General features: G+C 44.5%; 4 protein-coding genes across 4 annotated transcripts in view; all 4 read right to left on the minus strand.

Moving 5' to 3' along the window:
• grin3bb (glutamate receptor, ionotropic, N-methyl-D-aspartate 3Bb) overlaps positions 1-3,361 on the minus strand; it is a gene marked incomplete at both ends in the record, with an annotated part of 87,088 nt that extends 83,727 nt beyond the window's left edge. The window contains one exon of the mRNA XM_084435921.1: positions 2,909-3,361. Within this exon, the coding sequence (XP_084292047.1) occupies positions 2,909-3,361 (453 nt within the window). The remainder of the gene's footprint in view (positions 1-2,908) is intronic.
• Positions 3,362-36,089: 32,728 nt separating this feature from the next.
• On the minus strand, positions 36,090-100,281 carry wdr18 (WD repeat domain 18; the record flags this gene model as incomplete). The annotated part of the gene is made up of 10 exons (XM_084435931.1): positions 36,090-36,331; positions 40,750-40,818; positions 52,764-52,930; positions 72,797-72,921; positions 73,885-73,949; positions 84,250-84,393; positions 91,792-91,933; positions 95,092-95,225; positions 95,960-96,070; positions 100,072-100,281. 10 exons carry the CDS (start codon positions 100,279-100,281, stop codon positions 36,203-36,205), a joined length of 1,296 nt encoding a protein of 431 aa, XP_084292057.1. The 3' UTR covers positions 36,090-36,202.
• Positions 100,282-108,236: 7,955 nt separating this feature from the next.
• Positions 108,237-114,552, minus strand: LOC311329760 (uncharacterized protein). Its single transcript, XM_084461670.1, has 5 exons — positions 114,218-114,552; positions 111,776-111,872; positions 109,465-109,618; positions 108,598-108,722; positions 108,237-108,451 (listed from the first exon to the last, which is right to left on the minus strand). Coding segments are annotated over exons 1-5 (699 nt in total). The 5' UTR covers positions 114,539-114,552; the 3' UTR covers positions 108,237-108,449.
• A 16,346-nt stretch (positions 114,553-130,898) lies between these two features.
• LOC311307042 (calcium/calmodulin-dependent protein kinase type IV) overlaps positions 130,899-144,179 on the minus strand; it is a gene marked incomplete at both ends in the record, with an annotated part of 14,194 nt that continues 913 nt past the window's right edge. The window contains 10 exons of the mRNA XM_084435786.1: positions 130,899-131,399; positions 131,659-131,811; positions 133,171-133,297; positions 133,594-133,669; positions 134,199-134,273; positions 134,576-134,666; positions 139,368-139,440; positions 140,555-140,637; positions 140,821-140,883; positions 140,965-141,043. Coding sequence (XP_084291912.1) covers positions 130,899-131,399; positions 131,659-131,811; positions 133,171-133,297; positions 133,594-133,669; positions 134,199-134,273; positions 134,576-134,666; positions 139,368-139,440; positions 140,555-140,637; positions 140,821-140,883; positions 140,965-141,043 — 1,321 coding nt within the window. The remainder of the gene's footprint in view (positions 131,400-131,658; positions 131,812-133,170; positions 133,298-133,593; positions 133,670-134,198; positions 134,274-134,575; positions 134,667-139,367; positions 139,441-140,554; positions 140,638-140,820; positions 140,884-140,964; positions 141,044-144,179) is intronic.

Consider the following 144,179-nt stretch of genomic DNA (forward strand, 5'->3'; position numbering starts at 1 on the left):
CGGGGACGGGGAACGATATGATACGATATGATACGATATGATACGATATGATACGATATGATACGATATTATACGATATGATACAATATGATACGATATGATACGATATGATACAATATGATACGATATGATACGATATGATACGATATGATACAATATGATACGATATGATACGATATGATACAATATGATACGATATGATGTCGGGGACGGGGAACAATACCGAGCATTATCAAGCTTGGATCTGAGGGTGCCTCCTCCCACAGAGGCGTGACCTCCTTCCATAGAGGCGTGGCCTCCTCCCATAGAGGTGTGGCCTCCTCCCACAGAGGCATGGCCTCCTCCATAGAGGTGTGGCCTCCTCCCATAGAGGTGTGGCCCCCTTCCACAGAGGCATGGCCTCCTCCCATAGAGGTGTGGCCTCCTTCAACAGAGGCATGGCCTCCTCCATAGAGGCGTGGCCTCCTTCCACAGAGGTGTGGCCTCCTCCCATAGAGGTGTGGCCTCCTCTCACAGAGGCATGGCCTCCTCCCACAGAAGCGTGGCCTCCTCCCATAGAGGTGTGGCCTCCCATAGAGGCGTGGCCTCCTCCCATAGAGACGTGGCCATTCCTGGTTCAAAGCATGCATATTTAGCAACACAACAGCAGACCTGTAGCGCAAAAGTTATTAATACTGCTAGCTTTAAATAATTAATAACATATTTACTGAGCTTACATGTAGGTTAAAATCATCTTTCATTCTGTGCATCCCAGTTTCAGTGGAAGCAGGCCATTAGCATTTCCTAGGCAGAAAGGAGGCTTGTATTTAGGGGAAATTTATGTACAGTAGGCAAGACTGTTTCACACTCACATCATGGAGGCACTTCATTTTGAGCTGTAATTATCTTAGGTATTGAAAAACAAAACATTTAAAAGCGTGACTTGCCGGTTGGTTCCGCTTGCACACAAACCCACAAAAAAACTGGAACAATGAAGTGACAATGGCCAGTGGTGTGTTTTGGCCTGGTGGGGGCTCATCTGGTACTCCGGAGCTGTCATCATGACTCTTAGCTCTAATGCAGAGGTGCATTAGTGCCCTGCAGCCTGACAGGCTGACAGGTCCCTCGTAATACTTGACCAAGGGGTCAGGTAGGTTGTCAGAAAACCTGGACAAACCACCTGGACAAACCTTGTAATCTGCTGGTGGAAACCTGGGAGCTATGTTAACAGCCATGACAGCGCCTCCAGTGAGTGAGCTCAGTTGTGAGAAATAGTTGTCAGTGAGCTTTCCGTCCTCTGGCTATGCTGGTGATAAGGTGGATGCTATATATTGCGGTGGACATTTTAGCATCGGATAGATGGATTTGATTTAATGCCGAAGTAGAGAGAGGATGTGGACTGCTATGGGGTGCAGTAGCCTATACGTTTTCGAAACATCTGGCAAACAAGCCCTTTTCCCATCCGTTCTCATTCAGCTAAATTCACCTCCCGTACCCCCCCCCCCCCTCTCTCTCTCTCATTTTCTACACTCCCAACCCCACTCTCGTCCATTTCAATTTTTCTACAGATTGGGACCGTTCTGACTGCAGTGCCCAAAAGGACCCTTCTGACTGCTTGTGGGTGATTGTACAGATCGTGCTTGATTCTTTCAGAAAATATCAATTCCAAATCCTCTGGCACTGTGAAATCACACCCCCTGAACCAACATGACAAACAGACAAGGTGAATCACAAACGTCCTTCTCTGATTTACCAATGTGTGTATCAAATGTGGGGCAACGGATAACTCATTGTTGTTGGTCTTTTCACCATTTATGTTGCTATTTGTTGCTTTAAGACTTAAGACGTGTCTATTGTTATGTAAATTATAATCGTTAGGCTTTGGAAAGGGAAGATGAGAGGGGTGGGGATGAGGGGTTAGTGGGAGAAAGACAGAGAGAGAGAGAGAGAGAGAGAGAGAGGGAGAGAGAGAGAGAGAGGGTGGGACAGAGAGAGGGGAGAGACAGAGAGAGAGAGAGAGAGAGAGGGAGAGAGGGGGGGACAGAGAGAGGGCGGAGAGACAGAGAGAGAGAGAGAGAGAGAGGTTTGATGGATGGATGGATGGATGGATGGATGGATGGATGGAAACTCATTTACAGATCAAATGCATACCTACAGGTATGTGTTCAAGGCAAGACCCCCCATAGCATCATAGAAACTGAGCAGCTAGGAAATGTATGTAGAATGAAAATTGCACTGAGTTCAACAAAACCGTCAGGTTAATGCATTGTTCATCGGTAGACCTATAGCCGTAGGCCATTTCATGTTAGAGGTCTCATTTCATACATGAGAGAAAATCAATAACCAGTCGGCGGTGAGCTATAATGACATTCCACATACGTAGCATAGCCTACTGGTGTGTGCAAACATACATTAAGCTTTCTACTAAATGATAAAAGTGACAGTTCAAGGTCACCCGGACAGTTGCTTAAAATCCGAAGACATTTTGGGGGAAAAAACACTAGTGCCTCTCGCGCAGCGCGCGCGCGTCACTGAGACCTATGCGCTCTGGTCAAGCACACGCACACTAATAACGAGGAAAAACACGCACAAATGTATTTTCATAACCTTAGATAGCTTACAGTAGAGACAGACATCTATGAAGCAACAGGAGAGAAAGAGTTATTATCTGAGATTCCATGTGCGCCCCATAATATAATAGATTACTTGAAATAAAAGTAATGTCACCTATTCATGAAATTCAAAAAGTGGACCTAAAAACTGAACATCCTAATCGGCTAAATAAAAAGCTGACGGCATTTTAGCACAATGGCACAGCATAACGCACAGGCATTCGTTGCCAAAGTGTATTGTCGGGGCGCACCATTTAGCGTAAAAGAGCATCTAGACCTTTCAGCCGTTCTGTGATGCATACATGTAAATATGTTACCTGAGTTTTCAGCGGCTCGCCGTGTTCAATGATGCTTATAAAAGGAATTTCCAAAAATGAGGCCATAAATTCCACTTGTAGGATCTCTTCCTGGGTCTGTGGGAAGCTGAGCACAGCCGAGACCCCCTGAACAACGATATCCTGACAAACACACCTGAAAAGAGACTCCGGGTCCCCGTTGACGGGCTCCCGGGGCACCGCTTCCAAACTCAAGTTGTAAGGTAGAAAGTTGTCCCCTGTCCGGGCGATACCGGCGAGGGCGCGGTTCAGGGCAGCCTGCACCCTGGCCGGTTGTCGGGAGGGGAGAAGGACACCGAGGCGCACGGTGTGTCCGATCTGCGCCAGTATATGGCACGGCTGGGGATGGGGGTGACAAGGGCCGGTGAAGAAATGGAGAACGCCTTGCAATCCGAAGTAAAAGTATGCCAATAATCTTGAGGAGATTAAATGCATCCTGCTGCGCTCTCAAACGGAATGAGGTATTGTCAGAAGATAGCATTGCTTGCCTTGTTTCTTTTCTTCCCTGCTTTCGGTAAGGTCCTGTATTGGTTTTTGTTGACGATGATATGACTGGTGATCTACAGATGGAGTTACAGTGCGATTAGGAGGAGGGGAGGAGGGGGTGAACGGTGGAGGCGGAGATGCAGCCGGACTGTCATTCTCGGAGAACACTGTGCAGTCGTGACCGAGACGAGAGGTGGTATTGGACGCGGAACCGACAAGTGAAACACAGGCATGTTGCTAAAATCACAAAAAGACGAACTTGTTGGTTTTTTTCAGATGTGTATTTTGGTTTTGTAAATTTCTTTCTAATGAGTGAAAACACATAATTAAATGGATTGGCTATTAGACTGGGCTACATGGCACAGTCCTGGACTTTATCGTGTATATATCCCTGTAAAAGTGAAATAGGTTGTTTTAACATTAATAGGCTAAATGTATTCTGCACTTTTGACAAATAAATGAAAACAAACAGCCGTGATTGTAAAATATTCTTCATTTCCCTCAATCTAAGATAAAGCATATATGCAGGGCATAAAGTGACCAATTTCTGGCCACTTTCATAGCACCAGCAGGCCTGTGGGTAAAACAAAAGCTCTGGGATGTCCAAAATGAAGTGTGACACTCCTGATTGGACACATGAAGTGGCAGAGCTGCGTCTCCGTCGGGTGAGTATGCCACCGAGAAAACGAGTGGATGAATCTGCTGTCCAAGAGAAAATACAAAATCTAGTCGGACAGAATCCAATCTATGACTTTTGAAAACTGCACGGAGTCAACATGGACAGTTCATCCAGGTTTTGATTCGTCACCCTCCGCTAAACGTGTATTGAGATTTCGGATTGGCTAATTCAAACTTCCCGTAGTGTCAACGTTGTCTATATGCAAATTTGCTTGGTTAATCATTATATAGTTGATATTAATAGGCCTACACAAATAAATCAATTCTGGGTCAGACGTAGAGGGCCTACCCGCCGAGGAGGATAATCATGATGACGATGGAGATGGAGCAGAGAGCAGAGCTCCCGCGTGGAGCCATACAGCCTCCAAGCGCGTCAAGATAATGAGAAACACATTTACCTGTTTCCCTTTACCCCTTATAAATGGATTTAACCTAAAGTGGAATGACACCCAGTGACACCCGAATTACTTTAAGTTCATTTAGGCTTTAATTTCATTATCTTAACAGATTCCTAATGAGCACATCTGTCACGTTGCCCCTATGAAGACACGCTCACTGCATGGTCTCTGATCACGTCAAATGAATAAAATATGAAGAGGCTCATTTCATTTATCTTACAAAATTACAAACTCAACATCTAAAATCGAAAAAATGATTCAGGCTTACTGTAACCTAAACAAGGTGGAATTGCATCATTTCTAAAAGTTCCTTCAGTTTGGTTAATTTATCACACTTGAGAGCCCGTGGGTCCGTTGTGGTATGGTCAGCGAGTATTCTTATCTATCTATCTATCTATCTATCTATCTATCTATCTATCTATCTATCTATCTATCTATCTATCTATCTATCTATCTATCTATCTATCTATCTATCTATCTGTCCGTCCGTCCGTCCGTCCGTCCGTCCGTCCGTCCGTCCGTCTAAATATATCTATCAGTGATTAAATCTGTGACCCGGCCATAGCCCACAGTAAACTCTGCAGGGCTGCATATGTAGGCTATACAAAGCATACAAAGCAGGCGCGCAGTGGTATTGCGATATGCGGAGCTCGCCCACTAAGCGCTGTCCGAGTAGCTCCACTCCTGGGTCCAGTTTGGCTGATCCCTGTGTCCACGTTAGAACACGAGCTATAAAAACAGTAGCTAATGCTTGCTAATAATAATGACAGTAAGAATGTGAGCTAGTTGGCTAGCTAGTAGTGTTGTTTGCTAGTTGCTTGTAAAACGTTGTTGTTGTTTGCTAGTTTCGCCAGCTAGTTTTGCACTCCGTGTTGTCTCACCAAAGTTGTTTGACCCACCCAACCTACCCTCATAAGCGCTCGCAAATGTATACCCCTCTTCCATCACGTCTTCCAATGTGAACAACCAACAACAAAACTCTGAGAACAACCAATCAAAAACTTAGGCCTATCCCACGTCGCCTGCCGACGTTTACTGTATAACTGTATGATGCCGTCTAGAAATGACGTTTGGAGGCGATGCACAAGTCTGCCGGGTGAGACCAGGCTGGTGCATCATGCTTATAGCCACAGTAATGACCTCAGAACTGCTCAAACGCAGTTAGCTAGATTCAAGAGACTGAGAGGAATTCAATGATGTCCATGTCTTGACATTTTGGTTTTATTTTAGGCCATTGACCGATAGATCGATGGGAAGACAACCAATTTCATGCAACAGCGGTAGCCTACGTGATTTTACACGTGCATGTCTTCATCACCTCCACTGCTATCCTAGAGGAAACACTCATATAACTGTCAAACATTAGCCGGCCCTTGGTAACATGGGTTGACTGTAGCACTGGACGGGAGTGTATCCTGCCACGGTAAACTAGAATGCTAATTCAAGATTCAAGATCTGTTTTATTGGCCATGTATATAGTTCACACATAAAAGGAATTTGACTACGGTAATGGCATACACTGTTGCAGAAGACATAGGACAGGGTACAGGACAGGACAGTGCAAGGCTATCTTGGCCGGCATTATATCTGTATAGAAGCTTGTAAAGGTTGGCAAGATGGCGCCTGTGTTGGCAAGCCGTCTGCCTCGTCTGCTCAGCATACTGTTTGCTGTTTCTCTGTTTGTTGCTGTCGGACTGTCTCTGCTCTCCTAGTTTATGATCACCAAGCTCTCCTAAACATCAAAGCACTGTTTGGGTGAAGCTGCAAGTCTCCCTCCTGTGCTTTCAGACATTCCCGCACACCAGCGGCGCGTCCCCTGCGCTTTTTCCCGGAAGAAAACGCTTCAGAAGACGGTACAAGCGGGCTGGCGTGCTTGTGAGACTCAAGGCTTACCTGCTGGCTTCCTCGTGCGTGGCTGATCGTAGTCTCAATCTTGGGGTGACCTTTGACAGTACTTTTAAATTTAACAAACAGGTTAGCTCTGTCATAAGAACCAGCTTCTTCCAACTAAGGCTTCTTGCCGAGGTAAAGGGCTCTCTCTCCCCCCAAAGACTTAGAGAGAGTAATACATGCTTTTATCAACACTCATCTTGATTAACAATTATTATTTTTATTTTATTTAATAACATAAGACAGTACATTAGACAAAAACTACACACACAGATAAGCTCACGCTCGCTTACCTACACCCACCCCGACAGCGAAGGGTCTGGGTTGCTGCGTGTTCAGCTCCCGTACCCAGACCCAACCCTGCGGAGCCGGTTTCGGCAGCCACGCATGAGCAGCTAGACTATGATTGACAAGTCTTTGTATGTCGGCATTGACCAATCACTGACGCGTCGCCTGCAGCTTGTGCAGAATGCAGCGTCTCCTTACTGGCAAGCAAAAGCGCGACCACATCAGTCCCAATCTTGGCCTCGCTCCACTGGGCGTTTTAGAATTGATTTCAAGATTTTGTTGTTTGTTTTTAAAGCTCTAAATGGACTGGCACCTCAGTATCTTGCTGGACTCCTGCACTTTCATGCCCCAGCTAGAGAGCTGAGATCCTCTAATTCACCGCGTGCCAGGCCAGTTGGCGCGCCAGGCCACCGGGAAAACGTCCGGTGCTCCCGATGGCCAGTCCGCCCCTGACGTGGACACAGGGGTGAGGCACATTTAGTAGGGCAAGCTCGCCTGGAGGCTCACGGGCGGGCAGGGTAATTACTCAGTGCTCACTGCCCATGCGCCTCTACACTGGACACAGGCCCCATCCATGAGGACATGGGGGTCAGACGCAGACACAGGAGTCAAATGAATCCCTGACAATATGAAACATTTTGAAAAGTTGACTTAATATTGAACTGGGGAACATATGCCCCTGGAAACATAGAGCTGGGAACATGGTTAGGATTTTCCTTCTATGGAGGATGACATCTTGCATTACTTAGTGCTTTATTTACACAAGTGGCAAATTCTTTATTTCTAAGTAGAAAATAATCAATCAATCAAAGCTTTATTTGTATAGTGCATTTCATACCCAGAGGCAACACAATGCGCTTTACAGAGAACAAGGGAGGTGGGCATACAACCCACCTCTACATATTCCAGAGGGAAGCAAAAAAACAGTAATCACCCGGGGGCCAGATAAGTGAGCTGTAAAAATTCTTCCCTGACCCCTCTCAACAAGGCGATCGAGCAAGCTCCAGGAGTATGTTTGTCTACCGGCTAAGAACATTTATAAAGCAATACATTACATTTAATTACATTTCAGAGTAAGAGAGGCTAAAAAAGCATCATAGGAGAGACATGGCAAATACTGGTGTGTGTTTGCTATGGCCCAGACCTAAAGCCGGAAGTGGGTTGGTGTATGTCTGTGTGTACGTGTGTGTGTGAGTTAACTAAATGCTACGACATCCACAGCAGACACCGGGGTATCTAAGCTGTAATAATGCTGAAAGGCTTGAGATGAATGACTGGTGAGACTTTTCCTGTTGTGTGATATCCTCTCACAGCAGGGGCTCCAAGCCTCCTGGGGAAGTGGATATTGGCAAAGCACAAACAATAGCTTGACGTGTCTCTAGGTACTGTATCTCTCTGTCTGCAACCTGGAACTCCCTGTACCGTGGAAATTAAAAGAGAGCTGGAGTGTGAAATGTTGTTTTTGACAACAAATTAAACACATCCCTGGTTTACACAGGTTCCAGTAATGGGAATGAGGTGACAATATGCTCGAGCTGACAGGGTCATCTCCCAAGCTTGTCTTTTATTTACTTACTGTAGGTCAACCCAGAGGAGTTCTGGAGTCTCTGACCAGATGCTCAGTCTTCACAGGTATGTGACAACTGTGGCTGGTTGATCAGTTTCTCAAAAAAAAAAAAAACATGGCGACTTTCACAGTTGTTTATTTCACTTCATACAGCTTGACATTACATTACAGTCATTTACCAGACGCTTTTATCCAAAACGACTAACTATAATTGCATTTAAAGTAGGAAAAGCCAATGTACTACTATTTGCCAAAACCCAAAAGACCATCTCCCTTCTAAAACAAGTGACTAAAAGCAAAATATAGTGCTGAAGGCAAAGTGCGAGCATAGCAATCTAAAATACAATAGGTGCTTAAGAGGGCTGATCGTTGTACCACCACTGCGGGGCAGCTTGAGACACACAACACGTGCAATGTGTGGCAATGGGCCACGACACATAACTCAAGCGGTTGCCGATTAAATTTGTCCTCTGCCTTTAACCCATTTGTGCTGTCCTCCTCCAGGGGCAGCCAGGGGCGGTGGGTAGTGTTGATAATTATTTTCTTAATATACTTGGATTAAGAATAAGAGCACGCGAGTGGTCGATTCAGTCTGGGTAAAACAAAGACGAGAGCTTTTATTCTTCAATACGTTTGCAAGCGGTCTCTCACAACAGGAAATGGATTCCAGCAGAGAGCCCCGTCCAATAGAGGCGGAGCCCTTTTAAAGGGACAGTGTCGTGACATGATGTTTGACCAGCTGCTCTGGCAGACACATATGGCAATGAGAACTTAGTTAAGGTGTGATTCCCACAAACATTGTAAAATAATTAAACAGAGGAAACAGGAACATCAATAGAATAAGATAAACAGAAACCTATCTTGGCGTGAACACATGGTGATGAGTTGAAATTCTTTAACAATTCCCCAATCTTGTGGGTAAAACATCCACAACAATAATAAATGAAAGAATCAACCATGTGGAATCAAATTATAAAATATCATCATAAGCAAGGTAAAAAGATAACATGATACTAATCTAATACAGATTTCATATATTCATGAGTGGAAAAAAAAACCTCTTTCTTTTGAGAGGAAAAAAAACTTAACTTCAAGTTTCAAAACAATTCAAAATCCTTATTTCCAATGGCACAGACTTGACTAAGTTCTTGAGTTGAATGAAGGTCTAATTCAACTTCTCCTTTGAACATTAATGCAGTAATGGGTATCTCTGTAACAGTATTCAAACACTTTCCAATACACTTAAGAACAATGCCAATAATAATAATAATCAAAATAATAATCATAAAAATGATACCTAGAGATCTGAGAATATTTCCAGAACTTGAAAAAGCATTATCGAAAATTCCCCAAGCATTAAACCCATGGACAGTCTTTAAAGTCTGAATACCTTTCATGTTTGATTCATGGAACTCTGTTAATGTGGCATTTGGATCTGAGATGAATGAACAACATTCTGACCCTACAATCGCGCATGTTCCTCCTTTACTAGCAAGAATTATATCTAAGGCAAACCTATTCTGTAGCACAACTTTCTTCATTTCATTCACCTCCTTAGCTAAGGCTGAAATTACTCTGTCCGATGCATTCAAGTGATCCGCCAAGACAGCGGAGAGAGTCATGAGTTCAGTTTGGGTGTTATACATGCCATAGTTAGGGAAAAATACACCAAAAATAAACTGAAAGGGCGATATAGCACGACGATGTCTATAATTGGATTGATGATGAATTACCTGCATTTCAGCGTGATCCACCTTCCTAATCATGGGGATTAAATGAGCAAGATAGCATCTTCCTACACTGTTGCTATTTAGGTTTGAATAAGCTGTATCGCCACAGACTAGAAATACCCCTTTTTGAAGGCCTATCGCTGAACCTGGATACAAGAATTCGTAGATAGGAGCAACGCAGGAGCTAGTGCCTAGATCATTAATTTGTGTCCTAACTTTTGTGTTGTATCTGAAAAGATCAATACAGGCTGTAACCTGTTGAAGAGGTACTACTTTGAATTGGTCGACTTGATTTTGATGTTCCATTTCTTGAGGATGCAATTTTGTTTGTGCTTTAATGATACAATCGATAATTTGACATTTTAATCCAGAAATGGTAATTGAATTTCGCCAATTAACTGTAGTAGATACAGCTGTGCAAGCTAACCTAGTACTCGGTGCATGATTGTCTATTTGGACTAATATAACTTGAATTTTGTGAACCAATCCCTGTCCAGCTATTTCAGAAAAGTGTGTAACCTTGAACAGAATAAGGCGGGAGAAATTAGAAGGTCTATGATTCTCATTAAGCTCTAGTGTCAATTTGCTTAGAATAACCTCTTCAATCCCTGTATAGGAGTTACCTAGTCTATCTAATCCTACATGAAAATGACAAGCAGAGGATTGTCCAGGAGCAGAGAAAACATGAGTAGCTAAACCCTGCCAGTCATAGTGTGACCATTCTGCTTGGGTTAAAGGAATTGGATAGAATATGGGCGCAGCAGTACTAAGAGGTACATTTTGACAAATCCAACAGTTAGCGTAGTTCATTCTATGTGCAAAGTCTCTGACTACACTAATAGCTTCATTAGGATGCTTCTTTTCCTGTCCAATTGACTTAGCTGATTTGGTTAGGTGCATAGAGCAGTTAAACACAGTACCTCGAGGATAATCTGGAACAGATCTACAAATGTCAACTCCATAATTCTTTGTTCTTGATACTCGCATAACATCTTTAGCTAAAACACACCAATAAGGAGAGTCTTTCTCTACATTAACTTCAGTCACAGTTACAATAGTAGAACCTGGGAATCGTTTGTTACTTTCAAATCTCACATAAGCAGTATGCAGCATCTTCCATCCATCTTCGTCTACCGTATAGACCCAACAGTCAAGTGGAGTGCAACGCTCAACGGGACAAACGAATACTGGAGTGTGTTCTTGTCTTTTCCTTCGTTCAATGGTTTCAGTTTCAGGAGAGAACTGGTCCGAGTTCTCTTTCAAGGGGGGTGCGAGTAGGTGTGTGAGGGGGAGTGTGGTTGGATTATGATTGGGCGTTGCTGGGGCAGGGGTCAAAGTTGTCATCATGACAGCAATGAGGAAAAGATAGGGTGTGTTATCCTTGGTCTGATTCCTCAGATGAGGAGACCAGAGAGTGAGCTTTCGCCCTGGTGGTGACACCGGGTAATGCATCTTGGTTGTTGGAATCTTTTGGCCGGCTGGCCTCCTCTTGGTTTGGAACCAGCCTGCAGTGGGTGGCGTGTACCCAAGACGTCCTCTCAGCTACTTTGATGGCCGTCTGGGTTGTCAGCAAGATCTGGTACGGGCCCAGCCAACGAGCACTATTCCACGCCTTCCGTTTCAGGTCCCGGATCACCACCCATTGGCCTGGCTGGAGGTGATGCAAGAAACCCTCTCTGGCATCCGGGATGGTCGCCTTCACTCTGTTGAAGAGATCTTTTAGTATGTTGTTGAGTGCCAGACAATACTGTACCATGTCCTGTTCACAGGACATCAGAGTCAGCTTGTTCTGGGGAAAAGGTTTGTTAAACATTCTCATAGGTCTACCAGAAATGATTTCATAGGGGGAGAGCCCCGTAGTTTGGTGGGGACGGCCCCTCATGAACATCAAAGCTAAAGGTAAAATTTTCATCCATGACAGATTTGTCTCTGCCATCAGTTTGGTGAGCTTAACCTTCAATGTCTGGTTAGCTCTTTCTACAATCCCGGCTGATGCAGCATGGTAACTGCAGTGCGTTCGGAGGTCAATTTGCAAACTCTTACAAATCTCATTAATCACATTATTCACAAAATGGCTTCCTCTATCAGAGGAAAGTTTCAAAGGCAATCCCCATCTGGGGATTATCTCTCGGAGGAGACTCCTGGCCACAGCGATTGCTGAGGCATGCCTGCAAGGGAAAACTTCAGTCCACTTAGAAAAAACATCAGTTAAGACAAGGCAATATTTATACCCTTCGCATGGTGTAAGTTCAATAAAATCCATCATCACATGTTCCCACGGAGACTCTGGTCTCGGGTGAGCTGACATTTTCATTTTGATACCTTTCCCAATGTTGTTTTGCATACAGATGATGCATTTGGCACAACTCTGCTCTGCAAACACAGTGAACCCTGGCGCATACCAATACCTTTGCACATCATCCACAACTCCTAATTTTGAAATATGATCAGGACCATGCGCTAGTTTGAACGCATACTGGAAACAAGAACGAGGTAAGACTGGTTTGTTATTAGGTCCTAGCCATAACCTGCTTTCATCATTGAATGTGCATTTGGTTTTCCACTTCTTCTTCTCATCAGGAGGAGCATTCCTGTAGGTCGGCAATGTCGTTCAGAGACATGGGAGGAGAGACCTGTGAATCCACAGATGAGAGAGAGAGCATAGACAACACAGGAGCGCAAGAGGAGAGTGCCGCCGCTTTAGCAGCTGAGTCAGCAGCCGTATTACCTATGGACACAGGATCCGAGGTTCTAGCATGAGCTTTACATTTGCATACTGCTAAACTGGATGGCAACAACATTGCTTGCAATAAATGGTTAATCAAAGTATTATGAGCAATGGGTTTACCACTTGAGGTAAGGAACCCACGATTCCTCCATAGCATCGCAAAATCATGGACTGTGCTAAACGCATATGCACTGTCAGTGTGGATAGTAGCAGACTTACCCTTGGCTAAAATACATGCCCTGGTGAGCGCAAATAATTCAGCAGCCTGTGCAGAGAGATGGTTAGGAAGTCTGGCTGATTCCAGCACTGTAACAGCAGTAGTAACCGCATAGGCAACAACAGGCTCACCAGCTTGTGATCGCTGGGCAGAACCATCCACAAAGAGTTCAAAATCAGGGTTAGACAAAGGAACATCAGTGAGGTCAGGGCGTGGCTTACTGACTAAGTCAATAACAGCCACACAATCATGTGGATCTCCGTCATCTGGTGTTGGCAACAGTGTCGCTGGATTCAGGACAGTACATCTCTGGAGAGTAACATTAGACATGGTTAGTAACACATTCTGATAGTGTAACAGTCTCGCTGGATGCAGGTGTGAGGTCTTTGCCTGTAAAAGTAAAGCAGAGACAGCATGTGGAACATTCACGATCAGTGGTCGCATGGCTACCACGTCGACACATCCCAATACTGCTTCAGTGGCCGCCGCCACTGATCTAAGACATGGGATTAACCCTCTAACTACACTATCAAGCCTTTTAGAGTAGTATGCTACCGGTCTGTACCGGTCCCCATGCTTTTGGGTTAAAACGGCGGACATATAACCGTCCTTTTCATTTGTGAAAAGGTGGAAAGGCTTTTCATAGTCAGGGAGACCTAAACAAGGGGCTGTAGACAGCCTCTGTTTAAGGGCCGTTAGAGTCAGTCGTGCTTCGTCAGTCCAGGTGATTTGGTCAGAGGGAGAAAGGTTGCGTCCGTGGGCCAGATCGGACAAGGGTTGTGTGAGCTCAGCGAAATCCGGGACCCAGGCCCGGCAATAGTTTGCAGTTCCTAACAGAGACATCATTTGTTTTTTGGTTGTAGGCATGGGCAGAGCAAGGATAGCCTCCACACGGCTGCTACCTAAAGATTTTCCATTTTTAGAAATAACGTGACCTAGGTATGTAACCTGTTCACGCACCAGCTGGATTTTGTGTTTGGAAACCTTATGGCCATTCTCTGCTAAATAAAACAACAATGCGTTTGTGTCTTTGACACATGACTCCTTGTCTGAGCTAGCAACAAGCAAATCATCCATATACTGGACAATGATGCTATTCTGTGGTGGAATAAATCCTTCTAAGCTGCGCGCGAGCTCTGCATTGTAGATAGAAGGACTATCAACAAATCCTTGAGGCATAACATTCCACACATATGTTTTGTTCTTGAACTGGAAAGCAAACCAATGTCTGCTATCAGGGTGTACAGGTACAGAAAAAAATGCATTACTGAGATCAATAACACTAAAGAAAGTAGCTGATGAAGGAATGGAGGCAAGGAGGGTTACAGGATTAGGACAAAGAGGAGTCCTAGCAATGACAGCTTCATTAACACAACGCAAATCTTGAACAAAACGCCATTCTCCTGAGGCTTTGCGCACAGGGAGGATTGGAGAATTGACAGGAGAGCTGTCAACCTCAGAAATGGCTCCACGCTCTAACAAAGATGCATGTACCTCTGCAATACCTTCTATAGCCTCTAGAGGGAGCGGGTACTGAGCGCGCTTTGGTCGGAATGAACCTTTAGGGGTAACCACAACAGGATTCACGTTTCGAATTTTCCCTATATCAAATTTGTCCTTTGCCCATAATGAATTTGGAAGTCCTTGTAACACAGATAAATCTTCAGATAAGTCATCAGATTGTGTCTGGAAGAAACATGATCCTTGGATTCCCCTAGTGACTGGAATAGCCCAGGTGTAAGGAAATGCTCTTACCCCCGTCTTGGCGGAATACCTCATTTGATGAGGATTTCCGACCCAGTCCGTTATTGTCATTATGTCCATCAGCCACGCATCAGCATCCCTCCTATTAACAAACTCAGAAACAGCAAGAGACACATGAGGCACAGAATGACCATCATACAGCTGTTTCTGTGTACCGTTAAGGTCGACAGAAAGAACTGCATGATCCGGTCCAACATACAACACATTACACATCAATGTCTCATCCACTTGAGGCAACATCCAAGTGTCCTCAAACCCATGGTCTTGGCTTAAAAAAGATGTTGATGCGGTACAGAGCAAGTTATCATGAGGGCTGAGCGGAGCATCGTAGCTATAACATGTCCGTACTTTTGAAAACAACTTTTCCAAATGTTGTGATGTATGAGTGTTACAATCAACATACCAATTATAAGACCAATCGGTAGGCGCGTCGGTGTACATGGTTGTCACCTCCGGAGGTGTCATTGTTGATGATCTGAGTATGGTGACACCTTCTGAGGAGCAGGTCATCTGGAAACCTAGCTTACATAAGAAGTCTCGCCCACAAAGATTCACTGGACAACATTCACTCAAAATGAACTGGTGTGTTAGCTGACAATCATCTACTTCCACTTTCAATGGAACAGTCACTCTTTCATTCTTCACAATGCCTGCAGCACCAACAGTTTTAGCCAGCTCCTCAGTCACTTGAGGACGCTGTGTCATGCTAGCAGTACTAATTACAGAAGAATGAGCACCTGTGTCAGCCAAAAAAAACAAACTTTCCCCATTAACAGTCATAGTTACAGTAGGATTATCAGATGGTTTGGTATGCAGATTAAGGTATTGATGAATATGAATGATTCTCTCCTCATCACGTACACACTCACTTTCCCTAGCTTTCCCTACCTGTCCTACACCTAGTCAGAAACCACTTCCCTGCGGAGAACTGACAGAGACTCCAGGAGGGGGTGCAGATCCCCATTGGTTAGGAGAAGACCTTTGTACCCTAGCGTATTGTCTACATTCCCTCCAGAAATGCCCTTTTCTCCCACAGTGATTACAGCGCTCATTTGATTTGTTAAACCTGCTGGTTGGTTGTGAATTACCCTGATTCCCTCTATTCTCCCTTGATTGTTGACGCTGTCCATCTCTCTGCTGTGGCTCTGTGCGAGCATTGGAGTTGAAGTACCTAACCTGTGCAGCCTGCAGCTTCACGTCAGAGTCCTTCTTTTCAGCAGCCTCCCTTTGCTCCTTTAGCAGAGTGAAACGTTCGGCAAATCTGAACACACCCACGACCTGTACTAGCGGTTGTGTTTCCCAGTTTACACACGAAGTCCTGACTTGGTCACTAAGGGCAGGGAGAACATTGTTCATTAATTGTTGTTTCAAAACAGTATTGTAGTCATTGGCATGCTTATTCATGCCCGAGTGAAGAGAAAAAGTTTTCTCCAGGCGTTCATAAAAATCATCGAAAGATTCATTCAGCTTCTGTTTACAGGAGGAGATCAGGTCCCAGTTAGTTTGTGGAGGGAACCGGAGCCTGATTCTCTGCAGCAGCTGTAACACCTGAGGTGCAAATAAAGGATCATCAAAAGTCAATTTATCATCAAAATTTCCCCTTATATCAGCCCATTTGAGACGTAGCGCAAGCCTCATCACAGCCTCAAGTTCCTCAGAGTGCGGTCTGTACATCTGAACAGCTGCATTCACATCTCTCTCAAAGCTGTCAATGTCCTTAGCAGGATCAGGTAATGAGGAAGCCAGCTCCCGCAGCTCATCACAACGGAAAGGTCTGTAGACATCAGAAAAAGGGCTCCATATGGCGTGACCTGGATGGCCCAGAGGTGGTTGAGGTACAGGATTAATGCATCTAATCATTGGCAATAGCATCTTGCCTAATGCAGAAGAGAGTTGTTGTTCCTGAACCTGACCAGTAGACCTAAGACTATAGTGCTGATGGCCCTCGACTGTTTCAAGAGCAGGGGGAGAAATAGTATCAGGGGGAGTCAATAAAGGAGGTGAGACTTTGGCTGAGGTGTCATCAGGAGTCATAGAGCCAGTCAATGAAGGGGATGAGTCAGTAGAAAGGGAAGTTTCAGGGAAGGAAATAGCCAATTTAGACTGACTGTGAACATCACCAAAAGAAGACCCTGCCGGAGTACTGTTATGGGAATAATAACCTGGAGGGGGTGACATCTGAAGCAACCAAGGAGCTTGAGGGTGGGCTCCAAAAGGAGTTCCAGTAGAGGGAGAGGGGAGATGTGAAACCTGAGAGGGGACAGATGACGGACCAGCAATAGGGGTCGTAAACCGTGACAATGCAGGACCAGGGGGGGGGGGTTGAACCATGGAGGTTGGCGGAAGTGTCGGGACTGGAAGAGGGGGGGGCAGCACAAGAGGGGGGGGCAGCACCTGGGCTAGAGGAGGGATGATGCCCTGCTGAGCCTGAGGGTTTGGAACAGGGATGGCCGCATTTGGATCAGGATATAAACGACACGGTTCTAAAAGGTCGTCGTTGTCTGAAGGAGAAATTAATTTCTTAACATAAACAGCTTTAGCAGTGACAGAGTTCTTCCTAGCCTCCCTTTTGTTGCGGGCAGTTTCAGCTCTATCAATTGAGTCATTTGCAGCTGTTTCCCAAGCAAGAAAGTGAGACCAGTTAATGGCATTCTCTGATTTCCTACCTAGCTTAGTTAATTGAAACTCCTTAAGCTGTCTCTTAACTGTCCCTAGCAATTTAACAGACAGTGTACCAGACACAGGAGGAAAATCACTATTTTTAGCCCATAAAGAAATTTGCTCACACACACTCGGATCATACTTTAATGCCACTATCTTGGCAGCCCCCATTAAAGGTTCCCTTTTTGGTGCACTAGCAGTACTTCCCATTTTACAAATACAAACAAATATCAAAATTACAGTAAAAAAACAAGAACTGCTGTGTTGAGAGGGTTTTTTTTTTTTCTCCTGTTACTTTTTTTTTTTTTTTTCCCAAAATGGCAGACTTCAGAAACCAAAATGGTGGATCCTCAATGTTTGAGGAAAAACAGGACCTCTCTCTTTTTTTTTTTTTTCACAAGCAGCAAAACAGGAAGTCAAACCACGTGCGCACAAAGTTAGCTAAGCACGTGGGCTAACCAACATGTGGAACCAACCACGTGGACGAATCAGCTAGCACAGAGAAGCTAATCAGTGAACCAATAGCACAAAAACCAAAGCTAACAGAAATACAAGATACGTAGCTTGGAGCAGAATTAAAAGAACAAAGGATGAGCACAAGAGTGCCGTAGAAATCCCAAAATAACCCCTAACACTAAACACAAAACAAAGCCAGCAGAACACCAAACACAGAAATGCACCCAAACCGTAGCTAACATGTACAGAAGGACAACACCAAACAAAGACCCAGAAAAACAGGATCAGAAACCCAAGACAAGACAAACACAATGAAACAAAACAAGGCCTACTCGACTCACTTAACAAAAGCAAATCACCCGGGGTTTAAAAGTTCTCGAAGTGTAACAGCCACCTCCGTGTAAGGCTTTTCGAGAGTAATAACGCTGTGTAGTACTCCACTATTCAGTACTGGGAACGCTGTAAAATGCGTCGCAAACAAAAACCTAACCCTGGTTAGATATATAGGGCAGGGAGAACATTAGGTATTTTAAGCGGGCACGCGGTCAACAACCGGCTTCAAGAACAGAAATGCATGTACAGAAATGCATGTACAACAACCGGTGCGAATAAAACTATGGTCAATGTCTCCAGCTGAAAAACACAATCGTACCACTATAATTTAGATTCACAACGTACCAGACCTTTCAGCGAGCTGCAGAGGAGAAGGGCATCGAGAAAACAGCCAGCAAGTTACGCCAGTCGCTCGACGTTTGAGTCCCCAAGTTAAAAACTCGTCGCGGATCCACGCATCGCCTCCGGAGCACGCGAAAAAGACTCGTAGTTGTCCCAGAAACCGCAATTCGGTTTTACAGACCCGTCGCCAGATTGTTGATAATTATTTTCTTAATATACTTGGATTAAGAATAAGAGCACGCGAGTGGTCGATTCAGTCTGGGTAAAACAAAGACGAGAGCTTTTATTCTTCAATACGTTTGCAAGCGGTCTCTCACAACAGGAAATGGATTCCAGCAGAGAGCCCCGTCCAATAGAGGCGGAGCCCTTTTAAAGGGACAGTGTCGTGACATGATGTTTGACCAGCTGCTCTGGCAGACACATATGGCAATGAGAACTTAGTTAAGGTGTGATTCCCACAAACATTGTAAAATAATTAAACAGAGGAAACAGGAACATCAATAGAATAAGATAAACAGAAACCTATCTTGGCGTGAACACATGGTGATGAGTTGAAATTCTTTAACAGTAGCCTCATCAGTGGCGCCCGGGGACCAAGTCCAAGTGCTCAGTCCAGGTGCTGGTCAGAGACAGGACTGAAGAGCATCTGTTTTTCTGCATGCTTTTCATATTGGGGGGAACTCAAGTGAGCATGGGGAGAACATGTAAACTCGGAAAGGCCCAGGAGATAGCCCATGTGGGAAACAAACTCAGGATCTTCTTGTCATGAGGCGATGGTGTAACGCACCCAGCCACCAGTGGCGTTTTTAGCTCAATGCCAACCTGGGCGAACCCCCCCACATGGCGCCCCCCCCATCACCCACCCATCCCCAACGGGCCTTTTGGTATGCCATTTTGACAAACATTTATGATATAGTCATGCCATATAGCATTTTAACAGGAAGAAGTAAGTTGTTCAGTTGTTCTGAAATTTTACATTTTTTTTTCAGGTGAGCCCTGGCCAAAAGAGCAGCACACACAGCTGCATACAGATGAAATAACAATACATTGAAATAGAGCGACAGACATGGGTTAATAGTGCAGAAAATGTGTTTATTAAACAATTGCAAATGTACACATCGTATAAACATATTCACACATGAGTATGCAGTTTAGGTGTTCTTGACTGGTGTCGTGTGAAGTCAGCAAAGCACTTGCATGTTTCCAGTCTGTCAGTCCTGACTTTGTTAAATGGATGTCCTTCTATGAGAAGTCCTTCTATGAGAGTCTTTTTGAAATACTGGTGGTGGCAACTTCTTCCTTTTGCATTTCTCGGGAAAACAAAGTTAGGTGTTAAACAGTACTTATTTCACCGAACATACAACAGCCATCCCTTCACGCTGTAAACCTCAGCGAAATTCGGATTCGGATGAATTTCGCAGAGGTTTACAGCGTGAAGGGATGGCTGTTGTATGTTTATGTGCTCAGATACTTTGATTTGGGTTAGACAGCCATACAGACAGGTCAGCTGGACATTAGACTATGTGCCATCGTCTTTTGTATGCTACAGTATAACCTTCTGTAATAAAACAGCTTTTGATTGTCGCTCAAATCCTGTGTTGGAGAGATTCATTTGGAACACACCTGGAAAAGGGACACTGGACTGTGTGGTATTGTGAGAGATTGGGGGTCAGGGTTATTGGGTTAAAGGGTTCGTCTTTTATTGAAATCAAAACACAACGCAGAGCTGAATAAGGACAATAATAAAAGACAACAAAAGTCAACAATTTGTGCCGTGATAGCCCGGATCGGACATCAAACCCTAACATGTCCAAGACTGGTCGTCAGCCAAAGCAGACAGCTACAGCCACGGGAGACGCCTGGCAGTGCAGCTGTGACCTGAACGACCCCGGACAGACAATCAGACCTAACTGGGTGAGTGGGTTCGATATCCCAATCATAAAAACGAATCAGTAAATCTCAGTATACCACACATAGTCTCTCAACACGTAAAACGAACCAGTGCTGGATGTGAATGTATGTAGCTACATGTCTAATGTTCGTAATGCCAAGGTATCTGCAAAGGTGCTTGCATTGTTTTGTCTTGGGAAGCATTCCCCTATATCCAAGGAGTTGTGCACAATGGTAGCCGTCCACATGAAAGAGGGTGGATGACGTGTTTATCCTTCCTTAAAGAAGATCCACAGGGTTTCCGCCCTGGGGTCCGTCCTCATGAGAGAGTGGATGATGATGTGTAGCCTTTTAGGAACCTTTCCTTAAGGAAGACTCGCCGGGTTCCGTCCACATGAAAGAGGGTGGATGACGTGTTTATCCTTCCTTAAAGAAGACCTGTGGCATTTCCATCCTGGGGTCCGTCCAAGTGAAATAGGGTGGATGATGATGTGTAGCCTTTAACATTTCCTTAAAGAAGACCCGCAGGGGTTCCGTCCACGTCCACACTCCAGACTAAGGGTGCGTTCATTTGTGGTCGGAGGTGGCAAGTCGCAAGTGGCAAAATACCTACCTCCGACCTGTGTGCATTCGAGCTATAGCGAATGATACGATGATGATATGATATGATACTGACGTCAGCCGGCAACTGGGGGCTGAGAAACATATCCGAATTTGCGATGAGGAAGTGCGAGTTCATGCTGCGTTTTATTTAATAATTCTTAGTAGCAAGTCGCAATTTGCCACCTCCCAGTTATAAACGAACGCCCCATAACAACATTGCAGCTTCAGGCCTAGCACCCCAAAATCAGGGACAGTCGTGACAGCTGTTGTTCGAGCAGGGCGATGAGCTAAAGATCCATACGGTTTAGGTGTGAGGGCTTACTCGAGGGTGAAGAAAGCAAACTTGGGGAATTACACGGTAATATTCCAATTTGCTCCCACTGTTTGGATGACTGTCGCGCTGCTAAAGGGCTAGAGAGAATGGGTGCTAGGACCGTAGGCAGTTTAGAACGAACCTTCCCAAAGGTCAAGTCTGGAGTCCACAGTGGTTCTTCTATAAAGAGAATAACCTCTATATATGATCTGAGAGAGAGAGAGAGAGAGAGAGAGAGAAAGAGAAAGAGAAAGAGAAAGAGAGAGAGAGAGAGAGAGAGAGAGAGAGAGAGAGAGAGGAGAGACATGCTCTCACAATCAGAGAGTGGAATGCATAATGCTGTCGCAGTTTTCTTGTGTTTTTCTGTGCTAACAGGTGTAGTTGGAGAGAAGGACTTCCGGGTTGACTTGGGACACGGTGGCCACGTGTGCTGGAGTTCAACAGGGAAGACTAAACTACTCCGGGTGGAGAGGTCGACGACCAAGACGGGACACTTGAACCTTCACCCCACATACACTAACCTTTTCATCCTCCATTCACAGCTTGCTGGTTAGGGAGAGAAGCTGATGTGAAGTGTGTGGGTCATTTGTCAGACTGTGAATAAAACTCCAGGTTGCACTTGAGATATACTCATTAAAACTGAGACAGGGGTATTGTTAATACTCTGGGTCGGGGACCCTTGAATCTGGAGTAATTTTCCCATTCACAGCAGAAATTCACACAGCAATACATGAAGTGATGTGATAAGATAAATATTTTTGCTTTGCTTTAGAATTGTAATCATGCTAGAGGAAGGTATGATTATGTTATGGTTTAGACAGTAACCTGTTTTAGCGTAGGCATGTTTCCATGTTTGTTTCAACATTTCTCTTGATCATTATGATTTTGCGTGTTCAGGTATAATCTAGGGGGAATTGATGAAAATGACAGTTTTTTTTGTTTTTTTGGGGGGAGGGGTAGTTTATTTTTCATGTTATGCTTCTGATCGGCAAAACATCATTCAGTTGCAAGAAACGTGGGTAATTCCAAGTCAAGTTGTGTTGGCCCAGTTCCCCCTAGCCTGTGTGAATTCAGGCATTGGTGTCCCACCTCAGCGGTCTGAGGAAGACACAATGCTCACCAGAGCCAATCAGAGCTTCTGCTGGCGCCCCAGTCCATACAGCAGTCCACAGCACATTCTCCAAAAGGCAATTCAGGTATCGATCGCTTCATCATATCAACTGGCTTGATCTAATCTCTAACCTAAAGTGATTCTTCTAGCCTAGTCATCCACATACTGTAGAATGAACGTGTTTGTTTTGTTCAAACTGTGTGACATGAGGAAGGTATCTGTTCACTGGCTGTTAGATGTCCCTGGGGTCAGGTCAGTGGTTTGTACAGCAGAAACCACATATTACAGTCCATGCTTAAAACTGTACAGGAAAACCTGCTGTACCGTCATCTGTACAAGAGGCGTTCAAGAGGAAGAGGAAGTCATAGCCTGGTATTTCAACAGGGCTCATCTTTGGGGTGACTATAAACAATGTGATGCTTTTAGCCTCCTTTTATACTAGGGTTGAGCTGATAATGCCACTGTTGTCTTATCGCCGTCTGAACTAATAGTCCCAGAGGCATTAGACGATGGGGACAGTCAGTGGGGGGATGTTCAATGGGAATTCAATGAGACACTACATTTACGGAGGTTAGAGGGTAAATGTAGTTTTAACTGGATTTTGGGCTCAATATCATATTTCACCAGAAATCATTCTTTACTTTTTCCCCGGAAAAGCAGGTTGTTATGCTGCTGTGTTCTGTTGGCGTGGTAGCCTGGGGCCAGAGAGACAGGTATACATTCAGGAGAGGAATGCAATCACTCTAAATAAATCAAATTTTTCCTTCTTGCTTGTCAACCTTAAGTTAAGAAAACCCTTATTGTCCATTACATTTATAAACATATAAATATGGCAACACGGTATAAAACCAGACAATGAGAAACAACTAAAATGCATAAAGGACATCATTTGAAGCCCTCATCGCATATCATTTTATATAGAAGTCATTATTAAAGCCATGGTAGCGTTCTTTTTTTCTCTTTACAGCCTTATCATGTTGGAAACCATAGTCACTGACATGGCCAAGGTTGTTGTGTAACTTCTGTCACAAATACTGTAACAGGTATGTGCTTGAGCTGCATGGGTTCATTTCCCAACAAACCAAGCCACACTTGTCTGTCGACCTCTCCGACCTGCATCGGTGAGGATGTCTTGCTTTTTAAATGTCAGATAACTCTGTTAACTCTCTCGCTGTGTTTCGCTGAGCATCTGCAGCTCCTTGTGTGGAATGTAACAGGACGGATGCAGAGGGAGGGAGGGAGGGGGGGGAGGAGCTGCTTGAGATTTCCTCCAGCCAGGCCAGTCAGGTGGTTCATCAGGGGTCTGTAGTCAGACAATTAGACCCCAACACAGTCTCACACACAGTCACACTCACTCACACGCTCGCACACGCACGCACGCACGCACGCACGCACACACACACACACACACACACACACACACCACAGCTATAGCAAACAAACATGGTGGCGATGCTAACTTTTTCAGCCTACACAATAACAACGCTCTATGTCTGTATATAATCTTATTTTCCTTATTTTTCTGAAAGCAAATACATATTTTTGGTAATTCTGTGCATGTGCTGGCAGTTTGGCATTTCTAATACACTGTCTGTCAAATGATAAGACCACCTCAGGTAGCCTATTTAAGAAGTTTGGGAGCGTGGAAAGCAAGCCATAAATATTCCATCATGCACAAGCAGGAGTACAACCTCAGTGTCAAATGAGCTGCAAGCAGTTTACATAATGCAGTTACATCGTAGACAACACTTCCTGGGACAGGAAACGCAGGTAGAAATTCTGTTTGTGTCTCGGTGACTAGCCGGACTGGAGGGCAGTGAAAACCCACATTCACATCTCAGTTAAACAAACACTCATAAACCCTCCTGGGCAGACTTGGGCAGAAAAAACCCACATTCCCATACAATGATTTGCACTAATTCTAAATCAGAAAAAAACATCTCAGTTAAACAAACACTCATAGCCCCTCCAGAGCAGACCTATACATAAGCCTAACAATAACCCCTGGTTAGGATAATTCAGGGCGATGTATGTTTTTCTGCCAAGAATAGGAGCAATTTGAGCGCCTGATCTACACAGTGACGCCAGGGGGAAAATTCCTCCGCGTATCACAAAGAAATTCAAATAAAAAACAGTCAGCTGTGTCTGAACAGTGACCTCGATGCAACTTCCCTACTGACACATAACTGTGTGAGTGACACTTTGGGTTCACCAAGACAGATAGAGTAGGAGTAGGTGTATGATAAACAACTGGAACTGACATTCCAAAAACAAGATGGTGTCAGAATGCAGGAGGCCACCTCCAAAAAGGGAAGGGAGAGAATATTTAAATCCTAATTAAATTCCGACCTCTCTTTTTGGGAAATCTAGAATGACCTACAGATGAATGTTTTCCTTTCAACTGCCACAGAGTGAGCCCTTAGTCACTCACCTGAAGCTCATTCAGTTAGTAGGTTATAAAAGTAATGTTTTGCTGTCTGTGCCAGCAAGCTCAGTGTCTGGTTCCCTCCCCTCCTCCACACGCTGTTTTCAACAGCGTCTACGACAGACAGAGACATGCTGTCAGCCTCGCTCCCCTGCCTCCGCTCTCTACCGTCGCCTCTGTGAAGCGTCAACGCTTGGCTCTCCCATAATGGAGCTGTCAGCGCTATATAAGGTGGAACGTAATCCTCGACGCGGATACTCCACAGACTCCACAACTCCTGCTGTCCTGCTTCAGGCACTTTGCAAGTAGGATTCAGACAAGAAATATGCTACAATAAGAAATTGAAACTGGTACATTTTATGGTTAAAAGTAATTGTTTTTTATTGTTAACAAAAGGTTGTTCTGAAAGTTAAAAGTTCTGATGGGGGGTGGCTGTAGCTCAGTTGGTAGAGTGGGTTGGGTCAGTGTGATCACAGGGTCAGTGGTTCGAATCCCAGCTCCGACTGTCCACATGTCGAAGTGTCCTTGAGCAAGACACCTAACCCCAAAATTGCTCCCAATGAGCAGGTTGGCACCTTACATGGCAGCTACCGCCATTGGTGTGTGAATGTGTGTGTGAATGGGTGAATGAGAGGCCATTGTAAAGTGCTTTGAGTGCCGCTAATGTGGAAAAGCGCTATATAAGTGCACTCCATTTACCAATTTACCATGATATTCTCCTTGAAGCGAGGATGACATTTTACAAAGTATAATTCATATTTTGAGTAGATACCATTCTTCTCAAAAAAGCAGTCACTCAAACTGTCATTGCCAATTGTCATGAAAAATTCATGAGAGCCACTGGAAAGTAGTGTGTAAAAAATATAGTTCAAAGCTCTTACCTATGAGGAGCATGATCACAGACAGTCCGCTCTGAACCTGAACCAAACAACCATTTAACTCTGGGATTTTGCCATATAAAGCAAAAGTGTCTTGTTAACCTTGAATAGAAAACACATTACATGCTAATGGGACAAAATCAAAAATGTCTACAAAAATAATTTATTGTTCAACATTCATGGCATCTTTAAAGATTTACTCTCCTCTCTAATCATCAGCTACAGTATAAACTGCCGTGTTATCTCTGAAATAAAGTCTCCAGGTGCTTCCATCTATCAGGTCTCACGGGCCAATGAGACAGCTTCCATCTACTGTGTAAGGGCTCAGGAGCCAATGAGACAGCAGTTTTACATGTTTTACGAGTTTTACGAGTCAAAAGGGTCAAGTCCATCTCTACGCAGCTGAGCATCTCTGTTAGGTGTTAACAAGGCTTCATGATGGTGGGGGTTTACCACTCAATTAAGTGAAATAGCTTGAGTGCCCTCACTGTAAACTGTTTAACATGGTGAGGGACTGTGGTGGTTTATAGCTCATTTATAGTGTTTGTCTATCGCAGCAAGAATCACAGGACGCCACACTTTGCTTCACTTTTTGCTACAGTAAAGTGGAGGTCAAGTGTTGTAAAAAATAAATAAATCAATAAAATAAAACTAGGTGGCGGGATTACATCTCCTCACTGGCCTGTGAGCGGCTAAAGATTCCCCAGGCAGAGCTGGTTGATGCTGCTAGGGAAAGGGATGTCTGGGGCCCCCTGCTGGAGCTGCTGCCTCCGCGACCCGACCCCGGATAAGCGGATGAAGATGGATGGATGGATAAAATAAAACAGTCATAGTGGACAGACAAAGGAATAATCTTCTATTTTTACTGTACACTACATCTCTGGGTTCTGTCATTCGCTCGCGTAGCTTCTCCCACCATTGTTATGCCGATGACATCCAGCTAGTCATTTCCTCGCTCTGACATGCAAGTGGAGGCATGCATTGCTGTGTGCTTGTCTGGCATCTCAGAGTGGATGGCAACCAACCACATCAAGCTCAACCTGGACAATACTGAGCTGGTTTTCCTCCCGGGGAAGTGCTGCCCGAACCGCAACCATGACCATCAATATGGACGATACCATGGGGACGCCAGCTCGGAATGTGGGTGTGACCCTGGACGACTAACTGTCATTCTCGAACAACATTGCATCGGTTAGAGATTCTTGCTCTACCGCATCAACAGGATTCGTTCTTTCCTCAATGACGAAACGGCACAGGTGCTCATCCAGGCTCTAGTCATCCATCGCCTGGACTACTGCAACTCCCTCCCTGCTGATTCCCCGGCATCGGCCATCAGACCTCTGGAGCTTGTCCAGAAAGCTGCAGCTCGCCTGGTGTTCAACCGCCCCAAGTTCTCCCACAAAACCTCCCTTCTCTGTTCTCCACACTGGCTCCCTGTAGCAGCTCGCATCCAGTTTGTGTAGTTTCTAGACTCACAGTGTGAACAGAGGGATGACAAGCAAAGATACAGTAGCTGGAAGATGTTCAATGACATAAGCCGCTTTAAAACCAGAGAATCGATTACTGTAGGCCTAGGTGATGGCACAAGGGAGTCTGACAAACGTGATGATGGAACCGCGAATCAGGCATGAAGAGCAGAAGAGAAGACAGATGTGAGACTTCTCGTTTTGGTTGTGTTCAATCTTCTGTCTCTATTTTTCCCAACCGCATCCCACTGGGATTCTCTGTAGGCACATATGCTCTTCATCAAGAATTTGGGGGATTAATGAAGGTTAGAGAATAGGCTCTGATCTGTTGGACATTGGGAGAGAGGCCACTTTCTTCGCTTCATTAAGTGCTTACAGTTTATTGACTCTAATTCACTCGTCAGGTACAACGAACAGTAAAATGGTTATTGTCTGTGTTATTTAGGGGAGGTCAATTCAAGGAACTTGTGTTCACTTGTAAGGGGGCCACCACTAAAAAGGCTCATAAATCTCATAGAATGGCTTTCAGGGGCAATTTCTACCACCGTGTCCAGCAGGTCTGTGGATGAGCCCCATAAAGAAGGTTAGGCTTGTTGGTTGTTACAGTAGTTCAGGTTCATGTATTAAAGCCTACGGACATTGACCCACACTGTCTGCCCATCACGCCCTCTCTCTCTCTTATTCTCGCCCTCCTGTCCCCTCCAACAAGGCTTTATAAGAATAATTCCTTAGTGATTTTTCCACAAATGGTCATGTTTTATCCCCATTGTGGGACTTGATGAGAGGAAATTTGCAAATGGGATATTCTATACCACGCTGTTTTTAAGGTGATTATGTGCTAACTGTAGGGCAAATGCACTCTTATTTGAAGGTATTTCCATCCATACTGATAGAAGAGCACTTTTTGAACATCATCAGACACAGTGGTGGTTCTCCTGCAGTTCTGCTTTCTTGTCATCAGTCTTCTGACGGCCATGCATGCTCGAGTCAGGCTGAGATCAGGTAATTGAGTTGGCCAGTCAACATGTTTTTCCCACAATGCAATGTACAAAGGTGCATTAACCTCCTACTTCTACTACTACTACAGTACAATACTATTAATATGTACTACTACTGTACTACTACTACTGCTACAATACTAATATCTACTGTATAGTAGTACTACTACTACTACTACTACTGCTGCTACTACAGTAGCTACTAATATCTACTGTATAGTACTACTACTACTACTACTACTACAGTGCAGTACTACTAAATGATTCAATCCAACATGGATGAAGATTCCCTACTAATAAAAGCTGACAGTGATACTTTTTCCATCTCACGGTCACTTCAATCATCCAAATTGCTGGAGTAGGCTACACTGCCAAAACAATCAAAATGGCTGACTGCCAAGCAACTGCAAATACTTAAGAGTTCACTGTATATTAACAAATCAATGATTCATTTACAGCATTTCTCATAATTTTCAACCTGACTGATGCACACAAAGAGAATGTGAATGAGCTAGTGAGACAGAGTGATGAAGAGATCGGTACAGAACTCTAAACAAAAAACAACACAACAAGTAGACAACATATAATTTTGTTTCCCAGACAAAAATGCTAGATAAACACGTGTACACTCTATGCCAGGGTATCTTGATTATTCTGAAAGAGGAAATAAATCAGTCCTGTAGGGGACATCATCAGTTCTCCTACTACAAAATCAATGAGGAGGCAGCGGAGCAGACAGTGGCAAAGTCTCAGAGAAATTAGATATGAGACACTGGGGATACTCCAGCTCGATGGAAAGTCTAGTCCCTTGTGCGCCCCTGGGTGAGGTTCTGTCTCTGGCTTGGCTGATGTAATGAAACACAGCTACGGAATTTGAATCATTTGGCATAAGTTATAGGGCACGTCACAAAGGGCTACAATTAATGGATTTGGGATGTTTCTGTTGAAGGTTTTAAATCCCAGTGAGTGGACTAATGAAAAGTGTAGGTATAGAGGATATTGGTGTGTTGCACTGTAGACCTCAAATAAGTTCATATTGAGTCTGTTGTTAGGGGATAAGCAAGCAATAGGTTGGAGAATCGTCAACCCAATTACAACAAAGCAGGTATATCTGAGTGTTCAGATTTGAAATTTGAGTCATCAAATTTCAGGGCCATTCAGCGAAGCCATGATTATCGCTGGCGCCCAGCTGGGAGGCCACAGCAATCAGACATTTCACATCCCCACAGCCTCACATTGATTCAGTCGGGAGCGATACAGTACATGTAATCAGGTCGCATTGGCCAACTGCTGATCTCCATACTCAGTCCTGGCATCCCCAACCCCTTCTCCTCTGACTGCTTGGTGCCAGCAGGGAACACAGCAGAAATCGGAGTGAGAGTTTCCCTCCAATTCACATTCTCATGATTTGTCTTGGCTCTGGTCCCTGTCAATCAAATACTGGAAGTCGTGTGTAAGCCAAAGGTTAACTGGCTTCGGCCCTGAAGGGAGCGCAGTAAGAATCTGATAAGAAACTAGGGGTGAATGTAGGAAGTCTCCTCTCTAATATTGAGGTCATACTAGGACTCAAAGTAGCACTTTTATGCACTGCTACCTTTCTTGCTTCACATCTGAAGGTCATCGGCACAACTGCATCATTCTTTTAGTCGAAGAAGGTACTTCCGCTCTCACCAGGCAGGTCTCTCAGAGCCGATACTCATTCCATCCCTTTCTCAACAATGCACATATTCTTCCATTTGGACAACTACAAAAACTCTATTTCAGGCCATGAAGATCTCAACTCAATATCTTCACATTAATGTTTGCTTGTCCAATACTGGATGGATTGTGCATTGCAGAATATGGGCTAAGAAATACACCATACATAATGTTTTTATTATTATTATTTTATTTAAGTTCTTCAAAAGGTACAAGTTTTCTTACAGTCATGATAAAACACACACACACACACACACACACACACACACACACACACACACACACACACACACACACACACACACACACACACACACACACACACAGTCAAGAGATATGAAGGCTTGCCAGGCTTACAGTAACAACTTTCGGCCTTGAGGCTCAGAGGTGGATAGAATGATTAGAATGAAATGTTGCAGAAATGAAATGCTAGCTTATGGGCCCAGTAAATGATATGAGTTAATAGTGTGATTTTAGTACTGACTTGAAATACTACAGAAGCATATGTCTCCAGCTGATGATGTTACATGTGTCTATCCAAAAATTTTTTGTTGTTGAGAAAAACAACCTGTATGAGAAATTTCAGTCTGGTTTTAGACCTCGTCATAGTACTGAAACTGCTCTTTTAAGACAGTTTAATGATCTTGTCTCAACTGTTGACTCACACTCTGGGTGTGTTGCTACTGTATCTTGGTAACATTAGATGTGACTGCTGCCTTTGATACTGTGAATCATAAGACCCTTTTATCCCACCTAGAACAGTGTGTTGGCATCAAAGGTGCCCTCATGTTACTTCAGTCATAATTTAGTTTTTCAGTCAATCTGGGTGAATTCTCCTCAAAAGTGGCCCCTATCACCTGTGGTGTTCCCCAAGGCTAAATTTTAGGCCCTCTATTATTTTCATTATATATATGCTGCCCCTGGGTTCAATTCTACATAAGCATAATGTCTCTTTTCATTGCTATGCTGATGATGTCCAAATCTACCTACCTTTAAAAGTGAAGTGCAAGGATAACCTCGAACCTCTTCTAAGTGGTGTTAGCGACATTAAGATTTGGATGGATCAACATTTTCTCCATCTAAATGATGATAAGACAGAGGTTACAGTGTTTGGGCACTGTCTAAATTACTGTGTTGGTGTTTTAGGACCTTTTGCAGCCAAAAATCACTCTTTTATCAAAAGCCTCACTTTTGATAGTGGTTTTCAATTTGAGAGACAAATTATAGTCAGTAGCCAAAGGTTCCTTTTTCCAGCTGAGGCTCCTGAGCAAAGTAAAGCCCTACCTCTCTCCTCATGACCTGGAGAGGGTAATCCGTACCTTCATTTCATCTAGGCTGGATTACTGCGATGCGTTGTATGTGGGTTTAGACCAGCGCTCCCTGCAATGTTTGCAGCCTCCTGACTGGTACAAAGAAGTGTGACCACATCACACCGGTGCTGGCTTCCCTGCACTGGCTTCCTGTTCGTTTCAAGATTTATTTTAAAATTGTGATGTTTGTGTTCAAGGCTTTGAATGGTTTGGCCCCTCAGTGCCTAGCTGAACCTACATGTTCTCGCACCCCAGCTAGAGCACTGAGGTCATGTAATGAACTACTGTTAGATGTCCCAAGATCTAGGCTACAGACAAAAGGTGACCAAGCTGTTGCGGTGGCGGCCCCCAAGCTGTGGAACAGTCTGCCACTGCAAATTAGGTCTGCCCAGACCCATAGAGGTCTTCAAGTCACAGTTGAAGACCCACTTGTTTTCATTGGCTTTTGAGGCTTGTTAGGCCATACATCCCTAGTCGTGTTGTGTTCGTTGAATGCTGACTTGCACTTTATATTGTATTTTGTCTGTTTTTATATTGTAAAGCACTTTGGTGCAACTTTGGTTGTTAAATGTGCTATATAAATAAAGTTGACCTTGACCTTAACAGTGAGCATAGTACTACAAATCCATAAATGTTTAGAAGTGAGATCTAAACACAATTCATGGTAAACTTTATATTTGTTTGGATTTTACTGCTTCGTAACACTAATTAAAGTACGGACAAGCCTGAACATGCCTGTTCAAGATCAATATGACCCTTAGTCATGATGATTGTTTTTTTTTAATCTATTTTCCTGTACCAGAATGATCTCAAGAGAGGACAGATGCATCACAAGGATTTGGTGAGCATGTGATTAGTTGAAGATTGTCATGATGATATGAAGAATACATGTCAAGATGACTTTGCAACAGTGAAGAATGTGATGACCAAGATCACTCTGTTTGAGGTCATGATGTGTATCTTTGATTGGTTGAAATTGATGTAATGCTTTAAGAGAGGGAGGAGTATTTACTTTGATTGGTTGAAATTGATGTAATGTCTGATGTGATGGGAGTAGAGACAGATGAGAGAAAGAGTATAAAAGAGAGGGATCAACGATGCTCCAGGGTCACTCTCCCGACGGGGGGCTGAAGGAGATTCGGAACCAGAGTTCCTCCAGCCTATTGATCTAAGCTCCTGATTCTATGAAGAAAGAAACTCTCAGATTCGAACTGGAAGAAATTAAGTTTCAGAAAAGGGGAATTCTGATCTGAACTGAGAGGCTGGACTCAGAAAGAAGTCCTCGCTAGAATGGAAGTTGCTGCAAATGTCAATATGACTGATTAAGAACAGGCTGAGCCAAAGGCCTATTGGTGAAAGTCTCTCTCTGAATGAGGTTATGATTCTTACTATTATTTTTAATTTATGATTTTTTGCTTTTGCCATTGCCCAAATCAATGAGTTAATAAAGTAAAGTATCCATTTAAAGTATTAGATCTATTGTCATTCTACTCTTCCTTGAGAGATGTGCCCAGACAGGAGTATATCCTCTCTCTTGTATTTGAAAAAAGTTAATCTATGCATGCCAAGGATCTGACAGGTTACCCTGGACTCTAAAGGAACATCGCCCTGTCAGAAAAGTATACTAATCTCCAAATGATTTTCTAGCAACCACACCAATAGACATCTCACACGAGTAGAGCCACAGTTAACCTGTGTGGTTTCATAATGTGTATCCAATCTATCAGGTGACAGGAGGGGTGCAATCTGGGCGGCAGTGTGTGTGTGTGTGTGTGTGGGGGGGGGGGGGGGGGGGGGGCAGGGACGTATGTGGTTAGAGGTTAAACGAATCTACTCAATCCCATCTTAATAATACTAATTAGAATCTCTGACGAGGTGTAAACCCTGTGAGATGTAGAATAAAAAACTCTTATAGGATTAAGTAGTACTGGGGCATCAACACAGACGCACACACATTGAACTTCACGACAGAAAACAGAAAAATCTCCAAACTCCAAAAAACAAATGTTCTTTCCGTCAACCTCACAACTCCGATTAATCTGTGATTGTGGTCTTCACAAGCTCCATCTCTGTGGCCTGACAGTGAGCTAATTGGGGTCAAGTCCCGGGTGTGTGAAAGTCATCTCTCTCCTCCATGAAAGGGGCAGGAGTCGAGCCTTACTGTAACTCAGACTGTCCCTCTTCACTCTGCTCTCAGATAAGATGGACGAGAAGATAAGATCAACAGCTGTTCCTATGTCTCGGCCGGGAATTAGCGGAGACGAGGGAGAACAATTTCAGAGATAAGAGCGGCTTCTTTCTAGTGGGCATGGAAACAAGCTGTGTGTAAGGCTGCTGAGAATATCCTTGTGAACTAGACTACTCAGGTTAAGTCAAACGGTAATTAAACTTCAGCCGAACTACGTGTGCGCACGTCTGCTGGCCAATCAGAAAAAAGTATTAACCCAGGCCATGGTATAAGTCAAACTATAATACGCAGGTTAAGTCAAACTAGAATACTCAGGGTAAGTCAAACTAGAATACTCAGGGTATAAGTCAAACTAGAATACGCAGGTTAAGTCAAACTAGAATACTCAGGGTAAGTCACACTAGAATACTCAGTGTAAGTCAAATTAGAATACTCAGGGTAAGTCAAACTAGAATACTCAGGGTAAGTCAAACTAGAATACTCAGGTTAACTCAAACTAGAATACTCAGGGTAAGTCAAACTAGAATACTCAGGGTAAGTCAAACTAGAATACTCAGGGTAAGTCAAACTAGAATACTCAGGTTAACTCAAACTAGAATACTCAGGGTAAGTCAAACTAGAATACTCAGGTTAACTCAAACTAGAATACTCAGGGTAAGTCAAACTAGAATACTCAGGGTAAGTCAAACTAGAATACTCAGGGTAAGTCACACTAGAATACTCAGTGTAAGTCAAATTAGAATACTCAGGGTAAGTCAAACTAGAATACTCAGGGTAAGTCAAACTAGAATACTCAGGTTAACTCAAACTAGAATACTCAGGGTAAGTCAAACTAGAATACTCAGGGTATAAGCCAAATTAGAATACTCAGAGTAAGTCAAACTAGAATACTCAGGGTAAGTCAAACTAGAATATGCAGGTTAAGTCAAACTCTTTCCTGCAGGAAGTTAACATGTAACTCCACAACCATGTCCTTACCTCGAGCTATTGTCAAAGGAAGTTCAAGAAAAGAGAAACACAAAATCAAAATGTTAATGGTGGAAAAATGGTTCCCAGCTACAGCTACTCGTGTGTGTCTACCACCCTTGTCGGTTATATCAATGTGGTGATTGAAACGAGCTGCGTCACTAAGCTCAACACACCTGGGGGCACGATGGGTCCTTGCCTCACAAATCCATCTAGTCTGTGAGCTGGTTGGATGCTTAAGCATCAGGGAGCGGGTGACTGCCTAGGTAGGAAACAGAAGGCTGGAAAATGAAGCCTGATTGGGGCCGGGAGGGGGCGGTAGCAGGGGGCCGAGGGAGTCGGTGGGATTAACAAGAGGACAAAACGTCAAAGGGCAATGACCAGATAATCTTTTGACACCCGCTTTTTGGGTGATGGGATTTGGGGCTTATAGACCATGATGAGTGTGGAAACAGGGGACAGAGATTAAAGTATCGGGGGGGGGGGGGCGTCGGGTCAATAGGCTGTAGGACAACACACGTTATGGTCTGACTAGTCATCTACAGTACACTGTTGGTGGTAGAGAGAGACAAGCAAAGCTACAATCCAGCAAGCACGGACGGACCCGGACCGAATCCAGATGAGCCCGATTGGGTCCAACTCAAGTCATATCATGAGTAGTCAGATCTGGCCCAGAATATTATATTTCAACTAACATAAATACCAGAGAAAAATACATTGCCACTGAAATCTCGATGAGGACAACTAAATGAAACGCAGAACGACCCAGACGACCCATCTGGCACCAGCCGCAGCTAGGGGATGTTATTTATTGGGCTAAATCTGGTCTGCCCGTCTTGGCTTTTATTTAGCCCAAAAATAGTCGTTGAAAATTGGTCTGTTTAGTTTGTCTGATTTGGACCCAAATTAAGCCCAATATGGGACATCCGTTTCAGACCCCATATAGCGGGGAAATCCGATGGGCCGATGCTTGCACTAGGCCTACACACAAATTGGTCTTTCTGAACTTTTAATCTGTTCAAAAACACTAATGTTATCTGACCAGCCGGAAACATTTGCGCTGATTTACTGTTTTTGTTTGAAGATGCGATAACGTGTCACAAAACTATTTTTAATTTGTTCAGCTTGCTACGGTATTTCTCCAAAATCATGTTGCACAGGCGAAATGTGGTCCACAAGAATTTCAATTGACAATATGGCAGGACTTCTAGGTTTGACTCCAAGTTTTCTGTTAAATAGCGAAGACAACATGCTTTGTGCCTGGTATTATACTGTATAAGTGCCTGGTGGTCGAGTGGTCTGTTAGAAACAGAAGGACTGCGAGTTTGAGTCCCGGCTACAGAGCGTTTTCACAAAACCCCCAAATAATTCAAATTTCTCTGCATTCTTAATGTGTTCTTAACATGCAATATAATCCAAATTATTCATACATACTGGTGTAGAACCTAGGTCACTAAAATGCCGTTGAGATGACGTCCTGGAAATGACGTCCAAAAAATCCCGATATGGGCTGGGATTTGGCCTAGTCCTGAACATCACTGAAATACATCGTTATATAACGTCATCATAACGTAATTTTGCTTGCTGGGAAGTAGACTGTTGGTGGTAGAGGGAGACTAGCAAAGCTACATGTAGACTGTTGGTGTTGAAGAGAGGTCCATGATGAACACGCACAAGATAAATGATGGATTTATTCAAAAACATATCAAAAACATGATGAACATGAGGCCAATACAGTCCTGGGAACTGACTGACCCAATGCAACATTACAATCCCTCCTTTACAACACAGAAAAATGCAAAAGACACTTCTTCCCTAGCCCTTTGACTAACAGTTGGTGGTGTGTGGGTACGGGCCCTGATCCTGGAAGTGCGGTGAGGAACGGTGTTCATCTAGCTGGGCTTGGTGAGGAACTGTGTGGAGAAGTCGTAGAGGTCCTTGTTGACCTTCTTCAGCGTCCGTACTTCTTCCTCAAGCTCAGATACACGAACCTTGGTGGTCTCTCCATCCCCAAACACACTCTGAGACAGAGAGAGACAGAGAGACAGACAGAGTCAAAGAGACAGAGAGAAACAGACAGAGAAAGACAGCAAGAGAAAGATGGTAGTAGAAAAGAGAGTAGTGAAGAGTGACCGAGAAAGACAGACATTGAAAGGAAAAAGGAGAGAAAGATACATATAGCTGTTGAGTCAAAATGTGCTTCAGCAGGTATCGAATATTTCAGCATTTGTGGACGTAACTGAACAATGTCATTCCATTACCAGGTAGGTCCCTGTAGACACGGACAGGGGAGGCATGGAGTCCTCCTTGTTAATTAAGACCTACTCCTCGTGATTGGAGCAGGGCCAATCAACAATGTTTATGGTATTACGTTTCCAGTCAAAGGCTCAGCGAGCAACAGAAGAACCAGCGGGACCCAGCGGGAGCATTGACTAAAGCCCTCTCCAACGAAAGCATTCAGGTGGAGCAGATGGGGGGTCGGGGGCTTGGTGAGGACCGTCAAATCCCTTTTGCTAATCTTGGCGAGCATATATTGACATTTCCCATTGTGCCTGATTCCGCCACGCATGCAGTCACTGGATGACGGCAGGGCTCATTTCCACCCAGATTAGAGAGAGAGAGAGAGAGAGAGAGAGAGAATGAGGGAGAGAGAGAGGGAGGGAGAGAGAGGGAGGGAAAGAGAGGGAGAGAGAGAGAGAGAGAGAGAGAGAGAGAGAGAGAGATGGAGAGAGAACATGTTGCCACTGTTGGAAGTTTGATTTCCCTTGCTCTCTTATTCAGTGTGGTGGGCTCACTTGGGGGCTTAGGGCTTGTGTGTGTGTGTGTGTGTGTGTTTGTGTGTGTGTGTGTGTGTGTGAGAGACGTGCCAGGGAGCTGGCCTCTTGTTTTAATAAAACTATTTTTATTTTTTATACTAATCCACTTAGGAGGTTAGTGCCTTTGTGCTTCAGAGAGGTGGAGTGGTGGAGGTGCTTCTAGTGACCTTCTTCCCAGCTAGCTGACAAATCCCTCAGTCTTTGCTTCCTGGCACAGAATGCTATGCATGCATGAACACACATGACATTCATGCTCTGGTCAAGACCTTTCACGACACTGGGGTAAAATGTGTCATGCTAATTCAATATAACCTGTACTACTGTAATTGTAATGGATGATGATGGCTGGCATTTTATAGGCCTTAAACTCAAGTGTGTCTGGGGAGTAACTGTAACCTTATTCACCTCTGGGACACCTGGGAAATACTCAGTCAGCACACACCATGTGATGACCGAGGTGAGCGTAGAGTGCTGGTTTGAAAATAGTGACTTTAGAGCAGAGGTGTCAAAGTCATTTTAGTTCAGGGGCCACATACAGCCTAATTAGATGTCAAGTAGGCCGGACCAGTAAAATCATAGCATAATTACCTATAAATAACAATAAGTCTGTTTTTCCCAATATGACGCGAGGGGCCGGAGTCTTGCCACCACGGCACTGTCCACGCCACAGACGCCACAAATCAGCCCCTGAGAGGGCTAGAGAAACATGGTCTTCACCCAATATGACGTGAGGGGGCGGAGTCTCGCCACCACACCACGGACTCCACAACTCAGCCCTTGAGTGGGCTAGAGACACAGGGTCTTCACTGGTGGGGGTGGGGGCAGGTGGGTGGCCCGGAGAGAGGTACACTGTCCACGACCAGCTCTGACCCGAGGGGGCGGAGTCTCGACATCACAAGGTAGGTTGTCCCAAACATGCGCAACATTTTTGCAGCCAGGGCTGTTAATTTGGGGTACTCTGGCAAGACTGATAAAATGTGTCCAAGCCCACTGAGGCAAATATGTCCTTCAAATCTGCATCACAATGCAAATCAATTATTTCTAGTTGGATGTCGACAGGCACATCAGAAGCTTTGACTGTGAAGGGTGAGCGAAAAACTGTGAATTCTGTCTCGAGTTCACCAAAGACCTGAAACCGTTTCTCAAACTCCCACAGCAATCCCGCAATCCTGTCTTTATACTGTTTCATATCAGCATTAATGACTGTCACACGCACCTCTTTTGGACAGGGGGAATGAGCAGGGTCACCAGCTGTGTCTCCCACAAAGTCAGCTTCAACTTCAATGTACGTATGCTGTCATAAAACTGTGTGACAACTTTTTTGCGGCCTTGCAACGTTTTGTTCAATTTATTCAAGTGCTCTGTAATATCCACCAGAAATGCAAGGTCCTGCAGCCATTCCCGAGATTGTAATTCCATCACTGGTTTTCCATTTTTCTCCATGAACTGTCCGATTTCCTCTCGTAGATCAAAGAAATGCCTCAGCAGAGCACCTCGGCTTAACCATCTTACTTCAGTGTGGCAGGTATGGCAGGCTATGGGTCATGTAATTGTCACTGAGAAGGCTGTCAAACTGATGATGATTCAGACCTCTGGCTCGGATGAAATTAATAGTTCAGACAACCACCTCCATGACGTGATCCATTTTTAACGACTTGCTACACAATGGCTCCTGGTGCAAAATACAGTGAAATGTCCAGAAACCATCTCCTCCATTTGTGGCTTGTCCTTTCTCCCTGAATTTTGTCACGACGCCTGCTTTTCTTCCGATCATTGACGGCGCACCATCTGTAGCCAGGCTGACAGCGCGGGACCTGTCCACTCCGTCTCTGTCTAGCGATCCAACCAGAGAGCCGAAAATGTCCTCAGCTGTTCTGGTGTCCATCATAGGCACCAATTCAAGGAACTCCTCAGTGACGGTCAATGTCTCATTAATTCCACAAATAAATATGGCCAGTTGAGCAACGTCTGTAATGTCAGTGCTCTCATCAGTTGCAACAGAAAATGCAAGAAATGACTTGACTTTGGATGTTCAACTGGCTGTCCAAATCCGCCGATAGTCCCGAAATCCTCTCTCCCATAGTATTCCTCGTCAGGCTAATGTTGGCAAAAGCTGGTCGCTTCTCGGGACACACGAGTTTTGCAGCCTTCATCATGCATGTTTTAACGGACTCACCGTTGGAAAACGGCTTTGATGCTAATGCTATTTCATTAGCAATTAGGTAGCTGGCTTTTACTGCCGCTTCGCTGACCTCTCGGCTCCGGGTGAAAATGGACTGTTGTTTCCTCAGACCCACCAGTTATTCATTTACCTTCTCTCTTCTCAGTTGTCCTTGTAAGCTGTCGTATTTTTCACCATGATGAGTCCCATAGTGGCGCCGAATATTATATTCCTTGAGCGCCGAAACATGTTACCAAGCACACAGGTTTCCCATTAATCTCGGTCCACTTTTCTTGGAAAACTCTGTACTCTGTATCCACTTTTCTCCTTTTGGACAAAGACATTTTGGCTAATAAGGGTGTGGCGGCGAGTAGAAAACAGGGTTGACTACACCGTAATAACAAACAGCAGAAGGCGCATTGGTAGCCTACCATCTGCTGCTCGGGACGAGTCCCAGAGTTGTGCCGCGTCTTCCACTCTGACTAAAACAATTACCCTAGCGGATAATTTAGGAAAAGCATTTTATTGCAAATTTCTAGTTTGTGTCTTTTATAAATTTTTTCACTTTCAAAATTCATCCTGCGGGCCGGATTGAACTCCCTAGCGGGCTGGTTTTAGCCTGCAGGCCGTACGTTTTCCACCCCTGCTTTAGAGGCATTAAGGCCGTGATACACGGGCAGCTTCTAGTGCTTACATGGATTCTCAGATCACTTTACACTGTAGAAGAATTTAATTAGACAGGGCTGTGCATTGACAAAGGAATACTGAATGTTAGTTTAGTATAATACTGCTCATTGCTGGCACTGTAATTACCCCTCTGGGATCAATAAAGTACATACCTGCAGTACAAAGCCACCTATCAATAATAGTATCGTAGAACAATGGAGAAACAGTGGAGAAAAATGGAGATTGCGAGCTAGGCCCTCTCGTTCAACATCAGTGTCTGACCTCACAAATGCTCTTCTGGATGAATGGGCGGAAATTCCCACAGACACAAAACCTTGTAGAAAGCCTTCCCAGAAGAGTGTGAGCTGTTATAGCTGCGAAGGAGGGATCAACTTCATATTAATCCCTATGAATTTAGAATGGGACGTCATAAAAGCTCCTGTAGGTGTCATATGCAGGTGTCCCAATACTTTTGTCCATATAGTGTACATACATTACGTATACATCTTGATATTTCTTCCTCATATTTCCTACTATGGCCTTTAGAAGAGGCAGAGAGGAAAGGGCAGGAGCTTCTGTGAGGGTCAGCAGCATGTCTTTGCTAAGCCTCTGGCTGAGGACTAAAACCGCTGACCTGTACATATGGATGACATTTTAAACATGCTTCCCCCAGAGCCTTGTGCTGGTCTACGATCACGCAGTGAGCCGGGACGGTGGCCTGCTCCCAAACATCAACAAAGGGGAGGGTGTTTGAAACGGAACCGCCCACTGATGCCCCGTTGACCCGACCACTCACCTTGTCGGTCACAGCGCTCATGAGAGAGTACAGCTGGTGGGCCTTGTCCAAGTAGGTCTCCTCCTGGGCCTAGCGTGGGAGAAATATACATGTGTATTAATTAAAACGGCAATTTACTCACCAGTCCCTGGAGGTAAAGAATTAGGGTGCCAGTGATTGTATGACAGAGAAGAGAATGTTTGTGTGTGTGTGTGTGTTTGTGAGAGAGAGAGAGAGAAAGGGGAGAAGAAGTGTGTGTGAGAGTGAGTGAGAGAGAAAAAAGAGAGGACAGCATGTGTGTGTGTGTGTGTGTGTGTGGAAAGAGTAAAAGAGAGAGGAGAGAAAGTGTGAGTGTGAGAGAGTGAAAGAGAGAGGAGAGAAAGTGTGAGTGTGAGAGAGTGAAAGAGAGAGAGAGAGGGAGAGAGAGAGAGAGAGAGAGAAGTGTGTGTGAGAGTGAAAGAGAGTCATTCGCACATGGAGGTCAATGTCCATCACGACCTACTCATGTCCCCCCCCTCTCTCCAAACCCCTAGTCTTTCACCGGATACAATCGGGCCTGAAGCACGACAGCCAGAATGTCTTTTTGTTAACGCAAATAAAACACAGCCGGTGACAACATCAGACAATAGCAACAAGGTCGATTTGCAATGAATGGCCCCTGTCCAATAAAGGAGGAGCAGGTGGGAGGGGGGCTGTCAGGATCACACCGGCCTGATTTAGGTGCCGAGCGGCGGAGTGGAGCAGAGCAGATCCGGGGCTATTTTAACGCCCCTTCCGAACCGAATGTACTGAGTGGGCGTTGGGGCTTTATTTTACAGGCTCGGGAGTTGATAAAGCTGTCTGGGGGCGCGAGAGAGTGTCCAGGAATTTACATCCAAACACCTTAGCCTTTGTCTTTGTAATTTATCACCTCCCCCCAAGTCCCTTGCAAACCCCAGTTTCAGTCTAATGTAAAACACCAACTCTTCCCCCCTTTTGTAATTGTAAACACACTCTGCATAGCTCTGCCTCGCTCTTTTGTCCAAGTCAGAAAGGCCACACCTTGTCCTTCCTGCCCTGATTCAGACCTTTTTGTTTTCTTTGTTTTCTCATGTCACATGTCTTTACTCTTGGCCACGCCTGCCATTCATGTACAATGCAGTAGCCAATCACATCCTGGAAACACTGTACCTTTGTTTGGACTGTACATAAGCTTGAGCCAGAAGTGACTGACTTCACTTCTCTGACTGAACCACCTTTGCTGCGTTTGTCAGGAAGTCCTTGCGCAAGTATTTGATTTCATTCAATAAACCAGACTCAACCTTTTGAACGTATCTTGGTAAATCTTTGGACTACACCAGTCTAAAATAACTATCACAGTTTGGCGACGGGGATGGGATCACTGCCTGCGTTTGCTTCGGGATTCCAGTGGAAAGGACTGATCGGCAGACGTGTCGGTCCATAGTGGGCGTTGGAAAATCAATTTTCTCTCTTGCGCCAGAGCGCAAGGTGAGATTATTTCCTCAGTTCTTCCACTGGATTCTTGAAGCGCACAGGTACGTTTAAACGAACCCTCTTGTGGTTCTGAGTTGTATTTGCCTTGATTTGGTTCAGTTGTGTTGGTCTGGATTGGTGAAAACAGGAACCCCAGCGTGGGTATTTAGTCCTACCGAGGGTAGGGCGAGCATGGTTGATGTTTCGTTTCCAGAACGATACCAACTAGCTTAAGCCTCATTGTTGATGTTTCGTTTCAAGAACGATACCAACTAGCTTAAGCCCCGTTGTTGATGTTCGTGTTAGCACGATTGCCGACTAGCTTCGAAGTGATTGTTGATGTTCGTTGAAGAACGATTACCAACGAGATGGTAGCTACGGGAGTGATTGAGCGTTTTTGCAATCCGCGTTTCTTGGAGAAACGTTTTCCCCTTTGTTCCCGGGTGACTTGGTAAACATAACGAGCGTTACCTCTGACCAAGTGGCTGTACAGTAATTTTGGTAGGATCTAGACGTCAGGTTTAGCCTGGACCAAAGTTGCTAGTGTAGCCGAGCATGCTTTGTTTGTAAACGTGGGCCTTTGTTTTCGTCTTGTTCGTCTTATGTGTTCACTGTTTGAGCCTCGGCTCTTGATAATTGTTTGTTATGCGCGCCATGGATCCAGGTAAAGTATTGTTTTGTACCCTTTTTAGACTGTTAAAATTCTGCTAGATTCCCAGTAGGCTAGTTAACTGGTTGCCTAGGAGACGCCGGAAAACAACTCCCGGTGATCCGCCTTGAGCCAGAGGGAGAACAAAGAGATTCCTGACTGAGTGAGTACTAAGCGAATTTAATGTCTTAATGTGTGTTTCTTTCGAAATTGTATTCTTTCCCGCCGTGAGTTAACCACAAGGGTTCCTTTCATTGCTGTTTTGGGGTTTTTTAGGCTGCGTCGTGATTATTTGGGATTTGTTTCTTTAAATTTCCCCGCGCTGCCAAAGACTTAAGCGCATACATGCAACATTTTGGGATCACCACTAGGTGTCAATGTAACCCCGGCTAATAACATAGGGCTAGAGGAGGTCACAGGATTCTACTGCTAGCCTGAGAAGATTGTTGCGCTGAAGCATTATTCTGCGAGCGTTTGTTGGCAGAATTTCGTTATGTGCTAAAGCATTTTCGATTTCTTACATCCACATCTGCATTTTAGTGTTACATTTTTTAGCTAAGATTCGGGCTCAGCTAGAGGTGGTTGAGATGATTAGGTTAAGGGAAAAGCCTGTTAATTCTGTAGACTGGTCTGTTTTTAAGATTTGGGAGAGAGTAGCACGAGAGCGGGTTCTTAGGTCAGGAAGGAAAGATAATGAGGTTCAGCAAACAGTCTCTCCGCCATTTCCCCAGCAGAATAACTCTGATTTAAAATTAGATTTCCCCCCCCCCCTCGACTCGATGCTCCGTGCTCACACCCAACCAGGCTGTTGCTGCTCCCGCATTTAGCCACGCCCCTTCTCTCTCCCCTCTACAATACGAGTTAAGCGCGCCCCTTTCTACGAGGTATTCGGCCGAGAAAAAACAGGACAGGAAGAAAGAATTGGCTGGAGCCATATCTGAGGCTAAGTTAAAGTTGGAACAACTACAAATAGCTAGTAATAGTCTGGAGGAACCGCAACTCCTAGCCCCAATGGTACGATGCCCGAACCCTAATCCCCGACCGTCTCAAACAGATGATGAAGAGGGCCACGCGGCCTGGACCCCTGAAATCAGGGTGTACAGACCGTGGCGTTCAGACGAACTCCGTGATGTTGCTAAAACCTTGCCCGATCCAACCAAAGACATGAACGAGTTCGAGAATCTTTTTAACAGTTTAGTTCGAATGTATGAGCCTCACGCCGAGGAAATCGCCATGATCATGCGACAAGTACTTGGGTTAGGGAGGGGGAGTGGGCACCCCTGGACCTAGCCCAAAACAGACGGGGGCGGGGCCGCAAGGTCCCAAAAGGGCACGTTAAAATTGTCTTATAGTGCTAGGGGAGACGACTGAAGGCCCCCGTGTCTGATGAAGTATGAATTAACATACTGCTCTGGTACCGTCTAGTCAGCACTGTGTCGCCGCTAAGGGGTTGGCACTGTGTGGTACGTGGACGACAGTCCACACCTAAGCAGAGGGGCGTTAGAGACGACCTCTGTGAATAGGCAAGGCTGGTGAAAACGGTCAAAGTTCTAATATTCATAGCACAAGTGGAATTAGGATCAGACCGTCGGTTCTGAGCTGGGTGACTAACAATCACTACGGTGTCCGGGATCGCTATCGACTGGGTCACCGGCCGGTCGGGTCGCATATGGCAGTAAGACCTGAGATGGCCGCCGCGCTCGGCTCAATGTACAGTCAGGCCACTACAAGCCAAAAGCGAATGCGTTAGTAGGCGAGTAGTGCTTCTGTGATCGGTGGGCTTTGAAAAGAAGACACCGGGAAGCAGAAGGCTGAGCTCTCATTCCAGGGGAGCCTGGCTTGAGGCCTCGGACGGAACGGGGTCTAGCCCGGGATTGCGCCCTGAATGGGAGGTCCGAAAGACTTAAGCGTAAAATGGATCGAAGTAAAAGACCCGTTTGATATAACGTTGCCTTTTTCTCATGTCGATTTTACTGCACAAAACACTGCGCTGTTGAACAGAATCAAAACTCGATTCCCTAAAAAGATGGATTGGGACCGTATCACGTATTGTAAACAAAATTCCGATGAGCAGTTCGAGAAATTTTGGGAAAGACTGGAATCAGTCTTCGCGTCACACAGTGGCATGGACAAAGCGAACGCCGATTATAAAAAGATTTTGAAACAACAGTTAATGAATAACTCTCTCTCCTCTTTGTCTGACCAAGTGAGGATGATATGCCACACCTGGGAATCAACTTCTCTCGGGGAAGTTGTTGATCATTTCCGGTATTCCGAACGCCTCCGACATTACATTGAACAACGGAATTTGAAAAAAGTCAAGGATGGTGCCGCTAGACTTCAGGCTGCTCAATTGAGACAATTAGACATTCAAAATAAAGGTGCAGGTCTGAAACAAAAACGGGGACGGCGACAAAGGGAGAATAGGCAACGTAGCAGTAGGTCTAAGCATGTTCACAGGTACAGACAGAGTGGGAAAGATGAGGCATGTTTTCATTGTGGTCAATATGGTCACTGGATTGAACAGTGTCACAGTTACCGCAAGCTAAATGAAAGGGAAGAGCCTCCGATTTTGGGGTCGAGCGCCACCTGCTGGACTTCCCTTGAACAACCCATAAAAGTGATTTTAAACTAGCCAAGATAGAGAGTTTTAAATTTTTAAGGGTAAATAAACAGGATAAAATAGATGTAGAGCGAACTCAAAAGTCTGACAGGGTTTTGAATAGGTGTTTGATTCAGGAGTTTTGTTTCAATAGTCAATAAATGGCCATAAGCTGTTCGTTTTATGCATTTCTACTGTATGAATTTTTCATTCATATAATGATAATGTGTTTTTTGAGGAGCTGGCATTAGGCCTTCTCCTCTGCTATTGAACCCAGTCTGTGTTTTGAGTCTTAATTTTCAGGTGCTATGGACCCTGGGCGGCAGGTCTTTGAGGAGCCTGGATCATGGGATCATGCCTTCCTGGGGACATTGGAACCTGCTGTTGGTCTGTTTTAACTGTTGTTTGTTTTGTCTCTCTTTCTGATATGTAGCTTAAGACATAAGGGTTGTGCATAATAGTGGGGGGAATAGATAAGGGTTGCTAGTGTCTTAATCTGAATGCAGCATCTCATAACCCAATTATATTTTTTAAATGGTTATGTTAAATATCTCATGTTTATAGTTTGAGGCACATTCATCGGGCCTGAGTGTTTTTTCTGAGTGGTTTTTTACAGACAACTGTCGTTCCGGGAGTGATGGGTGAATGCCGAACCAGGAGACGGGCACAGGACACCGGAGGTTACTGGCCTGTTTCCCTACAGATGGGCGATCTGGGGTTCGTGAGATGCAGACCAACGCCATGTCACCTACTCACTGTGAGCGACAGATAAGTATGAAACAGGAGCAGTGCCCAAATACTCTGTCCTCAAATGCAGAAGAGGGAGGTTTTAGATATACAAATTTTAGCTATACAAATGAAGCTTTGATGGAGTATTTTGATTAGTTAATTGTAAATGAAGCCAGTTCATTTTAGTGTCATTTTCTTTGACCCATCTCTATTTTTATCCTGACTTCAGGGAATTTTTGCTTTCACCCTTAGGGGGTGTTGTTTTGTTGAGACGAGAATATAGCGTATTTTATTTTCATAAAATCGCAAGAGAACTGCTAGAGCCAAATCCAATTGCCTTGATCATGACTGGGGACTAAGCGTGTTGAAGTCATTCTAACACTGCCCCTGATGTCACTGTAGGCTACTGCAGACTGGCTCTAAATGACACTTGAACAGTCACCCTGTTTAAGTTTTCCTGACAGAATAACAACATTTTTTCCCCAAAGCAGGAGCTTGCGCTTAACCATGTTTCTGAGTATCTCCTACAGACTGTTGAATAACCGTTCCTGACCAAAGAAGGGAACAGGGAGACCAGACCAGAGGACTCTCTTTTGCTCTGTTTTGTCTCTGTTTGTCTCTCTCATCTGTGGATCCACAGACGGAGCACTTCATCAGCCTGTGCTGGAGGCGGGAGCGCCGAGGTGAGCCCTCCAGCAGCACGACCCGGGCCGGCCCTACGTGGAGCAGTACAGGGATGGACCGGGTTCAGTTCAAGAGCCTACATTTCTGACCTACAAGCATCTGCTCCACCTGCGGAGAAAAAGAAATGAAGGACTAAGTGCACATTTCCACCACCAAACTAACCTGTATCTAGGGCCTAATGACAAACCTGTACTACCTCGTTCATGTTTTCATTATGCTTTCAAACTAGCCCACGGGCCAGATCATGTTTCAAAAACAGGGGTGGCGGAGGATGTTAACAGATGTCTCCAACAGAGTGAGGACCGCCATTTCCTGAGGCTAAGGAGGGGTTCCTGCATCACATCTCTCCTGGGGTTTGGGTCCTGATCCGCGACCTGGGGCCGTCCCCACGCAGACGGCCGCCAGAGTAGCTGAGAGAACTTCGACGCCGTTGCGTCCCAAACCAAGGAGCAGATGAGCAGCCTGAGAACAGGCCAGAAAACATGGAAGAGAAGAGATGTAGCGGGGTGAACCTACCCGTCAAAGAGATGTAGCGGGGTGAACCTACCCGTCAAAGAGATGTAGCGGGGTGAACCTACCCGTCAAAGATGGAACAATCAGGACCATGGCATTCTGGCCTGTGTGGAATAGCTGTCAAAAGTAGCAGAGGACGGTCCACCAGGGGATCGCAAACACCAGGAGATCAGAATGCAGCTGAACCAGAGGGCTCAGAGGCCAAAACCATGGGCCATCACACTGTCCTCTCCTCTGACGAGGAATCGGAGGAAAAATGACCTTGCTGGTCACCTCCTCACAAGATGCACCACACACACCTGCACACACTAACATTGAACATAACTGATTTCAAGCAACGTGACATCGAAGTTGCGATCTAGAAGAGAAGACGCCTTGCATTCCCCAATGACATTCTATTGCCCAAAAGAGAAGTGCCACCTAAATGACTGTTGGGATACACTGTGAACAAGAGTGACCTTGACAGTCACCGCCACACTCTCCTCTCCTCTGATGAGCAATCGGAGACTGACCTTGCCGGTCACCTCCTCACAAGAGTTAATGAACTTTGAAATAATCTGGAAAATATCATATTTGTTTACAAGAGTTGCAATTGTTGAAACATGAGTTGATAAATAAGTTTGGGTTTTTTCCTCTAAATTGACCAAGAGGTTTTTTGCCCCTCTTACACTGGTAACCATTTTATCTTTTTTGCCTTGTAAAATCAAGTTTTTTTTGGTGAATGGTTGTCCACTCTTAGACTATAAATAGTATATAATCATGTCATCTTTTTTATCTTGTTTCCTGTCAAATTTCTGAAGCAAGGGGTTTTGGTGTGTGATTTTGCACGTTGAGAGAAAATAATTAAAAAAAAAAAAAAAAAGAGATTTTTTTTTTTTTCTCCACCTAGTGGAGAGATTATTTCCTTTCCACATGTATAGCATAGCTGACTGTTTACACTGTGTTTGGATTTTATTTTTGTGTGCCTGTTCAGGCACAAATGAGGGATTGTCCAGGAATTTACATCCAAACACCTTAGCCTTTGTCTTTGTAATTTATCACCTCCCCCCAAGTCCCTTGCAAACCCCAGTTTCAGTCTAATGTAAAACACCAACTCTTCCCCCCTTTTGTAATTGTAAACACACTCTGCATAGCTCTGCCTCGCTCTTTTGTCCAAGTCAGAAAGGCCACACCTTGTCCTTCCTGCCCTGATTCAGACCTTTTTGTTTTCTTTGTTTTCTCATGTCACATGTCTTTACTCTTGGCCACGCCTGCCATTCATGTACAATGCAGTAGCCAATCACATCCTGGAAACACTGTACCTTTGTTTGGACTGTACATAAGCTTGAGCCAGAAGTGACTGACTTCACTTCTCTGACTGAACCACCTTTGCTGCGTTTGTCAGGAAGTCCTTGCGCAAGTATTTGATTTCATTCAATAAACCAGACTCAACCTTTTGAACGTATCTTGGTAAATCTTTGGACTACACCAGTCTAAAATAACTATCACAAGAGACGAAAAAGAGATGGTGGGAGGGTTTGGGGGGGGGGGGGGGGGGCAATGCTACATGCCTACAAATGGCGGTCTGCATAATGATGGTGTGTAGCTGGCCTCGTTAATCCCGCCCCCGGGCCCTGACAGTCCGCCTCTGTTAAATGTTATTGATTGGCCAGAGATGGCCATGGGATGTATATCACTGCTAAATCACCAAACCTGACTTAAAATAAACCCCAAACCTGCTTACCGTTTGTTAGAGGCCCCTGGCAGTCATATAAACCAATTATATTCAATTAAAAATAAAAGTTTTTCGCAGGTGTTTCTCAGAGAAGTCATCAGAGCACCGCGTTGATCCTGCGCTTCGGGAGACGCACAGCTGTGGTGTCTCAGGTGTGATGAGGTTTATGATGAGGAGAAAATTGAGCTAATTCACCAGCTCGCTCCCTTAGGTCAAGCTCTCTTAACCCGTTATCTATCCCTCACACGCTCCTTAAGACCCGGGGTGATCGAGCTTTTGAGGCTGTAGCCCCCGAGCTATAGAACGCTCTGCCTCCACCCCTACAGTCTGCTGTCTCAGTAGAAGCTTTTAAAAAACAGTTAAAGACCCATAGTTTAGGCGTTTGTGCAAATTCCTTTTTTATTTTTTGTCGTTTTTGTTTTCTTTCTTTGGGGGGAGGGGGTTAATATTCTATGTTCTGCATCTTTGTACCCATGCGTTTATTATCTCTATGAAGTACTTTGTGACCATGTCTGTGAAAAGCGCTTTATACATACATTTTACTAACTTACTTCCATACTAATGTTAGCAGTACTGCTAGTAAAAGTCAGTACTGTGGAGAATGGGAAATACACTGCACCTTTATAGCTTATTCACCCATTCACATACACACCCACATTCACACACACATTCACACACCGATGGCGGCAGCTGCCATGCAAGGTGCTAGCCTGCTCGTTGGAAGCAATTTGGGGTTCAGTGTCTTACTCAAGGACACGAGGAGCCGGGATTCAAACCGCTGACCCCACGATCATTGGATGGCCCACTCTAACTCCTTTTGGACGACCCACTCTACCTCCTGAGCCACAGCCTCCAAGGAGAAGGGAGGAGGACTAGGTAGTTGCTTTGTATTCTCGCTGGCGTGCAAAAACAGCTCAACAATATGAAGTACAGTATGAAGACATCCACTCCTGAAACCACAGAAGAAGTGGTTGTCACAACTAGAGTATGCTTTAGGGCTGTCGTCGATGACCTATGCTCCGGGTCGCATGGGACGACAGGCACACGTTTGTATAGCAGGACTCGCACACACGTGCACACACACACACACACACACACACACACACACACACACACACACACACACACACACACACTCAAACACACCCCTTCTAATAAACCTTCTAGTTAGCGAACTGTGGATATTACACCCCCCACCCCCTCTGAAACCTCCCTGGAGAACCCCCGGCCCTTCTGTGTTGACCCTTAACCCCGGGCAGGCAGCTTGCTAATGGGCTATCTGTGTGGCCCCTCATGGGGGACCTGGCTGGATCCCTGACACACACACACACACACACACACCTGATAACACAACCTTAAACACACACACACACACACACACACACACAGTAACACAACCCACACACACCTGGTAACACAACCTTAAACACACACACACACACCTGGTAACTACCCACACTAGAAGTAGCGTAGCAAATATACAGCCATTTTTCACAAGAGTGCAGCATCATTTACACACTGCACCCCTATCGACCAGAGGAAGCGCGTGTGTGTGTGTGTGTGTGTGCGCATGTGTTTGCCATGCCCCTGGGTCACAAACAATATTATTTGTTTTTTGAAGGGGGGCCGTGCTATAAATATATATGATGTGTTGTAATCACCGGCGGTGTTTCCGAGGCATTCTGTGGCGGCAGAGGAAAAGATCCCTGACGGACATTCTACTCCCAGCAGCCCCGGAGATTAAACCTCACGGTAGGCAGCGACCCCCGAGAGAGGCAGGAAGAACATGGAGGACAGAGTGAATGTTAAGAGAAAGATAACTGGGGGGGGGGGGGTAAGAATAGCTGATATAGTGGCAGGAGAGAAAGAGAGAGAGAGGGAGAGAGTGAGGGAGGGAGAGGGAGGGGGAGAGAGAGAGAGGGAGAGAGAGAGAAAGGGAGAGAGGGAGGGGGAGAGAGAGAGAGGGAGAGAGAGAGGGAGAGAGGGAGAGAGAGAGAGAGGGAGAGAGAAAAAGGGAGAAAGGGAGAGAGGGAGAGAGAGAGAGAGAATGAGGGGAGAGAGGGAGAGAGAGAGGGAGGGGGAGAGAGAGAGAGAGGGAGAGAGAGAAAGGGAGAGAGGGAGAGAGAGAGGGAGGGGGAGAGAGAGAGAGAATGAGTGGAGAGGGAGGAAGAGAGATGGAGAGAGAGAGAGAGAGGGAGAGAGAGAGGGAGGGGGAGAGAGAGAGAGAATGAGGGGAGAGGGAGAATGAGGGGAGAGGGAGGGAGAGAGCGGCTGATGAAATGTGGAGACCCTGTCTGAACAGGTGGTCGGTTATGCAGAGAACCCTGATTTACCATTTCACTTACCACCGTGGAAATTGATTTCGACAGTGCAAGGGTTATTTCAGCGACACAAACAGCTGTCTCGTCATAAATACTGCAGCAGCTAATTTACAGTGCAGGTTCAGACTGTTGGTTTGGGGTGCCGTTTACCCACAGAGTAAGCAATTTCATTATTGCAATAGAAAAAAATATTGAATATTGAATTCTGAATCTGCTTAAGCCATCGACCCATTTCAACAATCATTGAGAAAGGGTATGCAAAAGGCCTGCTAGCTAGGCCGCGCTAGTTATTGACCCGCAAATCCGCTCTTCCGTCGTGTGACTGCAGCTTTTCCTAACGCTGCAGTCTGCATCTACGGCGCTATGAGCCTGCTACGAGCTAGTGGAGAGAGAAAATTCTGTCTGACAAGTTATATTCAGTCTGCTTCAATCTCACGGTATGTGGGCTTGGGCGCCAAGACAAGGCCATAGAAGAACGGGCCGTGTTGCTGATTGGATCTCAGATCAGATTTGAACCAGGTGTGGCAAGGCGTCAAGTTTTTTTTTTTTTTTTTGGGGGGGGGGGGGGGGGGGGGGTTCTGAACCCCAACCTTCCACATACTGTAGTGTTAATGTGACAGGGAGTTTATAGATCAGCTCAATACAGCCACAGAACGCTGCATCATTGTACCGGTACCTTACCACAGGCTCATGCAAATGCTAGCCACTTGCAGGGGTGGGAAATATGCTAAAATTCATAACACAATATTTTTCCACTGTCCGGACGATATCGATATTATATTACAATATATGAGAAACAAAGTTGAATTATTATTTGCACTAATTTGAGTTTTGAGTTTTATGAGCTCCAGATCAGATGATCTTGATGACTGTCTTTAATTAACAATACAATTTAAAATAACATTACTGTAAATGCAGCCTTTAAAACCAGGCAAGACCACACGTATTCCATATAACGATATTGAAAATCTAGTAAGATATCTTAGCCTCATAGCGATATTGATATATTTCTCAGCCCTATCCACCTGACATCACCAGGGTCATGTGAGGGACTAATGGTGCGTTCGTTTATAACTGGGAGGTGGCAAATTGCGACTTGCTACTAGGAATGATGAAATAAAACGCCGCATGAACTCGCACTTCCTCGTCGCAAATTCGGATATGTTTCTCAGCCCCCAGTTGCCGGCTGGCGTCAATATCATATCATATCATCATCATATCATTCACTATAGCTCGAATGCACACAGGTCGGAGGTAGGTATTTTGCCACTTGCGACTTGCCATCTCCAACCACAAACGAACGCACCGTAACACACCGGTATGGACCTTTCAGGTGAGAGGCTGGCTGACCTGTGTGTGGGAGCCCAGGCGCAGGAACACGCCTCCCGCCTCGCCTGCCTCGCCCTGCTCCGCGGGGTTCAGGTGCCGGCTGAAGCGGGGCAGGGGCAGTCCGGGACGGCTGTCGGGCAGGAACATGTTGGCGGGAGCCGGGATGATGCAGGCACTGGTCACTGGCCCTGTGAAGGTGAGAGACAAGAGACAGGGGGGCTTTAGGGTGGTGTGTGTGTGTGTGTGCGCGTGCGAACAAAAATGCATTAAAGGAGAAGGATAGTCTACCGCATCGCATGAGCGGGTCTGGGATATACTGGAGCTGACCCTTCACCGACATCCAGGGTTTTCAGTGTCGGGAAAAAACAAAGAGTTTGACTTTGATCGTTTTCTTCTGTCAAAGCACTGGAAAAGTGCTGCTATAATATTTGTATACAGACAGGAAGTGAACCAAATCCTGGGCCGTGGTATGAAACCTAAACCAGGTCCCAGCAGAGACGGCCCGGGGTAACGAGAATGTCAGGCACCCTGCTGTGCGGGTTCACTGCACCAGTCTACCGGTAGTCAAAGAGTAGAGTTGGGATTTGACAATGTTGCTCTCTCTCTCTAGCCTCTGATAACCTGGTCTTCCTCAGCATAGTCAAGGACATTGAGCGGCTCTCCTATTTAACACAGGCAACAGCGATTGCCCTTGAATTAGTTTTATTTACGATGCCAACATGTACACAAGCTTTAGTGCTCTTTAACTCCTGAACCTGAGGGCTGATCTTTTATCTGGACGTTATTGTGTCTTCCACAAGCTGGCATCAAATCATCAGGACTGCCCTTCTGTCCGCTGGGATAGAAACATCTCTGCTAGGGGATTGCCTTTCAGCAGTTACCCCCCCCACCACCTCACCCCCCAGCCAAGGGGCATCACAGCAACACCACACATTGAGTGCTAGTACACCAGAAACTAATGGAAGGCATCAGGAGTTTATGGAGGCTCTGACACCGACTCATTTCAACAGATAGCCTTAAGGTGAGAGCATTGTCTTGGCTCAGAAAAGACAATGATCACAAATCATTTGACCACTATGATACAGTCACAAGGCTTTTTTAACCACTTAAAAGTCCTTAAATCACCTCCAAAAGTGCAGGAGCAGAATATCAGAGTTGGATCCCTGTCACTGAGTAGAATGGGCATGATTGAGTAGCACAGAACCCACAACACGGGCTTCAATACTCAACACATTATTTTGGTATTCAGGTATTTTTCTGGGGAAGATACAGCCAGGCTTGGTTTCAAAATCAAACATCAGATTTATGAATCTGACAAGGCGCCAACATATAAAATACTGTACCATGATAAATTCAAAAGGAAAAGCAGAACCCTAAACCGACAAGAAATCAATGGGATTAGATGCGTCTGTGCTTTGAACTTTTGGAGCAAATTTTGCACATCAGCAAAGTTGATTAGCATCTCGGAAGATAATCCATGGACACATCAAAACCTATTTAAATAATGTCCAGTGTCATCGCTCTGTGAAAGGAACGAGGAGTTATTCAGTGGGTGAATGAAACTTGTTAAATTAACTCCTGTGAAAACATAGATTCACTTAAGTCCTGCCAAATCTATATGGACCAAAAAAGTGTAATTGCCTTGTGCCCTAACAAACTATCACCATATGTCATTGGATATCCAGCAAGGCCGACAATGCTTTGAAAGCCACGTTCCCTCATTGGCACAGACGCCGTTTTCAACTACCCTGTGTAATAATCACCCTGGATCAAGCACCCGTTAAGTATTCCCATGTACAGAATAAAGACATGGTGTTGAAGGAGCTGCCTGCTCTGCATTCTAATCCTCCCAGCGAACCAAAACTAATGCAAAAAAACGCCTCAGGGCTTATGGATCTCTTTAAGCCTTTTCACGGTGTAGTTTCTGACTGTCTTAAACAGGACTGAAATGTTTGAAATGCCAAAATACTAATGACAATACACCGGAAAATTAAATACTGTAAACACAGCGGCCCTCTTTTAAATAGAGAGCTACTACAGGGCTGAGTTTCCCAGAGGCATCGTAGCGCTACGATCATCGTAAGCTACGGCGTTCATCGTAGCGCTACGATGCCTCTGGGAAACTCAGCCCAGTACAGTACATCTGGCCTTTAAAAGTGCCAGAACGCCATCATCCACCGGAACAGCTGTCTGGTCCCACATTGTGTCAGTGACGCCAGAGGCTGTGATTCTGAAAGGTCCTAATTTGCCCTGAAGCCCGGGGCGAGGGTGTGTTGTACTCAGCCGCCGCAAACTCCAGCGGCGCTCTGCAACACGTGATTCTGCGCTAGCGGTGGGTTTTCAACACAGCGAATCAAAGGGAGGTTGCAGAATCATCGATTCGGGCGAGTACAGGCATTTCCCCCTGCGTCTGAGTATACTCGGAGAAAAGCATTGATTTATTTTTCTTGAACTTTATTTTGCTTTTGAGTACGTGTCCCCAGCACCTAGCATATAATCGACCAATAAACAGAGGTAATGGTGCTGAGTTAACTAGGGGTCCAGATGAGAAAGAGGGAAGCGCCAGGTCTCAAAGACAACAAGGAAGAGCATGATATCTACCTGTGGGACTAGAAATACCCATGCACCCGAGAGGGGTTTACCATGTGGGGGTGCTCCCTCCCACCTTGCCTCTCTCTCACCCTCCCACCGTCTCCCCCTCTCTCTCTCTCTCTCCCTCCCACCCTGCCTCTCTCTCACCCTCCCACCGTCTCCCCCTCTCTCTCTCTCTCTCTCTCCCTCCCACCCTGCCTCTCTCTCACCCTCCCACCGTCTCCCCCTCTCTCTCTCTCTCTCCCTCCCACCCTCCCACTCTCTCTCTCCCTCCCACCCTGCCTCTCTCTCTCCCTCCCACCCTGCCTCTCTCTCACCCTCCCACCGTCTCCCCCTCTCTCTCTCCCACCCTCCCACTCTCTCTCTCCCTCCCACCCTGCCTCTGTCTCACCCTCCCACTGTCTCCCCCTCTCTCCCTCCCACCCTGCCTCTCTCACCCTCCCACTGTCTCCCCCTCTCTCTCCCTCCCATCTTGCCTCTCTCTCCCCCTCCCACTGTCTCCCCCTCTCTCTCTCTCTCTCCCTCCCACCCTGCCTCTCTCTCACCCTCCCACTGTCTCCCCCTCTCTCTCCCTCCCACCCTGCCTCTCTCCCCCTCCCACTGTCTCCCCCTCTCTCTCTCTCTCTCCCTCCCACCCTGCCTCTCTCTCACCCTCCCACTGTCTCCCCCTCTCTCTCCCTCCCATCTTGCCTCTCTCTCCCCCTCCCACTGTCTCCCCCTCTCTCTCTCTCTCTCCCTCCCACCCTGCCTCTCTCTCACCCTCCCACTGTCTCCCCCTCTCTCTCCCTCCCACCCTGCCTCTCTCCCCCTCCCACTGTCTCCCCCTCTCTCTCTCTCCCTCCCTCCCACCCTGCCTCTCTCACCCTCCCACCCTGCGTCTCTCTCACCCTCCCACCATCTCCCCCTCTCTCTCCCTCCCACCCTGCCTCTCTCTCACCCTCCCACCGTCTCCCTCTCTCTCCCTCCCACCCTGCCTCTCTCTCAACCTCCCACTGTCTCTCTCTCTCTCTCTCTCACCCTCCCACCGTCTCCCTCTCTCTCCCTCCCACCCTGCCTCTCTCTCTCCCTCCCACTGTCTCTCTCTCTCTCTCTCCCTCCCACCCTGCCTCTCTCTCACCCTCCCACTGTCTCCCTCTCTCTCTCTCCCTCTCTCACCCTGCCTACACCAACTCCGTCTCGCCCAACATCTCTCTCTCCCTCTGGCTTGTGTGAACCACATCTCAGAATGTTCTTCTGTTCATACCGATGCCGTCATGCTCCAGCCACCCAGACAGCCTTTTTTGAGAATGTGTTCATCAGCTGTATTTCAGATGGCTCATCAAACCCACATTGTTGTCCATAGGAAAGATCCAGGAACATAAAGAGCCTGAGGTACTGTAAGATAGAGTGGGGGAAAGGAGAGCAGGGGAGGTGGAGTAAGAGGAGGGGTGGGGGTGTTTAGCGGCTCATGATTTAGGTGGTCAATAGTTATATCGAGCCATGACTGTAGGACAGACAGGGGGCTGTGAAACACTAAGCTGTATTAGCGCCATGTACGTATACTGGATAAATCTGAGTGTGATTTACTGTAAATCTGTACAATCACCGTGTCCACCAGTGAGCCCTGTGGAAAACAAGACTGGCCACCTCTCTCCCCCACACACACACACACACAGTGTAAAAATTTACTTCTTGCTATTACTTCATTCTTGCCAGTTCCTTGTGCACCCAATGGAGACCTGACTTTGATTCACAAGTACAAGTGGCAAAAACCGCATAGGATCTTTCAGACTATTAATTAGATAGGCAGACACACAGACAGAAAGGCAGACAGATCGATACTTTATTGATCCCCCCCAGGGGGAAATTTCACATTTCAGCAGTAGAAATTAAAGCAAGGTTGAAAAGAAACTAGAAAAAACGCGTAGTGGCTAAATGCCTCCGCCGAACAATGGGTGGTTGACGTGACGCTCCATTTTCATGTTTTTGGTGACAAATATAAATAATAATTGGTAATATTTCAATAAAATCATTGTTTTTATAAACAACTTAATTTTCTAAAACGAATACATCTGTTATTCATGAGCATTATAATTCAAATATGTAAATATTTTGTTTTAAACTTGACAATTGTCCACTGGTGTGACTGTCCGGGGTAACATTGCCAATCTTCAAACTACTATAATTAACCCCCTGGGGTCGACATGGAATCAGCGCTCAAGCGGTGCTTGCACGTTTTGTTTAATAACTTCACTCCCGTTCGGCGTAGGAACTTGAAATAAATTGTATTGTGAAGCCTACCTTTGTAGCTACAAGTAGAGCCCACCCCCGTGTTTCTAGACCAACCAGAAGTTTCTATATTGATGAGCCAATCGGAGGTTACGTTTTCTTTCAGTGAAATAGAAACTTAACCTGCTCATCCTCTAATCTTACATAATAAGGATTATCTGTAGGTCACTATTTTGTATACCTTAGTCTATCTATGTAATTTACAGATTCGTGGACCAGATTTGTGGTTGACTTGCCGGCATTCAGCTTCTCAAAAAAACCACATTAGCGAAGGGGCAGCACAGGTGGATAATTTCATGCGAATTTCAAAGACGGCTAGCTAGCTAGCATAAAAGACAAGGCAACACAGTCATATTGTAAACAAACACACAACACTTTTTTTTGTTTAGTTTTTAGTTTAGTTAGATTTAGTTATTTAGGATGCCGCCGCCCAAGAAATTTACCGGTGCTCAAGCGCTTCAGATCATTTTCGAGAGTAACATCGACGAGGAGGAGGATAACAACAGGGAGTCAGGAGCGGAAAGCTTCTTGACAGATGATGAAAACACTCATCAGGATGGGCTAGACCCAGTTGAGGATTTCCAAGTACTGAAATCAGAATTCAAAGTGTTATATTCGCTAGGCTATTCATGTACTGTAAACCACGTTGGTAGGATTTTGAGGTAACGTTAGGCTACTTCATCTGTGTAACGTTACAGCGAAGGTGAGGATGCAAAGAGGAGAGAGGAAATGAGAAGAGAGGACAGGAGGAGGAGACAGGAGAGGAGTGGAGAAGGCATCAGAGAAGAGTAGACAGGAGAGGACAGGGGAAGGCAGGAGAGGAGACGGGAGAGAAGAAGAGAACACGGGAGAGGACAGGGGAAGGCAGGAGAGGACAGGAGGAGGACACAGGAGAGGAGTGGAAAAGGCATCAGAGAAGAGTAGACACCCACCCTGCAGGAGAGGACAGGGGAAGGCAGGAGAGCAGACGGGAGAGAAGAAGAGAAGACAGGAGAGAGGAGGAGAAGACAGGAGGAGAACACTGCAGGGCCCTCAGCTGCTGTAGAAGCAGGACACGCTGTTGGCTCCAGTTCAGTTCACGGCCGGCCTTCTCAAAAGAAAGGCACGACCAGCAGCGGACGAGGATGTGTAAGTAAGTACACTTATTTACTGGTTGTGAAATGAAAATTTACTTTGAATTCAAACTGATTTAGTTCACCTCAATATTTGAAGGATTCTGAGGTACGTTCTTATCTGTGTACAGTGGATATGAGACTGCAGAGAGGAGAGGAGATGAGGAGACAGGAGAGGAGAGGGGAGGAGAAGAGAGGAGGAGACAGGAGAGGAGAGGGGAGGAGAAGAGAGGAGGAGACAGGAGAGGAGAGGGGAAGGCAGGAGAGGAGAGGAGGAGACAGAAGAGGAGAGGAGCAGACAAGAGAGGAAAGGTGAGGATGTGAGAGGAGAGGAGAGAAGGGCCCTCAGCTGCTGTAGAAGCAGGACGCGCCGTCAGCTCCTGTTCTCCAATTCATGGCCTGCGCAAAAGAAAGAAACGACCAGCAGCTGATGAGGATGTGTAAGCATTTATTTATATTTACTGGCTGTGAAATGAAAATTGACTTTGAATTCAAACTGAGTCCAGTTCAGCTCAACATTTGAATGATTTTGAGACCTACGCGTTTGTGTTTACAATGAATATGATACTTGATGTAGGCCTGCATCTTGTGTTACAGTGAATATGATACTTGATGTAGGCCTACACTCGTATGTGTTACATTGAATATGAGATTTGTTGTAGGCCTACATTTTTGTGTTTACAGTGAATATGAGATTTGATGTAGGCCTACACTTTTGTGTTTACAGTGAATATGAGATTTGATGTAGGCCTACACTTGTATGTTACAGTGAATATGAGAGTTGGTGTAGGCCTACACTTTTATGTGTTACATTGAATATGAGACTTGATATAGGCCTACACTTTTATGTGTTACAGTGAATATGAGAAGTGGAGAGCACATGAGAGGAGAGAAGACTGATGAGGAGAGAAGACAAGAGATGGAAAACACTGCTGGGGTCAGGATAGTAATGTTGTGGCCTGGAGATATATATATTTTTAAATATTTTTATTTATTTATTATTGCTTAGTCCCTTGGCAGGAAATAAATTTGGGCCAGTTGGCTTCAAAATGACCATCGTTTTGATATCCTTCTGTTCTAGCTGCTACTGTCAGTATAAAGGTATGTTCCAGGGTGAGTGGGTTGGGTGTGCGCTCCAAACTTTCTCTCGACAGCCCGACAGCAGGTGCGAGACTGCAAGCGTGTGCGCCTCCGTCCCTCTCTCCCTCGTCGTGTCATGTCAACAAGCAGACAGAACGTGCGCGGATCGCTCGCTCATACAGTATTTGACTGTCCTTCCCCATCCCCGAATATTTTTTACAACATACAAATGTACTATTCGGGGAAAAAGCTACAGTACTATTTGTGCTCATCCGAATACCGTATTCGGGCACACCCCTAATACATACATACCAGAGGAGGCTCGTCCATTGAGGTAGGGGAGGACAGTGCTCCTCAGTTTTTGGAGAGAAGAGAGGGATTAATATAAATATATTTATTTATTTATTTATAATTAATATTTAATATTATCTCAGTTTTGTTCATACATCAGGTTTTCCCTATGGATAAAAATCCATTATTGAAATTCTAAAGATCCAACAGTGACAAATATAACATGCAGCTGGAGCTTCCATAGATATCTATGGAAGGGAGGCTAGCCTCCCTTAGGGCGGGTTCTTTTATATTAAATCAATGTTATGCAATTTTTTCATGCTAATTTGTGATTGGCCAAAACGCTGAAAAATAACCGCAAGGGAGGCTAGTCCTCCGGCCCTGTCTGAACAGGATTGAGATATTGACATTTTATTAGTCCAATTACATTCCAGATTTACCACAGTGAAGGCCGATTGAGTCGGCATTGATGTCTGTGTTTCTCTTCCCTGTGCCATTGGAGACTTTTTGTGTGTTCGTAGCTCCATAATATAATACATCATAAAGTATTATGGGACATATTATACATCAAACTGTTCGTCTATTTGTCTTGATTCTAGCCATCTAAATATTTAAGCTGACAAATACTTTTTGAGCTAGAGCCGTCTGAACACGACAGTTCCACTGGCTGGCTATAGCCGGTAACGTTAGCTACGAGGTGCACGTCAGGCTACGGCATAGGCAGGCGCGCAGATTGGCTGGAGGCGCAAACTGTCGGCAACTCGTCCAAAACATTTCTAGAGACTGGGTCGCAACACCGGATCGGAGAAATGCACTGAACAGCCTGGCTCCTGCTTGATCGCTTTGCGGTGCTTATTCCTCTTCTATGTTCTGATAATTGTAGGCTATAGCAACATAAGAGTAGCAGCTTTGGCAGCAACCCAAATGAGCTAATCCCATAGTTGTACCATTGCTAGCTAGCCATGAGCGAACTGGATACTGCATTTGCTGTGCAATGTATTCCATTGTCCAGTTGTCAAATCTATTTGCCAACAAACTGTTTTAGAGCTAGCCATGGATGTATTAATAGAGCCAGCACACCTCAGTGTCCCCTAATCATTTTTTTTTTCATATATCACCTAACCTCTCCAACACCTCACCAATATCAATTCTTTTCTCTCTTTAGAGAAGAGTACAATCCATTACAACAACTATTGCTTAGGCTACAATGTTTTATTGTTGTTTTGTAATATTTTATCATGAATATGTAGTTAAAGAAAGTGTTATTCAGTTTTTCATATGTTAAAATTGACTGTAAATCCACATTTTAAAGCTGATATTTCAAATAATAACTGACTGAGGGAAAGTGCCCCCTGGCGCCCATGGGCGGTTCGCCTCTCTTCCTCCTGTCCTCCTCAGTTTTTTTAGTCACATACATACACACACATACATACATACATACAGAGTGGCTGGCGTTATGTGGTCCATGACGCACATAACGCTCAGGCACTGTCATAAAGTCCGACGGCTGCTGGCACAAAGATACAGTAGCTTGGCCTCAATGTGGTTCACCAAGCACTATTACCTGCTCTTTGGGGTGTCAATGCGTTCATCTTTCAATCCCACTTTAAATCTTTACATCAGCAGCTAAGCTGACAAAAGATGGGTGGGTGGCTGTAATTCCTCATCAGTGTTCCAAGACTGCCAGAGCTGTTTCGCGCCAAAGGAAGTGGAAAAAAATAGCTTGTGGGTGTTGATTAATTGCTCCCCAGCGGTGGGCCTGGTGCGAGCATGGCATACTACATAAATCCCTCCGCAACGATAAGTTCTGCTTCGGGAGTGCAGTGTGTATTGTGCATTTGGGCTCTGAAACTATCTGGTTTGTTGAACTCTCCCTTTAGGGGCTACTGTAGCTCAGGAGGTAGAGCGGGTCATCCAATAATCCTAGGGTCAGCAGCTCGAATCCTGGCTCCTCCTGACAACATGTCGAAGTGTCCTTGGGCAAGACATTGAACTAGGGATGCAAACAATTAATCAAAAATTGATTCAAGGAAAATTGGTCGTTAAGGATTTGCTCGAGCACATTAAATTTACTCAATCTCATATCAAACAATCTCCAGAGGACGCAATATAACTATTCTATATAACCAAGCAGCCATCTCAGGAGAAATGCAGAGGAGAAATCAACAAAAGCATATTTTGAAAAATGACGCGGGCCAAGCAAAGCATTGTGTGCTTTGAAAAAAAAGGACAAGAAGCAACTTGGAAATACTGTAATGCCGTGTACACGTACAACACGTTGACAACAGCAGTGCTCTATCACTCGAACGTTCACTCGGAATAGTTGGCTCTCCTCCTCGTCTCACCTGCAGGAAACCTACCATCGGCTCAGTTTTTGCGAGGAGCAGCTCTGCAGGCAGAAATATAACCCAATCCGTCCGTAATAAAGAGTTAATAAAAAAATAAAAAACGCATTTGGTATCGTTTGGAATTTTTTGTATTTTAATTACAATTAATCTGTTTATTGATCGTTAACATAATAAATACCATGATACATTCAGGAATGTGAATACAATTTGCAACCCCACACTGAAGCCAAATTGCTCCCAATGAGTAGGCTAGCACCTTGCATGGCAGTGGCCGCCATTGGTATGTGTATGTGTGTGTGAGTGGGTGAATGAGAGGCCTTCATTGTAAATCATTTTGGATAACAAGCGCTATATAAGTGCAGTCCATTTACCATTTACCAAGATGCCATATTCAGACACCTCTGCCTGGGTTCCAGTTATTAAAATCCCCTTGGCTACTAACCTTGTCGGTCAATTCTAGAGGCAGACCAGGATCACTGATTGACAAAATCACTGGGGAGACATACACATTTGCCTCTAATGATTGAGGATGTCGGATATCGACGGGCGGCCATATTGACATATGTCACAGTAATAAAAGGCAGTGTCACATTTGCATATTGTAGGAAAAATAAATGTTGCAGAGCGGAGTTGATTAGGTAACCTAGGTGAACCATCTCATAAAGTTAGAATATTGTGAAAAAATCCATTATGTTCTGTAATTTAATTCAAACATTGACACTTTCATGTATTCTAGATCCATTACACAAAATGAAATATTTCAAGCCTTTTTTGTTTTAATCTTTATGATTGTACAGTATGTTCAGTATGTTCATTTATATACTCAATACTTGGTACAATACAAATTACTGCATCAACGTGGAGCGTGGCATGGAGGCAATCAGCCTTGAAATATTTCACTACATGTGTAATGAATCTATAATATATGAAAGTGTCCCCTTTTGAATCAAATTACGGAAAATACTTAACTTTCCACAATATTCTAATTTTCTGAGATGCACCTGTACTGAAAGGAAACAAACTGTTGTGGACACATTATAAATGAACAGATTATACACTCCACCTCTGCACGGGCCCGGGGCGCTCTCCCATGTCTCAGTTGACGGTAATCAGAATGATGGCTGGCTTTTCGGGATCACCAATCACCTGCATACTGTTTAAGAACGCCGGGCTTTCCTGTGACTGGTCACCAGATCTTCGCTGTCTTTATGGTGGCAAGTATAGCTGTTATTTTATCTCTTGGAGTCCAATTATTTAGAGCCTGGTGCAATTACATTGTGTTTTGTTGCTAATACCGTTATGCATGTGATCCTCGGCACTAGTTACTGGACCCAAGGTTCCCCTGACCCCTCGACTAGGATTATGGATTGGAGACGGACACTGATGCTGTTTGCCCTTCGCCTGACCCATTGACTGAACTTTGACCGCTCTTTCGATTACCCTTATAATAAAACGCACCCGCGAGCAGAGCCGTTTTACTACCTCCTGTCTGGTCGTTTGGGTTCAGCTCTGCCAAAACATTACACTATATCCATCATAGAGAAATAAAGACAGCGAAATAATGACCACCTTAGTCAGAGTTAACTACTGTAGCTTACCTCTGAATAACTTTAAAATAATGTAAAATAATATTTTCCTCTCAGCACTAAGGAACGTTGCACTAAGAGTAGCTTGTTGGTGAGGCGCTTTTCCTGGGGTGTTTTTTCCTCGTCTTATCTAAGATTCAGCAGGGGATAGGGAGAGATAGGGAGAGAGAGGGGGGGATAGGGAGAGATAGGGAGAGAGAGGGGGAGAGAGGGAGAGATAGGGAGAGAGAGGGAGAGAGAGGGAGAGAGAGGGAGAGAGAGGGGGAGAGAGGGGGAGAGAGGGGGAGAGAGGGGAAGATAGGGGAAGAGAGGGAGAGATAGGGAGAGATAGGGGGAGAGAGGGAGAGATAGGGGGAGAGAGGGAGAGATAGGGAGAGAGAGGGGGAGAGAGGGAGAGGAGAGAGGGGGAGAGAGGGGGAGAGAGGGAGAGATAGGGAGAGGAGAGAGAGGGGGAGAGAGGAGGAGAGAGGGAGAGATAGGGGGAGAGAGGGAGAGAAAGGAAGAGAGAGGGGTAGAGAGGGAGAGATAGGGGGAGAGAGGGAGAGAAAGGAAGAGAGAGGGGGAGAGAGGGAAGATTGGGGGAGAGAGGGAGAGAAAGGAAGAGAGAGGGACAGAGGGAGAGAGCGGGAGGGAGAGGAAGGGAGAGAGAGGGGGAGAGAGGGAGAGATAGGGGGAGAGAGGGAGAGATAGGGAGAGATGGGGAGAGAGAGGGAGAGATAGGGACAGAGGGAGAGAGCGGGAGGGAGAGGAAGGGAGAGAGAGGGAGAGAAAGAGGGAGAGGAAGGGAGAAGGGGAAAGAGAGAGAGAAAGAGTGTGAAAGAGAGGGAGGGAGAGTGTGAGAGATCTATCAGGGCATGCAGGACAAGTAGATAAGCAGAGAACGGAAACACCTGTCCCTTAACATGGGCCAATACAATAAACAGTTTTTAGTTAATTTACTAGCACATAAATATAATCCCCAAAGTCTTCACAAAAGCCATGATGAATAATGCAGGGGGGTGGTGTGTATCTGTGTGTGTGTGTGTGTGTGTGTGTGTGTGTGTGTGTGTGTGTGTGAGCGTACGTGTCTGTGTGTGTGTTAGGATTGGGGAGGGGGTGTTGGCCTGGGGCTATGTTAACTCACTTGAGGGTTGTGGTATATGGCCAATATACCACGGGTTGTGCTGCGGTCATTGGCACAAGGCGCAGCCGAACCATACTGGTTCATACACCAGTATGAAACAGACCAGACCGTATACTTGTCGTGTATTATCCCTTACATATATGGTACAAGAAGTTTATATATATTTGTAAATTTGTATAAATATGTATGATATACATACCTGTATATAGATACATACTGTACATGTACACATACACAACACTCAGGCACTCAGGCACAGTTATAGAGTGTGATGGCCACTGGCACAAAGAGGTATTGTGATTGTCCTTCATGAAGAAAAGAGCCAACTTGAAGAAAAAGAAGAAAGGGGAGTTGGTGGCAGATAAGGGATGGGTGAACGACATGTACAGTCCAGAAACAGACCTGTTCTCCAAAACATGCCAGTGTGAGGGACTGTTTAAATAGCAGTTTGTACTGGGCAACAGAGGAAGAGTATATTTATTCCCTGTTGTGGTAATAAGGGCTGGCTAATTATCTCCCTCTCAATTACAGGTATTGATCAGGCGGACTTGGCTCCCACTCCTGGAATTACACTAATGGTCCAGGGCCCCTCCAACACACACCCATAAATTGTGCCGGCTGCCAAGCAGGGTCACAGAAGCGGAGTGCAGAGACATGGGGGAGGGAGGAACTAAGATGTAAACCCTGCCAACACACTGCAGATACTTAGACGTGCATGAAGATGTCCCTGGACAGGCACCATACAATTAGGGCTGGGAAGAACACCATCAACAGTAGGGACAACTCTTCTGTCTCGAGCCAGACCGTATGAACGAGACTGTATGAACCACCAGACTGTATGAACCAGACTGTATGAACCACCAGACTGTATGAACCAGACTGTATGAACCAGACCGTATGAACCAGACCGTATAAGCCAGTATGAACCTAGTCTGTCTCCAGACTCAAATATTATGTTGAATTGCTCCGCTCCGCATACTACATAATAGAGGATAGTCTGAGCCACTTCGCCACTCAAGCTGGTGTTCTGAGGGTGTATCAACGGGTCAAAATTAAAAGAGTGACAGGTTGTACAGGTAGCAGCAAATGAGAGATGCTAGCATAGGTTCGATTGGTGGGGCATATCTACTGTATAGGTGAGGACGCTTGATTGTGAAAGTCGTTACAATATTGGTGTCGCCAGGATTCTGCGTGTGTGGGTTTTGTTTTATTAGACCGCGGTAAAAGAGGCCAGCAACATGTCGTCTAGGCATAAACGTTCGAAAGCGTGGTTACATTTCACGCGACAAGATGACTAGACGGCCACTTGCCGACAAAGAGTGGTAATGTTAACGTTAGAAGAATAAACGCAGCTATAAGCGCAGTTATTGCAGAAATAGACTTAATCACAACACTTAAACAAGAACAAGAGTATGCACTAGCGGAGTTTCTCGGTGGAAAAGACGTTTTTGCCGTTCTTCCAACTGGATTTGACAAAATTTTGCTGAACGCTGATTGGCTGAAGGTGTTCTGTCAAGGCAGGTACCCCCGCCCACATAATCGCTCTCTATGGGGCGAAGGCCAGACCGATAGCAGTGAACTCGCTAGATCGGGATGTTCATACCAGGCTAGGGAAATACTACAAATATGCAAAAACATTTGGCCACACAGCATGCGATAACTTTGCAGGAATGTCCCGGTTTTGATGCGCTCCGGAGTGACGACAGCAGCGCAGCTAACGTTAGTGTAGTCGAAGATAAACTCATCAGGAGTCCGTGTCTATTGTGTTAGTGCCATTTGTATAATTGTGTAAACCAGCTTTCACTTTATGAATAATCTCCATTTCCATCCATGTAATTTAGATGATGACGTTCAGAGTCAGGCTGGTGGTAGTCAGTCTGGGTCAGAGGCTACTACTAATTCTCCATACAGTTGATGGTTGCAGACCGACTCAGTTCCATTTGGACTAAACTTGATTGTATTTGATGCCAGTTGCCGCTGCTAGTTTTATTTTTGTCAGCTAAGCTCATATACCCTTTTTAAATGGAGCATTGTAATTTCTATTAGTAACATGTTAGACTGTTATTGGATTTACAATTCAACAGAATAATTCATGTTTTATTCATCTTTTTCTATAGAAAAAATATTAAAAACCTAAAAAGACAGCACTGTTATTGGCATGTTCAAAGTATATATAAAAGAACATTAATGTTAATAAACCTGTTTGTACTCTTTTGCCCAATGAGAATGGATAAGGAATCGGATCGATAAGCAGAATCGAAAATGGAATCGGAATCGCAAAAATTGTATCAATTCCCATCCCTAACCCTATACACCAGTATGAACCAGACCGTATGAACCAAACCTTATAAATGAGTATGAACCAGACTGTATAAAACAGTATGAGCCATACCGTATGAAGCAAACGGTATGAACCAGACCTTATGAACAGAACCGTATGCCAGTTTCACAGCTAGGGTCTGAAGACGAAGAAATATTCCAGATATTTCCAGCGATCCTCATTCTGTCTCCCAGTGAAGGGCTTGAGTTAGAGCTCTCTGTAAATCCTATAAGGAAGGCTTCTGCCAGACAATGATTCTGACAGCTCCTGTCTTCTCCAATGCAGGATGGTGTTCTTGGCCCACTGAAGCCTGCCAGCTTCAATCACTCTAGGTAGGTAGGGTAGGTAAGTAGGTACCGATTCCAGATAGGAAAATGTTCTGTTACATTCAGGCATGTTATGTTCTCCCGGTGTTCGCAAGGGTTTCTGCCCAAGAACCCAGAATGAAAAACATGCAGAAGAACAGAACGTTTTTTTAGTAGTATGTTGAGCAGATGCCGTAGATAGATGGGCTGCCTTTCATCTTACGAACGTTCAATATATCTATATTATTACATGGCGCAACAAAGTGTTTGAGAACTGGGAAATGGAACATGACACAGACTGACCATTACCATAAAAAATAAGTTACCTGTACGCTTTGAGTCGCCCGAGAACTGTATCTCTCTCTATCCACTACATCACTATAGAAGTCCTCTGAGGAACAAGTGCACAGTGAACTTGTCGTCCCAAAGTGGAGAGGGATATTTTTAGTTTCTATAATCTATAGAGCTTGCTTATACTAGAGGCCCATCATATTTTGAATCTAAAATGTAAGCATTTATTCAAAAGTAGTGAATTAAAATATTGGGAATTAAAACAGTAAATATAAAAGAACCTCAAGCGATTATGTACAAAGTAAAATGTATTTGGCAATGGGGGAAAAAAAAAAGACTTGTGGTCGAGCGCCCCTCTGGTACATGTGACGGACAAATCGACGAATGCACGAACGAATGCACACACACGCACAGACTTACAGACTGTACAGCATGCATGCCAATTTGCACTAATGTACAGGGGGGGTCAAATGACTACTGACCCCCCAAGCCCACCCTCGCGTTCATGAGGAAAGGAAGACGGCAGCAGAGCCAGTACCACCAGTGAGGATTAGTGAAGCCGTCAGTTTCATCCCTGCAGAAGAATGAACGCAGACAGCGCTGGGCGGAGGGGTCTTTGAAGTCTAAACGCTGTCTCGATTTTTACTTTACCTTGGATTAGCGGTGACAGAAGCTGGATTTGGTTAATTACGGCACCGCAACTCAGAACGCCAGTCACGATGGTGATGGTGTATATGGTGGTGGAGTGCATGTCTGAGTGTGTTAGAGAAAGAGAGTGCATCAGCCTCAAGTAGGCTCCTTTTATATTCATGAGATGGAGAAAAACTAATTTGAGTCACACTTATAGGCCAATATGGAGAGACCCTGCCTTGAGCTGGCCTTCTGATTGAACATTTATGAACAGGGTTCAGGACCTGGGAAGTCATTATCTCTCAGAAGCAGATGGTACATTCGCTTATAGTCTGGCATTTACCATTACGGCACATTCGCTTACAGACACGTCTTACCATTATGGTACATTCACTGACAGACAGGCCTTTACCATTATGGTACATTCACTTACAGACAGGTATTTACCATTATGGTACATTCACTTACAGACAGGCCTTTACCATTATGGTACATTCACTGACAGACAGGCCTTTACCATTATGGTACATTCGCATACAGACAAATCTTACCATTAAGGTACACTGTTAACACGTTTCTTAAATATCAATAAGTGCATAATCAAAAGCTAATTATGCTAAGCTATGTATGTATAAGAAACTAAAGGCTTTTATTAGTGTTCTGAAGCAGTTTATAAACTGTTAAGTTTCTTATAACTTTCTTATAATCTAACAATAAACATATGTATAATGCTATTATTAACACATACATGTCTTATTTATTATTAACACATACATGTCTTATTAACACGTTAATGTTAATACACCTCTTATAAGGACCTTATTACCGATTAACTAATGCTTAATAAGATGACCTTATATAAATAGAATGTTACCCTACCAGCTGCCAGCTAACTAGCATTCTAGCTAGCTACCAGGACAGCTAGCTAGGGTTCTAGCTAGATATTCATCATTCTAGCTGTGTACTTACCGATGGGTGAATCAGTTAGCAATGGCAAAATTCAAGTTCACATCTTTTTTCTTTTGTGGGCGTGGATGGGCGGGTGCTCCCAGAGACGTGTAGGATTGTAGGACCTGACAGTTCTACTGTTATTGTGAGGCCATCTCACTGGAAGGTTGGAATGCGGGTCTTGATAACAGACCTAACACCTCCTGTCTCCCCCATCCCCCTGCGCCAGGCCACATTCCACATCCACTCACACAGTGAGACAAGGGAGTGAACCTCTTTACCTTGTTGCTTTAATAAAGTGAAACTGCTCCATCTCCACCATGTGATGCAAACACCATGTGAATAAGCCCGGTGAACAAAGAAATTGTGTGATGCACTGTATTTGGAATGCAACTGTACTGTGTGTTATAAATAACTGATTCTATGCTGCTAAGTCTACCATAGTCAAGTTTGGTATCCATCTTTGGCTAAAATCATGGATCAGTTGATTATGCATGTTGTGGAAATGTCATATCATGTTGAAACCATAACCGGGATATTTGATGATTCCAGAGTGAGTACAGAATGTGAGCTCTGTTTTACGATGGTAACAAGGGCCCACTGGGTTATTGATCTAAGTGACCAATCTAATGCCTTTCTAAGCCCACAGGTCACACCTCACTCCTGCCCTTTTAAAAGGGATCAGACAAGGACTCTCCCTCTCTTGTTCTCTTGTCTTGTTCTCTCGTGCAATCTCTCTCAACTCTCCAGTAACTTCAAGTGTGTGCCTGGTCGATAAGATCAGCCTGTATCTGTGGAATGCTGAACCGCTATCTAAGAACTCTGTAGTCGACACAGGGCTTAGGAATTTCCACCAACTCTTCAAAGATCCACCTCTGGCGAGAGCAGAGGTTTTGAATGAGATATTTGCAACTTGTGAACTCTGAAACTGAACTTTGAACTCCGCGAACATCAACTTTGCGCAGCAACGCTACTATCACTGTTTCAACGGGAGCGCAGGCGCGCTGCCCCCTTCATCAAACCGAGCGACCATCAGTCACGTCACGCTTCGAGCCAGACAACACCGCCCGGACAACGCTCTTCACACATCACTGTAAGGTTGACATCCATGCGTTCTCTTTGATGTGGGGTGATGCCAAAGTGTTGATTAAGCTTAGAAGATTTAGGATAGGCTGTTATAATCTGACATCATTCTTTTCATTTCTGCTGTGTTTTCATATTGCCACGTGTTTTTCCATCTATTATTGAATTGTGTTATAATATTATTTTGATAATTGATTAGTATAGTTTCAATAAATATTATTAACTTTTGACCACGTCCGAGCGTCATCACATTATCTTAGGTCACTTGATTGAGTCAAAAACTCCTCCTGCAGACTGAGATTGATGAACACACACACACACACACACACACACACACACACACACACACACACACAAACAAACACACACCTAATTATTTTTTTTACATCATTGCTTGTCTTAGCTGGAACGGGTACATTAAGCATTTCACTGCACATTGTACTTTGAATGACTTTGTATGTAGCACATACAATTTGAACTGAGTTGTAATACTGTGTTCTCAGCTAAGATCACTTGTATTATATCTACCTGCATTTGCATTAAATGGTGCCCCCATACGATTATGCAATTAAAACATAATGCATAATGAACTGAAAATAAGTCATTTGTTTATGTACTTACAACACCAACTTAATTTGCCAAGCTGATTTTCCGGCCCTGCTATTTGCTGGTCGATATGGAGCTTAGTGAACACAGACAGAAATTAGGACAGTGAAGGGCCTGTGGAAGTTTGCTATAATTGCCTTCATGACCAAGCAGGTCTTTGGAGGGAGAGAGAATAAGATAACTGAAAGAGGGCTGGGACTCTGGGGATTGACTCTGTGATGTAGAGGGGTGGTTGGGACCTCCCCACCACTCAAGCACAGGCTGACCCTTTATGGCTCACAAAAGACAAGGGCTGAGAGGATGTTTGAGGCCGACCGAGAGCCTCTGAGATATAAAGCTCATGTGGCTAAAGGCCGGGACATGAAGATCACACCATCAACCGGTTCAAACGGCCCAAAATGACAATTTCAAGCTTTCAAGCTCGTTTGTTAATACTCTTACTAAAGCAAAAATAAAAGCTTTTCTCTGACTGGCTCAAAGTGAAACACAATGACAGTTGTTGGAAGATTATTTCGCGCACGCGTTGATAGTTGACTCTCCTCAGACGTCTGACACTGAACTTTAAACGGTTTCCAAAAGCCAGGACCAAGAGACATGGAGAGGCAGCTTTCCATTTCCAGCCTCTGGAATACCATGCTAGAGAACCTAAGAATGGCTGAAACTGTGGAAACTTAAGTGAGACATACCTTTTTAATCTTGCTTTTATCACGTAGTGTTGTTTGGATTATATTTAAATCTTTTGGATTTCAAACCGTTTAAATTATGTCTTTTTTTTTATTTAAACTTTATTTATTTATTCTGTAAAGCACTGTGAATTGCATTTAGCTGTATGAACATGTGCTATCCAAATAAACCTCCCTTGACTTAACACGCCCCCTTGGACTGCTTGCACATTCCTTTTTATAGTTTACTATGGAACAGCATGTTTTGGCCCTCGTTGTGACATGTCTTGCTCATTTAGGGGCAAAAGCGGAAAACATGTCAATCCTCATCTGCACACCCTCTATGCCAGCGTTTCTCAACTGGTGGGTCGCGACCCAAAGGTGGGTCGCGGAGCCGTTTTGATTGGGTCGCGGCCTCGTTGGCGGTTTCCCTTTTCTTTTCTTTTTTTTAAGGGATTTTAAAATATATATATATGTATAGAGAAAATGTTGGGGTTTTATTTTGCAGGACACACAATTCAATTCAATTCAATAATTTAAATAATTTATTTACGAGACATGACAGGAAGTGGGCTAACCTTGGCGTGTGCCAATGTTGTGTTATGTGTCACAGACTTTTTCTATTTTTGCGGAATAAATTTGAGTGCTGTGGAATAAATTTTGGTCGCGACTTCATGATAAGGAAAAATGTGGGTCCTGAGGCTCCACCAGATGAGAACCACTGCTCTATGCAATCTAAGCTGAAGAGGTGGGTTGTAGGGCACTGAGGGGAGGCCCGGGAGTGGAGGGGTCGGAGGCAAGAGACCCACCTTTGTGGCTGATGCTGCGGATGCTCTGTTTACTCTGGACGTCCCACAGTCGCACGGTCTCGTCGTGGGAGCCGGAGAGCAGGAGCGTGCCGTCCATGGACACGGACAGACAGGTCACTAGGTTCCTGAGAAGCAGAGAGGAGTCAAAATAATGTACTTTGAATTGATGTTATCGATAATTTAATAAGCTCAATAGTTTATTAACCTCAGTTTGTTGAGCTTCCCTTCCCCCCCAAAAGTTGGCAAAAAAGCCACTATTGTAAAATATATAGATGTAAATATTATTCCACCGTTTAATTGCAGACTTTGTGTTTATCGCCTTGCTTGCTTCTGTTTGCACACTACTGGTAGTCTTGGATAGCAAGACCTATATGCCTACAGTACTTCGTTTACGCTGTGCCACCCTGGAGAAAGCCATCTGGCTGGATTCATTACCATTCTAGGATAAGGGGAAAAAACGCTGTATTTCTTGAAATCAATCACAATCGTCTTCGCTGGTGCGGTTGCTAGGTCATTGATGTTTTGCGTAGTCTGGATTGGCTGACCACATGAACCTGCGCCACTGATTGGGCGGTAATAAACTGATAACCTACATCTTTTGAGTCAGACTACATCACTGGCAACCTTACTGTATGTGCCTTCCAGATATGAAAACAACAACGGCATATTCCGCTACCAAACCAAGCAACAAAAGAATATCCCATCCATCCCTACCACTAGCAAGCTCTGTAGCTACAAGCCACAATGAGCCACTCTGGTTTGGTTCTGCCCTCCCACTGTGCGCTTCCCCAGTCATCAGTCTGGACTTGGCTTCCACCTTTGGCAGTTCCTCTTGGATACCATACGGGGAAAGAGATTAGGATGCCTGAATTCTCTGGTTAGCAGGGACCGGTGCTGCACAAAGAGATTGTGCAAGGATACCACGAGGGTGTCCAGACCACATGAAAACAGACCCCACCAGTTACCAAACAGCTGCCGGCATCAAAAACTTTTCATCTCAGATAAACCTCATATCCCCACAAAACCTGTCATTCATTCCTGCCAGTGACTGAGAAAACAGAAGAGCTACTGTATAAAAACAAGCCTACCTGTGTCCCTTGAAAACCTGGTTGCCCTCGTTGTCTGACTGGAAAGTTTTATCCCGACTAACAGTCTGTAGAAGAAATAACAGAATTTCAGAAAATTAGAACAGAAGAAAAGGACGTTTCAGAAGTTATATGCATAAAAGACTTCAGACAGCTTTATTCCTCATACCTAAAGCTGATTAGCGTGCATCTCAGACAGACATGACTCCCATTCCTTCATTGCGTTGCAGTGTTTGGCCCCGTTTTGCTACTAAATGGTTTGATCTACTTGACGCAATTGCATCAATTACATAAGGGGTCACTCACATCAGACATCAGGGTGGAGAAGAGGGGGAGGACTGGACCCACCTGCATTACACCATGATCAGCTCAAATGATTACATCTGCTGTCTGCCTTCAGAGCGCTCAATTAAACATGACAAGTGGACTTAAATGGGAGCGACTTATGGCCAGAGCCCGACTCATTCATTAATTCTGTCTGTTTAAATAGTACAGTATGCTTGGAATTGGCTGTATTTTGGGTAGGCAGCATGACCATTGGATACAATATAAACACTAAAGAGGGTGAAAAACAGTAGTCTAATCCACCACTGATGTCATATATATATATATATATATATATTGTTGGACTATCGATGGATTATGGATCACAAATAAATGAAGATATTTTTATTTCCAAACCTCACTTGGACATTCAACTTTTTCAAGCAAATGCAAGCGTCTATAATAGCTTATAGTCAGTTAGCCCAAGGGTGACATACGCAATAGGAGCAAAGGATATTGTTATATATACACATATAATTATTATTTTTTTCTTCAATACATTTTAGTTAGTGTGTTAATTTTTGCATAATTAATTGATCTAATTGTAACCTGTGGGGCACTAGGACCCAGGAGTTCACTGGTAGGCTATGCCGAATGTAGCAAAAACGGGTATAAGGGAAATCTCGGGAGACTTGAGAGTTCCCGTTTGTTCTCTGTGATGGGCAGATTGAAACGCTCGTCTCGCAGTCTCTAAGATTCTCTCTGATGTGGTGGTGCTAGCGGCGGTAGGGGTCATAACCTCCCCAGTAGCACAGTTGCCCGTGTTCATCGGATTAAAGTGTTGAGATGTATGCTGGCCACAGCTGAATGTAGTTCTGTAGTTACCTGGCCGACCCACTTTTAACCTACTGAGCGAGCGAGTAGATCGTGAGTGAGGCTGTATCGGTCAGTCACTGTTTTTCCTCCGAGGCCATCCCTCCCTGTTGCCTCCATGTTTGGGATTAAAATTGTAACCATCTGTGCCTCGCTTAGGTGCCCTACCGCTCGGATAACTCGTGCCATTTGATCAGACTTATCTTACCAGTGTGATTTGATTCTAAACCTAGAAGTGCTGTGTGGTTTTCTTTACATATTAGAGGTGCTGTGACCAGCCTGTGTGCAACATCTAACGAGTGAAATATCAACTTGAAGTGTGTTCTACCTGATGTGTAATTTGAGTGCCCTTATTCTGTTTATAGTGCTGGGCCTTGAGTGCCCGTATTCTATTGATTTGGCATCTTGATTATCCCCTAGTTGTACCTGTATCCTATTCGTGGTCCAGAATTTTATATTGTGTTTTTACCGTGAGAATTATAATAAAACTGTAACACTTGGTCTACAAAGCCTCTGTTCCACCACTTCATTCGATACCCTGTGTGGGGACTAATTAAGTAGGCCTAGGTAACAAGTTGTATTAATATTAGGGTCGCTCCCCTTAAAGAGAGTGGCGTTGTCATTCCTATTAACCATAAGGTTACATTATCAACATGTTAAATTGACAGCCCTAATATATATACAGGTGGGTGCTGGGTTGCAGTGGAGGAAAGGAATTATCTTAGCCTGATATCAGACAGTTGTCAACTCGTTACATTCTGTTGAGAACTGTGGGCGGATTCGAATGTCTGGACCCAGGCTAGAATTATCTGCTTTCTGTCACTAGACCTTTTTATCCATGGTACAATTTTGAGAAAGGTGAGAGGCAAACAACGGAGCTATTTCGGATGCCGCCCATCTCCCCCACTGCTGGAGTTGATACCTGCAATGCACTGAAACACTCATCACACAGTAGGTTCTGTCCAGTTAGGTCAGGGAATGAAATCCCATTTATTTAAAAATAATCCACAGGCAAATTCAATTCAATTTGAGCTGTGGAAGAAAATAAATGCTCTCCTTTTGAACAGTACAATTGGGGGGGCAAAGAAAAAGCATGCACTCAGAGCGCTAATTCCTTTCTGGAAACTGGACTGCAGAGGTGGCAGAATGTTGACATAATGCTGAATATTTAAGCCCCAATGGAAGAGGACAGACATGTAAACTCCTGTTTACTGACTCAGGGTTGATGCAAGGTCCAAGCATGCAAGACTGAATATACATGGGTAGTACCAATGGTCTAGACTCACAAGTCGGTCTCTAAATGGTTCACTCAACTAAATATTGCTGATTTAAATAATAACACTGCTGCAGCGTCATCTTCCATCCGCTGGACGGAAAAATTATGGTAGACGGGCTCTAGTGTTCTACCTTCCGGATCGAGCTGAAAAAGTAAATAGACACCAGCCTGTTGACGCGAGCATAACTGATCATGGCTGGATCATGGATGTATTATAAGAAGTGGATAAGGCATGCAAAATGGCAGCCCATTCAATCCAATGAAAGTTGCTCAGTGGCGCATGAAGCAAGCCCCCATGGCCAGGAACAGCCAGTTTTTGGCATAGTGGCCAAGCTCGGTATTGCAAGTGGCGCCAAGAACCTGAAACCTATGAGGAAACCGAAACCTAAATCCCCCACTACACTGAAGTTACAGTAATATGGGTACTGTAGAGCCACCCATGAATGAATCATGGTCAAAATGTAATGGTGAGTTCCTTGGCCCATGCTGCACCCCTCCACCGAGTTTCATGCATATCAGTAGGGCTGGGTATCGATTCGAATTTCAAGAATCTATTCTATTCTGATTCACAAGGTTCAGAATCGATTATCACGATTCAATTCGATTCGTTTCAATATCGATTCGGTTAGTGTTACTAAAACCAGTTTTTTTTTTAGCTGTAACCTTAATTACATGACTGCCAAGTTATGCAACACATCAATACTAGGGTTGGGTATCGATACAGATTTCCAAAAATGAATGAATGAATGAATGAATGAATCATTGAATGAATTAACTATTCATTCATTCATTTATTCATTAAATAAAAGATCGATTTTGGGATTCATGAATTGATTCTGAATCATTTGATTCAGAATCGATTCAGAATCAATTATTTTATTTTTTTTAACCCAGCCCTACATATCGGGCCGGTAGTTTTTGTTTAATCCTGTCCACCTACAGACATACACACAGACAGACAGACAGGGGCGAAAACATTACCTTCCGCCCTGCGGGGCTTTGCCCCTGGGGCAGAGGTAATGAAGAATCCCCAGACGATTAGTAGACGGAGATCTCAGACTGTCTGGTATTGCAACCTGCTGTATGGCCTAAGGAAAAGGCTACATGCTTTTCATACAAATTACATATCTATGCAAGTAATTAACTATCTTGCTAAATATCTATGGACACTACATTTGCAGTATGGTGTAAATGACCTAGAGCAGATATTTTATCCAAATAAAATAAGCAGGCACTAGTTTTCTTTTGAGGCCAGTTGTCCCAAAGCAATCATATTCACTCACAAAAACAAGAGTCATGAAGAGAGAGATTTAAATGAGAGAGGTCTGAGACATCTATATCACAGATGGTCAAAACTCATAAGCTCATGGGAATAAAGTGAAAGACTGAGAGTGAGCTGAGAAAGTAGGCATCAAAATGTCATTCTGGGAAAACATAATATCCACTCAATCAGATGATGGAAGAAATTAGTCAACAGTCAGCTGGATCCCTTTAGAATGAATAGACCAAGCAGCTTAATGAGATCAGTCCTTAGAGGTAGAGGGGCAGCTGAGGGGTGGTGCTGTAGCTTTAAGTAAGGCCTTAATAAAAGATGGTCTTGAACACCAGCCTTCCAAAACTTACAAAAATTAGTGTTTTTTTTTAAACAATGCATATCATTACTTACAGTAATCAAACCACAAATGTATTCTCCTTGAAACAAATGGCTAATCAATGGCTAATTTAACGTAAACCCAAGGCTATAGAGCAGGATTCTCTCCAATTACCTTAATTACCTAATTGATCTCTAAGATGCTAGCCTTTAGCTAAATAATTAAGCCTCAAGACTGCTGGTGGAAGTTGAAGGCAAGTGGGTCAATTGAGCGAGTGCCTGAGTAGTCCTGACTTGGTTAATTCAAGATCTCAATAATTGCTGCTAGCCAGACATTTTCACATCAATTCATATTGAAGTTGGAATACAAGTTAAAAATTATATTGAATCTTTCATACAAATTACTATTTTATGACTTAACACACTTCTTCCTAAAGTCAAACCCATTCGATTACAACATACCTCAAATGGACTGAATAATCCCTGACCAGTCATGAAATGATGATGTAAGATTATGTTAGTACCCTGTCTAGCCCAGGGCTCTAAGATATCATTTTTCACTAGGTGCACATGTGCTCCTAAATGTTAAAATGTAGGAGCACAGAAAGAAATTTAGGAGCACAATGAAAAATTTGAAATAACCCATTTTTATTAGCAACACACACATTGTGCCTACTGCCAACAACGATAAACAATAATAACCTGCTCACCATAGGAGCTCTCATCCTCTCCTACTATACTATTCCCACACACTTCATCATGTGCATTGGTCCTAATGAAGACTATAGCCTACTATTCCCACACACTTCATCATGTGCATTGGTCCTAATGAAGACTATAGCCTACTATTCCCACACACTTCATCAGGTGCATTGGTCCTAATGAAGACTATACTATTCCCACACACTTCATCATGTGCATTGGTCCTAATGAAGACTATAGCCTACTATTCCCACATACTTCATCATGTGCATTGGTCCTAATGAAGACTATAGCCTACTATTCCCACACACTTCCTCAGGTGCATTGGTCCTAATGAAGACTATACTATTCCCACACACTTCATCAGGTGCATTGGTCCTAATGAAGACTATACTATTCCCACACACTTCATCATGTGCATTGGTCCTAATGAAGACTGGCCCAATCCCAATACTGCCCCTTAGCCTAAGCACTGAGTAAGCCGGCATGAGCAGCACCCCTGGATGTTAAGAGCTATTGTTAGGGTTAAGGGCTTTGTTCAAGGACACAATTGCAGGGAATTATTCTTGGGTTCAGCTCAGCAATGTAACCAGGGAGCTTTAAGACTGCTCTAATAAGGTCTTATTTGTTATAAGGGCAGTATAGCAATGGAATAGCCTGCAAAACAAACTACTAACTACTTTTGAGCTGATTCATTTTTTAATGTGTGTTCTGTATTAACTGTTTGTACTCCTGCCAGGTCGCTCTTGAAAAAGATAATGTAATCTTAATGGGTCTAAACCTGGTTAAATAAAGATTAATGAAAAAGAATGATGAAAGGTCTACAGATATAACTTAGGGAATGACGTGCCATTTTGCATCCATGAACGTAAGTAATTCTACTATGCACTCGGTGTGTGTATGTGTTTGTGTGTATGTGTGTGTGTGTGTGTGGGGGGGGGGGGGTCTCATTACACTTTCACTCTCGACTGCCTTTAAGAAATTCAGGCCAAAGGCAAGAGGAGGATGTCTCCCAACGGTATGGTGCAATGTTTAAAAGAACACATGAAAAAGCAACACACTGGACCTTACTATCAAACACACAATGATTCCATATATATATAGTATATATATAATAATAATAACAATAACAGTTGTTCTTTCCCTTTGATCAAAAAAGGCTGTGTTCAGTGTCTCTGCACTACTGTCACGCTCCAAGAAGAACACTGCTACACAGAACACTGCTACACAGTAGAACAATGTAGATCATACGAGATGATCAGTGTCTTTGGAAGAGGGGATGAAGGGGGACGATCGGCCTCTGGACTAGAGGATGATAGGGGATGATCAGTCTCTAGACTAGGGGATAATCAGTGTCTCTGGACTAGGGGATGATCAGTGTCTCTGGACTATGGGATGATGGGGGATTATCAATCTCTGAACTAGGGGATGATAGGGGATGATCAGTCTCTAGACAAGGGTACGATAGGGGATGATTAGTCTCTAAACTATGGGATGATGGGGACTGACAGGGGATGATCAGTCTCTAGACTAAGGGATGATAGGGGATGATCAGCGTCTTTGGACTAGGGGATGATCAGTGTCTCTGGACGAAGGGATGATAGGGGAAAGTCAGTGTCTCTGGACAAGGGGATGATTGGGGATGATCAGTGTCTCTGGACACGGGGATGATTGGAGATGATCAGTGTCTCTGGACTAGGGGATGATCAGTGTATCTGGACTAGGGGATGATTGGGGATGATCAGTGTCTCTGGACGGGGATGATTGGGGATGATCAGTGTCTCTGGACTAGGGGATGATCAGTCTCTGGACTATGGGATGATCAGTGTCTCTGGACTAGGGGATGATCAGTCTCTGGACTAGGGGATGATCAGTCTCTGGACTAGGGGATGATCAGTCTCTGGACTAGGGGATGATCAGTCTCTGGACTAGGGGATGATCAGTCTCTGGACTAGGGGATGATCAGTCTCTGGACTAGGGGATGATCAGTCTCTGGACTAGGGGATGATCAGTCTCTGGACTAGGGGATGATCAGTCTCTGGACTAGGGGATGATCAGTCTCTGGACTAGGGGATGATAAGCGTCTCTAGACTAGGGGATGATCAGTCTCTGGACTAGGGGATGATCAGTCTCTGGACTAGGGGATGATCAGTCTCTGGACTAGGGGATGATAAGCGTCTCTAGACTAGGGCAGCAGTTCCCAAAGTGGGGACTTTGGGCAGGCTGAAAGGTTTGGGAACCCCTGGACTAGGGGATGGAGCAGAGTAGTGTTGTACCGCCCTAATTCAGTTTGGGGAAGAATAACCTGATTAGACCATCCATGCGCAGCAAAGAGATGCACAGGCTCAAATGTCATTCAAGTTTGGCTTGTTCACTAACAAACTTTGCTAACTCAGTTTCATGTCAGCTCAGAGGACAGACATCAAGGAAGTCAGTTGATCACAAAGACTCACTTATTAAATACATTACATTTCAGGATTCTAAAGACATTCAGCCAAAATGTCAAGGACCATACCTAAAAGAAAAATATGACGATCTCCTTAAACTAGTCACCTAACGTATATCACATTGAGCTTAATCAATCTTCTGAAGCAAAGCTCACGTTAAAAGATATTAGCATTTTCGCGTTATACTTACATTTCAAAAGTTTAAAGGAGTAGTAAAGGGAAAATGCATGTTTAGCCCTGTTTTAAGGTTACTAATGATCATATACAATGGTTCAGATCAAAACGTTGACAAAGCTAGCATTTTCGAGAAAGTTGATAATTGCTCTACCACCGTTTTGGTCATACAATGGATGTGGGTGGGCACCGTGAAATTCAAAAACATGTTAAACTCTTGATTTCAAAGACAAGAAACCGCTGGCAAAGGCTGCCCAAAGACGGTTCAAATGAAAATAATAACTACTGAAAATTATTTGAAACTAACCGGGGCAAGTTTTTCAGCGCATCGAGGGAACCATTTAAAAATAGGTTTTGAAGCCATCACATTCAACTTTTGAAATGTAAGTGAAACACGAAAATGCGAATATATTTTAACGTGAGCTTTACTTTGGAAAATGGATTGCGGTAATGTGATATACGTTGGGTGACTAGTTTTAGGAGGTCAAATCATATTTAGACCGGTATGATCCTTTAATTATTTTAAGAGGCCACTGACAAGTAGGGGATTATTTTACTTGTTTGATGTTTTTGATCTGTTATTTTCTGTCTGCCTCTTTTGGTGCTTCAGGGGCCTTGTTTGACTTGTTTTGTTTAGCTGGACCCACCCTGTGCTTCGGCTCCTCTCCAAAATCTATCATCGATACATTAAGTCCCATCCAAATCCCTGTGCTGCCGCTAGATGCGCCACTAGATGCCGCTGTAGGCTAAAACCGCCTTTTGACACTCGCTCTTCCCGCTAAGTAAGCAAAACCTAAGATGGCTGAGAACTTAAAACCAGTACCTGCGTGTTTAAAAGCAGATGTTTGGGCACAAAAGAGATGCAGTGGGCCGTAATTGTCACAAACGATTCAAAAGTCAAAAGCGAAACCCCCCACGCTGTCAGTTGTCGCACCCCTCCAGGCCACACTGATTGATCAACTACAAGAGAGCCCTGGTGGTGATTCTACAATCAAAAAGTAAATCAAAGCTGCCATGGCTATGGATCTACAGAAGAGGTACTTGGACATGAAGGAAACTCTTTATTCATGTTCAACCCTGGATCCAAGATTCAAGAGTCTGCCCTCCTGTGACAGCCGTCCCATCCAAGAGACGAAGAGCTTCTTGTCCTCTGGCTGCCCTGCTTGGTGAAACATATGGCCCGACAAGAACTAAGAAAAAACCTCCATAGGACCAGGCCAAGGAGATGATGAGCAGATACAGGGAGGCAGACCTCTTGCCAGTTAAAGAAGATCCATTGGTCTGGTGGCAGGAGGATCAGCATGAGTATTCACTCATGTCAAACCTTGCAAAAAGATACCTCTGTATCCCTGGCACAAGTGTCTCCTCGAGAGAGAGAGAGTCTTCTCCACCTCAGGAGATACCATCACTGCTCAGAGGAGCGCACTTCTCCCAGAGCACATTGATCAAATTCTGTTCCTGAACAAAAATCTGAAGAGAATGTAGGCCTGCTATTGTTTGGAGAGAGTCTGTTCAGTGTTCACTTCAGAGTAGACCTACAGGCCTAAAACTACTCGGCTAAAGATGGACCAGTCAGCTCATACTGTAGATAATTGTAACATTTTAAGTAGGCTAAAACTGTATATTGTTCTTATGGAATTATTGGCCGTTTTGGAGAAGCCATGGTTTAATGTTTACCTACATATTTTACCTACTGTACCTCATGTTCAATGTCAAGCTATCCTCCTGCCAGATCTCGAAAAGAATGCTGCTGCAACATGTGAGTTCTACTGTGCTGAATCAAAAAGCTGTCATTGCAATCTTTTGTTTAGAATAACCAACTTTCTGCACTTTCTTCATAGGATGTTGACATCTGCATTTTAGTGTTTTCAGTCAGTGACAGTGACACATACAGGCCAGGGTAGCCTACATATATTTTTAGAATAGCATACTTTATGCACTTTATTTTGATGTTATGACATCTACATTTTAGATTTTTCAGTCAGTAATAGAAACAGTGATGTTCAGTCTGTGAAAAATTCTGCACTTTATTTTCAATGGCTGTCTTATAGGCAACATTTCAGTTCACTCTGACAGTGTGAGTTGCACTGTTTCAATAAATAAAATATTTTTTTCCACAGCTTTAGACTCAATCTGTCCACTGAGTTACCAATATAATGTGATGTCTTGTGTTTCTAGTGTACACACTGTATTAGATTACCCAGGTGTACACAGCCAGTTATATTTTCAGCTATATTTAAGCATTTTCAGTAAATTGTCACAATACATATCGAATTGTATCGAATCATATTGAATCGCAGTGTATCGTGATGCGTATCGTATAGTGACCTATGTATCGTGATTTAAAAATAAAAAAAAATCCAGCGCGAGCCAAGTATATCCATGTAATGGCGGCGGACGGGGCACTGAGAATGCAGCTTAGGCCTGTTGTGGTTTTTCACATTCCTCTGTAATATGATCTTTACAAACGTCTTTAGAAACTAAATAGCTTCCCCACTTGCTCCAGCACGCATGCGCACAGCGCGCAAGTGTTGCTCCAGCACGCTGTGCGCATGCGTGCTGGAGGAAGTGAGGAAGCTATTTCGTTTCTAAAGACGTTTGTAAAGATCATATTACAGAGGCATGTGAAAAACCACAACAGGCTTACGCTCTATGTAAGCACAACTAGCGATTCATAAAGACAGATTGATGAAAACAACCGTTTTCGCGGCAGAAAATAGATTTTTTAGAAGCTGCATTCTCAGTGCCCCGTCTGCCGCCATTACATGGATATACTGGCTCGCGTTGGATTTTAAATTTCTTCTACAGGCCTCCGAATTACACCAAAGTTATCTCGGTGAGTGAAACGTCTTATAATATGCCGTAAATAAGGTCCAGGTTGTCAAAAACGAGCATTGTCCTTTAAGTCAATGCTACACGTTACTGCTAACGTCAAATTGGGCTTAATGTGAATCAATATCAATAAAACAGGGAAGTTAAATGGAGGTTGAGGGATAAACAGACAAAGGCTAAGGTTCGGAAACAAAATACATGAGACTTACCTGGCTGCACAAGGACACTTGAAATATATTGCCATCACTACCGCCACAGAAGAGGAAGTACTCGCAGGGGTCGAGGGTCACTGACATGATGCTCACGTCAAAAAGGACAGACAACAGCAACTCTCCAGAGGACATCTCCCACAGCTGGACAGAGAGAGAAGAAAAGATATGAGGGGTTATCCTGCATCTTACTGTAACACATCATAGCAAAGCTTTTCAGGTAGGTGCAGAAAAAAAAAAAGTGAAAAAAAGTGAAAATGTTTTTTTGTCACTCATTTCAGAAAGTGAACCCTAACACTACATGATTGACCAACTGACCCCACTGGTCTTCGAGGGGGTGGGCCGCCATTTCATATCTCAGGGCTCTGTAATACATTTCTGTTCCAGCCTCATCTTAATGACAAAGATAGATCAAATAATTTAGTGGCTATGACATTTTACATTTGTTGCCAAGATCTTGACAGCCATTCACTGAACCACAGCTAATGCAGTATTATGGTTTGCAGGGGAAGGGTAAAAAAAATGCTGAGGTAGAGGTTTTTATATGGGAAAGTACCTTACATAAATTACTATAGGGTTGGTGTCTTGAGTTGAGCAATTTTATAATAAAAGAAAAGTTCTATAATAAAAAATGTTTCATTTGATCAGATATCCCAAAGCACTACCTGCTCAGTGCCTCTTCAAAGCATTAAACACAACACGAAAACAAGATTTGGTTGGCAGGTAAGCTGCAGTCCAAGTGAAGAGATCAACATGCACTCTCTCAAAATGTTTGTGGTGCTGGAAGTAAATCTCTTTAGATAGACTTTTCAAATAAAACATTGCATACTCTCGCACACAGTTTTCCCTGCTGTGTATGGGAGTGCATGTTTTTTATTTTAAATGTCAACAAGGGTATAGAATACTCTCATATATTCAATTCCATCTAGTTCCCTGTAAAGAAGATGAGGATCATGGCGATCCCCTGTATGTAAGACGATTGAAAAACAAGCTCTGTTCTCCTGCATGACCTTCCCTTCTATTTAAGTCAATACCATGTCTCCCTGTCAACTACAGGGAGGGACTTATTTATCAGGAGAGACAGACAGCATGTAATGTAGAGCAGCTGATGGCGTTTAACAGGACGCTCTGAGCAGCTGACTCATCTATGGAGGGAAGGGAATGGTAATATCTAACCACAGCTTCCAGCAAGACAAGGCTAAATAGGAAGGAGGGAACCTACTGTTAATTATTACATGCATATAGAATAATTTGTGACATAGGGAGATAAATCACACACCCTCTTGCGGGACTTGCCAGGCTACAGCAGAACACCACAATATCTCAGGCTAGCGGTAAAGTAACTATAGCTTTGTGTCCCACAGTAAATGTCCACTAGCGGTGATGCTAATTTTGGCTATGTTGTACTCCATTAATTTATGCTAAACACATTAGCGATGTTCTAGGCGTGAACTCTCCACTCTCTGTTTTCACGTCTCATCTTGAAAATCACAAAATGGCGGTGGTTTGTGGCAACCTGCGAGAGGGTGTGATCCAAAGAGGCGTGTTTGGGTTGTCATCAGTCCTCATTATTAATTATGTTCATGGCTATTTCGTCAGCCCTCTCTCCATCTCTCACCCCCACCTCTCTCCACTTCTCCCTCTCTCCGCCACTCTTCCCCAGTCCCCCCCACCCCTCCCTCTCTCCCCATCTCTCTCTCTCTGGGAAGGAAGAGGGAGAGTAGGGAGTCAGGGAGACACACCAAACACACCGTGCATTGTGATCTGATCAGACTGTCCTTCACACAGTTCCGGTTCATCACCATTCATGTTTGCATTCATGAGTGTCTGGCCTGTCTCTGCCAGAGGGAGAAGCAGGAGAAGGCATGGAACATTCCGGCTAAGTCGATGATCTCCATTAGTCAAAAACAAAGCAAAGGATCTGAGGTGGCACAAATCCATTGGAAAACAATAAACAAATTCTGATCAGGCATTTTCTATGTAGAGCATGTAGCCCATGCGTTCTGTGCGAATCCACCCTTGAGTATTCATTGTAGGCTTTGTTTTTCTGTGTGATCGATCTCTTTAGGATGAGCAGTGAGATGGCTGATGAAGACAGGATCAACAGAGACGACAGAACCCCGTGACGGCGAGCCTTGTCACAATGACGTGCAGGTGAGACATGGCCTTGACAGGAGGAGTGCACCAATTAGGGAAACTTGGGCATCCGTCCGTTTCTGTGAAGATTTTATGACAGCAGGTTGACAGAATCGATCTGTGTGAGAGACATTCTGTCATGTGTAGTTAGATCAATTCTTATGTAAATCCCAATTTTTTAAAACATGCAGGGACAAAGGTCTACATACTCTGTCTCGTTATGAGATCCAGCACGTCAGCCGAGGTTGGGGGGGGGGGGGGTCGGGGCGGGCAAACACGAAGGTTGTGGAGGCCAAGCTGACTGTCATTGAGCTCATATGGCCAATCACGTCACAGGACCTGGATCCGTGTCACACCTCTGGATACGCCTGCTTTTGACTCCCCAGTCTCCACATCACCTCATCTAATCGCCCGACACCCCCATCCCCAGTTCAGAAAGATGAAGCCACAAAAACCCACCCAGGTGGTGAAGTAAGCGATGCAGGTTTATGAGCAATCTCTACTGCCGTCTGCTGGTGTGGAACAGTATTGGCTTCTCCTGATTGGTCTAAAATCTCATGCTATGAACAGACACATACGGAGGGATACGTCACACAGAAGTGGCTGCTCCGCTTAAAACCAATCACAGTGGGGAACAGCCTTGAATTAGTCATGCCCATTGCCTACCATTATGACTTCACGAGCCTGATTACCTCCGCCCCAGCGACAGCGCAGGGTGAGAGGTAATGTTTTCGGTGTGTGTGCGCGTGCGTTTGTTAGCAAGATTACATTTCTAATGTAAAAATTACTCTATTTTAATAGCCTATTGTTCGCTCTGTTGCAATAATAAAGTCTTTGAAGTAAGTCAAGTCCTCCTGTGCCCTGTTTAATGGAGTGTGTGGCCCCCTCCCGTTTTCACACAGGTAGGCTTGATCCCTTTTTGCTGAATTGTTTGCTCTGTGTTATAGATTAGATTATAATATTCTACACTACAACATCTCTCTAACAGGGATCACTCAGCGTTTGTGCTGCGGTAGGCCTATAGGATCAGTAGACATACACGGCACTGAAGCTGTTGCAAAAGGCAAACCCGGCCTCGGTTTCTTCATCGGAGTTAGCAATCACACTGAAGCGCTCCCAAACTGAACGTTTCCCTTCCTTTTTTTTTTAAGTTTGAAGTTCTCCTGATTTTAATTTCTCTCTAATTTTTTTGGCGCCCATGGCAAGGATGTTTGAGGCGCTTGTTTGATTCAGGACCCCTCACGTGGGGCGTTGCCTACGTCTGACATCTACAATAGTTGGTCTTTTTTTTTCTTTTTCTTTTTTTAAAAGTGCTATATAAGGTTATTAAATACAAATATAACTGACAAATCCACCCGCAATCCACCCGAAATTAATCACAATGTTGATTTTTATTGGCCCACCCACCCGCAGATGCGGATATCCACGGATGTCGTGTATATATCCGCAATATTTGCATCTCTACCGAACGGCCATTCACCTCCATTCATTTTTTGGACTAGGACTACGCAAAAACTACAAGACTGCTTTTCATGAAACTTGGTGGAGGGGTGTAGCATGGGCCAATTTAGAACCCTCTAAATTTTGGCATGGACAGAGCAACGGAATGCGTTCAAGGGCAGCGAACCGTTTCTAGTTACCTAATAACATACCACGTCGGTGCAAAGCCAATTACAAAGAGCATGAGATATTTATCTTGTCTCTCATATGGGGTTGTTCATCAAATAGCTACCTGACAGCCCTCCCACTCTGCCTTCTGGGGTTTATGTGTACACACAACACTCACACCGTTCACATTAATCACACACACCCACTCCCTACACTACTGATATCCCTGATACTTCACACCTCATTTGTATGTTTTCTGTTGTCTTTTATTGTGTTACTTCTTTAAATATTCTGATAATTATGATTTGGGCTTTTGACCTTTTTGACTCTTACGAGCTGGGTTGTAACAAAAAGGGAGTCACACTCAAACCATAATTATCGGAATATTTAATGAAGTAACACAATAAAAGATTCCAATTCCGGAACCTGGCTTTATGTTAATGGCACACCTGGGCCCAGGTGCTCCCCATAACCACTGGTGTCCCTCCCAGACTCCACCTACTGGACACACTAAAACACAGACAATACACAGAAGCCCCAGCAGACAGGGCAGGAGGGTCGTCACTAGGGATGAGACGGTATGGATTTTTGCATTACGGTACGGTATCTAGTTACACAGTACGGTTTACGATATTTCATGGTATACGGCATTTCACCTCCCCAACACACATAAAAAAGTATTTTACTTTGAAGGAACTACAGTGCAACACATGGTGGAAAATACACACTATTGTAATTAAGCTCAGTTTATTAATAGCAAGCTTATATTAAATTACAAAATTAACTGTTGCAAGCAACTTGAAATGTGATGTTTCAGCAGCGCATTATTGTGTAATACCGTAAACGTAATACCGTAAACACAGGGAATGTCACGGTTCTAATACCGTGGACATTTTATACGTTTTACGGTATACCGTCTCATCCCTAGTCGTCACAAGGTCTAATATATATTTTAAATTACCACGACTGTTGTATGATCATGACTACACAATCAATACTGCCCCCATGATCCCCAGGTCCACAGAAGTCATTTCACTCCTACCAAGATAGATACTTAAATTATCCCCCTAAGGAAAAATGTGGTGTTTCAGTCGTGGAAAAAATTACAGGAAGGTTGGAAATGCAGATACAGAGTATGCCTAGTAGCAATAAGCATAAAAAAGAGGAAGCTGGAATTGTTAATAGTCCTTTTTAAGCGGTGCGGCCGCTTCTATACGTAACGTGTGTCCGTGTGTGTCTGTTTGTAGCAAGAGATTTAGACCAATCAGGAGTCGCCAATACCGTTGCGCACCAGCACTAGAGGGCAGGCATGAGGAAAACATGTCCGGCTTCAAACAGCTCTATCTAAAGAACTATAGGCTAAATGTCACAGCTTAGATAGGGAATCAGCTGAACATTTTATGACAGATACAGTATATTATGTCAGTGTAGAAAATGTATGTTTGGTATGAATTTAAAATGTCCAACTGCCACTAGAGTGGAGCACTTACAGTAACATTCCACCATGTGTGTGAATGGCAAGCATGAATTTTAAACAAAACTGAATATTTCAAAAGCTTTACAGTAAATGTCATTGCTTGAGATATTTCAATGTGACTGAAAGCATGAAAATCAGAACATTTTGGTGTATAATATGTGAAAGTACTGTGAAAATTGTAGCAATAGCGGCAGTTTGCAAAATGTGTGGATACTGTCAAATCAACAAAATGTAATCCCCATGTCTCGCCAGCCCCTCGTGGGCCCCTCGAGGGCAAGACAAAAAGTAACTAGCAAAGTAAATTGGAAGACTTTGGAAACACAGTCAGCAGAAGGTCAGACACTTGGATGTTGCTCTGCCACATGGAATTCGGTTCCTTACAGATACCCTTAGCTAATCCCCTCCTGCTTCCCACCGCTCCCCTGTGAACGCAGCCCTGCCCAACCTCAAACACCACTAAACCTTTTTACAGCCCATCAGCAAAGTATTGATTGTGCCTTTAGCGGTTAACAGAACAAAGGAGAATAGAAATGGAGGCAGCTGCCACCCGGCAATGACTGGTTCACTTCAGGGTCACTTCAGGTCCAAGTGATCAGTTCCTGCTGTAAGTTCAGCGTTTCCGCTGGTAAGGTTTGGCTGTGGCGCACCGCCACGGCAAGATCCTTGCCGCCACACCAAACATTTGATACAAAAAACAATAATACAAATTAGGCTATACTGTATATATAAAAGTCTTAAATTAAACATCTTCAACTTTCTAAATATTTCTGCCTAAATGCGCTTTCAAAACCACTGTCATGCCAACATTGGGACTATTTATTTTCAATAAGACTAAGAGCCTATAGGCCGCGCGCTCTGTGCCGCTCCTTTCTGTGGTGATTCTACGACGGCAAAACCCCCCGTTTCGCGTAGTGGCTACAACGATTTTGACCGCTACGGCGATAGCGTCATAGCAGATCTATCTCAAAGTCCTGAAAACCGTTGTTGCTTAAAGTCCCTATTACATGCACTGTAATACAATAAACCCCGTTATAGGTTCAAAAGAGAACAAGTCTAAAATTGACCGTTTTAATCCAGTATCCAGCAGTCAATTTCATAATGCTATGATGTCCAACAACACCTCTCCATGCCATTCAGAAAATATGTTTATTTGATCTAATGCCTTAATAAAGAAGGCTAATGGTTTATTTTGCCCATTCAATCACAAGACATGGCCCACTGATGGCCGTGGTGAACAAAACTGGCTTATTGATCCAGACGAGGTCACTCCTCTCAATCAAGCCAGAGTGGGCTGGACCCCTACCCAGGAGAAACAACCGCTGCTTTGCATAATCAGAGAACTGATTAGGCTCTGCAATGTGATTGAGGCTAGGAGGTCACTTTCTATATGAGACCGTGCTGTACGCATTCCATTTGGAGACTATTATTGCCTGCTTTCACATTTAAAACAGACTTACTGTACAGGTCTGGTCAGTGTTTCTGACCGGGTAGGAAATGCTTTTGTGATACAGTCAGAGCATGACCCAGATGGATGAATGGCCACGCCTATACGGTTATTCATTAAATATGAAATGCCATACTGAATAAGGCATTGTACTGTTTCAAAGCATCTTACTGAAGGTTTTAGCAAAAGGGCTACACAGTCCAATTCCTAACAGGTTGGATTGATTGGTAAGGCTTCAGCCTATCAGACATTGTGGCAAGGAGGTGAAGGGGAAGTGCCACAAAGCATTACTTTCTGTCGGCCGGTTTAATGAGCAACAAATGGAATCATATTTAATCTGCTACGGAGGACGGCACATCTCCAAGGTGATTAATTTACCATCCATGTGTTAGTCTGAGCAATTCTTACCACAGACTGACACTCTACTTCAATTGAATCTGAATGATCAATGTTGTCTGTTGATTTTGAAAAAACTCAAAAAATATGTTTGTTCTTCACGTTTTAAGGGTTTCTACGGTCACATGTAATAACAAATATATGGCATTTAATGTATATGATGAGTTTCACCTCATCATCACAGGACTATCATTCAACATCATCATTTTTGACCAAAACGGTTTTACTCGTAGTTGATCAAACTGTAATATCGTTGAAAGACATCTGGAGGTTGATTCAGAGTTCTTCATCCTTTTTTATGTTGGGTGTCAGTATTGGACAATGTGCAACATTATTTGGTATCACACCAACACACAAATATTCACTATTGGGATTGTGAACGCATCTATAGTGAGTATTCTAAACAGTTACGTGTATTTTGGGTACAATCAGTGACTATTTTACACAGAGAAAATGTTGAGTGCAATTTTCAAAAGCTTACCTTGGCTGTCTGATCCATGGACGCAGTAGCAACCCTTGCCTGGGGGCCCATCAGGCCACAATGGATGTCTGTGATTGGTAGGGAGTGGCGAGCCAGCACATGGCGAGGTCCTGGGGCGTGTGATTGGTCCAGCTGCACCACACTGCAACACAAAATCATCTGACCATACATCTCCCAAGATCATCTGACCATACATCTCAAGATCATCTGACCATACATCTCACAAGATCATCTGACCACACATCTCACAAGATCATCTGACCATACATCTCACAAGATCATCTGACCATACATCTCACAAGATCATCTGACCATACATCTCAAAAGTCACACACAAACTATGCCTTTGCTGCTCTCTGGGAATCAGGATTATTTCTTTATTCACCTTTTAATTTTATTTTTTTATTGAATACCCTGGATCCTATCACTTATCCTTTACTAATTCTCGTTCCATTCATGCAGGCCTACAGGAGTGGAAAAACAAGGTTGTATTTCTCGATTCTGGGAGGGATGGACTGAGAATGTAATAACAGATTCCTCTGAGAACATACAAGCTCTGGCCTTTCACTAGTTCTGGCACAGACCAAGAAACAAGCCACTATAGCAAGACATGAAAGGAGAGAGGAGAGGAGGAGAAAGAGAGAGAGAGAGGAAGAAAGAGAGAGATAAAGAGAGGTACAGGGAGACAGAGGGAACATGAGGATGATGATGAGGGGAGGATAGTAAGCCTGTGTCAACAAGCAGAGCAGGGGACCCGGGCCCCAATCTGTCAGCTCGGCAGCAAGAGGCGCAGGAGCCCCTGCAGGATCTGGGGTAACATCTGCAACAAACAAGGCTGATCACAGGAACACAGGAACACGCTACAGCATGGGCCCCGATCCTGGCCAAGCCTGATGCACAGGAGCACATCACAGCCTGGCCCCCACGCCCAACGCTGGCACGGGCACAGACAACAGAAGGAAGGGCAGGAAAGGGAATACAGTGAGGCTTTGTGGAGATATCGTGTTCCCGTGCAGACTTCCAACACAGTTTGGGCGTTTCTCTCCAAAGCGCTTTACAACGGCCTCTCATTCACCCATCGCACATTCTTTCAGTGTCCAGCTGCCATGCAAGGTGCTAGCCTGCTCAATGGGAGTAATTTGGGGTTCAGTGTCTTGCTCAAGGACAATTCTGACAGGTGGACAGGAAGGGGCCGGGAATCGAACCGCCGACCCCGCGGTGCAAGTCAGCGGACCACCTGCTCTACCTCCTGAGCCACAGCCTCCCAGAAGTTGCTCGATGTACTCGCCATCAGAGAGGACCACGTCTGCTCATTACCTTCCTCTGGGAGGGGGGGTCGATGCAGAGCCACTTAACATTGGCGAGTGGGCCAGCTCGGTCCGGCCTGGGCCATCTTTCACAGGTGAAAGGCACATTATCCAAAGCAAGCTGTGGGCTGTTTAAAATTCTTCTCATAGTGCTGGTGGCACTTTGCTTTTCATGCTACACTGCTCTCTGCTACATTGTCCCCTCTGCAGGGGAAGGTCACAGTCAGTGAAAGACATTTTGGACTTTTAATTTCAACATGATGCTAACTAATTTTGGCCAGGTAAGGTAAGCACATAAATTCACGGTTGGGAGTACTGACACATAATTTTAAACATATTATACAACGAACAAAGAATTGAAGTAAGTAATAAAAAAGGAAATTGTAAGCATTCATAACTGATTCTTGTAGCCTACAGCTGTTCATCAGAGAAGCGCACCAGTTGTGAATTCATACTCACAAGAGCATCAGTTGTGAGAAAACACAGTCTAGGCTATTGTAATTATTTTGGTTAATTCTCCATGCTCTGATGCCAAAATTAAAAAACAGAAGATAATAATTGGTTTCTTAGAACGGTCACAGCATTGCCTCACAGGAGGAGAGATGGGACAAATATGATCAATTAGAAAGGATAGACACGACAACAAAGACGCCCACTGACAACTCACAAAGACAACAACAAAGATGCTGTGAATGTTATGTTCTACTCTCTGAAAATCGTGACGAGAATAGCAGTGCTGTAAAGGAATTACGGGGCAAATTGCATAGTGAAGAGGCTGTGGAGTAGACCACTATGGAATACTCCAATAACCCCACCCCCCCACCAAAAAAAAAGATACGCATAGGCCCCCAGTCTCTTTCAAAGTGTTGAAATTGAGCTTTGCTGCATTATTCAGCACAGTTTTACATGTCCGCCAGCTTCTCCCTATCTATTATTACTCAACGACTGGGTGCTTTTTAGAGATGTGGACCTGACCTGATCCTATGATCATAACACATCAAACAAACATGAGGGAAGGGATTCAATGAAATCCCACAGCACCTGGAAACAGCAGAGGAACTCACTATCGGGCAGGGTAGCCTACACTCAAGGGTAAATACTTAGTAGTAGCAGTTTGAACCTACAAAAGTGTTGGAGGATGGACCTGAGAAAAAGCTATTAAATGTACAAAAGATCTATGAGCATAGGGAGATGAGAAAACAAGCAGCCTACTCTCATCTACCTCACAGCCCATTCCCCTGGACTGTGCCAACAGGAACCACTGTAGCAATGGCACCACACTGCCATCTACTGGAATATAACGATATGACCACTTCCATTCAAATCACAGTTACATGGACCAAATCTATGTGCAATAATGAGTGTAGTTTGTAGCACAACAAAATGGTAAATAAAATAATCCAGGGACACTTTCAAATGCTATTGTGCTTAGTTTTTAGGTGTGGACATGTCCACTTGAGGTGCAAACACAAGGGTATTTGATTGTATTCACCAATTATTTACAAATGTCAATCCCTATTAAAACATCCCACGGGGAACAGGACTCCACAGGGCAGTTCAACATGTGCTCTAGTTAAATACTCAGTAAACCAAATTATTACTCTCCTAGCCAATGATCAAAGAGCTTATCCAAATTTGTCTTTGAGAACCCGTTTCCAAGCATCCAACTTGGCAGGCATTAAATGAGTAGCAAAGGGAAAAATCATGTTTAGCCCTGTTTTAAAGGTATAATATGTAATATGTGGATTAAAATAAACATTTTTTTCAAAAAAAATACACCCATAGGGCTTTGCGAAGGCTGCAGAGTGAAAGTATTGCTTTTCCATAAAAAATTATATTTTGTCTGAAATTATTACATTATGAAATTTTGACGGCCCGACAATATATATATTTTGATACGGTACTGCAGAAAATTGAGAGAGTAATGCAGAACAAAAATATAGTGATGTTTTGCTGTATGGATTGTATTCCAGAGCCCTAGCTAGGTCTGTACCTGGCCAGACTCCACACCAGGGCAAGGTTGTCTTTGCCCCCGGAGATGAAGTGACTGCTGTCGTCGCTGAAGCGTAGGCAGGTCAGGTCCTGGTAGTGACGGCTCAGGATGGCCAGCAGATTCCCCGTGGACACCTGCAATTAGAAACACCACCGCCATGACTTCACTTCACAGAGACTTTAGTGTCCAATCAAAACGGCTGGCCGCGGGTCGGTATCGTCTTCAAGGAAGTCATGGAAATGAGTTTACCCTCTAGTACTGTATGTGAGCAGTGGCAGCTAACACCATGCTCAACTGTGGACAACTGCTGGATCTGAGTTTTAATTATTAAAAAATTGCAGTTCGTACCACAGCTGTTTTTATGCTTGCAGATCTGATTCCAGTGTATTTTAGGCCTTTTTTTTTTTACAGATTATGAAAGTGTAAATTGTAAGCTTTTAAATATTTGAAGAAGATATACTTCTGTGAATGTTGGTACACCTGAAATCACTATGCAGAGAAAATGTGCCTCTTCAGAGCTGTTCACACTTCTCAGGAAGGTAATGGGTGAGAACAATAGCTTGCCTACATTGTTGACAAAATATGACTATTTAGTGATCCTAAAACTGTTGTTTGTTATATACTGAGTGGGTTCTTCAATACTTACATTTTCATAATATGAAATAAAGGAAAACAGTAAAAAAAGAATGCTAGAGCCACAAATGTTAAATAACGGTTAAGGTAACATGGAAAAACCGCTATCAAGGTACTGTAGTTATTACTGTACTCTGAGGCAGGGTGGATGGTTTCCAATATCAGAATTTAATCATGTCAGGAACTAGGAAATGTGATGTGGCTTCCAAAGTGAACTCCTATGTAGATTCCTCACCTCCCATAAGTAGATGGCTTCAGCAATACCAGCAACAAGATACAGCCCATTAGGGGAGGCAGTCAGACAGGTAACGATCCCAGGGCACACGATCTTCTGCTGGAGCTGATCCTGAAAAAGAATCCAGATTTGCAGCGTCAGTTGGTAGGCAGCGCAGCGGTTGGTTAGATTAGCGCATCCGGCTAGGCAAGTGATTTCTCACAAGTGATTTCTCATCAATCATTGCCTACCGTTGTTGTGCCTTTGAACAACTTCAAACCAACACTAGCTCATAATTGTAAGGCTTTTGGATAAAAGTGTCTGCTTAATGACAAAAATGTCAATGGAAACCCAACGGATGGATGGATAGATACTTTATTGATCCAACCAGGGGGGATTTGGTGTTTCAGCAGTTGAATAATTACAGAAAGGTTGGAAAGGAAAGAGGCACTAGATACAGAGTATCACAAAAGACACTAGATACATACATACATACAAACATACATACATACACACACAAACAAAGAAACAATAAACCAACATACAAACAAGCATACAAACATACATACAGGCTGTCTAGATATATCTAGTAACGCGCGCACACGTGCGCGCACACACACACGCGCGCGCACACACACACGCGCGCGCACACACACACACACACACACACACACACACACACACATACATTAGGGCTGGGCTATATTGACAAAAACATACATTGCAGCGATGCATTTTTTTGCGATATATATAGCAATATATTTTGTTTGTTTAAAACGTGTAAACATACAGGCCTATGTCCTATATGAGGTTAGAACTAAACAGTGATCCTCGCGTCTGCTTACACCGGTAGCCAAGTGTCTTGACTGCGTTCCAAAACGCCTACTAATAATGCGTCTCTTAGTTTTTGACAGTCATCAAAATTAAAAAGTTGAGCAAAAAGTTTGTAACATGACATGTTTTGAGTTAATATAGCAGGGAAAAAAGAAAACAACATTGCAGGTCCTTGTGATGTGACTATTGCGCATGTGCACATTGCCATGGCGATGCATAAACCATATATTGTGCAGCCCTAACATACATACATGCACACCCAGGGCTGAAAATAACACCCGCCACCGGCGGGTAAAATTTCCATTTGGCAAGAAAATTTCGGAGGCTATCCGCCACGCTGGCGGGTAAATGTTTGTACCAATAGTCATGTAATAAATTATGCGTGTGATGTCGCCACATCCATGCCATAGACCGGCGTTCTGTTTGTTGTGTGTTGCACTTAAATAGCTCCCCAGCTGCACCCTAAAAGTTTTGGATTTTTTCATCTACCAGTCCCCTTGGCAGGTGAACCAAAAAGTTAATTTTCAGCCCTGTGCACACCTCTATGACACACGGAAGGCTCAGACACTGTTGTATAGTCTGATGGCCGCTGGCACAAAGGAACGTCTGAACTGCTCCGTATTGCACCTGAGTGGGATGAGCCTGTGGCTGAAAGTGCTCCCCATCTGCCACAGCTCGCCATAGAGGGGATGTGAGGGGTTGTCTAGCATAGACTTCAGTGTGTCCCTCATCCTCCTCTCTGCCAGACTCCAGGCTGTCCAGCTGTTGTCCCACGACGGAGCCAGCCCTCCTCACCAGCTTGTTCAGCTCGTTTGATTCCCCAGACTTGATGCTGCCTCCCCAGCAGGTGACAGCAAAACAGTGTGCTGGCTACCACAGACTGGTAGAACATCCTCAATGGCCTGCTAAACACATCGAAGGACCTGAGCCTCCTGAGGAACAACAGTCAGTTCTGTCCTTGTCCTGTAGAGGGCCTCAGTGTTGTCAGTCGTCTATTGTTTAGGCGCACTCCCAGGAACTTGTATGAGTCCACCATCTCAACATCCTCCCCCTTGATGACAATGGGGGTTGGAGGCCTCCTGTTCTTTCTGAAGTCCACCACCAGTTCCTTGATCTTGCTGATGTTGAGTTGGAGCTGGTTCTCCTCAGACCATTCAATGAATCTCCTGACCACGTCCCTGTTCTCCTCATCGTCTGCCTTGGTGCAGCCCACCATAGAGTCGTCGTCCGAGAACTTCTGGAGGTGGCGCGCTCCAGAGTTGTGGCTGAAGTCGGTGGTGTGGAGGGTGAACAGGAAAGGAGACAGGGCTGAGTTTCCCAGAGGCATCGTAGCGCTACGTTCATCGTAGTGCTATGATGAACGCCATAGCTTACGATGAACGTAGCGCTACGATGCCTCTGGGAAACTCAGCCCAGGACTGTTCCTTAGGGGGCACCCGTGTTGCAAATCTCACCGTGCCTAACAGGCAGCCCTGCAGATGGACATACTGTGGCCAGCCAGTGAGGTAGTCTGTGATCCAGGCCACCTTCACGGCTGGGAGCTTCTCCGCAAGCTGGAGGGGGGAGGATGGTGTTGAAAGCGCTGGAGAAGTTCAAGAACACGACTCTCGCTGAACTTTCTGATCCCTTCAGGTGTGAATAGGACTCTGTGGAGCAGGTAGATGATGGCGTCGTCCACGCTGATTCAGGCCTGGTACGGAAACTGCAGGGGGTCCAGGAAGTCGCTCGCCATGCGCCTCAAGCGCAGCAGAACCAGTCTCTCGAACACCTTTGTGACATGAGATGTCAGTGCCACTGGCCTGTAGTCGTTCTCAGCCCTCTTCATCCCCTCCCGCACTTCCTTGGTGCTGTTCAGCTCCAGCTTTCTCTCCACCCTCTCTCTGTAGCTCTTCTTGGCCCTGCAGCTCCCTCTTCAGCTCCTTCTGGACTGACCTGGCCTTCTCTCTGTTCTTCGCCATAAAAGCCCTCTTTTTTCTGTTAAGCAGGGCTTTAATGTCCTTATTGCCTACATGGCTTGTTGTTAGGGAAGCAGGATATCTTTTTTGTGGGTATGATGCACTCCTTGCAGAACCGGGTGTAGTGAGTTGTGCGGTAGCAGAGACCGCCCACGTCCTCCTTGTAGTCCTCTGTGAACCGGCCGCAGTCCAAGGACTGGAGTCAGTCCTGTAGGTTCCTCACCGCCTCTCTCGTCCACACCTCCACAGTCCTGGTGGTAGTCCGCTGCCGCCTAGGAACAAGCATGTACCTGGGGACTAGGTGATTCAAGTTGTGGTTGGATCTGCCGAGAGGGGAGTAGGGGGTTGTGCTGTAGGCCTCCTTCACGTTTACATACAGTAGGTCCAGGGTCTTATTCTCTCTGGTGCTGCATGTCACACACTGAGTAAAGTGAGTCTGCGTTTTTGAGAGTGAGACATGATTTAGATCTCCATTGACATTGGCGTTTCCAGAAGTATACAGACAGATGTTTAGGAAAATGTTTTGAAAGATAAAGTCATGAGAGTTAGGACATCAACTCGTGATGGTAAAATTGTAGATATGAGAGTGAACATAGAGAATTTGGGGATCTTTTGGGGGCTTTGACTAATGTTTCTTGAACGTCGTTTGTTTTGGTACTTTGTTATGAAGGAATCTAAAAATTCAAGATGAGGTATAACATCTCAAGATACACATTATCGGAATGGATTGACAGTGTGTGATTATTGTTCCACTATGCCAATGCAATGCCCTGGCTAACAAAAACGGTTACGAGGACCTATGACGAGGACAGCAGACTCGAATCAGTCAGCTACGAATGAATAATCAATCCACAGCTTGCTCTATCTGATCTACTAGCTTCCCGGACGACCGAGAAGCCATGCACATGCTGAAATGCAATCGTAGCTAATGGTGCGTTCGTTTATAACTGGGAGGTGGCAAATTGCGACTTGCTACTAGGAATGATTAAATAAAACACCTCATGAACTCGCACTTCCTCGTCGCAAATTCGGATATGTTTCTCAGCCCCCAGTTGCTCGAATGCACTAGATATAACTAGGTAACTGATATAATGGTATATAGATATAACTAGGTAACTGTGATATAATGGTATATAGATATAACTAGGTAACTGTGATATAATGGTATATAGATATAACCAGGTAACTGTGATATAATGGTATATAGATATAACTAGGTAACTGTGATATAATGGTATATAGCTCGAATGCACACAGGTCGGAGGTGGGTATTTTGCCACTTGCGACTTGCCACCTCCGACCACAAACGAACGCACCACTAGACTAGCTAGCACTAGCAGCTACCTTTCTCTGGATCTCCCACACGTTGATGAAGTTCTTCCCGAGTTGGGCTCCGAGAATGTATTCTCCGTTCAGAACCGCAAGGGACCTCGGCGAGGTATTTCCCCCACGGTATGACAGCAGATTTGTGCCGGAGTGGAGCTCAAATACAGCACAATTCCAAAGTTGTCCGGCCGAATCGGCAGTCACCATGATTTCCATGGGCGCTGACATCTTGAATTCTGTAAGATTCAGACAGAGCACGATGGCTTCACGTCATCAGAGAGTATGGAATGCCAAGAATATACACTTATGTGAATATTTTGGCACCCGCCTGAAGAGGGCGCTCGCGTAGCGTTGCGGCCATTATGGACTGTAATCCGTTCCAGTCAGGTCAACACATGAAGATTACAAATTAGCTATGGGAAAAGCGACTGCCAACAGTGTTCTACAATAAACTATCAGAACTGTCAGAGTACATGTCCAGAGCTTGCTTTTCACCGGTTCCCCAAAGATTCTGACAGGTAATTGTTTGCTTAATGTTCATTAATGTTATTCTACCTAGGAGCCTGAAAAAGAGCCACAATCTACGAAAAAAACTGAATCAGAATCTGAAACGTTTATTGCCATGTAGTTTTACAGCATACTGTACTAGGAATTTGTTGTGGTCAATGGTGCATAACATTGGACAGGGTGCAGGGATGAGACGGGACAGTGCAAAGACAGGACAGTGCAAATGTGCAGTACAAATCTACAGCACTGTAAATCAAAGCCAATGCAGCCATGCTATTGACAAGATGAGGTCATCCTTCCTTTTGATACAGATGTTTTACTGTGGCGGATCCTGCAGTCCTGAATTACCTCCAGGCACCACTAGATGGCAGTGCCATACCTGTCCCTGGCTTTGTACAACCACAGCATTTGCCTACCATTCTCCCATTCCCATGTACTGTATCTACAAGTTTAGTATTATTAAAGGAGTAGTAAAGGGAAAATGCATGTTTGGCCCTGTTTTAAGGTTACTTATGATCATATACAATGGTTCAGATCAAAACGTTGACAAAACTAGCACTTTTGAGAAAGTCTGATAATTGCTCTACCACCGTTTTGGTCATACAAACATACTTAGTGAAGCAGTTATAGTGCGGCAGATAAGCTCATATGTAAGGTTTTGTGCATTTTATGACTAAAGCATGAAACTTTCTCCAGTGTTTCTATACACCATGTTTCTACACATCATGAAGTCTGTTTTCAGGTGTGGAACCATCAAGAGGGAACTTTTCAGAGGTTGAACACATTTGAGTCATCATCAACTTGTTTTTTCACTTTGTAGGCATAAATGCAATGCTGTGTTTTTAGTTTGACGACAGCCGTACTGAAAAAGGAAGTTATGTCAATGTAGCGGTTATCACACCTATGATTTCATTTGGGAGTCAAGATTACTCATTGGCTCTACCCTTTCCCTATCTTTGAGGACATCTACCGCAACGTGTCAAAACTCCTTTTCAACAGAAAAGTCAGCCGGAGAATAGCCAGTCTGCGCGCTGGCCTGTGCGCATGCGTGCTGGAGCAAGTGGGGAAAGGCGTGTAAAGATCATTTGAAAACCGAAACAATGCCTCGCGTTGAGGAATCTCAACTGTCGATTCATCCAATCTGATTGATGAAAACAACCGTTTAGCGGCCGAAAATAGATTTTGAGAAACTGACTTCTCGGTGCCCCGATCACCGTCATTACATGGATATACTGGCTCGCGCTGGATTTTAAATTTCTTCTACAGGCCTCCGAACTACACCAAAGTGATCTCGGTGAGTCAAACTTCTTATAATGTGTCGTAAATAAGGTCCAGGTTGTCAAAAACGAGCATTGCCCTTTAAGTGCAAACAGAAACAGTTAAGTGCAAACAGTTAAGTGCATTTTGACAGCAGTATAGGAAATATCAATTGTGTTTATGTTTATGCATGATTTATTTTTTTATTTAGCCTTTAGCCCCTGAACAAATAGGGGAAACATCCACCATACACAAACACAGAAACTCAATAAAGTGGACTTCACCCAATGTGACTAAGCAGCGTTGTCATCTTGGCATCTTAGTCCACCATACAATACAACCCAGCGCATCTTACCCACCATACAATAACATGAACAGTCTCCTGGGCAGAAGCAAAGGGCAGTACACTTGAGGGCAGCCTTTTTGCAATTGCAGCGCATTGTACACCCTTTCTTGCAGCCACGATGTATGTAGCAGCTCTGTGAAGCTTCCGGAAGGGTGGTCCACAGTGGCTGCCATCCCATCCCTGCTTCTTTCACCCAGCCAATCAGAAGGGCTTGGCAGCTGAGGGTCAGGTTCTAACGCTTTGCACCAGACATTGGCTTGATAGGTGGCCCGCTTAATATGTTGGTCTAAAGCAGCCTTTGTTGACATGTTCTCCACAGCTCTGGATTTCTGAGTGAAGAGCTGTTTTCTTGCCTCGTTCACCTGTGAATGAGTGCGAAGACAAAAAAAAGCATTGTACCCAAGTGCTTTGGGTGTCACGAAAAGTGCTATGTAAATGTAATGAATTATCATTATTATTACCTCTGTGGTTTCGCTTGTCCTGTCGTACATCAGTAGCACAAAGCGCTCCAGCAGTGACTTGGACAGCTCACTCACATCAGCTTGCATCTGCAGGAGCTCATTGAACGCCTCGGTCACTTCAGGGAAAGCCTTCCAGGTCTCCCATGATGTTTTCTTTCCTCTTCCAGCAAATGTCGAGACTGTGTCACACCCTGGGGTGGGACGATTACAAAAGATCATGTCACGATTATTGTGGCCAAAATAATTGCGATAAACAATATTATTGTGATAATAACAACAACAACAAAAATGACTTGAATTGTATCATAGTCAGACTGTAGATTCTACTTTGAGTTTTGAACAAGTCTGGTAAAAAAAACAAAAAAACTGAACACTGACACTTTTCTATCATCAAACACATACTGGCTGAATAAGACAAGACACATTTTTTTTACACATTAATGTACAGCTCATGTGAGGATTACATTAGTTATTCACTTCATTCATGATTATGACGATTATCCAAATTCACCACAATTCAATGATGGTGAGTATTTTTTTTAATCACAACTAACAATAATATTGATTGACATGACATCAGACTGTCGAGCATGGAAAGGACACGAGTGACCACCGGTGTACAAAGGAACATGCTCTTTATTGCGGAAACCCCTAAAACAGGGACCACAACCATCCTCTAATATGAGGGGAGGGCCATAGGGAACAATGGCAGCCTGATCATCAGACGTTAATTGTCACGCAGTAGTGCCGGGCTTCTTTCTCTTCCACTGCGCTGGTGAACGTTGGACGGAGTGAGGGAAGCCTGAGCAGATCGCTGGGTCACGGGAGGAGGACCGGGGGCAGCCGTCGGAGCGGCGGACCTCGCCTTCCTCTGACCCCGAGATGCCTGGCCACCAGCTTGGACTGCTCCTCTACTTTGCCGAGGCGTTCCAGGGTTTCCCCGGCAGCAGAACCGAACAGCCCGGACCGGTAGATGGGGGCGTTCAGCAGGGCCGTGCGAGCCTGAGGCGAAATGCACCAATCTCTGGGGCATTTCCTGCTTTCAGCTCTCGACGCGGAGGGTCAAGCGGTCCCTCCCTGTCATGGCACATATCGACAGGTTTGTCGAGAGTACCTGGGTGGCGCCTCTCGAGCAGGCTAAGGCGCCGGTTCGCGCCTGGACTGACCCCACGCATGTGTTCAGGTGAGAACACACTGTTGTAGAGGCTGTGGTTAACACTGTCTATAGGCATGTGTGCACAATAGATGCACAATTAAGACTTACACAGATACAGAGATGTTCTCTAAGGCTTTGTGGGTCATACGCGTTGCAGCACTCTAAGGATTACAATGGAAATATGACTATATGACTAGGTATAATCTTCTATTTGTATTTAATCCATTAGTATTGTAGTAGTGTTCGGAATCGCTCCCTATTCACTATATAGTGCACTATATAGGGCGTCAGCCATTTTGTTTGTAGTGTCCGAATTCTCCACGGAATTTTCGTTCCCTATATAGTCCACTATTTATTACCCACAATTCACCTTGATTTGCAGGGACCATGCATGTACCCTACATTTTCTCCGTTCCCTAGGTAGTTCACTACATGGTGAACCCTATATAGGGAATAGGGAGTGAGGGAATGAGGGAGCGATTCCGAACACAGTTCAGGTTGTTCCACCAGTTGAGCCCACCATCCTTGCCAGGCCGCTACATTATCCCCTCACTACAAAGTTCCTTGCCCTCGAGGGAACATACTGAAGTTCACACCAGGCCTCTCCCACATTACTGGTTCCCTCCATGCCCGCTGCAGCACGCCCCCCCCAACACAGAAGCACACACACAGCGTGTGTCTGTGTGTGTCCTGCTCCAGTCTCCAGTCGCCGCATCTGCTGTCCAAAGAGTCCTGGTGAACACCACCCTGTGGCGCTAATATAGCTAGTAAACACTCACCTCTCTCCATCTCTGTTGTGAAGAGTTTAAGAGCCTAATGGCTCTGTGGATGAAGGATCTCCTGAGTGTCTGTTGAGCAGAACTGAACAGACTCCTTTGCTTCACTAATGGTTGTCTGCAGTGGGTGGCTGACATTGTCCATACTGTATGTACAACAGTTTTCCCAGGGTCCTTCTCTCTGCCACGGTCGCTAGATCCTCCACATCCGCTCCATCCTCAGAGTCAGCTAGCCTGACCAGTTTGTCCAGCCGCATTGCATCTCTCTTGTTGATGTTGCCTCCTCAGCACACCACAGCATAGAACAGAATGCTGGCAGCCACAGACTAGTAAAACATCCGGAGTTTCCTGCAGATGCGGACAGACCTCAGCTTCCTCAGGAAATATAGCCGGCTCTGCCCCTTCCTGTATATTCCTGAGTTCTCTGACCAGTTCACTTGTCTACCACTTATTTAAGCAATAAACCACGAGAGGCCGTGTGTTATAGTGATTTTATAACAGCTAGGGGGCGTTGTAAGGCACGAAGCGGAGTGCCTAAAACCCCCCTAGCTGTTGTAAAATCACTATAACACACGGCCTCTCGTGGTTTATTGCTTTTATACAACATCTATTAGTGTAAAATAAACACACAGTAATATAAAATATTAACATTTATTCAAAACGAAGCATCATTCCCTCAATTCCGCCAAGCAAAATAGTTCCTCTAACAAAAAGGTTGCCAAGCAACAGATGCATTGGATGGAATGTTCAGTTGTTTTGAAAAAACAATGATAGGCCTACAATGCATTGGATCAAATGGGAGGCGCATTAATACTGAAAATGGAATGATATGCGGTCCCAGGTGTGTTACAAAGTATTTTAACACGGCTTCCAGACAATCAGAATCAAGAACCAGAACTAACCGTTGTATAAAATAATTGATAAACCTTAGTGTCATGCATGACTATAAACTGACTATAAGGTGTCATGCATGACTATAAACATTTATAACGAGTTTTATAAAACCTTATAACTGCTTTATAATGTGTTATGAATGTGCTTAAGATGCTTTATAAACATGACCTTCATAGAGAGTTTGTTTTTCTTTTAAAGAAAATACAACGTTCAGTTTGCTTAATACGGTCACGATTGGGGATTCAACATCAGCTGCTGCCATCTTGGTTGTTGCCGAAAATGCCTCAGCGCTCCTCTGTTCCGTCATCATATTAAACCCGCCCCATATTGTGACGTCTTATGAGCTGTATTTATTGGCTGTAAGTAAAGTGTAAGACAAAAACATTCATAATTGTGTGATGTATGATACAATTGCTGATAAACATATACAGTGCTATCACTGTACTGTAAGCTTACAAAGTCATGCTGTTGCGTATTACTGATGTTTATATGCATATATTATTATTATTATTATTATTATATATTTCAGAAACTTAGATTTTATAATCTCTTATGATACTTTAGAGCAGTTCTGTCTTTATAACTACCAAACTTTTGACAGTTATAATGTGCTGTGTAGCATGGAGGTAGTATATCTTCCACTTATAATAATTTATATAAACCATCTTATAAGGTGTCATGCATGACTACATGACTATACACATTTATAAAGAGTTTTATAAAGCCTTATAAGTGCATTATAATATGCTATGAATGTGCTTATGATGCATTATAAACACGACCTTCATAGAAAGTGTTACAGAACTGCTTTTATATACTCCTGGGCCTACTTTTTGCTTTGCCTGACCATGGGGCCAGCCAACAATAGAGAAAGTCTGTTACTGTCACTGACACCATTGTTAAAATGCATGCGCGATACCTTTACGAAACCAACGAGATGTTGCTGAGCGATCTGTTGATTGGGGGGGGGGGGAATTCCAATTGTTGTGCTCGTGCGGGCATCCACACCGGCCCACTTGAGGACCGGCCCTTCGGGATTCGTCCCGACGGCCAGTCCGCCATTGTCACCATGTCAGATTAGGTGTTGCATAAATTCTTGCCATGTCATAGCCGGGACACTGGCAACACTACACGAATGACTGCCACAAATCATTGTATGCTGTCTTTCACAAACATGCACGTCACTGGGCGAGTTCAGGTAGTCTGGTCAAGAAATGTGTCAGTCATGGAAGAAGCACTGTATTCAAGCTTTATCCTACTAGAAATTATGGTGGCGGATGTTGTGCCAAATAATTCTGACTCCCCTTCACTATCTTTGAATTATCTGTCGAAACCATGATATGTAGGCTACCACAACTATATCTGCCTCATTAAAACTACATTTGATGCAGTTGAAGTATTACATTTTCGCCTGGGATTCATCCCTTTTTATCTACCTACTCAGCCTACCATCCAGTGACCTAAAGATGCAGGCTAACCACAATAAATGTGAGGAGGGATAAATTATAGGATATGACTTTATATGAATGTAGGCCTATTACTTGTAAACTATTATGTAGGTACTTATTCCAAGTGCTCTCGTAGTTTATTATCGTGGATGTTATAGCAGTAGCTAGCCATAGGTTCGCAGTGCGATGTGGTCATAGATAGCCTCGCTTTTTGTTGCTCCTGTGTCCTGTTCTTTACCGAGTGGTAGAAACTATAAACAATTGTTTACAAACAGATGAAACTACACGCGAAGGGGAGTGGGATTCTGCCAGGGAGTCTGAACTCAGCGCAAGCTTTGTTGTTCAGAGTCAAAGAAGAAAAATAAAATAAAGGAAAAACGATTGTGGACCCGTTCATGGGTGTCACGAAAAGAACAGTATGGGCTGTCTATCCTTCAAGGAGAACTTGAGGCAACGGATGTGTTAACATGTAAAGAACACTGTCATCATATTGGTCACCGTCAAGGAAAGTCATAGGCATGGTCGCAGGAGATGGCAAACAAAAAAATTCTGACATGCTAGACTTTTCGTCGGGGTGTCGTAGGGCATCCCAGATGGCAAATCACTGATCTTCGATTATGTCACACTACAAGGCTTTTTGACGTTCCCGACGTTCAAAATCGGGCCCGACGCTGGACACTTTGTCTGCAACAAAAAATCGGCCCAAAATCGGCCTGAATTTTTGCAGTCTGCACAGGCCCTAACCTAGTCAGCTGAGTTAGTTAACGTTAGCTAGCTATGTAACTGGTTATGCCAAAAGATGGCTACACTAGCTAGCACCACTAACCAACTTTACAGACGGTAACATTAACTTGTAGCTAGTTTGCAGAGGGGACGTGAAAGGCGTGGATGTGACCGGCAGACCGACTATGATTATGTGGAGTCGGGTCTACTTCTTGTTCCAATACCAACTGCCTATTCGTCCTAAATTAAGCAAGTTGGCAAGATAAAAGTATTGGCTTTTTAAAAGTAAAGACGAGGCTTTAGAGACAAATAAAGAATTGGACACACTTAATTTCTTTCTAACTAATGTTGCATTGTGAATCTAGCATGGAGTAGTTCTGTGGTTTTAGATATGCTGTAATTGATTGGTAATTGATGAGTGGGTGTCCATACTATGCCTACTGTACTAATCCTGTGCATTCAAAACACAACAAAATAAATACAGGAAATGTTCAACCTAAACACTGAAACAGTAGGCCTATCAAATTGACAAAATCTGCAAATTAAAAAAATAAAAAAAAGGGAGAAAAAAAACTTTACTCAGTCAAAAGTGGTCCATGAAAAGCACTTTTTGGATTTCATAATTAATGTTGCAAAACATCAAGGAGACTACAGCAGCTGCAATCCTCTGGTCCCAACAGTAGCCTATTTTGTGTTTGGTTTTTACAGCAGTGATATTGTCCATGAAATGACGATCCTCAAGTCCAGGCTTTGACTGTTGATCATAGTATCCTGGTGGAGAACAGTGTTCCACTTGTGTTCAATGACCCCACTCGCTCTGCATAACATTTCTGAAAACCATAAGAAATGTTAGTTTTAAACTACCCTTAGTCACACATACAAGTTTCAATTTGTAGCAGAAGTATTCTAAACATCAAGGGCATCAAGGGACATTGAGGGACTATGCTTAGTAACATGTGCTAACTAGCATACTTACACGTTATCAAATGCAGGCTAGTGCACAAGACCAGTGCTATGGCCAGAATGCTAGCCTTGGGCGTAGTACATCCGTCATCAACCTGTTCAGAGACAGCAGGTGGGTCCTCCTTTTTGCACTTCTGCCTATGAACCACAACCATGATACAAAAACACAAAATATCAACACTCCTGAAAGAAACTACTCAACTGTACTTTAGACGATTCACAACCATAATCCATTACTGGAATCTGTACCAGTATGTCAGGTTATCATGACAGAGGTGATGCAGGAAGACTCGCAACACTGTTGGGGTTCCAATTTTTTTTTGCATTAAAAAATATACAACATTTCAAGTCCTCATGGATCAGGTTAGTTTTTGCAACATGACAAAGAGCCTGTGGCTCGAAACATTGCATATTTTTTTATGTTAGATTTTTTTTTTTTTAATTGGAGCTGCCAACAGTGTCACAAGTCTTATTGCATCACAGTTATCTTTGGACTCAGGACCTGGAAAAGAGATGTGCGTGTCACTAACAAGGCTCGTTCCCCCCCTAGAGTGCGCACCCCCCCCCCGCCCCCCCATTGACACTTTACCCTATGCACCACTTGCACTATCACAACACACTCTGCACACACAATGTACAGTACATACACTCACCACACTCTACTCTGTAGGAGTAATTTGCATTGTGCCTTTCCTTTTTTGGGCTGTATTTTGTATTTGCTCTGTTTTTTGTATTGCATTTGCATTGTCATGTCTTTGCACTGTCCTGTCCTGCACCCTGCACTATGTCGTCTTCATCAGCTTATGCCATTGCCCTAGTATATGTAAACCATGTTCATGGCGAATAAATGGATCTTGCATGTTGAATCTTGAATACTCACATCTGCTTCTGTAGGAAGAGCTTGCTGGACTCGCAGGCCTTGGTCTGGCTCTCGGCTGCCATTTTCCTACTCTCAGCCGCGGACTGCAGCGCCTGGCAGGCCTCCCTCTGGTGAGAGGCCTGGGTCAGGTTCTGCTGCAGGACATCAATGCAATCTGAAATCACATTTAGACCAACCACATTTACAACGAGATTCATGTTCATTCATGTTATTAAATTTCCCATAAGTAAAAAAAAAAAGAAGTATTTTTACTTCCACCCTAGTGACACCACAGGGCGAGAGGTAATGCTTTCAGTGGCTTGTGTATCCGTCCGTCCATCCGTCTGTCAGCAGGATTACGCAAAAACTACTGCACACATTTTCACAAAATTTGGTGGAAGGGTGTAGCATGGGCCAACTTAGAAACCATTCAATTTTGGAGTGGATCTCAATTATGGGGTGAGTTCACAAGCTGCCCAAACATGGTCGGCTATTCACCGCCATTCATTTTTTGGACCAGAATTACACAAACTACCAGACCCATTTTCATGAAAGACAGTGGAAGGATGTAGCATGGGCCAACTTACAACCCATTGAATGGTGGAGTGGATTAGAATCACGGGGCAGGTCCACAAGTCATTTCTTGGTTTGTTTGTTTGTTTGTTTGTATGTTAGCAGGATTACACAAAAACTACTAGACCAATTTTCATGACACTTGGTTGAGGAGTGTAGCATGGGCCAATTTAGAGTTCATTAAAATTTGGAGCAGATCCGAATCACAGGACGGGTGCACGAGCTGCCCAAACACGGCCGGCCATTCACCTCCATTCATTCTTTAGACCGGGTTTACTCTAAAACTACCAAACTGATTTTCATGAAACGTGGTGGTGTAGCATGGGTCAGCTACTAACGCATTAAATTCTGGAGTGGATCCGAATCACGGGGCGGGTCCACAAGCAGCCCAAACACGACCGGGCCGGCCATGCAACGCCATTTATTTTTGGGACTAGGATTATCATAAGACAATTTAGAACCCATTCAATTTTGGCATGCACAGAGCCACAAATGCAAACTCAGGTGGCTCTCTGAGTATCATTTCTAGTTTATTTTAAATCTATTATTATTTTCATTTCAAGATACTACTCTGACTATGACTTTAGGTGGAGAAAAAGTAGCCTACCTCTGGTGTAACAAAATTGGTAATCTCTTGGTAACATATCTTCTGCTGTTTGCTCAAATTAATCTGCAAGTACTTAAATGTCCTAGTTAATCTTGATAACGTTGATATAGTAGTTGACTATAAAATTAAGCGCCAATGATTTTAGTACTCTCATTGGTCTGTACATTAGTTTCCAGGATAATGGAGACTGTTAAGGAAATCCATTAGTGCTGTTTTGAATGTTTTCCTACAGTATCTTTTTTGATCAAAATTGGATATCATAGGATTTTCAGATCATGGCAAGAACTTATAAGGTAATGTCTGGCCCTGGCGCTGTTTATCAGAATGTGTTGTGTTCCAGGACTCCATGGTACTAACTATTTTGGGAATGGGTTGGCAGCCAGAGGAGTTTCTCTCATATTACGCTCTTGTTTCCAATAGCTGGCCATGTAAATTACCTCGCAAAATATGCTGGCTATCCTTGCTTTTGACAGGGCTCTCCCATTTTTCCACATCTAGGGTAGCCTATGTGCGTACAAGCACATGAAGGGCAGATTTTCAACAAATGAAGCCATCTTCCCTTTGGTACAATGACATTTTCATAATGCCTTTGTACAGGAACTCCTTTGCCTGTTTCAAGACATGACATTTCTACAAAATATCATTATAGCCTGCACCTCTGTAAGACATTCAATTACTCCTTCACATGAGTCAGTGTCACCATTAAGATACAGTATATATCTGACACACAACATCAACCTTTCACTACCGTGCACACTTCAGTGAATAACCTTTTTGGAATTACTGCACCATCATAGACAAAACTGCACTTAATCATAGACAAATGTTTGGAGACGAAGCCCTCGCCAAACTATTTAAGGCATGCGACAGCTTTCATTAGATTATAAACCAAATGGATATTCAAGAAGTCCACCTAGCACAAACCCTTACTTGAATCCTAACCAGCCAGATTAGTCTTAGATTTGGATTAATTTTAAAGACTACTACTGTAAGTAACTAATCATGTGTATTTATTTACTCTGACTCAATGGTCTCTATGGTTACAGGGGAAAATGCAGCTAAGAATATCGTGGTTGAGAGTAGTCCTTTCATGGTAGCCTGGACCAGAGGCAAAAATCCCACTCCCTGCAACTCTGACATCAATTTTCCTACCTTGGCGTAGTGTGATTTCAGAAGTGAGGTTTGCCTCCATCTCTTTATGCACGTCGATTTGTTTTTCCAAGTCTGTAATGTTTCCATTCAGAATAACCTGAAAAAGAAAATGTCCTCATTAATTTACTTTTCAACATGTACAAGTTACCAAGCGGTTGATATAACTTTGATATACAGCACTTTGGCAATGTGTTCCCCCTGCCTCCTTTCACATATTTGAAATTGTGAGGAGAGCAGGGGAGTGACTTGGCCTCTGAAAACATTCCTTTTATCTTGTGTTGTATTTGAAACTACACATATGAGATCATGCAATCTATAAGATATCGCCTACAAATAGAGGTTTAAACATGACTTCCATATAAATGCATGTGGAAGAGAATAACCTTTGTGCCTAGAGCATAGTGAGAGAGGAATGTGGCCTATCGCTGTCTCCGTCTCCAGGAAGGCTCCGGCGTGACCTCCCACCCATTTCATGAGAGGGAGGACTACTTTTAATATTTTCATTGCTCAATTTGCAAAGCATTTCCATAACTGTCTGCACTAAAATGGATACTGCCCATTGTGTCTTATGTAAAAGGGGTGGCTTTTCCGTCACTGGGGTCTACTGTTTAGTGTGCTTCATTATTTATCAGAGCTGTGTTTTGCTTTGACCGCCAGCCATCTATCATCATAATACAGTACATGCTGCCAAACAGAGGATAATTACTGTACATGTCTGACATAAGTACTATTATTGATGTCAAATCAGTGTGAATCAGTAATATAACTATTGATGGCGTGACTTGCCGATGTAGTTAAGCATCCTATAGGCATTAATTAGGCTTCCCTTTCTTATTTATAGAACTATGAGCAGAACAGTGCAGAACAGAATAAAGAGGCAGGTTGGAGGGGGACTGTCAAAATGAGGGAGAAGAAGAAGGAGGAGAGAGAGGTGGGGAGAGAGGAGGCAGACAGAGAGGGAGAAGGAGAGAGAGGAGGTGGGGAGAGAGGAGGCAGACAGAGAGGGAGAAGGAGAGAGAGGAGGTGGGGGGAGAGAGGAGGTAGACAGAGAGGGAGAAGGAGAGAGAGGAGGTGGGGGGAGAGAGGAGGCAGACAGAGAGGGAGAAGGAGAGAGGAGGTGGGGGGAGAGAGGAGGCAGACAGAGAGGGAGAAGGAGAGAGAGGAGGTGGGGAGAGAGAGGAGGCAGACAGAGAGGGAGAAGGAGAGAGAGGAGGTGGGGGGAGAGAGGAGGCAGACAGAGAGGGAGAAGGAGAGAGAGGAGGTGGGGAGAGAGGAGGCAGACAGAGAGGAAGAAGGAGAGAGAGGAGGTGGGGAGAGAGGAGGCAGACAGAGAGGGAGAAGGAGAGAGAGGAGGTGGGGAGAGAGAGGAGGCATACAGAGAGGGAGAAGGAGAGAGAGGAGGTGGGGAGAGAGAGGAGGCAGACAGAGAGGGAGAAGGAGAGAGAGGAGGTGGGGGGAGAGAGGAGGCCGACAGAGAGGGAGAAGGAGAGAGAGGAGGTGGGGGGAGAGAGGAGGCAGACAGAGAGGGAGAAGGAGAGAGAGGAGGTGGGGAGAGAGAGGAGGCAGACAGAGAGGGAGAAGGAGAGAGAGGAGGTGGGGAGAGAGAGGAGGCAGACAGAGAGGGAGAAGGAGAGAGAGGAGGTGGGGAGAGAGGAGGCAGACAGAGAGGGAGAAGGAGAGAGAGGAGGTGGGGAGAGAGAGGAGGCAGACAGAGAGGGAGAAGGAGAGAGAGGAGGTGGGGAGAGAGAGGAGGCCGACAGAGAGGGAGAAGGAGAGAGAGGAGGTGGGGGGAGAGAGGAGGCAGACAGAGAGGGAGAAGGAGAGAGAGGAGGTGGGGAGAGAGAGGAGGCAGACAGAGAGGGAGAAGGAGAGAGAGGAGGTGGGGAGAGAGAGGAGGCAGACAGAGAGGGAGAAGGAGAGAGAGGAGGTGGGGGGAGAGAGGAGGCAGACAGAGAGGAAGAAGGAGAGAGAGGAGGTGGGGGGAGAGAGGAGGCAGACAGAGAGGGAGAAGGAGAGAGAGGAGGTGGGGGGAGAGAGGAGGCAGACAGAGAGGGAGAAGGAGAGAGAGGAGGTGGGGAGAGAGAGGAGGCAGACAGAGAGGGAGAAGGAGAGAGGAGGTGGGGGGAGAGAGGAGGCAGACAGAGAGGGAGAAGGAGAGAGAGGAGGTGGGGAGAGAGGAGGCATACAGAGAGGGAGAAGGAGAGAGAGGAGGTGGGGAGAGAGGAGGCAGACGGAGAGGGAGAAGGAGAGAAAGGAGGTGGGGGGAGAGGGAGAGAGGGAAGCAGAGAGTGAGAAGGAGAGAGAGCAGGCAGGTGGGGGGGTGGATGGCTGTAGCAGCCTCAGTTAGGGAGAGAGTGAGTCAGCTCAAACCTCAGAACTACGGCACGGAGAGGGAGAAGGACGAGGAGGAGGGGGGCGACGGAAACCAAAGCATACACTCACGTTTTCACGGCGACTGACGTTCAGGGACTCCGTGGTGTCGCTCAGGTCCATCAGAAGCTGGTCTATCTTCCCACACTGGCGGGTCTGGTTATCCCTGCCTTCCAGAACCATCTTCTCCAGCGCCTCCTTGTTCCGGTCGGACACCGCCTTCGCCTCCTCGAGCTTATCCTCCATCAACTGCAGGTCAGCCTGGCACTGCCCGACGTCCTTCACGTGGGGCACGGTGGCCCATACTATAATGACAATGAACGATATGACAGACCAAAGTGCCAGGATGGCGAAAGCAACGTTGCGGCAGGTTTGAGCCATGTCAACGGTCATAGTAGGCTGGTACACTGCTGAAGTGGCGGAGGTGATGATGATGATGATGATGAAGGCAATGACAGTAAAATAAGTCCTTTTTTAGAGCAGGTGATGATTAGTCCTGTCCCCCCTTCTCAGTGAGGCATGTGTCCGTCTGCGAAGCCGGGAGGTTTGTAGAGTGAGTGCACAGAGGCTGTTGTGAAAGACGGACTTCCCCTAAATTTTGACTGGGCAGGGCCATGAAAGGGGCGTGATTGAATGAGGAGGGTAAACCTGCTCCCCCTGGCCACACAAACCCCCTCCCTCCCGACCACACCCCTTTCCCTTCTCTCCGGGGGGCGGGGGGGGGGGGGGGGGGGGATTAGGAACACATTACTCCAGAAGCGATTTCCACACAACTCACACATACATTTCAGCAAAATGCTGAAATGAAAGTTAAATTCCCTCCCGTGTATGCTGCTGTTGTTTTTCCCTGAAGAGGGTGTGTGTTTGCCTGGTTTCTGTTTCCATTTCTCAGTCAGCCTGGCAGGCCTCCCAGCTCCACATAGAGCTGGCCTTGAACGCGCGGCTTTCAGGAGGGAGGCCGAGTTCACGCAGGCTGTTTGGTTCCACAGCTATTTCTTACTTAAACACCAGAGCCCTGAGAGATGTGGCAGCAAGTCACTGTTTCCTGAGCGGACGCCAGGACACCAAGAGAAGCCATCAGACCGTCTTTAGTCCACACCACCAACAGCTACAGTACAGACATCTTTTTTTTTGCCAGTTATAGCCACTGCTGTATAGTAGACAAATCCTCTCCATTCCTTTTAATCTTGATGAAACAAAACTGAAACACAGTGATCTGTCATATTCCACGCAGAGAGAGGGATACCCCCCCCCCCCTTTATTCACTGAAGTGAAAGTTGCAGTGTCTGAAATATGAGGTGCATAAACACGTCCACGAGATCTGGATGTGAGGGTAGTGTAGGGTAGTGGCTAATTTCCATCAATCCCTAAACCTAACCCAACCCTAACCTTAACTTAAACAACTTCTGTGTTTATGGGAACTAGCTTTTACCTTGAAGTCTTTCCCTAACTTGGCATACTTTAGAAAGGTCAGTGTGACACTTCCTGTTTTTTGTTGTTGTTGCATTTTTGTTGGATTTGAATGATTTACTACATTGTGTTGTCAGGACACTTGTCCAGAGTAAACTAGTATGACACTTTGTTTGCACTGACAGTGCCAATTGCAGTGCAATGCACAAATTACGATATACAGTTAAAAATAAAGGGGGAGGCACTTTCAGTATAGGTACTATATACCTGTACAGAATGGAGTGTGGCGAGTGTATGTAGAGTGTGTGTGTGTGTGTGTGTGCAGATTGTAGTGTGGTGGGTGAGCGGTGTTATGTACAGTGAGCGCAGTGTGTGCCGTTAAGTTATGTGGAACAATCAGGGGTTGTGTGCAAGTGGTGTAGGGGGTATAGACTCAGTGTGTGTGTGTGTGTGTGTGTGTGTGTGTGGGGAGGGGGGGTTGTGTGGGGACACAAGCCCTGTTAATGAGTCTGATGGCCGTGGGAAAAAAGCTATTTTTGTGGCGAGTGGACCCGGTCCCGATGGACCTCAGTCTCCTGCCAGAGGGGAGTGGTTCAAAGAGACCGTGACCAGGATGGAAGGGGTCGGACGCAGTGGCGTTTGGTGGGTCCTGGCACCGGGTATGTCAGAGCCAGCGAAGCACGCACGCATTGCGTGCCTGTGAGCCGCATATCGCTCGCAAATTTTTTGCATCCCCTGACAGGAGGTTTCTAGGCACCAGAAGGGCCCTTGAGCAGTTATCCCAGCCAAAACTAACCTCCCTCGTACCCGGAGGCCTTTGGATACGACCGGAGAAACGTTTTGGCGCTAGAAATCTGGAGCTGCGTTCTAGTGTAATAGGCAGATCAGGAGGCTTTAGAAAACCAGGCCAGGTCAAGCCTGGCTTAAGTGCAGGGCTGGCTTGTATCTGTTCAGGACTGGTAGGACGGAAGCTAGTCATGCTACTGAAATAGCTGTGGATTGAAATGACATGAAATAATGTCTGATAAATTAAGATAGATCTCGTCGCCTGGACACATCAGTTCCAATGCTTCCAATGCTAATCCAGCACAATAAGAGCGGGATAGCCAGTTAGCTCATGAGCTCACAACAACTAGCAACAGCTTCCATAACATTAATGGTAGCAGTCAGTGGCTAAAGCAGTTACACTGATGATAACTGTAACGTTAGCTATTTTGCTGCAATTGGTTCAACTTCTGTTTCTGGACAAAGGTAAGGGATAAACCCAGATAACACAAGGCTATCGGACCTACAGCGGGTCCCCGATGGACGAGCTGGCGGACCTCCGGCCGAATCCGTTGGCGGACATCCGGCCGAATCCGCTGGCGGGTTCCAGGCCATTTGCACATCAAATGGCAAGCGGACCTCTGGCGGATTATTAGCGTCAGGGACAGCGGTCCGCTAGTTATCTGAAATGCTCCCGCTATTGCTCCACCACCATTCCACCGGTAGTTTATTGTCTATATCCTAGGCCCATTGGCCCTAGGCTTATGGATTTCTATTGCTAAATTAACTTACTCTGAAAATTTTTTGGGAAACCCATCCTTTCATAGTCCCCCAATTACTAAACATTTACCTGGTAAATACATGCAAAATATAGCCTAATATATAATGGGTAATTACTGAGACACCTGTACTGCAGGTATAATTTCAAAACAGGAGTATTTCAAATGTTCAATTACTGCACATAAATTCAATAACTGACATAGCACCACCAGGTAACTGCATTTTACATAGCTTCTATAACATCCAGTGACAAAAAGTCTTCCACACCAGGGTTTGAACCCCTGACCTTTGGCATGGGAGTCAGGCGCTTTATCCACTACACCACCTAGGAGCTGGAAAGTGCACAATGTCATTGTGGTTTTATTTTGATGTTCTGGGATCACTGCAAATGGTGCTCAGACCTCTGCCCATTAATTAATTTTGTAGTTCTTTTTGAGCGCTTGAGAGCATCATTCTGAACCCTTCGTCCCTGTGACCTTCCCATCTCCAGATATGGCGGTACAGCCATGGGACGTGCCGTCATCGGGGCGAAGGTAAAAATGAATATTAAAGATGTGAGGACCGCCGCCCCCCCAAAAAGATGTCAGACTCTCACTCCAAGCTTTTCTAAAAAGTTGGCAACCTTGGACATTACTGACAGAAAACTGGCCCGAGACCTGATAACGTTAACCATGTAACGTTAAGCGTGTAACGTTAAGCAGTATGCTGCTTGCTATCAGATCATCATCACCTATTAGTAATACGTGTCTATGACTATGGTAGCTGCTTTATCATGTTTCTTCTGGTGTAAATCTGGCTTGCAGCTTTCCTATGCGAGCCAGTACCCAGCCGTGGTGTCTGTGTGTAACGTTAACGTTAGCCTATGAGGAGCCAAACATTGTATGGCTAACGTTATGTTTTTCAGTTTGATACTGCAGTGCGTGGTCGGTATGTGCATCTTGTTTAACGTTATTGGCTGTGTTGTTATTGGTGTGTACCGTATGTGTGATGGGAGTATGATGGGAGTATGAGGCTGTGGGCAAACTAACCTAGCTACCGCCCGGTAAGGTAGCCTATATTCGGTATGTGTGATGGGAGTACTGTAGGGGGGTATTGTAGTAGCCTATATTTGTAGCATAGATGAGTTGGGTTCCTGGTTCCATATGCGTTGCAAGCAAGAGCACTGTCATGGTAGCCTACTACATAAAAAAGGGTGCCCACCCGGCGAACCGGTCATCAAGATAATGCGACCTGACCATTGGCTTTATTGTAGGCTGATTGTAGACAAAATCCACACAAAAAAAAGCCATCGCACGCTCGCATGAAGTGCCCCCCCCAAAAAATCTCGAGGCCCCCCCATTCGTATTCTTCTGGTACCGGGTCTGGGTGTATGTGAACATGTGATCTGTGTGAACATGCCAGTGGTTGAAGAATAACTCATGATGGTAGATACAGGTTTTCAATAGGGTGTGTGATCTCTGTGCGGACTCTTGATGATGTAATCGTACAGCTTCCTCCCTCACCCCTCCCTGAGCAGTAGCTATGTTTTGTGGCGAGAGTAGATGGTACAACAGCCTTTGAGGCGGCTTGAACTTACACAGGGTTAGTCATCAACTCACTCGAAAACTGTCTAGACTTGAAATACCGACATCACAATGTCCTCTGTGACAGGAGAGGATGCAACATGTGCATGCAATCTCCTCAAGGCTACAGTAACTATACAGTACAATGATGCATATCGTTGACTTCTCAAGATCATATTCCTTTGATCATAAAACATGCATTTGATTCTGTTGTGAGCGTTCTTGTTGCGCTGTGAGATGTAGAGATGTGCTGGGAGGTGTGGTGGTGAGAACTGAGGGACTTCCTGTGGAGGCTTCTTGATGTCTTCAGAGAATCAGATATGTTACCGCAGTGGAAAATAACTACATTGGGGGTACGTTAACAGTGTTGCACAAACATCCACACTCCTTAATGTGCACGCACACATGCAGTTTGCCGCTTAAACCTTTGAAAAAAAAGAAGAAAAAAGAATTATTCTTTCTTTACAGTAATTAGAATTTCTTTTTTGAAACAAAATTTTATATAATACGCTATGGCCTAATAGATAAATTATAAAAATAATACATTTTATTCACAAGGCACGTTTCATTGTCAGATAATCTCATGGTGCTGAACAACATTAACACACAGGGTATCTAACAAAGCTGGGAATATGTTCCGCATCAAAAATCTAAATGAATTGTTGCTTGATTTACTTTTCCGTTCATTAATGTCATGGTGTGTTTAGCACTAACGCAAGAACAGAACAAGAGACGCTGTGTTTAACACTAGGCCATGGGTTCCCAAACTCCATCAATGTGGGCCTCCCCTCTAAAAACAGTGACACACCCGCGCCCCCCCCCCCCCCCAAACCTCCCAAATTTGTCCATTATGCAAGGCAGCGTTAGCTAGCCCATAATGTTACACAGCTAATAGGCTACCAGCAAATCCTCAAAAAAGGCTTTAGCATTATGAAGGCATGGGCTTTTTTTTGTCACCTCACCCCTAATCGGACAGGCCTAATTTGGCTCTTTTTCAGATATTAGGGTAGGTCTAAATAATAGCCCAAAAACGTATTTCCCACAAAACTAAAGTTCCACAACCATCAATTTCATTAATGGGACACATAGGGGATATAGAATAGAATAGAATAGAATAGAATAGAATAGAATAGAATAGAATAAAATAGAATATACTTTATTGTCCCCTCAGGGAAATTTGTCTTGGACTCGTTTGCTGCACAAATCAACTCTATACATAGAAACAGAGGAGGACAACACATCACATGTCTCACATACATATACAACACACAACACGTTGTCCACAACATATTGCACATACAAAACCCATTACACATATTACTCACAACACATTGTACATACACAACACATTGCACATACACAACAGAACACATTGCACATACATAGACTATTGCACACAACCCACATTGCACTTGCCCCAGTGAAAAAAAGAGAAGAAAACACCTTGACTATTGCACAACTTCATTCCTTCATTTGGCCCCATTCAACATTCTAACTGCGGTCGGCACAAATGAGTATTTAAAAATGAGTATATGAAAAAGCATGGTTGTGTTTTGTTCTAACTCGGGTAGGGGTACCTCAAAATCTGAGGGCCCCTCCTGCTAGATTATAAGTTAGCTCGGTGGCACCTGTTGCTTGTTAACGTTATGACGTTTTCGAACAATACATTCATGCCTGCGGGGGGAGGCTCTCTCTGCACTATCCACAAATCATTAGACAGCTAGATAGCTCGTTGAGATATACTGTAAATTCTGTCCTATTATACTCAGAAAGACTACAGAATGGTCTGATCGCTGATCGCAAATGCTCCAGTGCTGAAATACTACAGTCCCGATGAGGAAGTGACTACAGTGCGACGCCTCTGACACAGGGCTACAGTAGGTGCAGCACTCATGCAGGATGGACGGCCCGTTGCTTTTGCAAGCAGAGCTCTAACACAGACAGAACGAGGCTATGCACAAATAGAGAAGTAGCTTTTAGCTGTGGTCTTTAGCATGGAAAGGTTCCACCAGTACACCTATGGCCGCAAAGTTACTGTTCAGAGCGACCATAAGCCGTTAGAGACCATAGTGAGAAAACTACTGCTCAGCGCTCCAAAACGACTTCAACAAATGATGCTGCACATTCAGAACTACAGTACGACCTGGATGTAGTGTATGTGCCAGGAAAAAACATACTGCTCGCGGACACCTTGAGCAGAGCCTACCTACCTGAGTGTTCATTACGTGGCTCAGTGGAGGCTGAAATAGAGTCTGTTAATATATATTCTGCAACAGAGCAGGATAAGATACTGCAGATTCTCATCAAAACAATGCGCCAGGGATGGCCTAAGGACAAGAGACCGATACCGAGCAAAATCAGACCGTACTTCCCATTCCAGGAGGAGCTGACATATCAAGAGGGAATAGTGTTCTAAGGTGAGCGTGCACTCATACCTGATGCTCTTAGGAGAGAGATCACCCAACGTTTGCACTCTTCTCATCTTGGTGTGGAAGGATGCCTACGGAGAGATAGAGAGTGTCTCTACTGGCAGGGCATGACTCACCAAATCAAGGAGTATGTAGCCAGGTGTGACATCTGCAGTTCAGCGGACGACAAACAACAAAAAGAAACAATTCTCCCTCATGAAATGCCGAACAGACCATGGGCAAAAGTAGGGACTGACCTGTTTTCATTCGATAACAAGGACTACCTCATCACTGTACTGAAACTTAAAGCCCATTTTGCTCGCCAAGGCATTCCTGATACTGTCATCTCTGACAACGGACCACAATATTCACCACAGGAGTTCCAGAGATTCAACCGACAGTGGGAATTCCAGCATAAGACCTCATCACCAGGTTACCCTCAAAGCAACTGAAAAGCGGAATCGGCTTTCAAGACAGCTAAGAGACTCCTGCTCAAAGCCAAAGCTGCGGGACAGGACCTATCTCGCGCTACTTGATCACCGCAACACGCCGTCACCAGGTCTGGACAGTAGTCCAGCACAGAGACCGTTCAGCCGCCGTACCAGAACTCTACTGCCCACCAAAGCCAGTCTTCTACAACCAAAAGTTGCAAGAGCCCAGCGACATCTGATAGACAAGCAACAACGTCAGTGTACCTATTACAACAGATCAGCGAGAGACTTGGACGTGCTGAAACCGGGTGACTGTGTGAGGATACAGCCATTTGAATCGTACACAGCCTGGAGAGTAGGCACAGTGCTGAGGCCTGTTGATGCCAGGTCCTACGAGGTTCAGTTACACTCTGGTGGTGTTCTGAGGAGAAACCGGAGACACCTCAGACGGGCCCAAGCTGTAGGCTCCACGGAGCCCATAGAGGCTACCTACTCCAGCCATTCAGAGACTGACCCCACACACTGACACTGAGAGAAACACAACCACAGACACTGGTGACAGGGACACACAAACAGTCACCAGAGCAGGTCGTACAGTAGTGAAGCCACATCGGTACAAAGACTTTGTGACTTGAAACATGACTGTGTGGCAATGATGGTTGTTGATGGGGGGGGGGGAATGTATCCATATGTTCATGCCAAAACTAGCCCTGTACCCAGCCCTCCTCCCTCACCAGGGCAGGGTTGCTAGCCCTGTACCCAGCCCTCCTCCCTCACCAGGGCAGGGTTGCTAGCCCTGTACCCAGCCCTCCTCCCTCACCAGGGCAGGGTTGCTAGCCCTGTACCCAGCCCTCCTCCCTCACCAGGGCAGGGTTGCTAACCCTGTACCCAGCCCTCCTCCCTCACCAGGGCAGGGTTGCTAGCCCTGTACCCAGCCCTCCTCCCTCACCAGGGCAGGGTTGCTAGCCCTGTACCCAGCCCTCCTCCCTCACCAGGGCAGTGGACCAGCCTGTGGCTGTAGAAGGCTACTAGGAGTACCAGGCATTAAGTCTACCTGGAGAAATATGTGGATGACAGAATTTGGAAAGGCAGAAATATGTACAGGTAAATTGGATTGTATTTATCCTCCGCTATCGCGTCGGGCCTAACAATGCCCCGTAGCTGTGGTAAAATCCCCTGTAACCAACTGCCTCTCGTGGTCAATTGCTTAATTCACCTATTGCAACACAGTCACCACTATGTGCTTCTGGCGGGAAGTAAGACGAACGCCCCAACTACAGAGCATGGAGATAAGCGACCGCACCATGACAGACCCTGGCAGACTCCAGGAGCCTGCTCTCTGGTCTCTGGTATGAAGGCCCAGGGAACTGAACAGGAAGTTACTGTATATTGTGCAACAAGGGCCTACCAATGTGTGTGGCACCTTTCCATGTAGTGAAATGAAAGTGAAAGAAAGAAACGGAAGGGGGAGGGAGATGATGAGAGCAGGGTGCTTGTATGAGGAGAAGCTAAGCTACTAGGAAACTCCCTATATTTCCACCTTTGGTTGTGGTTTTTGGTCTGTTTGGGTTTGGTATTTTCTGTATTTTTGGGGGGGGTATGTTTGTGGGCAGTATGTGTTTTTTGTTATTGGTATGTTTGGGATCGGTAGGCCTATGTTTTTTGTGTTTTTTTTGGGTGGGGGTGTGTGTTTGTTTTCGGTATGTGCTTTTGCTGGATCCTGTAGTGGATTATTTTAAATGGTAAATGGTAAATGGACTGCACTTATATAGCGCTTTTCCACCTTAGTGGCACTCAAAGCGCTTTACAATGGCCTCTCATTCACACACACATTCACGGTAGCTGCCATGCAAGGTGCTAACCTGCTCATTGGGAGCATTTTAGGGTTAGGTGTCTTGCTCAAGGACACTTCGACATGTGGACAGTCTGAGCTGGGTATCGAAGCACTTATAGTATATAACCACATTACTATTGGGAGAGTAAGTTTAACCAACAATGCGCTGCCTACTTGGGACTCATGAGCACTCTGTTTCACATGTTTACACCTGTTTTTCTTATACCATTCAAAACATTCATATGAATATAGAAATATTCTGCAGTGTTTTTGTATTCTGAAAGAGTGTTATACCATATTAAACTAACTTTGCTCATCAGTTCATCCATCTGTTCACTGTTTAATACTGCCATCTAGCAGCTCAATGTTGTGAAAGTACTGTATTGTATAGGGAGGGAAAGTAATCTCATCGCCCCCTAGCGGTAGTGTTCCTAATGCCAAGAGAATGAATGGGATTTCTCATAGCACATTTTCTGAAAAATGATATCTTGATCTACATCGAAAAGTTAGTAGAATACATTAAATATGATATACTTGGAGACAAACTTTATTGATTCTGGTGATCATAGTTAATTTTCAATCACAATCCGAATTATGTATATCTTTTTTGTAACGAGGTGGTAAAGAACTACATACGGCATGCATGATGTCATTTTGTGCGCCTCTGCGAGCTTGCCGACTCTACCAGCTAACATCTAACACAATACAACCAAATTACAAATCAGTACACCTACTATGCCAATCCAAATGTGCATTCCTATAATGATTCACTTAGCCACAAGCCAATAATTTTTAAGGTTTATTATTTTTGTACATTAGATTATGAATAATCCAAACGCTACAGTAGCCTATATGTGACCTACACTGGAGGTTTGGTACTGATGTTTGCAAGTTTTCTTTTTTTTTTTTCTTTTTTTTTTACAGATTATGAAAGTGTAAATTGTAAGCTTTCATGTGATGTGCCATGCATTGAAATCTGCAAATATTTGAAGAAGATATGCTTCTGTAAATGTGGGTAGGCTACACCTGAAATCACTGAGCAGAGAAAAAGGGCCTCAAAGATTCAGAACTGTTCACACTTCTCACAGGACATGGACTTTAATGACAAAATTTAGTGATCCTAAAACGGTTGTTTGATATATTGAGTGGGTTCTTCGCAACTTCAATTTTTGTAAAGCATTTAAAACATAAAGCATATGCATTCATTTATTCTCAACATAGTTCTTCAGACTGGTCCCAAATCACACGGGGAGGTTCTGATGAATTTGAGCACAATAATCACACAGGGAGGGTCTGATGAATTTGAGCACAACAACAAGAAGCTTGGAGCCGTTAGTAGATACGTGCACACTTCTGGTTAATAAACCAGCTGGTAACTACCCAAAGGAGATCATTGTTAGCACAGGAGCACCCGAACAAGACATGCAAGGAATACTGTGTTTGATGATTGTACTGCCTGGTAAGTCTTTCTTAGACCAATATGTGATATATTTCATTACTGTATATTCATATTTCCTCCCATATACTTGTTAGTTCTCATGGTCCTATAACACTGGAAACACAGTAGAGATGTCCCAATAGGTATGGTTAAGCCAGTACAGCTTGGACAGGCGTGTTGACATAATGTAGTCTGACATACAGTATACTCTACTGTAAGTTGACATTGAATGACACATCTGTGATAACACATCTGTAATGACACATCTGTAGTAATCAAATCAAACTTGATTTGTTTAACACATTTCAGAGGCAACACAATGCGCATTACAGAGAGAATGGGGGGGTTGGACACAGTTCCTACCCCTAGATATTCCAGAGGGAAACAAAAAACTGTTCAGCCGGGGGCCAAAAAATGTGAGCTGTAACAACTCTCCCTTGACCTCTCTCAATGAGATGATCGAGCAAGCTCCTGGAAAATGTTTGTCTATTGGCTAAGAACAATTACAGAGCAATAAACACTGGATAGGGACATCTGGCGACACACATTGGATAGTAATAACACATCTGTAATAACACATCTGTAATAACACATCTGTAATGACAGCATTGTAGCCTACCCATGCCTACCCCCCCATTGCTCTCTCTAAAGCGTATTGTGTTGCCTTTGTGTATGAAATGCACTATTCAAATAAAGTTTGATTTGATTAGCCATAACACATATGTAATAACATTTTGTGACAGTATTGTGGTTATTTGGCTGGAAGTAGAACCAGAACTACAGTATGCAGCATGATTGCATGTTGTGTTTGTTATACACACAATAGCATTGTGGAGACTTACTTAAAGCAACAATACAGTTAACAGTGTTCTCTCTACCATTCTATCTGGTCTGCTGCAGGTCTATGGTGGGCTGAGCCCAGAGGCACACTAGCCAGGGGTTTATCAGTAAGATCCGGGGAAAACGTCACTCTTGACTGTCACCTGCCCGCTACCTTCACCGCGGGCGTTGTGAGCTGGTACAAGCAGAGCCCAGCGGGAAGTCCTGAGCTGGTCGTGAGCTACCCACTGACCAACACATCCCACGTGCGCTACGGCCCAGGCTTCCCGCCCAACAAGTTCACTGTCCAGTCCAACAACGGCGGCTCCATTCTCCAGCAGTTAATAATTCACAGATCCAAAGAGAACGACTCCGCTGTGTATTTCTGTGGATGCGCATGCCTTGGTGATGGAGATACACTGTAAGCTAAATTGGTGGCCATAGGGCCCAGGATTTTATCATGTGTGTCCTTTGTTTTATTATTCACGAGCACATTCCCAATACATACTCTGTAATACTAAATGTATGTGTTTGTGCTTTCTGGTTGTTTTTCACCTACAGTATAGCTTAGCTGAAGTCAAGACATGTAAAACAATGCATCTCCCTATATGTTCCTAATGTTGTGATGTGATTACATTTTTAAAAAGCATGATTATCATAATACAGGATTTTCTAGAGACAGTATGTATTGTATGTGGCTATGTGCTGCTTGTGTGCTTGCGTGTAATAAACTTTGTTAAACTTAGAATGTTGGCATTGAATCTCTCCTGAACAATACTCTGTGACAGTAATGTCCACAACACTAGTTACAATGAACATCGTGGTTAGATACTCAGATATCAATCAATCAACCAATCAATCAAAGCTTTATTTGTATAGCGCATTTCATACCCAGAGGCAACACAATGCGCTTTACAGAGAACAAGGGAGGTGGGCATACGACCCACTCTCTACATATTCCAGAGGGAAGCAAAAAAACAGTAATCACCTGGGGGCCAGATAAGTGAGCTGTAAAAATTCTTCCCTGACCCCTCTCAACAAGATACAACAGATATATACCAGAAATATACCAACCTCACAAAACGGGAGGCTCTCCAGTCACTTCAAGAGCATACAGGGCATCTGTTTTAGAGGTAAACACTTGCCAACTGTTCTTTCCTGTTTTTCTGTCCTCCTCTTTCAACTGATTAACCGATCTTCTTGTTTTGAGCCCTGTGGGAAAACTCCGTTCCACACTGATGCTTTTTCACGTCCCTCACTATGAACGTCTGAAAATAAACATGATACTGTAGGATCATGAGTAGTATACAGATTAGCAAGAGCAATGCTAATGTGCATAAGCATCAGCAGTTGAGTAGTAACTGTGTGCAGAGTAATACATGTGTGTGTGTGTGTGTGTGTGTATTGTGTGTGTATGTGTTTATGTGTGTGTGTGTGTTTGTGTTTATGTGTGTATGTGTGTATGTGTTTATGTGTGTGTGTGTGTGTATGTTTATGTGTGTGTGTATGTGTTTATGTGTGTGTGTGTGTGTGTGTGTGTATGTGTTTATGTGTGTGTGTGTGTGTGTGTGTGTGTGTGTGTGTGTGTGTGTGTGTGTGTGCGTGCGTGCGCGAGTGCGTGCGTATGTGTTCATGTGCGTGTGTGTGTGCGTGTGTATGTGTGTATGTGTGTGTGTGTGTGCGCGTGCGCGAGTGCGTGCGTATGTGTTCATGTGCGTGTGTGTGAAGTCTCTCTGTAAGAAGGAGGAACTGGATAGGATTGGAGAATAAAGGAACAAAACGGCCGAATTCTCAAAGGATTCCAGCATTAGTCTTGTTCTCCTTTCCTGTGACGGAACCACTGAGAGAATGAACAGAACACGGCTGTGTCTCACCCTAGTACTGCTGAGGTACTTGTTCATAGACAGAACTAATGTTTATTACACAATTCATTTGTGTATTTTTTTTCATTACATATTCTGATTATAACTATGATTTTTTTTTGCACATTGCAGATGTGTACATGGCAGACAACCATTTCTAAAAGATGTGTTTTTTAGTAATGGTACTGAACTCTTTGTGAAAGGTAAGTACAGTACCACAAAAGAAAACCACTCTTGAATTTTATGACTGACATCATACGAACGATTTCTACCGTGTTAGAATTGTCTACATTTCACACATTTCTTTGTTGATTTTCTGTTCACAGGTTTGTCCTCAGACCCCTCTGTGCTCATCCTGTCGTCGGTGGACAGCGGTCATGGCCTAACCGTTCCTCACACACCCATGCTGGTGTGCTTCCTCAGTGGCTTACAGTCAGCCCACGTGGACATCATCTGGTGGATCAACCAAACGGTGGTCGACCCAAAGAAAAACGTGACTTCGACCAGCGGGGGAACTGATGGCGCCACCTGGGTTAGCAGCCTGTGGTACGTGCCGGCGGAGGACTGGAACCCCTACAGTCACTACTGGTGTGGAGTTGTGCACGAAGGGAGATTGTATAGAAATGGGATGCGGCCCTTTTTATGCGAGGCGTCTGGCTGAGTTTATCACCACCATGTGAGGACTCAACAAAGCAGATGGTAGCCTGTGATGAAATTCCTTAAGGAACCATTGTTCTAATTGGATGAGTAAAATAGCATTTGAAAATATAACCTGTATGATTCTGTTATCTGTATACAGCAGAGATGGTCCTTCTTTTTAATAACTATGTACTCGAAGGGATGTTTTATACTGTAGTTAAAGGGATGTTTTATCCAATACTTCGCAGTTGATTCCTTGATTTCCCTGTTATAATATACATTACAAAGGTAAATTAATGTGAAAAATGTGTTTCGAGTACGACCTGGGGGGACCAAAGAGGCGGCACAGAGCGGGGGTCCTTTAGCCCGAGGGCGTGTTTATTCAGGGGTAAAAGGGGATGGAACGTGCAGGAGAGTGAATGGTGTGCTTGTAGTAGTGGATATGGGATGTGTAGTTGGCTATGTGTAGGGTGTAATGTCAGGACTATGTGTGGTTAACCAGTGAGTGCAAGGTGACAATTGGCGGGACAGGTGTTCGAATGTGCGTGTGTCCAGTCCGAGATCCGAAGGGAGGTCCGTGGGAGGAGGCGAGGGCGGTACCGGGAGGTCAATCCGAGGGGGTCCAAGGGTTCGGGGGTGGCTCAAGGGGGTTCTGGGGGGGTCAGTAGACACGCGGGCAGGGCAGGGGTTTGAGGGAGCACAAGAGGAGCTGAGGCCGGGGAAACACGAGAGGGAGAGGGTCCGTGGGAACAAAATCCCGTGGAAGACACAAACGAAGTGAGGCTGGGTTCGACAAAACAAAGCAGGCTAGTAAAGATCACACTCAAGGAGCTCGACTGTACCGTTAACATTTGGCTACGATCTGGTGACCAACAGCAGGTCTGGCGCTGATTGCCTAATGGAGACCAGCTGCGTCGTTGCCTAGCCAACGCTCTCCGAGAGCGCGCAGAGGTGGAGGGCTGGTCAGGTGTTGGGGAGGCAGAACGGGACGCGCTCAGCGCACGACCCACAACAAAATTGTTCAATTACATTTAATGAAGGTGTCTTTTGACAGTGTCTTGACAAACTGCATGGATTAACTATCTTCAACCAGAGATTATTTTCAGAAGAAAGAAAATAATGATGTTGGATATTGTAATGAGCTTCAAACCTGACTAGTTGCCTTCTCATTCCTAATCTTAACACATTCTCAGTCCTGGTCACAACACACTCTCAAGACAATATCTGTCTTCAAAATCAACATTTTATTTATTTTTAATATCAGTTCACAGCAACTACCAATGTGCTGTGTGGAGTATTTATGCAGAATACAGGACAATCAAATTTGATTTATTGTGATTATTGTGATATGGTAAAACATCCAAAAAGAATAGAATGTTGCACTCTACAATATACCCACCTGTACAATATATAGATTGGTCTATTGGTCTCAACATTTAGTTTTCTAAAATATATCATCCTAAAAAAAGATACAACTTTTTATTCTAGAAAACAGGAAATACCGAAATTACAAAACAAACACGTATTTCAACTACAATCGGGGTGTTTCCCTGCTAAATAAATACGTTGTCAATTCAATAAAAATAATAATAATAATAATAATAATAATAAGCAAAAACAAAACAGCTTTATACATCTTTTTGTAGATGCAAATGCATGATTTATACAGGTGTTAGCATGTCAGCAATATGTACAAGACTTACTATTTGGTTACTTACTATGATATAGTGAGAGAATGCATGACAGGAAGTGACTGTGTGACTGTGTGCGCGCACGCTAGAAAGAAATTTATTAGAAAATATGAAACCATTTCATTTTGATCATCCTATTTGATTTCTAGCTTGAGTTCCAATGGACTCAAGTCCAAAATGGATCCCAACACCAAAAGCCCCAACTCCAAAAGCCCTTGGCCAACCAAAATGAGGTTTTGCTCAGAAGTATTTGCCTGGCACTAGCAAAATTTAGTGGTGTAATAGAAAGGGTGTTTCACCTCATACGTCTTCAGACCTTTCTTTACAGAATTTGCTATCACTGGTTGGAAGCCCCTATACACAAAGAGGTAGAAAGTGCAGTAGTTGTGAGTGGGTATGAGGGTTTGAATTAAAGGATGTGATTTACCAGATCTTATGTTGTGTTTGTTTACTTACTGTAAATCATTTTCTCAGCAGTAAACAATTGGTAGTGTGTTTTTGTTATCTCTTTAGAATCAAAACAATAAACGTGCAAACATTAGGTCAGCAATAGAATAAATGTAAACAGTTTACAATACAGTTTGACTATATAAGCTCACAAATATATTTACTACTTGCAAGCTATGCAGTGCCAGAAGAGGGTGCTGTATGTATTCATGAGTTTGCATATGAAGTCTATAACCTTAATACAAAGTATGAAACCAGCCTATCCTTTCAAGTTGCCTTTTAAAGAAGCCCTAGGCCTTTCCTCGCTGGTCTCGTCTTGAAAATCAAAGGAAAAGAAGACAAGTTAAAGCAGGTTGCCCTGGCAACATAGTGGAGATCAAAGTCACTGACCAGCATCACTGATCCGTTTCGTCATCTCATACAAAGAGGGTCAAGAAATATAGAGGGATGCAAAACGAGTCCTTTATACCCAGAATCTAAAATAAAATGAGGACAGATCTTAAACAAATACATCCATTCTCCCTGCCTTCCTCCTCCAGGTCGTTTTCTCCGACCATTTCACAAGAGTCTCTCTCGCAACAGCATGATGGCAATTAGCCTCCATGTCCACCAGGAGGAGCTCTTGCTGCTTGTAGCAGTAGTAGTAGTCTTCGGTTACTGCCATTCACTAGCACTGGGCAGTCTTACTACCAGCAGAGTCCACTCCAAACCCGTTGCTGAGGCTTCTGGGGCTCGGCGGCGTCGTGGCTGATGTCTGGGAGCTAGGCGCGGCGGGGTCGACGGCGGAGCAGCTCCTCTGGGGCGCGCTGGGCCGGACCACCGCCGTTTTGGGGATGACCGAAATTTGCCGCAGCCCGTCGGCCTTGAGCGGAGGCCTGGTGGGCATGTGGCCCCCGGGGGCCACTGCTGTGGGCAGGGGAGAGAGGGAGGAGGCTCTGGGGCTACGAGGCAGTAGGGGACATGGGAGGCCAGGCTGGCTGTGGGACTGGGCCGTGTCCCCCTTGTCCTTGGCCTGGCCGGCCTCACCCTGGGGGTCCTGGGGGGGGTCGAGCTGCACACTGCCCTGGCGGGAGGATGTCTTATCGGGGCCCGGCATGTCACAGCTGTCGATGCGGCGCCGTGAGCTCTCGTGCATGCGGCTGGTGGCCACCACCGCCTTCATGGCAGCCTAAAACGGACACACACACATACACACACAAGTCAGAAAACATGGCACAATACTCATGGGTATACTGACAGCGGACTTATCCAAAATTACGCCCCCCCCCCGCCCCCCCGTCTCGCCTGCCGAGCCATCCGACTCCAACCCCGGCACACTCAGCGTGCACCCTGCGCAAGGTGCAGCGCGCGGCTACAGTGAACGCGCTCCTCCCAACAGGCTCCTCCCCCTCAGTGTCTCCTCCCCCTCACAGGCTCCTCCCCCTCACCTTGAGTTTCCGGCGAGCGTTGAACTCCTGCAGTTTCCTCTGGGTCGTATCCATGTGTGAGAAGCGGGGGGCCTTGCCCAGAACCCATGGATGCTGCAGGGCCTCCTGGACGGTCAGGCGCTTGTGAGGGTCCAGCACTATCAGCTTACTGACCTGGTGAGACACAGGCACTTGTGAGGGCCCAGCACTACCATCTTACTGACCTGACAGGGATTTGCAAGACTATGATATTTTGTACTTTTGGTTGTTTTGGACAAAAGTGTCCAAAACATATGTTAAATATGTGTTAATTTTAAATTTTATGTAAAATGTATGTGAGGCCTTGAGGAAATGATTTATGGATGCAAACCTTTTGGACTTTTATTTTTAAATTGTTTTCCTTAGCTTTTGTCCATCTGAAATAATGTAGGAATTGAACAGAACATACTGGCTTGCTTGATGGAATAACAGATGCTAATCAGGAATAAATTCTGACCATAATATGGGTCACGCTGTTTTTCAGAGAATTATTATTATTATTATCAACCTTTATTTTTACAGGTAAGTCAATCATACCAAACACATTGCATGTCGAGTTTGACATACATTATGGTACAGTGTAGCATCTGTTGTATTTAACCTTCATCATCATACATTCCAAAGGTATTCCAAAGACATTCCGTATAAGATAAGATATTACTAAATAAATCATAACTAGAAATGATGCTCAGAGAGCACAGACCTCCGCCCCTGAATGCATTTCATGGCTCTATGCATACCAAAATTGAATGGGTTCTAAACTGGCCCATGCTACACCTCTCCACCGAGTTTCATGAAAAGCAGTCTTTGTGTAATCCTAGTCCAAAAAATTTATGGAGATGAATGGCCCGTGGGTGGCTCGTGATTCACTGGGGTAGAGGTAAAAATGACTGGAGGTGAATGGGTGACTATTTGGCAAGCTCTGTGGGGCCCCCCTCGCGTCACAGCCGGTGGCAGGAAATGTGGCGCACTCTGGGCTTTCCCCCCGCACACCCCAGTCCAAAACCTGTGTCTGTAGCATCCCCACACAGGGTGCTGGCTTCGTTCTAAGTTTTGTTTCCATTTGTGGATCCGGCCCGTGATTCAGATGTACTCCAGAATTTCCTGGGTTTTAAGGTGGCCCATGATACACCCCTTAACCAAGTTTCATAGAAATTGGTCAGGTAGTTTTTGCGTAATCCTGGTTCAAAAAATGAACAGAGGTGAATGGCCGGCCATGTTAAGGTGGCCCGTCGGATGTGCTCCAAAATGTAATGGTTTCTAAATTAGACAATGCTACACCCTTCCACCAAGTTTCGTGAAAATCGGTTTTGTAGCTTTTGCGTAATCTTGCTAGAAGACAAACGCACACACGCCACTGAAAACATTACCTCTCGCCCGGCGCTGTAGCTGGGGCAGAGGTAAACAGACCAAAAATGAAACGCCTGCTATACACTAATACTATGCACCCAAGATCAAAGCATGTGTTTGAAGTATAGAGCTGGCCAGACCTACCAAATCCTTGGCGTTGAGGGAGACCTCATCCCACCAGGGGGAGACAAACTCATAATCACAGTTGAGGATGCGGCTGTACATGTACTGGTCTCCCCTCGGGTCAAAGAATGGTTCAAACCCACAGAGCCTGAGTGAGAGGCACACATTTTGGTCAGATTATTTATTTTCCACTCTTAATTCATCCTTTTTCTAACAGGTAGAGTACCTGCATACTTTCTTGTTTCCGATAAGAGTCTGCTAACAGACTTGCAAGAGCGAACAGAATTGAAGATCAATCCAGTAGAATAGAAAGAGGGAATCTAACATTGGATTAGATAAAGTGTCTAGAAAGAAGATCAGTTTGTTCTCTCAGCTGCCCACTCTGAGTACATACAGATCTTGGGAAGAGCTTTGGACAGGCTTCCAAGTGTTTTTTGGACTCACAGGATGTAGAGGATGACTCCCACGGACCACATGTCCACTTCAGGGCCGTAAGCATTGCCGCGAAGAATCTCCGGAGCTGAGAGGAGAGACGAGGAGCAGGCTGTCAGCTCTCACACGGACGGATGACAACACCATTGACTCATGCGGTATCACACCATCTAAAATTGACGATGTAGCTAGCCAATGTGTGTTTATCATAATAAACATGTAACGTCAAGCTGAAACAACCTACATCACAAACACTTTTGTTTTCATGCAAAAGTCACATTAACATTGGCTCTTAGTTCGTTCTCCACCGAGTTTCGTGAAATTAGGTCAGGTTGTTTTTGCGTAATCCTGGTTCATGGCTGGCCATGTTTGGGCGGCCCGTGGACCTGACCCGTGCTTCGGATCTGCTCCAAAAATTAATGGGCTCTAAGTTGGACCATGCTACACCCTTCCACCGAGTTTTGTGAAAATCGGTCGAGTAGCTTTTGCGTAATCCTGCTAACAAATGCACACACACACCCCTGCCACCGAAAAAATAACCTCTCGCCCTGCGCTGTCGCTGGGATGGAGGTAACAAGAACAACAACAACTTTGAAATAATTAAATTCAGAACTCACCACAGTATCCAGGTGTGCCACACACTGTCTTCATAGTGACTTGCTCATCAATGATCTTGGACAAGCCAAAGTCAGCTGGGGAGGAAGAAAACACATAATACCAGAGACCTGAGAGCCCACCCATGAAGTGCTGTGGTTCTGAGATGTGCCACAATGTCAGAACTTTTCAAATCAAGCAGTCAAATCTGTGTTTCCCCACAGCCACTCGGAAGCAGAATCCACTTTAGATGTCACATAAAATCCACTTTAGGTCACATGGGTTGAACAGTTCATATCAATTAATAAAAAAAACATTCCCTAAATGTAGGTGACTTGGTTGAGACTGTCCTGTATTCTGTTTATTTAGCTAGGGAGGTTTTCACTGTGTGTAGATTTACCAATCTTGAGTGGGGCGTCCACTGACAGGTCAGCGTAGAGGAGGTTCTCAGGCTTGAGGTCACGGTGTACCACTCCATTCTCGTGTAGGTACTGTTACAGGAAGAACAAACACAAGAACTCCATTCTCATGTAGCTATCGTCACAGGAAGAACAAACACACCAATCTCAGGCAGTTTATTCAAACACTTGGTCACCACAGTGTTTCTGCTATCAGATTCCATCTCTTCTCTTTCACAGTTGGAATCAAGACATCAACAGGACCTTGTTTCACTGTCAAAATGGCTCCCTCATTTCCCCACAGAACTGTTCTGAGTTTGACTACTGTATGTCCAGTGGCATCGTGACTGGTCAGGCTCTCTCTGCCCCACACTCCAAGCCAGGCAACGCAGCAGCACTAGTCGCTAGTTAACTAATGTTTGACTAGACAGGGTAGTAATCAGCTAAGCTGTAAAAACTACAGTATGACAGCTCTGTTATTCCTTACTGCCAATAATATATTTCTAAATTGCATGCAATAATATTCTTGTAATGTAACACAGTATCATTGCATAGAATAGCAACAATGCCATACCAATAATAGTACATCTTTGTATGTCAGAGAGAGGAGCTGCATTTAGGTATTTTATGCCATCGGGCTGAACAGTGAATCTACCCACCTCAGGGTTAGGTGGGCGAAATGCTTTTGAAACTGAGTTCCTTAGAAGTGGTTCAGATCACAAAGCATCAAAGGGTCCTTGGTTGAGTCAGCCCTTTTGAGCACGCTCAGAACCACGGCAACACATCCCTTACGCCGGTTACACAGAAAGGTGTTGAGTGGAGTCTGAACGGAGTGACATCTGTGCGGGCGTTGACGCTCACGCAGGGCAGGGAGAGAGTGCAAGATGGAGGCTGTAAAGAAGCTAAAACGGGGAGTGAATCATCGCTTGAACTGGAGGCGTCTGACTCAACCGGGGAATCGGCAGGATTCACCGAAAGCGTAAATGATAGTTCGGAACAGGACTCGACAGAGAGGTCCACTCCTCCCACCGTCTCCCACTGTACTTTTACTAAAGAAAAGCCTCTCTCTACCGCTCACAGGGTTGGCTACCGAACCCAGATGAGTCAAATGGTAAATGGACTGCACTTATATAGCGCTTTTCCACCTTAGCGGCACTCAAAGCGCTTTACAATGGCCTCTCATTCACCCATTCACGGTAGCTGCCATGCAAGGTGCTAACCTGCTCATTGGGAGCAATTTGGGGTTAGGTGTCTTGCTCAAGGACACTTCGACATGTGGACAGTCGGAGCTGGGATTCGAACCACTGACCCTTCGATCATTGAACGACCCGCTCTACCAACTGAGCTACAGCCGCCCTTCAAGTCAAGTCAAGGTTTCTGTTTCCGTCATTGGCTTCTCCAGTAGTAGTATTTCGGTCATTTCCTGGTGTGTTCTAGATTTGGAGCAGAGGAATCCAATTATCACATTCTAATGGCCTGTCTACGGAGGAAGTACGAAGCAGGCTGCCTAGCGCCAGGCCCACTAATGTCATCATTAACCCAACACAGGGCCAGGCGCAATGATATCCTCATTAACTGAACACAGGGCACTCAGCACTGGATCGAATTCAGCTAAAGTTGTCAGACAGCTCCTGGAAAACTACAGGCTGCAGACCATAGCTCTGGGGCACCCTGTTCTAGCACACCTGCGTCTGCTAGTCAAGTAACGCTGGTCGTCAGGGCCGTGGTTGTCTGAAGCACAAGTGTTAGTGCGCTTGAAACCTGGAACCTTCAAAATCAGCCGTGATTAAGGGCTGTTGCCACTAATTGTTAATTGACTGACAGTGAACAGGGCTATTTGCCTACCTCAGGTGGGGACGACTTCCAAGTGTGGGCGAGAGTCGACCCACACCTGATTACGACGTCTAACTAGGGCTGTGCCACAAGAAAAACTAACTTCACAGCTCTCACCCCTAAGCTATAGAAATAGCCCGGTAAATCAGACTAAATCAAATCTCATTGATCAAATTATAGTAAGTGTATATATATATATATACATATATATATATACAAGACATGAGGATACAATACTTCAGAACAGCAAAACAACAAGATATATAAGGTCAAACAACCATGTAGCTAGTCAGTGAGCTGGCCATCAGGTCCGTGGTTGTCTGAATCACAAGTGTTAGTGCTGTAATGAAGCAGAGCTCCCCTGGAAAGGGTTAAACCTGTGCCCCGTTACACCCGCCCCCCACCCATAGAGGCCATGCGGACTGACCTACAGTACCAACAGACCGTCAAAATATTTATCCAGTTTCCACGGCGACCCCTGCCGAGTCCAACCGCTCTCTCTTCACCACACACCTCCCCTGGACGTGCGACCACAGCGAAGCGACACGGGAAAAATAATTAGCCCGCCATCCGTGCTAAGTGGGCCGGCTTAACTGCTATTACTGTAGGTCTAATGGAAAAATATTCACTGCCCGACAGGCTGGTGTTGATGGTCCCCCTACTGCACAAACCTTCTGAACCCTGTCTCTCCTGAGGTCTGCTGGTGCTCTTTCTGCTGCGAGGGGACGCTAATCAGGGAATCATCCTCCATTAAGGACCACTTTGCCGGGGTGCTATAGCTGGCCGCGAAGGCCAGAGTACCTCTGCCATGACTCACAGCCGTGTCGGGCCGGGATAATTACGTTTGTGCCCAGAGGATCTGGACACATGTTGTTGTTTTTTTGACTCAGAAAAAAACACCAGGGGTTTATGGGAACAGTAGTCAGTGAAAGACCGAAGGAGTTTTAACTGTGAGGGGTTGAATGAGTTTTTAGCCTTATCTCTGCGCTTTGACAGGCAGCTGAGGATGAATCATATCGATCAACACTTTCTGGCTCTGCGGGACCGATTCATCTTTGCTCGTCACTGTGTTTGCAGCGAAAGGCGTGTGTGATATGAAATCACTTTCAGCACAGGCCTCCTTATCCTCGCTTGCTGTCATAAAAACCGCCAACGCAGTTGTCAATCTCCCGCTCAGAATCAGAATCCTGTTCCTCTCTGTCTCTCTCCAAACACACACACACACACACACACACACTAGAATTAAGATTAACAAACAAACATGGATTAGATGTATCCCACACGACCCGTGTGAAGCCTGCTTTAGAGACCAACATGCGCACTGGCGGGTTCGTTGTCACACAGGCTGGCAGTCATCAGGACTGTTACGTAACAGTAACAGACCTGTAGCTGTACGTAACGTTACAGCCCACACCCCTGCTGCCTCTCTTGGTCAGAAGATTAAAAGCGGGAAAAAATTGCGATGGCTCTCTGAGAGGATTATTCCACACTTGTAGCTCAACACACACATACGCACAGATACACACATTATACACACAGTCACATCTGCCTGTATCTCAGCATTGACTAATGACATCTGATGCACAGCTACCATCCAGAGAAACACACAGATTTTCTAATGTGTGTGTGTGTGTGTGTGTTTGTTTGTTTGTTGGTGTGTGTGTGTGTGTTCAGCCAAGTCTCTGTGCCCTAGGATTACAATACATTTGTATTTGAAAATAAATGCTCTGACACTAATCTTCTGGTTGACATTTATTCATTGGTGGCATTACTGTCGTAAACACCAAAATGTTGTGTAGTGGTATTTTCCACCATTATTGTTATAATAATTATTGTTATAATAATCATAATAATTATATTGTTATAATAATATTGTTATAATAATCCTCTTCTGTTTTTGTGCTTGGATATCATGCCTGCTCAACATGCCTGTGAGATGACTGTACACACAAGCCCTATGATACAATCTCAAATATTCAACTTTAACTCAGAGGCGATTGTATCAATCTTTAGGTATAGTATGTGTGTATAAAAGTATACACATTTCCTGCAGTGATTGTGAATACAGTAGTAGTCCATGGTTACTATAGTCCTGGGGGGTATTCCAGAAGTGGGGTTTAGTGAAAACTCAGAGTTTGTTAATCCTGTAATTCAGTTCAATCACAGGGTTAGCAAACTCTCAAGAGTTTTCACTAAACCCACTTTCTGGAAACCCCCCCAGGTGAGGAAAGTATGTCAGTCAGTAGGCAAGCATGTTCAACTGACCTATCACTAATCAAGCATGCTCAACTGACCTATCACTAATCAAGCATGTTCAACTGACCTATCACTAATCAAGCATGTTCAACTGACCTATCACTAATCAAGCATGTTCAACTGACCTATCACTAATCAAGCATGTTCAACTGACCTGTCAGTAGTCAAGCATGTTCAACTGACCTATCACTAATCAAGCATGTTCAACTGACCTATCACTTATCAAGCATGTTCAACTGACCTATCACTAATCAAGCATGCTCAACTGACCTATCACTAATCAAGCATGTTCAACTGACCTGTCAGTAGTCAAGCATGTTCAACTGACCTATCACTAATCAAGCATGTTCAACTGACCTGTTAGTAGTCAAGCATGTTCAAATGACCTGTCAGTAGTCAAGCATGTTCAACTGACATGTTAGTAGTCAAGCATGTTCAACTGACCTGTTAGTAGTCAAGCATGTTCAACTGACCTGTTAGTAGTCAAGCATGTTCAAATGACCTGTTAGTAGTCAAGCATGTTCAAATGACATGTTAGTAGTCAAGCATGTTCAAATGACCAGTTAGTAGTCAAGCATGTTCAAATGACCAGTTAGCAGTCAAGCATGTTCAACTGACCTATCAGTAGTGTAACGTATGTTCAACTCCAAGGCAGCTAAAGGCCAACCACTACCCAGCAGCCTGTCAGAGCCTGTGCAGTCTTACCGCTACGGCCTCCAGGATCTGTTTGATCACGTGGGCCGCGTCCCTCTCACTGTAGTAGCCCCTCTCCACGATCCTGGAAGAGCACAAGTAAACACTCATAACCTTTCATACTGATCAAACACCTCTTACCTGGATGTTCACTTCTGAGTCGATAGGATGAGCACACTGTTGCTGTGTAGCCCATCGTAGCACATAGTATTACATGATCTAAGAAGTCATTTACTAGTCGATTTGACGTTTTTCTGAGCTGTAACATAGATGTGCAGCTCTATGGGTTGTGGACTAGGTTTCCAAAACACTGATATAATGTATATTCTGTATACAAGTAAGTCCACTTGTCCACTGTCACAGTAACAGTTTGCTCCACCTTTAAAGTGGTCATTGTCGTGTTAAAAGATACTGGACTTTCAGAGAGAGCAGAGTGTGCTGCAAGTAATTCCATACACAAGTAATTCTATACACAAGTAATTCTATACGACGTTATACCATAATGAGAAGCACTAGAGGACCACCAGCGTCCGGCTAGTGCCTGCCAAGCAACGGTCCCATATTTATAGGTTCTCCAGCTGGAACCTGTGGTTAAACCAACCCACAACCCCTTATTCTGCCTCCTGGCAACAGCACTGAGGGTCGTTACTAATGTAATTTCCCATTCCCTTTGTACTCTGCATCTCAATAACGACCGGGTCATACATTGTGGCTAATGATGAGAGGGGAAATGGACCTGGGTCGTTGTGGGAGGGAATGGCTTCCACCAGGGTGAAAGCAGCTTGGACATGGATATGGAAGTTGAGGTGTGGTCGTGTTGCGTTGGGTGGTGCTGGGTGGGTGTGTTGTGTTGGGTGGGTGGGTGTGTATTTGAGGGTGTGTTGTGTTGGGTGGGTGGGTATGTATTTGCGGGTGTAAGGATGGGTGTATCATGTTGTGTGTAGTTGTGGGTGTGTTGTGTTGGATGGGTGGGTCTGTTGGGGGGGGGGGGTGTCATATTGGGTGGGTGGGTGTGCCGTGTTGGGTGAGTGGGTATGTATTTGTGTGGTGTTGGGTGAGTGGGTGTGTATTTGTGTGGTGTTGGGTGGATGGGTCTGTATTTGTGTGGTGTTGAGTGAGTGGGTGTGTAATTGTGTGGTGTTGGGTGGGTGGGTGTATATTTGTGTGGTGGTGGGTGTGTATTTTTGGGGTGTGAAGACCTGTCAAAGAGTTCGCCTCCAGTTACCAGCTCCAAGATGAGAGCGATGTCTGTCTCTTTCTCAAATATCTCTTTCAATCGAATCTGAGGTATAACAAGAGAACATTACCATTAGGTTACTATCACACATTGACGCAAGTGAATCATAAATACAGGTACATAGTTTATTGATTTCATTCTATAATGTTAAGCCTGCATTCTATAATGTTAAGCCTGCATTCTATAAGCCTGCTGATGAGGGTGATGAGTACAGAAATGACATCTTACAATATTGGGATGAGATAGACGCAACAGAACTCCGATTTCAGTCCGCACAATTTTCTTGTCAATCTGAAATGGAGAGAGACGAGATAAGCGCCCGCCAGCAGATATGATAAATCAACACCACCGGTCTATAAAATGGCTACTCACCGTCTTCTTCAGGACCTTGGCAGCATATGGCTTCTGAGTCTGTTTCTCCTCACAGCGAAACACCACTGACGTTGCCCCTCTGAGATAAAAAACAAACAACAAATTAAATTACAAACAAATTTAAATGTAAACATAACATTGACACTGTGAAATAAGTCACAGGTAGAACTGTAACCGTGTAGCTGGTGAAAAACGACCTGTTAGCCATCACTGACCATATTGGTAACACTTTAAAATAACTATCCCTTATAAATAGTTAATAGATCATCCACAAACACTTAGTTAATGCGTTAATAATGATGTGTTAAACACTTGTTAATAGTCCATTAATGATTTATATTTATCCCTTATGAATAACAACATAACAATCGCTTGTTCATGATCTATTAACTATTTATAAGGTGTAGTTTTTTATTAATCATTAACCGATTATTAATCAACGTTTAACACATCATTAATAACTGATTAACTAACAGTTTGTGAATGGTCTATTAACAACTATTTATAAGGGATAGTTATTCTCAAGTGTTACCAATAGATAGACGTTTTCATTTAGACAGGGAAGAACATAGTGAAACCAGATCTCTTTTAGAGATGTGCCCTGCTTACAAACAACATATACAACGATACAGTAGCAGAGTACAGAAAAATACCAAGTGGATTAAGTTAATGATCCATACGCAAGCTGTGGTATGAAATCTTCACCGTAACCCTGTTAATACAATACATGGCCCATTGGCAGGCTGTAGTATGTAACATCAGGCCAGTGGAGATCTCTATAGTAAACCATTAGTTATCCATGATGAAGTACAAGCCTACGGTAGATAAACCCCCCATGGAGAACAGTATGGATGAAAGCCAGTGATATAGAGCACTTGTCCACAGGAAGCAGAGCACTAAGTATGTGCTGAATCCATGAATAATCTGCTGGTACTGTCATGACCGGGCCGTCTCGTGTGGCCTGCGCTTTTTAATCTATTTTTAAATCTGCAGATAATACCCTGGCCAAATGTATATCTCTTAATTATGTTGAATTGCTGCTGAGGCAGCTGCACTCAGTGGCTGTGTGGGGTCTGAAGGAGATCTGAAGGGCTACAGTGTTGATAGCGCCTGCTAGCTTAATGTTATATGTACAATCTCCTTCTCTTCTTATTGGGGAAACAGTTGTCTGACTCAATGGCCTACCATTAGTGGCATGCTTTTCACAATTGTATGGGGCCCCACACCAACCATTAATGGTCAACACTACCTAGGCTAGTAGTATATTCTTTTTTATATTTTATGTACTTCTGAAACCCCAAATCCCCCCCTCAGTGATTACTAAAGTATCTATCTATCTATCTATCTATCTATCTATCTATCTATCTATCTATCTATCTATCTATCTATCTATCTATCTATCTATCTATCTATCTATCTATCTATCTATCTATCTATCTATCTACTGTATCTATCTATCTATCTATCTATCTATCTATCTATCTATCTATCTATCTATCTATCTATCAATCTAGTGATATATCTATCTATCTAGTGATATATCTATCTATCTAGTGATCTATCTATCTATCTATCTAGTGATCTATCTATCTATCTATCTATCTATCTATCTATCTATCTATCTATCTATCTATCTATCTATCTATCTATCTATCTATCTATCTATCTATCTAGTGATCTATCTATCTATCTATCTAGTGATCTATCTATCTATCTATCTATCTATCTATCTATCTAGTGATCTCTCCGTCCGTCCGTCCATCCATCAAGCATTCTATCAAACTCCTAACTAAATCACATTTATGTAAACTCTACAATACAAAGATGATCTGGAACAAAAAACACAATTTTGTTCTAAAGAGAAAATAATCATATTATCCATCACAACTGCAGTGTATTAGCCTACATGTTGGGTTTATGGCTAACAGACAACAATACCAGTGGAGTGACAGATAACAGATTAGCTAGTCTAGCCTACTCAATAAAAGACTAACAAAAACAAAAAAACAAAGAAACGAACAAAAACATGTTACAGGCTGACACCAAACAGCGGAGGCCTTTTCAAAAATGTGAGGGGGACAATTTAGCTTCCGACACCCCCATCCTCCCCAGACGGTGAGGTTCTGAGTGCAGCAACGCTGCCAGTAGGCTATGTTCTTCATCCCCTCCCTTGGTGGAAGGAATTCAACTGGAGACTTCCAGACTGAAGCTGTAAGTGTAGATACTTCTACACAGGCCTACATGGAGCAGGGAACAGAAACAGAAGTACCAGTGATGCTACTGAGGCTGACCTGATCTGTTTCCAGCTGTCCTACTGTCAGGCTCTCTATCAGTCATGGCTCTATGTCTCCTAGCCAACCAGGACGCCCTCTATCAGTCATGGCTCTATGTCTCCTAGCCAACCAGGACACGCTCTATTAGTCATGGCTCTATGTCTCCTAGCCAACCAGGACACCCTCTATCAGTCATGGCTCTATGTCTCCTAGCCAACCAGGACACCCTCTATCAGTCATGGCTCTATGTCTCCTAGCCAACCAGGACACCCTCTATCAGTCATGGCTCTATGTCTCCTAGGCAACCAGGACACCCTCTATCAGTCATGGCTCTATGTCTCCTAGGCAACCAGGACACCCTCTATCAGTCATGGCTCTATGTCTCCTAGCCAACCAGGACACCCTCTATCAGTCATGGCTCTATGTCTCCTAGCCAACCAGGACACCTGGCAGCACGGTGGCTCAGTGGTTAGCACTGTCGCCTCACAGCAAGAAGGTCCTGGGTTTGAATCCCGGTCGTTCCAGGTCCTTTCTGTGTGGAGTTTGCATGTTCTCCCCGTGCCTGTGTGGGTTCCCTCCGGGTACTCCGGCTTCCCCCACCATCATAAAGACATGCAACGTATGAATGTCGGTGGTGGTCGGAGGCCGTAGGCGCTGATTGGCTGATTGCCACGCTTCTGTCAGTCTGCCCCAGGGCAGCTGTGGCTACAGATGTAGCTTACCACCACCACCACCGTATGACTGTGTCTGAATGAATACTGGACTCTGTAAAGCGCTCTGGGTATCATGAAGGGCGCTATATAAATCCAAATTGATTGACCTCTCCTTGAATGTGAACCCCTAACGACTGTGTCTGTGTATTTTTCGTGGAGTGCACATCAAGGAACTACACATCAGGAAGCCTATGGAACCATCATAAACCCATCAGAAAGGGAACAACGC

This window comes from Borostomias antarcticus (genome assembly GCF_949987555.1).
Source record: "Borostomias antarcticus genome assembly, chromosome: 3".
NCBI lineage: Eukaryota > Metazoa > Chordata > Actinopteri > Stomiiformes > Stomiidae > Borostomias > Borostomias antarcticus.

Excerpts from the sequence above, each read along its gene's own strand:
- LOC311329760 (XM_084461670.1), bottom strand. The coding sequence starts at position 114,538 with ATGACCGTTGACATGGCTCAAACCTGCCGCAACGTTGCTTTCGCCATC. Across the intron at positions 109,619-111,775 it reads TGAAATCACACTACGCCAAG|ATTGCATTGATGTCCTGCAG; the intron begins GTAGGAAAATTG and ends ATGTGATTTCAG. Across the intron at positions 108,723-109,464 it reads CTCTTCCTACAGAAGCAGAT|GCAGAAGTGCAAAAAGGAGG; the intron begins GTGAGTATTCAA and ends TGTGGTTCATAG.